Genomic DNA, 118364 nt, shown 5'->3' on the forward strand with positions numbered 1-118364 from the left:
TCTAGTGAAATGATGGAACGTTTTAAGTCTACAGCTTAAATCCGCAAACGATTCTACAAGATCAAAAATGCAGAGACCCTAAACAAAAAAAGGAAATTTGTTAATTTTCCCCTCACTTATAAACTGGAGTCAATAACCCAACTTCTGCAAAGTGCTTTTCTTAAGAAGACATGTAATCCTAAAAATAGATTGGTACATTGGTGCCTCAGAAGCAAATCTACTGTGAGTTCCCTGTAGAGCTGGGCAATATATCAATATTTTATCGAAATCAATATATGAGGCTAGCTATAGTCTTAAATTTTGGATATCGTAATATCACAATTAGGGCTGTCAAAATAATGCGTTAATTTCGATTAATTAATCTGAGAAAAAACAACGCGTTAAAAAAAATAACGCAGATTAATCCATTCCATATTGAAGTTTGACCCGGAGCCGTTCTAGCCACCATTGGACTGTAAAATGAAGGAGGGAGACGAGAATGTGCTGCCTGGATCATTGATTGGAACATTTACTTGTAAAAATCTTCTTCCTGCCAACCCTGGCTACCTAAATCTGGTGCCACTGATATGTCTGCTCTTCTCTCTGATGCTCTGAAACAGACGATACCATGGATGTATACAGGGAACACAAACACCGCTGCACGTGACGCTAGTTAACACTATACTCAACAGCAGCTAACGTTAGCCTACCGCTAGCTAGTAGCTGGATTAAACACGGTTAAAATGCTGACAGCTAACGCTAAACGGTGTAAAGTTTGACTGTGTTTTACTGTAGAGGATTCAACACCGGTATGTAACAAAATGTAGCTGCCGTCGGAAAAACAACACAGACGCTGCGTTCAATGAAACTGGTAAACTACAGCCTCGTGGTGCATTTGAAGTTATTGTAAATGTCCTTTTCCTATCTGGTGGTTGTTTTTGCCGCTCAACAGCAATTTACTAGTGAAATAATTAGTGGGAATGCTGTTCAGAAGCATTCCAACTATTGTTATTATTGTTATTGTTATACATTATTATTAAATCATTTAATTTTGACCATATGGCCTTAGCAATAAACAAGCCGTTCTTTAATGTCACCGACTGTTGTTTAGTACCCTTTTTTTTTCTTTTCTTTTTTTACTTTCTTAAAAAGTATCGGTTCAGGCACCGTTAATTATGTATGCGATTAATTTCGATTAATTAATCACAGAGTATGTAATTAATTAGATTACATTTTTTAATCGATTGACAGCCATAATCACAATACGACACAAGTGTTGTTTTTACCTGGTTTTAAAGGTTACATTACAGTGAAGTGATGTAATTTTCTGAACTTACCAGACTGTTCTAGCGTTCTATTGTTTGCCTCACTTAGTCATTATATCCAAGTTATTGATGATTATTTATCAAAAATCTCATTGTGAAAATATTTTGTGAAAGCACCAATAGTCAACCCTACAATATCGCTGCAATATCGATATTGATGTATTTGGTCAAAAATATTGTGATATTTGATTTTCTCCATATTGCCCAGCTCTAGTTCCCTGGTAAACTGGTTGTTTGTGATAATAGTCTTGCAACCAATTGTATTCTTCATCCAAGCATCTGAAAGAAAAACTAAAGCTCCATTTCATGTTATTCTACATGAACATTAATGTGGTTGAGATTGTCTGAGCACCAGGAGAGAAATCTACCTTCCCCTACTACTACAAAACTGAAATGCAGGAAAATATGTTCAAGTCAAGCTGCACTGACAGCTGCATGACCACACAATGTGAATGTTACCTTGATAACAAATAAAAATGTCATTCACTGTGATGAATTCAGAAGAAATAGTAGAGTTGTAGAGATGTGCTAGATGTAGTTTACTGTACAGTATGTACAGACGTAAAGCAGTGTGTCATGTCATTACCAGAAACATGCAAAACCACACACATGAACATCATTTTAGGAATTAAAATGACTCTGACTCGAAACATGTTTAATAAAGATATGATTATCATTTGATTCCATTTGAGAAATTACTCTTAAAAAATGATATCATATTCAATCTATCACTTCTCAAAGCAGTTTTGGACATCACAAATTAAACTAAACTTGATTTTCTTTTCTTTTTTGGGCTTTTCCACCTTTAATTTTTGACAGGACAGCTAGGTAAGAAAGGGGAGAGAGAGGGGGAAGACATGCAGGAAGTTGTCACAGGTCAGATTCGCACCCTGGACCTCTGCGTCGAGGCATAAACCTCTTAGTATATGCGCGCCTGCTCTACCACTGAACCAACCCGGCCACTAAACTTGATTTTCTATCCTCAATCATTCTCCAAAACATCTGCTAAAGCCCTCAAAATCCAAAAATGGACATTTAAACTTTCTCTGAGAGGTCTTAAAATACACTCATTGTAAGTCCCTTTGTCTCCTTAATACTCTTTTTTTATAAAATCAAACAAAATATTTCAATAGAAAATCCTGAAATCTGAAAAACTTACATCAAAACTTAAAGACAAGAGAGTAGGAAAGGGAGAGGGAATAAAGTGATTAAGTTATTTTACTTAACTGACCCCTTTTTGTAGGAAAAACTCGCACATCCAAACACATTCTACTGTGCATGTGCGTTGGACGATAACAACTAGGAAACAAAGGAAAAAATCCTGCACTCTGCTCTTGCTATAGCATCACCTTTTATTTAGAAAAACTAACATTTTTAAATAAAAATAAATAAAAGGTGATGCTATAGCAAGAGCAGATGTGCAGGATTTTTCCCGTTGTTTCGTACATAATTGACCCCTGAAAGCTTAGTGTCCCATCACGTCTCTCCTGTGAATGAAAGGTGTAGCAGCAATGGTGTGGACTCACCTCGCAGGGCAGGGAGCAGCGAGCGGTCTTTCCTTTCATCACATTTGTTGCACTCGCTGAAGTAGAGCAGCAAAAACACATCCACCAGCACCCACACTAAAGAGGTGGTCAGCACCACCTTACAGTAGACAAACCGTCGCATCACCTCCCCGGGACGTCAGCCAGAAAAGCCAAACAAGGGAGGGTCACAGCAGTGCTCAGGAGCGCTCAGTCTGCTGGTGAGACAGTTAAACTCTGAAGACGAGGCGAGGAAACAAGGAGGACACCAAGCAGATTTGACCAAGAGGCGTCATCCTACGGGAGAGAGAAAGCACAAAATGAGAAGGTGGAATTCTAAATTTAATGACGACAGGAATCATGATCATTATTGCAGTCATCCTGCTGTGATTCGGGATGAAGGTCAATGATGATCTAAAACAATCAATGTAGGAAGAAACATGTCAGCACAATCTGTGAGGAACCACATTAAAAACTGGATCAATTGTTGTCTCTTATAAAAGTGATTAGTAATCACCTTATCCAGTTCAGACTTCACCTTTATGTTTTCACAGCTATACATACTCAGAGATTACAAAGCATTTAGTTATTTATTTGACTTTTATGTTTTTATATTAATGGAATGTCAGAGAAATAGTGAGTAGAATAAATTATTAGACTCTAGACAGACACAGGTGCAACAAAAAGAACAGACAACACGCCAAAACAGATACTGTGATAGTGCGTTTTACAGAACAAAAAAGAGGTTATGAGTTAGATTTGAAACAGATGTGCAGTTGAGTAAGAAGACAAAAAAGAGACAGTGAGAGGAAAAGTGGAAAGAAAAACACATACAGTATAGCCTAATCTATACTGGATTTCTGAGGCAGATACCATAACAGATAAGTCTTGGGATAATAAGGTGCCCAGGTGGCTTAGTTAAGGGTTAATCTATATTTAGCTGATCCGATATCGGCCAGATGTGCTCCACATTGAAAAAAGTTGCTTTGACAGTGTCATCCTAAAATTCAGCATTTCCACTGTCATTAAGTCATGGCCGGTGGCCAACTCAGTTTGTAGTGCTACAGCTATCCCTGGCATCATGTTACCTTGCATAAAAATGATCCCAGTGAGGTCCACTGCAGGGAGGTAAACAGCTTTTACATTTTGGGAAAGAGAGAAGAACTGGTCTCAAATCAGAAGTCAGATATATCGACATGTTCCTGATAATCTAATAATATTGGACGAGATATTATATATATATATATATATATATATATATATATATATATATATATATATATATATATATATATAGGATGATTTAACTGTAAAGTACATGCAGAAGACAGAGGCAGCCAGGAGTAAGGTCCTCCCATAGACTGTATAAAATATGGACGTAGTCTCCCTGACGTACACGTACAAAGTTCTCAATGCTTCGGTTAACATTTAGGGACCCTCATTATGCTACCGTTGAAGTGTGGTGATATTTTGAGCCTTTTTAGTGGTATAAATAGCGATTTGTTTTTACGTTCCCTGTGCCCCGAATACTAGCGTTGGAAGCTAATCGGCGGTCCGCGCTAGCGTCTTGCAAGCTAAAAACTCATTCGATTAGCATTAAAACATTTCCCAGAGAGCGACAGGGTGTGTACATCTCTTAATAACCCCTAGGTTTGTTTTGTGCCGGGATTGTCCTTTAATAAACAACAGACTGTAGATGATCCATAATCTGAACAGATTTAGTCTCTGACTTCTAAACGTAACTATCAGCCACACAACATGTGTTCTGTACAGAATAAGCCTTTAAATCAGACAAATAGCAATTAAACTCCCTCCAATTCTAAAACTATAAAAAGTTTATATAAAACGTCATCATGTTGAGTCGATTCTGAAACAATCAGCTGTTAGATCAGCTGAGAGCCAGGCGTTTCCCGTCATGCCCTGGGTCCACCTGGGTCTTGCAGTCGGTGAAAAGCAACTGCGCTGCCTGCGTCTCAAACCTGCGGCCGCCTTGATCTCGTGAGGTTATCGTTGCCCACGTGTGCATGACCTCTGAGCAAGTCGGGATCAAGTCGGTTCACCAATCTAACCGGCATGCATTGGGCGGCCATCACCGGTGATCGATTCTGCACAGACCTGGCTCATCTTGAACGAGCCTAATGCCTTTGGCCTTTACGAGAGGGATGGTCCATCAGAGGTCACACCCAACTTCCCATATTGGACCAACCCAAACCTTTCACGTTTTTTCCATTTAAAAGAATGAGTGTATGCGATGAGTGTATGCTCATTTCCTCTTTACAGACTTCTCCCACTTCATCAGTAGTGCTGCTCGGACCATCTGGGAAGCTTTCACACCAGAGGCAATTTGTGCAGGTTAAATATCTCTTGGCATGGAATGTATGCCTCACAATATTTCTGATGAAAAACATAATTTTCAGTCAAACAGGATTTCTACTTGACTGAAATTAGAGGTTTTTGTTGACTGAAAGGCTTATGAAAGTATAATCAGAATGGAAGTGGAATGATAGGAAAAAATGCTTTGAGCCATAGAGGATCAACACACAAATACCCAGCCTTTTAGGCATTCATAGTAGTAGTATAGTACATTTAAGTTTATTCTAAAGAGAGATTACCTAAAATGGTGTGATACATGACATGCGTTAAAGCCAACTGAGCCCCTGCACATGCAAAATGTAACATATACTTTTATAAAAAAATAGGTTTGTGCATATACATTCTGCATTTAATTGTAAATGCATTTATGTATAACAACTCAACTCACTCTTTACTTGTACATCTAGTGAAAAATGCCTGAAGCATCTCCTGTGGGGAATCTGATTCCCTTATCTTTCGCTTGCAGCATGGCAATGATTTTGCACTCCACACACACATTGTCCTCTCTGCTCCCTGTCTAAATGTCCATCACAGGGTCTGACACCGCTGCCCTGGGCTAACTCTTTTCGCTTATTCAAAAACAAGGCAGCCTCCGTCCAGCTGCATCAAGAGTTTACAGTGTGGCGGATGATTTCAGACAGACAGAATTTACATGGACGTGATCTATACTACCAGATAATGAGTCTAATGAAGAATAAAAGTCTCAGCAAAGCTCTGCTGAAATCCAAGTCTGTGTGTAGCATATCACCTCCGCTCACATCGTAGACAGATCAATGATGTTTCTGTCTGATGATGTCTGTTTGCATCTCTAACCATCTGCTTTGGTGCATCAGTGGCAGGGACATGTTTGGGTTTGGTACCATTAACCGTGCTGCCGGCAGCTTGCTGGAGTCTCGTCCGAAGAAGTCTGAGTCAATTAGTCTAACCATCTGCATCGAGGAATATTTCTTCTCTGCCATACAGGGTGCTACATCAGGTCCCTCCAGGACTTTACAAGCCACTTTTTTCCAGTATTTAAAGACCAAGTGTAAACCACCAAGCATGTTTAATTGCTTCATGAAGTGACAGTTAATTGTGCTGTTAGCAACTCCCTCTGTTGTGAAATGTCTGGTGCAGTGCTATGAGCTAAATTATGTAGGCCTATTCCTCATTCATTCAATAGGAGTGCTTGTACTGAATGCAATTGCCAAACTGTTAACTAATTGCTGTCATGGGTACTTCAGAGAGAGTAGGGCTGGGCAATATTATGATATGTATCATCAAAAACTATATAAAATTGTCTATCACAAATATTTGTCTATTTAGTTTCTATCACAATGTCGAAAAAACAGTGGCTTGATTATGTTGCAGCAATATTTACCTCATTTGGACGACGCTTTACGTTCTAATCCTTGCACGTTGTGTTCATTTCGCACTACAGATCTTGATGAAATGAGAAAATACTCTGTATTTTTCATTTGTCAAGTATTCACACAGGAGAATACAAAAATTGGCTTTACCATGTGGTTATTTCATATACACTATTTATTTATTGAATTACCAGAAAACATGCAATATGATGATACATATCGTTATCGAGATATGAAATTACCTATATCTGGATCGAAGATAAGAGAGACCATTCATATGCTCAGACCTATCATGTAAGGGATTCAAACCAGCAATCTTCTTGTCAACTATGTATCTATTGTCACAAGCAGAAAGTGTAGCTGTGTGTGACTGATTAGTCAACATATAACAAAGTAAGTCAACAAAGTAAATACTGAGATTTTTAGAAAAAGAAACACTAAAAAAGTATTGTTTTGCTACTGGTACTAAAACTGATCATATTAGCATTGGCACAAGTATTGAAAAATGCCAATCTATACCCAGCACTAAAAAGGAACAGAAGGTGATTATAGGGCTGATCCCAATAAACCCATTAGGCCAGTGACTGAAGCTTATTTATAACCCGAACACGAAAAGATTACATTTACACTGTGGTGGTTTTAAAGGTGTGACGTGCATGTAGCCCCACACACACACACACACACACACACACACACACACACACACACACACACACACACACATTTCATTGATGTGCATGTACATTAGCCTATATTGATTATTTAATGTTTAATGGGATGTGACAGGAGTGAAATGGAAAACACTGTAACAACAGCAGTTAAGAGCCAATGAACTCATCCTAACTGATACAAATATTAAACACTGTAACCTTGATTTAATTTATTATCAAAAAGCATCATCATTAAATCTAGTGACATGTTGTGGAAGGTGTGTGTACGCGACAGAAAATCAGGATACTCTCTCTCTCTGCTTACCTAAATTATGGATGGGGTGAACCAGTGACCTGTTCCAGCCTCGCTCTCAGGCAACGTGTTGAACGCAGACAACATGACCCAATACACAGTACAATTAGTGGCCAAATTAAACTGGGTAAAAAGCTCCTGCAAACGCGCACCGTCTAGAAACGACACCTAAGTTCCAGTCCATCTCAATACAGAGTAGTCCACAATGCAGTGTGATACTGTCCGTCCAGTAAAGCCTCCCGTGGAACCTGTTTGGACTCCTTGATATGATGTGTCCCTTGTTAAGCCGCAGTAAACCGGCGAACATGACCAGTCTCCATTAATTTTCCCAATTCGTTTTAACGGTAATGCGGTCAATGCAATGTAACGTCTTAGTCACGCACCTGTTCTCCGACTGAACATTATAACGGTAAGAGGACAGGGGAGATGATATTCAGCACAATCTAACCTCAGCTCAGACCGACCTTCAAAATGTCTCGTTTCTCCTCTCTGATTGGCTGAAAGCGACGTCGCTCATGAAATCCTCTCGTAATAATAAAAACCGTCACGGGCGTCTGGTAAACGTAGGCGCGTGCACCCGCACCGACCACCATAGACAGAATAGCCTACTACTGTGATTTTAGTGTAAATCATGCAAAATAATGCATTTTTCATTTTATTTTAAATTTTATTTTTGTGATTATTTCCAGTTAGATGGGAGAAGGGGAAGGGAAACAATTAGCATTACATTTAAGTTGTTGTTGTTGTTGTTTGTTTGTTTGTTTGTTTGTTTTGGCTTGGGACTTCTTGCCCCAGGAAAGTATCCATGTCATCAACAATAAATGTTTTACCATCATGATGCATATACAAAAAGCATGCAGTCTTCACACTGTTAATGTTTGGTTCCCATTAGTTGATGTAAGAACAACAGGGAGGCAGAAGGTTGAAGTATACAGTTAAATAATTTACAGTCAGGCAGAACTTAAATCGATACCATACAAGTTGGTATACGTGAAATTAATTTAAATACATATATTCATAGCGTTGTCTACATCACAGCTGTTTAAGGCAGGCCTTCAGAGAGTCATATTGAACAATGCTGCCATCTGCTGCTATTCATGAAAGACCTTCAGTTTGGCCTCTGGGCAACGTAGTAGATAAAAATCTAAGCCTATTTGGTTAGCATTCAGCAGTTCATGATAACTCGGATGTACTGTCAACGAAGTACTGTCACAGACTGTTAACTACCTTTTTATTTGAAGCTCTCATTATTATTTCATTGAAATCAACTATAATGCAATAGCTGATTAATACACTGTGGTAGATTCACTGTAAGACAATTCATTCATAGTTGCAGATATGTATAAACACACATTGTGTCCAAAGCAGACTAACAAAGTCTGCTGTCTACAAAGCATCCACTAGATGTCAGTGCATGTCCTGGTTCCTCTTGGTTCCAGAGAGGGAGTAAGACATGGCTTTGTGCAGCTGGCTGGAAATTTGGAAAACATGAAAAAACAACATTTGGGTGGTGAACACTTCCACTTGTTTTTATGTATAAGACAATCGTTTTGGGTGAAAAGATGTCTAAATATAATATGTTTACCGCCAACATCAAAGAACGTCTTCAACCTCTGCTTGATTTTGATTAGCTTTTGTTTTACTTGTTCAGTATGGAAGACAGTAGTCTTTTTCAGGACACATGTCACAGTAGTTAAACCAAAGGTGTAAATATTACAATTAATGATGATCTATTTAGTTGCTTCAGTTTCCAGGTCCTGGAATGCATGCTGACTTACTGTCACACTCAGGGGCGTTGGAATGGGGGGGGAAAGGAGACTGAGTACCTAGGGCCCTCATGTGAGGAGGGCCCAAAAAGATGCTAGAATGAATAGCTGTGGATGCTGGGAGGGGCCCATAGAAAACACCTTTCTACAGGGCCCAGAATTTTGTGCTACGTCCCTGGTCATACTGTCATGGCTTACTGGGACACTTAAAATATAAAAGCTATAATTGATCACTAAAAATCCATATAAATAATGATGGGATTTATTGCAGGCTGCATATTGTTAATGTCTGCCAAAAACACTGGGAACTCCATACACATCAGGCTATATTCATGTTTGCATGAATACACACAAACAGACATTACACAAACAAAACATATTGTACTACTACAGAGATCTTCAACAGGGGGTCCTCAGAGTTATTGCAGGGGGGCCACCAAATTATTGTTAATTTTTTTTTTGAAGTTTAAAAAAAACAGCTAAAATGTCTTAACATGAATCAAACCTATTATAAGCAAATATCAGTCTATTTGTGAAAAAACATATTGATGATAGGCTTAGCCATCCACATATACAGTTATTCCTAAAGATCTAACGTTACTGTGCCACATTTAACAATGAAACATGAAAATTTTTTAATGGCTTTGTATTCTTTGCAGTAAAAAGGTATAGTCTTTAGGCCACCCACATGTTATTGTAGGCCCAGTTTAATATGCAACTTAATTTTATACAATATATGCACTAGGGGGTCCCTGATCCGTCTCCCTCTCAGTTCAGGGGTCCTTGGCTTAAAAAACGTTGAAGACCCCTGTACTACTTCATAGGCCTACTACATGCCTTGGTGGACACTCATGACACGCGCGCAGTCTGGTCGTATGGTGGCGCTCTTGCTGTGTCGTCCTGCCACTTGAGCGGTTTAAAGCAGACATGCAGGTACTGTCTGGCTATTTAACCGCGGGTTGGTGGATTCATTCCGCTCTGAAACTGGCTACATACCACTTGAAATCTCCAGTAATGCGATGCCAAAGCAGCTTGTTAAACTCCAGAAGTGCGCCACTGACTGTATGATCTGACGGAACTTCTTCAATTCAGCGCCTCCTCATCATCTGTACTTTTCACTTGAAGACACATTTCTCAGGGATTGTTCCAGGCGCGTGTTTCCTTCTCTGCCTCTCACATCTTTCGCACTGAAAGTTAGATTTTTTTAAAAGTGGAAATGAATAGCACCGGGTTCAACCAAACGGAGGGCGGACTGCTCAACAAGACCGAGGAGTTTTTTTGCTGCAACTTTTCCTCCGTGGTGACTGATAACGGCTTTGTGGCCGCCGCTCCAGATGAGAGGAGCCTCTTCGTCATGAGGGTGGTCCAGATAGCCGTCATGTGCGTTTTGTCCCTCACGGTGGTTTTTGGCATATTTTTCTTGGGTTGCAACCTTCTCATAAAGTCAGAAGGAATGATAAACTTTTTAGTAACGGACAGGAGACCGTCTAAAGAAGCGGAGGCAGTTATTGTTGGAGCCTACTGACTGACGAGGACCTTTATAGGCTAATGATTTGAATCAGATCTGAAGTCTGGTGGAGACAGAATGAAGACAAATGCGATGATCAACTGCCTAAACAAGCCCCTGTTTTCATATTGGTATTTAGAAAAACCTCAAAGGTAATAACCCTGCTGGTGACTGCGACTAACAGGTGTTCACCTTATTCCTTGTGGCTTTTAAATGCCAGCAAAGACGCATGCATCTTCAAGAGGTATTGTGCGTTTTAAGCCTCTTTGTTTAAAAAGTATTCAATCAAGCACTGTTGTACTTTGGAGCACCGTTTGTCATGCAGCACCCTTTGTCATGGAAGTGGCAAAGTATTCGCATTTGCTGCTTAAAAACACCCTCTCCTGTTGCTGATGCAATGGAGAAATTAATGTTTAAACATGTACTGTATGTTGTATGTGTTTTTGCATACAATATGCAATATATTAATCGGTGTATTTCTCTGGAATTTCATGGTGATAACTGTATGAGTGTCTGCGTGGGCGGTGGAGAAAAAAGCCCAACATGCCATGTATCCTGTTAATTGGAATAAATCCGTTCTGTAATTAAAGTTTTCCTCTTAATTAAAGTCTATTTTTCTTGAATATCGGCCCTCGCCACGCCCTCTGCCAAAGTGATTTAGATTTCAGAAATTAAAAGACTTTAAAGAGCTCTTTAATTCATACATGATATAGCCTATTGTGGTAATTATAAAAAAGCATGTTGATAAGACAAATGTAGGTTATTTGGTACTGAATCCAACAGGAAATTGGCAATATTATGAGCATGTATTCAATAAAACTGACATCAAGACGTGTGTTTTCTCTGGCATGCATGTAAGCATGCAGTAAGTGTTGAATGGAGAAGAAATGGGCTTCCCACAAAAATATTTCCCTCTCATTTCTCCATTAATCATCAATACAAATGTTAATTCATCTAAATTAACTGACAATCATTTTTCTTTTATCTGCTCGAAAAAGGTACTCCAAAAATAGAATGTTTCCATTATCTGAGGGTGTTGTGTCAAAACTTATGTCTGGGTCAGAAGTTGATCAATGCAACGTTTTAAATCCCTTCTCCTTCCTGTCAAAGTATCTGTTGTGCATTGCTCCTGGCTCACCTGGAAACCATGTTCCCCAGGGTGAAACCAGCAGCTTCAGAAATTACTTCTCCTGTCAACCCAGGGTGTGCTCCGTATGCAGAGTTAAGTTTAAATCTAGCTTTTTCTAAAAATTAAATAAACAAAAAGTCCTTCACCTCACTTTCCCACTCCTTATGTTCTCCCTTCCATGTCCCACTTATCAAGACCTCATTCTGTCTGATGATGGATGGCTGCAGCTTGTCAAGTAACCCTAACCGCTGTCTCAGGTCATACACTTGATGTCGTCATGTTGGATTTGAAGAAATCGATAAAATCACAAATTGGAGGAGGCAAAAATATGTAAATTAATTCAATTAATTTCAGATTAATGGTTAATATTTGAATTTCCACATTTTTTTAGTGGTGGGCAAAATCTAAAACAACAACAGTAACAAAATGTACTTGGGGTGGACACAATTAAAACAACCCATGTTCAAAATAATATGATCCATTACAATGTCAGCGAAATAAATGCTACCTTTGTAAAGTTTATAATATTCAGTTTCTTGAGGCCGTAGTTCATAGTATCACATAAAATATTAGGTACATTTTGTATTACAGTATAATATAATACAACACAGCATCAATGGCTTAAAGAAAGACCACACTTGTATCAACACCTCTCTGGCACAGTCTCCTCTGACACTAAACCTAACAAACACGGCAAAGTAGTCATTGCATGTCTACTGTACTGGATTGTATTATATTTTACAGATGTTTTTATCGTGTCCACCCCATGGACTTTCAGCCAGGACATTTTACTCTACATTTCTTAAATTATTTTCAACCCCTTTTTTTCTTGCCTTATTCAAACCTCCAATAAGAAAAAGGTTGCAATGACGCATGACATCTACGTTCAAACAGGTCCTGTCAAAGCAGATTAAAAATGGCAAGTTAAATCGATTCTATACAAGTATGAAATCACACTGAATACAGTACGTTTGAACTCATGTATCAAGCTCTCACCGCCATCTAAACTAGCAGATACATTAAGTCTATGCATGATAAGCTCATAACTGTGCAATGTATGTGCCTCATTTTAACCTCTTCTCTAGTTACAACACATAGAATAACACATTAAAAATGTAACCAATTATGTAAAACGCAGACTGATATGGATTGGATTCAGTTGGTAGTTAAAAAAACAAAAAACAAATCCAAACCTAATATAAATCAGACAAACATTTCTGGCTTTCTAAATTACAAAATAAAACCTCATTCCTAATAACAAAATCATTAACCTGACTACATATGCTATATTGCAGTGAGTGTAGAAGAGTAAGAACAATTTTCACACAATGCAAAAGGGAGAATTTCTTTCTATATGTCACACTATGTTTCTCTCTGCTTTGTGTGATTGCTTTCATTAGGGAGGACCCGGAATAGCTCCCAGGAAAATGTCGAAGAGACAATTTAATATCAAGCGGAGAACAATCTTCTGTCTGCAGCTGAACCATTGTTAGTTCATGTGCTGTGGTGTCTCATACACATTCATTCATTTAAACCTGATTCTGATCGATTTTGGAGAGGCTGTAAGAGGTGAATGTAAAGTTGCAGATTAAAGTTAAAGGGGTGGTTCAGAATTTTGGACATAGGACCTCATTTCCAAGTTAGCCAGTGTGTTATTTATCAGTGGAGATCGGTTTCATCACTTTTCATCCAGTCCTTCTAGTTGCAGAGTTCGCTGGTGCTAGGCTAGCTCAAGTCAACAGTATCTGCTAGCCTGCCATTAAAAACACTCTTACCCACTCCACAGTACACCCGAGGCAAATAAATGATGACGTCAGACTATCGATGTAAATGTCTGTTGATAGAATAATGTTAGAAATAAAACTACCCTTGCATCTCAATGACCGCATTACATTTTGAGGGACTAGTTTCTCAGCAGCAGCAGAATTTTACTTTGCTCTGGTTAGTAGTACTGCAAAGTAAACAGAGAAGCTCACTACAGTCGGGACACTTAGTAGTAGCCTAGTACAGTGGTATTGAAGCATTGGATTGGAAACTAAGGACTAGGCAACATGGTGTTTCAGTGTGCATTTAGAAATTGTAAAAATAAACAAAACAGATGGGCACCACAAAGTTTCCATCAATTTTCATTGGGAGATCCAGAAAGGAACCAACTGTGGCTTCTTGCTGCTGGCTTGGACATCAAGACACCGGCGGAGCCTCTACTCAAGTGGTGAATTTGTAGTGATCATTTTAGACCAGACGACTTTGAAAAACCCCGCAATCTAAACGAATGCGGTTCCATCCGTCTTTCGATGCACCAACAGCTACTGATGAACAGGTAATAACTTTTGGTAGGCTACTCTAGCTAATAAAGCTACCCCCTTTCATAACGTTAGCCTAGCTGCTACTGATAAATTGAGACTGACAACGTTAGTGGAGATAACGTTACAGTTCAATGCATTGTGGAGAGTGACAACGTTAGCTAACGGTATAGTTACACTCTTGGTAGATACCTGGCTGGGCTAACTGCTAGCCTAGGTAATATCACTCCGCCGCTGCCATAGCCTATGCTACCAACTACATGGAACAAAGTATAACTATTGCAATGCGATGCAAGGGTAGTTTTATTTCTAACATTATTCTATCAACAGACATTTACATCGATAGTCTGGCGTTATAATTTATTTGCCTCGGGTGTACTGTGGAGTGGGTAAGACTGTTTGTAATGGCAGGCTAGCCGTTACTGTTGACTTGCGCTAGCCTAGCACCAGAGAACTCTGAAACTAGAAGGACTGGATGAAAAGTGTTGAAAACGGTCTCCACTGATAAATAACACACTGGCTGACTTGGAAATGAGGTCCTATGTCCAAAATTCTGAACCACCCCTTTAAAACATTCTGTAGAGTCAGTTTTTTGATGGACAGCTGATACTGCCAATTTAAAGATTGCACACACCTGTCTCACACCAATGCTCAGAGAGATTTAGGAGATATTAACAGCAAATAGATAGTCCTCTGCAGGGCTCCTCCTCAGAGCAACTCCTCCTCAGACATTCAGGAATTTAGTTTTATTCTGCAAAAAAACAAAAGCCAGGGCAAACAAAATACAAGGTTCAATTCAGAACTTTTGCTTGTTTTTACAGTATGTTCTCACATTACTTCACTAAGCAGAAAGTATGGTGGGTCGAACAAGAAAAACAAAATAATTACATTTTTATCATGCACCTGCAATCTGGGTAGAGAAACTTATATCACCACTATAGCACAGGTCAAAACAGCATCACCATACTTTATATCACGTTTACTGTATGTGAGCTGTGTTCAACTGTGACAGCATCTGCAGGGTGTTGATTGTGGGCTAAAAGAGGCTTCAGGTCCTGGCTTGCGCTCATGTGATTGGCTGTCGAGTGGAGGTCCAGTCGATGAACTGGATAGTGGCTAAAAGCTCCAAACAGCAGCAAGGTAGCCGCAATGTTCTCCCGTTTACTCATATTCTCCCACAGCTCCTCATCCATCCTTCCCCTGCTCGCTTCTTACATTACTTGGGAGATAGGGGAGAGTGGGGTAAGATGAGCCAGTTTTTACTTATGTGGATCTCCAGGCAAGGGAAATTGAGACAGAAGTATAATGAATACATCTACTGTTAATTTGGGATGTTGCCTATCAACTGAAAATATAAGAATGCACCTATGACAAAGAGCCTTGGAAATATGACCTCAGAAAAAAAAGTGTTCATGTGACTCAACTTACCCCAGGGTAGGGGTAAGTTGATTCCAGTCAGTGGGTAAATTGAGCCATCTGGGGGTAAATTGACCATCCTATTTTTCACGTTTTAATGCAAGCATAATAATAAAAAAAAAGAACTTGCCTCTTAAAAAAAAATAATTTAATACTGCACTTACCTTTCCAAACAATGTTTTTTTTTTTTTTAAAGCTACCTCAAACAACACAAAACAAACCAATTAAAGTTTAATTTTCTCTTTTAATCTTTTTTTTTTTGTATTGGTGAACAATAGTTTTAAACATTTCTGTTAAGTGAAGGACTGCCAGCATAGTTTTCAGGAGCAAGAAATATGGTTATATACTATATTTCTTATGCTGTTAATCAAGTCATGTCAACACACACACACACACACACACACACATATATATGTATAATATATAAACGTGTTTGGCAGAAAGATAGTCCCTCCAGTGTGTTCAGTTCTAATTTCCAATTTTGTTAAACAGTTTCACAGTTTTGAACTTGAGAGTAGAAAACAACAGTTTGAACTTCCAGACCTCAGCACAATGAAAAAGACTATTGGACATTCCATCCATCAAGGTTGCAGGGAAATATGAGTTGTCGCTCCCTCCTTGCAGTTCCTCCAACCTTTTAAGATTTAGGAAGCTTCTTCAGCACATCATTTGGGAATTTAAACCTATAAAACAAAGACAAGAGCCATGATGAAAAAAATCAGAATCGTTAAGCTTTTAAAGCAATGCTAAAATTATACTAAACAGCCGTGAATACATATCCTGGTAACTGTGGCTGATAAATTAACACATGTCAATTTCTTGTACAGTAAATGTACTTTACTCTTGTATCTTGCCTTAGTTGCCATTAAATTGTATTAATATTATGGAATATATTAATTCTGTCACCTGTCCATCACTTTTGGTGAGATTGTCAAAGAACCCCCCCGACTGTAGTTTTGTTGAAGGCTGTAGCTCTGGTTCAAATTACCCCACATCATCTGCAATTCAGGCTAACCTTTAGCTTAATGATTCACATGGTTTTATATGTTGACAAATCACCAACATGTACCATACACAACTTTAGACCTAGTATACCTGCAATGCAGAAAATTAACTTTAACAAGCAAAAAAGTGTTTTTGTGAAAAACAACAACTTACCTCTTGTCCCATGTGCTTCTCCTCTTCACAGCAAAATAGAAATTATGGAGTCCTTTAGAATGTATGGTCACATGACGCCAAATGTGCATAGTTGCCTAAAAACAGGGGGTGGGTCAACTTACCCACTGACTCATCTTACCCCACTCTCCCTTACACATATCTTATGTGGTTTATGTTATTAGATTGTGGTTGTTTTATATTAAGTTTTCCACCAACGTATCTTTTTTCATAAAAAAAAATATATTTGATGCACACCATATTGATTTTCTACTGTGGTTCCTTCAAAGCCAATTTTGGCTTTAGTTAGATCTTTGACCCCAGTGGGAACTACCCTTTTACGTAAAAGGAAACTCAATAGATTTTCTTTAAAAAGTGAATGCAGGCTATGAAATGCTGACATTTCCATCATCAGCAATGCCTATTCAGTCTGAACCAAGCTGATGCCGACATCATGTGGCGTCAGGGTTCTACGACAGCAGCAGTAATTGTGAAAGTCAAGCTGCGATGCAGACTGGTTTTGAAGAATGACTCCATTAGTTGACATGTTTGATTGCAGTTATGGGATGAGTCGTGGCTCTGTAACTTCACAGGGATTTAACACCTGCCACTTTACTGTAATCCAGTGTGTGTGTGTGTGTGTGTGTGTGTGTGTGTGTGTGTGTGTGTGTGTGTGTGTGTGTGTGTGTGTGTGTGTGTGTTTTCCCCATCCACAGTTAAGTCCATGTGATGCCCTTTATTTATTTATTTTAAGAAAAAAAAGCTGAATTTTTGGGTGAGAAGAAAATTCAACTTAGTGTAGATGAGGGTCATACAGTCACATTGTGACCAGTCACTTGTAAACTGGAAAATCAAATTAAATGTCACACATTCTTTCTTTACAAACAGTAGCACATCACAAACGTTTTCACTAGCTAAGACTTTCCTTAAGTTTTAATGCTGCAGTCTGATATACTGAATCACTAGTTTAAAACTAGCTAGTAGTTACTAAGAACTTAGGAGGTATATACACACAGACCTTGTAATGGATTTAGGAATAGCTGCTACAACCTAATCCAGATATTTTCCTCAAGAGTTGGTGGAGACCAAAATAGAGTTTAAAGGAGATGTGATTATTGGACTTACATTTGCTAGTAGTACGGAAACATAACTCCTGGAGAGTTTTTCTTTATTGAAAGAAGAGCAACGAACAGCACTGAAGGCTGAAGGCTTTTCTCGATGGAAAATATGTTTTCGCATTTCCCCCCGACTGGCTTCGGCAAGAGTTTGCTAGACAGATGATTAATCCAATCACCTGCCAGATATTTTTTGAAAGTGCCTGCCCTTTTCCAAACAGTTTCAAATGACAGCTTCTCAGGTTATTTTGTGTTAACAAACCATTTTAGGCGCCAAGTTAGAGTTCTGCCACCAAGTGGTCAAAAATAACGGACTGATGCATGTTTAAGGTTAGGATTAGGTAAGGGTTGTGCATGTAGTAAAGTTAGGGTTTTACTTCAGGAAATGGATGTAAGTAACACAAGTCAGTTGTCTAAGAAACAAATGGACTCTTGTAATGAGAGGCTTTAGCAGATTTTAAACTAAATAATTTCCCATTTGAATAATCTTTGCCTTTCTTTACAAAAGTGACACAATGCAGCATCATTATAGACAACCAGCAGGAACTCATTATTCATTGCAGTCATGCAAATGTGTTATGAGTGTTGCTTGCTTTAGAAATAATAGCTGTGATGATGTGATATTGACCCTGAAATCCATTTCAATTCTTGCGTGAGCGTGTTTCAGGCTTTATTGACCTTCTAATCATGCAGCTCTCTGGCAGCTACGTCAGCTTCAGCACAGCCTTTTCTCTGAAAGTGAACTATTACTTTTGCTTTAAGAGGAAGGTTTCTCCATACACCATTACCACAAAGGTAATAACCTTTTCATGAAAGCACTCAAGAGCACAGATGGAATTTCAAGTGTTTTTTTTCTACAGTAAAAAAAGAAAAAAACTTTCAAGGGAATTTTCAAACTCACTGCTGAAGATTGTGAATACTTTGCTACCATTTTTAGTGGTATGAAGCCACACTATTTCCCGTGTAGAGTGCTTTCTGGATCATTGTTATCTCAGTGAAATCATAATCACAAGTATTCCTTGGCCACCATGAGCTTAAGTTGACTGTTATGTTGTACATAGTACACTCTGTAAGCATACTCTGCCACTATTCAGTTTAATACCCTTGAGCCGAAGCAAAGATGCCATTAGCTGCCATTTTCTAAATCCACTTTGACTTTGCAAATCACATTTTTAATGCATAGCAGCCTGTTAACTTGGGGATAGCCATCACTAATCTATGGCAGTTGTGAGGAGCAAAGCTTCCTAATCATTCAGCAAGATGTTTAATACAAATATGCATTATTTAGTCAACGGCGTGTTTCTGCACACATCTGTAGGTCATGCATGTTTGATTACTACTGTTCTTCCTTTTCTAGCATCTATGCAATAAAGCTAAGTTCAATCCAAGCCCCTTGTTGTGGTTGAATACAAGATGTGAGATGGGGTTAACTGTACAACTACTCGTATAGCAAATACGCTGTCACAACAAGAGATACTTGTGGCAATGCTGTAAAGCCTAACATCACCTGATTCCATAGGCGTCTGTCTGTGTGTAACCTTTGGACATTTTCTCATGCTACAGTATTTCTATTTTAAAGATGACTTCAGCAGACCCACTAACACTTTTCTTACTTTTATGGTTTGCTGCACTACATTTTCCTGACCTGTCACCACGACGCAAGTGTATGTGAACATGTATTTTTCATCAAACTGCGCCCAGAGCTCTTTGTGTTGAGCTCTGACATGTGGTTTCAGTAGCCATGACGATGCCCCAAGACCTCAGCGCTACACCTTGCTCACACTGGCATCCCAGATATTGAGTCATCCTCAGGCCTTATGCCACCAACATCATCATCATCATCATCATCATCGTCATCACCAGCATCACTTGCTCCCCTGAGACCTGACCAAAACAGAGAAGCTGTTACTGACTCACAAGTTTCACTACAGTTAGAGAAAAACTGATTTGTGAATAAGAATAGAAAAAAGAATACTGCAAATATCAATTATTTATCATATTAAATATTATCTTTACAAACGCAAGATTTGTGCACTGATTCTTACATACCACAAAATAAATCACTTCGTAAATCGTAATTATTACGTTTTCAAAAGTGCAAAGTTTCCTTGGCTGAGCAAAGATACGCTGATGAGAAGCATTCTCTTCAGACCTGACTGTAGAAATCAGCAGTGACAGTTTGGACCTGCCTGCCAAGTAGCAGTGTCCTGTCTGCCTATGTGGCGCACTCCTGTGCTCCAGCTGTCAGCTGCACTCAGTCACTGTACTAGTTATGAACCACCTTTGGCTAAGCCATGCTTTACCACTACATACAGTGTGTCTTCCCCTGACATCATCCTCTAATCACAGCCTCGTTTCTACACTTACAGGATTTATGCATAATGACGTTTTTATTCCAGAATAAAATAACATTTTTACATTGAAAATAATTATTGTAGAAGGCTTTACAGTCTATATAGGAAACCTTAACACAGAATTTCACAAACTATACTGTTGACGTATAGTACGAACGGTAATCTGATTTGCCAGTTGAGCAGTGTCCCATATTTCAGATCTAATGCTATACCTTAGGAATTTATGCCTAATGGTGTGCCTCCTGGTTCTGTCACAGTACATGAAAGTAAACCTGAGTGCTGTATGATAAAACCTCTATAGGGTCATAACTTATTGAGCTTCCTCAAATTGCTTCTCACAGTGCTGTAAGCTCTTCCTCCCTCAGGCCTGGCTCCATTATCGCCTGGCTCTGTCTGCAGGTGCGTTTCAGTCACATCACTGACTCTCTCCATTAAAGCTATGCTGCAGCTTATAATCTCCAAAAAGGCAAATAAGCAATTCCACCAATGGAAATAATAATCATAATGAGAGTAATAAAGTTTAATTGTGCCACTTGCAATGGCATTTTGGTAAGGTAAGTACATTAACTTACTTTGTGAAAGAGAACAATTACTCCCATGTATCATATTTTATAAAAGTCAGAATCCTTAAAGGGGAGACTTGGTGAGCAAAGATAAGCAGTTGCACTGACAGAACAGATCTATCATAAAGCAGACGAGATGCAGGGAGACAGAGAGAGAAAGTAAAGATTAGAAGAAGGAAGTTGAAGTAAAGGAGTTAGAATGAAGGTGATTTGAAATGAATGAATGAAAATATTACTCTATGACAATGATGTTATCTGAGCGCAGAGCGCAGAGTGTCAATCACTCAGTGTCAGAATCATCCACTTAACTTCAGAAGCTGTGTGCGACTTAACAGCCACTGAACAGAATGACATTCGAAAATGTCACTAATATAACATCACCGGCCCCAGTTACAGTCAATGTATGTGCAGCAGCCAAGGAACCGACTGTTATTTACAGTACCTATACATGCTCAATCTGTTGTTGTGTTATTTCAGAGCACTACGTGCCAAAATGACAGTGAATAATCTAGGAAATGGAGTTTGTTAACAACAAAAACCATCCCGATAACATCTTCCTTTCTGGGTTCTTTTGTTATCTCTACTGTGTGGTGTGTGTCTGTGTGGCACCTTTGTCTGCTGTGCTCATATATGCTATGAGGGTCAGCATCACAGGTGCAGGAGCGTTGCAGCAGTGTGTGTGAAATGACATCCCAGCCTAGCAGAGGCACACCTTACAACACAACAGCTGTCACAAAGGATCAGCATCCAGCCCACCACACTCCAGGAGCCGCTTTCTAAAAGACCTCTGCTGTTCTGTTGTCCTCACTGTTTATTCTTACAAATGAAAGGTCAGCTGCATCACATGACCACTAAAGTCCCGCCTTTTTGAGTGTGTCAGTTTGCATCAACTCAGGTTAGCAATCCCACAAAGCTGATTTTTATGGGTTATTTAAGGTATAACGTTCAGTTAAAATGAGGTAACTATCCGTAGTGCCAAACCGACAAATCAATACCTTTTTATATTGATACCACAAATGGCACCAGTTCCCCTGGAACATTCTCAGGAATCTAACACAACATTTTAATCAATAATCACAAACATGCCATTTAGCTCCTAAGTAGCTCTAATTAGATGTCATTAATGAGCTACAAACCACAACTCCTCTAAAGCACCAGTCATCTAATCAAGCATTTCAGATATGATTATAGCCTATGCATGACTATCCTATGTGACCTCCTTCCATTTACATTGGGGCTGAGCTGTAGAACCACACATTTGAAAAACAAAGCCTGGCTGTAATATTGTGAATTACCCACGCAGCTGCTTGAATCGCCACATAAATGGTCGGAACTCAGGGCTTTGCACCTGGCTAGTGTCAGAGATGCTTTGATCTATTTCCCTGCTTGTTTCCCCTCTTTGTAACCATTAAACAGCTCTCTGTTCCCTGTGAGAGGAAATTGATTTGTGATTAAAAAAAGAGGATGAGAGAGGCGTCTTTGTGTCCAAACAGTCGTCCAGTTGTGTGGGTGGCTTATACAGTATAGAGAGTAGCTATGGCTGTGACAGGGCGTTGACGTCAACATTAAGGCAGCTAAATCTAAAAGGGCAGTTTAAGTGTCAAAGGGCCCCCGCTAGCAGTTTCAGATTGTTTTTGTAAAAATCTTGAATGAATGACCAAAATAAATCTCCTTACTTGTTGACCAGGCAAACAGTAAATTCTGCACTGCTTTACTGAGATGTCAATCACTAAATTATGAAAATTATTAGCTAGTAGTAATATTATTATATTTATTACAAAATTAACAGGTAAAATAGGTCCTAAGTCTTAAAGGATCAGTGTGTAGGATTGAGGGAGATCTATTGGCAGAAATGCTGTTTTCATTAGTGTACAATTACCCGAAACTAAGAATCGTTGTGTTTTTGTTAGTTTAGAATGAGCCCTCTTCCACAGAGCTTGCCATGTTGCACCGCTATGTTTCTATAGTAGCTCAGAACGGGCAAACAAAACACTCTAAAAACTCCAAAGAACTCCAAAAACTCCCTGCAGCTCTAGAGAGGGCCTTTCACATTTTTATGTAACCTGAAGGCACCATATGTTATAGGCTACTACATGATTGGAAAGGTAGGGGCAAAGAGTATAGAAGAATTGTGAGGAAAAGGGTATTCAGATGGTTGCAATCTGCAACCTCACTGCTAGATACCACTTAATCCTACACATTGATCCTTTTAAATAATATTCATGCCTATATGCATGTTGAAAGAGGGGCTAAAAGACTAACTTTGGTAGACACACACTTGATTTGGCCAACTGTTAAAGCTTCATACTAACTTAATTTAAAACGTTGACTTTTGATCTTAATCCTCATCTCTTTCATTGAAGTTGCACTAAGAAGAGATTAATGGTCAATGGAGAAACAACCAGGCAATAACTTTACATGTGTTCAGACAGAATGCGATGTGATAATAGACATGGCGCGATTGCTTTTAAAGTCAATGGATAGATGCGAATGGACGCAATTAGATGCAAATTCCCCCAGAGGCAGCACAAGGGCAAAGAAGCATCCACGCGAGTTGAATGTTTCAAATTGAGCGAAAAATGTGCACATATCTTTGGGCTTTATGAATGTACTCCATAAAAGTACAATGACGGGAGGAAAAAGAGAACTAGAGAGTTCTGTGATCAGTAACAGGCTAAGCTGAACACAAACACAGCACTCCGACACACACATAGTAGGTATGCACTTTGCTAGCTAGATTACAGCTAATATCTGTGCAGTCGGCTGGTTGTTTAGGGCGAATAAACAGACTGCAGAGACGGTCCAGTGGTCAAATTCACACAAATAACGCCAGGCAAACATTCGCTTCGCTTTCTGTCTGAACACACATTTATGGACGTATATGTGTGTGTGTGTGTGTGTGTGTGTGTGTGTGTGTGTGTGTGTGTGTGTGTGTGTGTGTGTGTGTGTGTGTGTGTGTGTGTCTTCTAACTTTACACAGTCTCTGGCAATATCTGGGCAGGCATAGGTTTCTTTTTTCAGAAAGCTTTGTTTTCCCCATCCAGAGTTAAATCCATGTGATGACCAATTTAGGGTGAGAAGAAAAGTCAGCTTAGTGTGGATGGAGGGCCAAAATGGAGGAAAATGTATGCTTTTTCAAATTCAGATGGCTTAGCTCATCCAGGTAGGCATAAACCAGGCAGGTCTATGAATGTGAGGGAGCTCTAATGTGAACGTACTCATAAAGTGTGGGAATAAAGGTGTTTAGGATGCCAACAGCCTGCCACGCTACTGCTGCTGTGAGAGAGGTGTGAGAGCCTCATGGCTGTCATTAATCTGAGCCCCGTAGTCGCAGTCGATCTCAGCAGCTGCAGCTGGTGTGCACCATTTTAGTTTAACTCTGACTCTGACCTCCTCCCCTTCACCACATCAAGACCTGATCACATCCCACAATGCCTCAGGGCTTCACCTGACTGATGGTGCCTTTCACTACACCTCTCATCACACATTTACCTGTCAACGGGACTTGCTCTGGTGCCTGACACAGAGCATCTGTCCTGTCTGCGTCATTTTCAATGACAAGCCTGTTAAAGTAATAGCAGCTGAAGTTTTGTTGACAACTTCAAATTATATTAAATAAAATTTTCTTGGCACATTTTGTTCAATGTTGCTAAATTATCATGTCTGTACAGTCAATATGAATCTACAGCCAGGAGATGGTTAGAGAAGCAAAAGTAACAAAATCTCCTCACCAGCACCTCTAAAGCTCTAAAGCATGTTAGTTAGTGAGCTTTAGAGGTGCAGATGACCAGAATTTGTTACCTTTAGACAGAGCCAGGCAAGCTGTTTCCCCTTATTTCCAGTCTTTATGCTTAGCTAACCAGCTGCTGGTTGTAGCTTCATATTTACTACACAGATCAGAGTGATATCAATCTTCTCGGCAAGAAAGAATGCAAATTTCCAAAACTAGGGATGCACTGATCCAACTTTTTATTATTAATAATTAATAAGCTGTATGCCTCACTGTGTGAAAGTGACTGGGATCATTATTTTATGTGTATATCAGGGCTTAACCTAAACATTGCTTTACAAACTGTGTAAAACTAAATGTAACAAATGAATATATACATTTTTACAAATTTACTGAAAGGTTATTTATTATTCAAATAATAAATCGTCCACCAGCAACTTGGTAAAAAATCTTGAGAGAGCACAATGCTGCACACCAACTTGTCCGCTAAATTGAAATAATGTATTCCTGTAAACAACAAATCAGAAAGTTTAAGACTCCAGTCACTGCCTGTTGTGCTTGCTGGTTTCTGGATTCAAACTTCAGTTCACACACTGTCCAAACAAAGCCCTGTCCCCATTCCTCACGTTGATCCCAGCTGTTTTCATTCATGAGACAGAATTAAAATCAATGTGTGGGATTTTCCATTTCCACAACTGTGAACAGCAACACGCAGCCTGTCACATGTTTTGCTCAAGCAGACAGGAACATCCCTGTTTCACCAAATGCCCATCTAATTTGGCAGATTGATAACAGCACAAACAAGTTTACCGTACACTGGCAAATACATTTATAAATCATAAGCCAGCACAGTAAGCTTACCAGGATAGACCAGTTCAACATAACTCCCTTAGCTTCCAAAAGGCTGGGCAGGTCCCTGTTGGAGCGACCATAGGGCAGAGAGAGAGAAAGCAGCAGTCTGCCCCTCCCCCCCCCCCTTTCATCACACACATCAGAGCATCCCAAAACAGGCATCCTCTGAGGGGGCCTCTTCGTCATATGTCAGACATGGACATTACTTTGTCTGGCTATTTGAAAGATTATTGGAGAGGCAAATTGGTTTCCAAAGGTTTTCTCTAAAAATAGCTCAGTCAGTGTGGTGCCCTGCCATGTTAGGTTATTTTGACACAGCAGATGTGAAGCACAGGGACTAGTGTCATGGCACAAAATGGATGGAACTAACTTGAAATGGGCTGATAATATTGCCACCTCCTTTAATCTTAAAATGATATCAGTCCACAACAGTGGCTGTGGTGAAAGGACTAGAAAGAAATGCACTTTTCCGCTCAGGCATGACATTGTATATGTGTTTTTAGGATTAATGCCCTCTGACAGCTAAGTGACAGCAGACACCCATGAAGCCCTGAAACGATGGGCATATAGAGGGTCAGTGAACTCCAAGCACTCTCAATACAAGCAACACACAAATGCAATAAATAAGTACATGCACACATACACAAATAAACTGCCGGAAGAGGTGAGGGCTTTGACAACGACTTCTGGGAGTGTATGACAAGCTGTCTCCGTTACAGTCTATTTCTGCTGGTCAGCTGCTGATGGATGAAAGCACTGAAAACTACAGGTGGCATTTAGAACATTGTTCGTTTCATGATGAAAATGTAATAACAGGATATGTCAGCTGCCAATCTTGAGGTAGACAGGATTGAAATGGTGCTTGTATAAGCAGGAAAATATGAGAACTTTGTGATGAATAAAATCAAATATGTGTCTCTCTTTCCCTGCATCTTTCTTTGTCTACTGTATGTGTCCCTTTGGTTTTCAATGATCTTCAATCTTCTCCTCTCTACCTTTTTCCATCTCTCTGTGAGTGTCACTCAGTCCTCAGTGTCCCTCTGCTTGCTTTCAGCCTGCATTTTGGTGACAGCAATGTCAAAACAAATCAGCTCTATCCCGAGTAGAGCAGGTTTCAGTGCCACCAGGCTCTACCACCTGGTCCTGTGAACCAAATGAAATATCTCTTACGGGGGTTACATACACCCTCATCTTTCCTTAAAACCACAACATTAAAGCTACTCCCACACCCAACAAAATAAATGCATTGTTTATGTAATCAGTGACAGACTGCTCTGGGCTAAGAGGAACATAAATTGAACTCATAAATGTGATAATGTGTTTACTGAAGAATGATGGGCCTGTAGATAGCAATGTACATAGCAACAAGACCCTTGGAGACAAGAACAGGGAGAAATGTAAAAGATAGTGGAACTGTCATAGCAAACAGGTAGCGTGATTAACTTTGCCATTAACAAGCAGCACATTTTTTCTGGTGAACTGGCTTATTGTGTCTCATCAGAGAACAATGCAACGCAATTGGTTTTTGCATCATCTCAATGTGGGTGAATAGAAATGCTCAGCTCAGGCATCTGGTTGGAAATGTAATGACATAAGTGTGCACTGCTGTTGAGTGTCTCAGTACTGGTAAGCCTCATAATCCACTTTATTTTGTGGCATCCAATTTCAGAGGCTCTTCTCGAAATACTGCGAGGGGACTAGGGTACTGCCCTCATAGAAATCTATAAGAAGAGAAAAAGGACAACTGCAGCTTTAAACATGTAAATGAGGATGAATATAGAAACTGCTAATTGTATGTTGGTCTATAAAAAGGACAAGGGTTGAATTTTAAAAACAGAACTTATTTTACAGGTGCAGTGCTTGAGGGTGCAGACTTGGAAGTTACTTGGACGAGGTTGAATTAGTCCAATTCAATACATATAAGCCAAACTTACATCATACATGATTATCAGGTATTAATGAAATGGTTTATGAAAAACCTACTAATAAGTTAGACCTTCATTACAGTAATTCCTTAACACCTGCAAAAATCTTCTACTTAAAGCTGCACTAATCACAGTTTTATATTAAGAACGGATCAAACAACTATGTTTTGTCAAAGGGGTCGCTCATAGTGATGAACACACAGACAATTATTACCTGACTCTTTAGTTTCCCTCAGCTCTACAGTCTGTTAGTGTCTTTGTGCTCTCATCAACCCTGTTTACAGTCACAGCAGGCAGCTGTTTTCAGTGTAAAAACCCTAGAAGTGTAGTGCTTTAGGAAAATTTGTCATTTAGTTGTGTAATAATAAAAATAACATGGCATTTATATAGCATTTTTTAAGAGTTTACCATAGTTTGACGAACATTGAAAACACAATTCTCTCAATGTGCAAAACAGAAACAGGAAACAAAATTTAAAACTTATAAAATATTAAAGGTGCTGTACTCAAAATACTGGAAAAAAAGTGGGCTGGAATTGCCTCTCACAGACCGTTCCCCAACTCGTCATACACCAACGCTTTGTCACAGCGCTAGCCCTCGGAGTCTGATGCACAAGGCACTCACAAGTACTCATGCACTAATATGCACGAGCGGCCGGACAACAACAAAGCTCACATTACAACACACACAGAGGGAGTGTGACTTCATTCTCTTCTCAGGACACCGTTACTTTACTACATCTTTACATAGAAAATATTTGTTTGTTGTTTTATTAATGTTCTAAATATCAAGTACAGCCTCTTTAAAGTTAAAAAATATAAAGAGAGAATGAAGAATGGTGTACCTATCCAGTAGTTTATCCGGTTTACATAGACTATTTCAGACACACTGAAGGCAAACACTATTTTGTATTCAATTCTAAACTTACTGTCGTTTAAAAATCTTTCATGTTCCATCTTCAATCTTTCACATTTTACATCCCCTATAATATTCAGTATTCTCTATTCAATACTTGACAGACTCCACAATAGCTTTGACAGCATTATGTTCCTTCTCTGACGACTGCTATGCCAAATCTGTCTAAAAAATGGATTATCAGATAAACATCTCTGTCTTTATGGGCTGAACAAAGACCATAAAGACATGTTGTAGAGATGGACACGCTCACATTTCTTAACGGAGATACCATAAATAGCTGTGAGCAGTGTACTGTGTTTTCCTAGAGGGATGTGGGAGGTGACATGCTGCATGGGTTTGACAACTGTCACATTGTATTAGCCTTTGAATGCAGGTTCTGATTACTGGCAGGTTGGACAGATTTGACATAAGGCAACTGACACTTTGAGATGGGCCAGGACAATGAAGTGGAATCTGAGAGCTGGTTGATACATATTTAGCTGTGACCTGTGTCTCTCACAAACCTAGTTTTCATCTGGTCAAAGCATCACACGCAGAGCAACAAATTCCTGTTCAAAAGTGTGTTCTTTCCTTTTCCATCCTTTATAACTGAATTAACGCCCCCAGCTCCTGACCTTTACTTCCATGTTCAAGTCTAGAGTTAATAGGCATCACATCCTTCAAAGATTCTTATTATGGAAATGAGTATGATAATGGACTTGTGAGTGGGCTTGCAGATTTAATATGTGCCTTTAACAAGGAGCAGCTGCCACTCAAACATTTACACCACAATCACTGGTATTGCATGAAATTTCAATCAGTGCCTGAAACTAACAGTCTCATTTTAATCAGTTACAAACACACTCATGTTAAATGACTGCATTGTTCATTCCGTAATATTTAATTTAACAGTTATTTCGTAGTCATTTCCTTAGTGAAGGTAAATACAACAGCCTAAGTAATGTGTGCTGAGTGTACTGCATGGTGCAATTACACAAGTAACATATTAACATGCTCTGTAACATGTATAAAAAATGCTGAGCTGGCCCAGTTGACCTCAATTTTGGATCACAATGGACCACCTGGATGGCAGGAGCTTCAGTCACACAAACCGCTCAACTGGCTAGCGTTTCAACAGGAACAGTGAAGTGATATCTTCATTTGTATCTATGTGAAAGACGTGATATGTAAAGAAAGACAGAAGACCAACAGTTTTGCATGTCACTGAGAAAGAAAACGTGATCAGACTGTCAGCAAGAACATATATAGAAGGGTTGCAGTGTATAAATCCCTGTTTACAAAGACGAATGCACATTTAGGAGTTCAGTGGTGCAAAAACAACAGGCACCAGGAAAAACAGATGTGGGGGGAAAATGTCTCTTTTAGATGACTCATCCCATCACAAGTGGGAGAATGTATGCATGGTGTAGAACTAAATGCTTCTAAAACTGATTATTTTACTTTGAACCAATGTGATTATCCTAAAGTCAAATGCACTGGTAACTATATTGACGAAATATATTATGTATTGTATTTATATTAAACTTATTGTGTATATTTATCATTTGTATAATCCAATTCAAACTTTTCTTTCCATTGCAATTTTGTTTTGTTTGGGGTGACCTCAACTAAGTGATTAGTTCAATTTGTATGCTATATTGGCAGCAACAAGTCAGTGCTGTTATGGAACTACTTTCCCATCCACATTGAGGAGACCATCACCAGCTGTACACACAACACCTCTTATGGTCGAATCCCATTCGCTCCTCTGACTAATTGTGGAAAAACTGCGTGGAAACAAAACAAACACCATTAACAATGCAGGAACACACACAGAAACATTTGTTGCCCCAGTGCAAGCTGGGAGGCCTTGCACACCTGCTACATTGCCACAACAGGAAGCTGTCATTGTCACCTACTTTAGCTGGCCTTGTGGACTCGTCTGTAGCGACTGTGGATGAAGTGGGAGTCCAAGGCTGGTAACCGGTTCCCGTCTCCCCTTCAGATGAACCCAGGAGTCTGTAATAAATAGCACCACTGCAAGGGAGTGTGACAGTGAAGTATCAAATTAGTGTTGTATACATCATCAGAATCAACACACTGTTATAATTACTAATCATGTTCAAACAACATACCAATCACAGACATGAAGTCAATGAGGCAGTCTTACTGTCTTTCTGACAACTTTTCACTCATTTTGCAGCTGCTGCTAGTTATGCTTTGCTCCTACTGTACCTGTTTCACACAACTACTTGTGTTGACTGATTTCTCCAGCTCTTCCTGTAATAGTTTCTGATTACCATACTAACTGAAGGCCTCTGATGCTCTGTGCACATGTCTAATATCTCAGTGATATGTGTCAGCTGGGTTCAGCTAGGTCTAGCAAAGAATTGTTCACTGCACGGTCCCAGATAAATCCATCAGTGCTTAGAGCTCTGGGGAGCACCCATAGGAGCAGAGAATATTCCGCCAATCGTTTATGCTATAAATGGTCCTATATCTTCTGACATAAATGTCAGAAACACATTGTTGAAATCATTTGTTTGTTAAAAAGCAGTGACGAATAGATAACTTACTAGTTTTATGGGTAATTTCCTTCATCAGAGTTGGACCCTCTATAACACGTGATGGGTGCTACAGAGAGTGATTTTCTGAAATTATAGCTCTAAGCTCTCGTAGTTATGATATGCTTTCTGTGATATTGTCTTGTTTATTGGTGTAGCTATACAACAACAGCATTTTGTTTTAGGATGTGTGAATATTATGCAATCACAATAGTCATTTATTAAGCAATGCTAGTTAGCTTGGCTAAAAATCCCATTTTCAATGCAATATAACTACTTTGACTGAATGGCATTGCTAGAATGTGGTTTTGGCATGTCTGACATATAAGATATTTTTGAGTACACCTGTTTCCAGACTGTAAGCTGAAAATATGGTATTTCTGTGCTCTGCCATCTCTCCATTGTGGTTGCTGTACTGATGAAGTCCCAAGACAGTATTACTCTGGAGCTGTGGAACAGACACAGACATCCACACAACAGAGAATGGGGGGGAAGAGACAAGGAAAATATAACTTCCTAAACTGTACTTTAGTGAGCTCTTTGTAAAACATTTTGACTTGTCATAGCAGGTAAACACAGATATAACTAATACTGGCTAATACTAATGATAACTACATTTAATTTAAGTGTCAGAAAGCCAAACATTTAGAGAGCATGCACAAACTACCGCATCCAAATAGCATGCAGCCATCATTTATCCCATTGATTACACCTGTGACTTTCCCTACTCAAACATGCCAAAATATCTGTTGTAAAAAGGCCTATTAAATGATTGTGATTACAAATCAGAAAAAATATACATTTTACACCAAATGAGTTACAGCAAAGTTATTAGAAAAAAATAAGCATCACACAAATCCCCAATTTAGGATTTGTTTTGTATTTCAAAAATTGAGATGCCGAAAATAAATAATGGGAACTTTAGAATCTCAAGCTAACTCAGTTTCAGGTCCATTTTGAATTTTTCAGTGATCCGATCTTCAATCCAAGTAAATGAACACTAGAGGAAATGATACCACAGGGGGCATTTTATTGTTTTTCTTAATTAGCTGTTTATACAAGCCAATGAAATGAAGATCTCTATCAATGTTTCTCCATGGCAACCTCATTTCATTCCCTTTATTTCAACAAATCTCTGAAATATCCCCCAAATCTTGTGGCATATTTCCACCTTAATTCACATCAGTGATCACAGGTAACTTTTAATCATCACAGATTTGATTCAGAGACCATTCAAAAGAGGCCTAGAGGTTTATCAATTTCTATCTTCATTTAAAAAAGATGAAATACCATGAGAGGTCGAGTATATTAATACTGTAATATTGGTAGCTGTAAACTATTTTTTCTTTCCTCATTTTGCTCTCCTAGTTTGCTCTCTAGTTTCTTATAATGAGTCTTGCTATTTACTACCTCACCAATGATGTATTTAGAATCCGCCAAATAATTACAATTTTATGTTCTTGGTTGCTGCTTTATTATTGTTATTGTATGGAAAAGAAAATGAAAAAATAATAATAATGCTTGTATGAACCAGTGCAGACTGTAACCAATGTTGACCTTCAGTGAACATATTGTTATTTTTTAATAAATACCATAATATAGCAAAAGTTAGTGTCTCAGATACCTCTTGACCCAGTGAAGTGGGAGTGATACGGCTCAATACAAGACAGTGAAAAACAACTCAGCAATGCCCTTTTAATTAAATGCCTTTCTCAAGTCTGACAGGATAGACCTGTGGTATCAGAGCTTCAGAAAAACAGCACAAAGGATTGCTCCATGTGTGAAGTCAACAGGATTGCAGCAGCCTAAATGAGAGCCAGCGGAGAGATGGCTTGAGCCCAACTGTTTCCTGGAGATAAGGGGGAACAGAGCATTTGGGATGGAGCAAATTAAATAAGTCAGGCAAACAGAGAATGACAGTTTAACATGATATCTAATTAGCAATCAGGGATTGCCAGATGCAGACACATTCAGAAGTGTCAAATTTGGCTGAAATGTTAGCAGCTATTTCTTATCACAGGAAAAAATACACCCTGTTTTCCTGAAAACCTTTAAAGTTTCAGAGGTTTTCAGAGGATATAATGGTCAACATGAATGGGTGTATATACATAATGAGTCAGTACAAAAGTAGATATCATCAATGCACAAATAGCAAAAGTACATTACTACATTAAACACTTCCATTATTAACAACTATGGCTCTACATTTAGCTACACATGACAGCTTCTGTAATAATGTTTAAATATTAAAAAACATATTTAATTAATTCATTATGTCCTTCGTTATGCCAAGACATGAACAACCTCTAAGTGCCTTATTTGATACACAGATGTGCCCAGTAAACAAATCATACTCTATGCTGAGATTTTAATGTGATTCTATTGTGAAAATGTAGGACCCTTAATGTACTTATTGTTTACTAAATTTTGATCACAGAATAATAATGACCTTTCACTGCATGGTGAGAAATTGCTTTGCAGGTTGGAATAATTATGAAATCAAACCTTAGAAAGAGAGCAGAGATCAACATGAGATCAGTTCATCACATTCCAGTGGCAGCTTAAGGCATTAATTTAATAAAATATCAAATGTGTCAGAGAGTTTAAGTGGTGGTGGATTTTTTTCTCCACCTGAGCTTCAGACATGAGGTCATTATTCTTTGCCTGGGCTCACCGTTTCTATCAGGTTTTTGCAATTAGGTTCATGTGTAGCAAACTCTGCATACTCATTACAGATTGGGAGCAGGTGCTTTCAGCTAACTGAATATCATAATGCCAGCCGCATTATGTCAGTCACACCACATCTGGGGGTACAATGAGTCTGTCTGACTCATTCGGAGTCTCACAGGTCCCAGGGAGGCGATGAAATTGAGTATTCAATGTAGGCCAGAAAAACAGAGCCACGAAAAAACACTCCCTATAAATACATTTTAAAAAATGTATTGTATGGAAGGCATAAAATGGACAAAAAATTCAATATTTACTTTTTAACTTTTTAAATAAATGTAATGTGACATCAGGAATGAATTTACAGTCCACTGTTTTATTTGAATAAGAATATCTGAGATAATGACACAGCAATATTTATTATTATTATTATTATTTAAAGTGACATTTAAATTAAAATCACCATCATTGACTGTGCATTTTAATGATGAACTCAAGAGCCACACGCACGATGACACAATCAGAGGCAAACATTTTTTATCTTAGTCATTTGTTTTATATTTTCACACCACTGCTGTTTTTTTATAAGATGTTAAATGTTAGTTCATTGCTTTTGCTTCTACAAATTGATAATGTTGATTTTGACCTGGGTAAGATCCAACTGTGATTAATAGTTGTTTATTCAAATAAATGTGTGGTTTGGTGTCAATGTGCAGACTTTACTCTTCAATGCTGTTCTTCAAAAGCTTTGCACCTTCATCTGATGTATTTACGCTCCTTCTACAATTTGATAATGTAAAAAACATGACTAGGCCTTTAAGATAAGAGATAGGAGTCTACAGCGGTGCTAGTGGTTCTGTGAGGCTGTGCTTAGGCACACTGGTGCTTTTAGCAAAATGCTAACATCAGCATGTTAATATGCTTACAATTTTAACATGTTGGTTTAATGTTTACCATGTTCACCACCTTATTTTAGCGTGTTAGCATGCAAACATTTGATAATTAGCACTAAACACAAAGTAAAGCTGAGAGTGATGGCAATGACACCAGTTTGCAGGTATTAGGTAATAAACCAAAGTATTACACAAATACATTTTGACCTTATGATGGCACTAGAGGAATGTCAGTGGATCAAATTCATTCTCTGGGGACCATGAATGTCTGTTCCAAATGTCATGGCAGTTCATCCAATAGTTGTCGGGCCATTTCACACAGAACCACAAATGTCAACCTCATGCTGGAGCTAGAGGAATTGTCTCACCAAAGTCACCAGGACACATTGTCTGGGGACCATGAATGTCTGTACATAATTTCAGATGGCAGTCCATCCACTCCGGTGGTGGACTGACTGACACAACGTTTCAATCCCAATAGCCACGCCGCTAGTGTGACAAAAAAAGACTTACCAAAACAGCCAAAACTGAAACATTCTTCTGAAGACCCCTTTCTATATCTGTCAATCCAATACAGAACACCTACAATCAAAGAACTTCTCACAACAAAACTTAAAAACAAAATGTTCTGTTCTCTTGTGGCACAATTGGTCAATCTTGCATGTCTAATTGGAATTGCCAGATGTTTAGAAGCATTCCAGTGTGTTACAGAATTGCTCCTGCATAACAGATGTCAAATGTTTCCTCTGAATAAGCTTCTTTTTTTCTTTTCTTTTTTTTGTGGGGGGGGGTATTTGTCTCCAATTTCTCAAGTACTGTGGGATTCAACAAGGTGTGGTGAACCTGCCATCGATGCCCTATTTTACAGTACACTTCCCACAACAGCCCCCCTCTGGGATCTGTGTCTCATTCCACACCTGATGTTGTTTCGCCACCTGATCTCGGCAATCTTTCAAAAAACACATTCTCAGTTTCACAAACAGATGCCACATCAGACCTACAGATAGTTCAGATCTTTTACCTCTGATTGTTTGCACTGTGCCAAGATGACTAACACGCATTTAGATTCATAAAGTTTAGTTTAAAATTTAGTTAGCATCATTATCTCCACAGAGGCACTCTGTCTGACTGACAGGCAGGGTATTACACACAGACAAATGAGCACTGTAATAGCTAATTGACTGCTCATTCATGTCCTGAACAAAATGTTCTGTAACAAGGGGAGGGAGGGAGTGTGTAACAGCAATTACATTCAAGTCTATGTGCTTATTGATTCTGTATATTGTTCTCTTCCTTTGGGTAAGATAGTCCTATGCTGTTCCTTGGAGATAGGACTAATATCAGATGTGTTTAAATGGGCTACTCTCTTGAAAGTCTATATTTCAAAGTAATCTTGCTAGAGCAGTGTGGTGAGTGTGGTTAAAAGCCATAGCTGATCCAGAGATTACACCGTAACCCACTCGCTCTTCGTCAAGATAAACTGAAAAAATCCGGTGGCTAAATATTCATCCTGCGTTTGAGCAAAGTTCCCATGACTATTAGTATATGTGATGCTAGTTCAAAGCTGTTATATGTGGCTGCATAATGCACATATTTAAGTAAAGTGTCTTTCATATAAGATAATGTACAGAGCTGCTAAACTGATTTGAAAGGCTCACAGAAGGAATGAAAATGAGCTTTATTCATGTAGCTGATTATGTGATGGGGTAAACAAGCAAGGAGACAGGCAAGCTATTACAATACATGGATACATACAATTTCTAGAGGGTGCGTGACATTTCCTGAAGCCAAACATTTCCACTATTTAGTAAATTATAAAAAATAATATAATTATGTTATAATTAATAATGTAATTACAATACATTTATGATAATATTATAGGTTGTTTTGGCTTTTTTTTGGATATGTTGTATTGTATTCTATATCCTCAAAATGTAAATCATTGTGAGCTCATGGAACTACGTTTTGTGTTGTAAAAGATGTCAATATGGCATTTTAAAGACAAACAACACTAGCACAACACATGTGGCTACTACGTCATAGGTTTCATTCATTTGAAAATCACCTGTAGCAAATGTAACATCTAAAAAAACTGAAATGTTAGCAGCCATATTACATTCAGATATAACACCACTTTTTCCATGTAAGCCAAGTTATTTTCTAGCAACCAGCACTATCACGAAAACACATTGCAGAAACAGGATATTCTTTAGGAAATTTGAAACGAAGGACATGGAGCATAAAGTCCCATTTTGTAGACTGCTATTACACATAAATCCCCTGGCATCCTCTTTGTGCTCCCGCTGCTCCCCCCTTTTTCTCCAGCCATTTCCTCTCATTATAGGCCACAGACACAGCGAGTGCCCACAGCTAGACATCAGTCCTCAAATTAAAACCGCTCACCATCTTCACTCCTACCTATATGCATCAATGGAGAAACTATGTTTTTATTATTTTTTTAAATGGAGCCGGCCAGAAATATTGAACGTATTGAATGATTACGACTAAGTGCAAGGTTTACTACATGTCTAAAGCCAGTCATTGAAATCAAACCTATGCTTTTGCTAATACACAGAGATAATGGAGTGGTTAGATCTGCCACATGAAGCGATAAGTGTGTCTCTGCTGGGCTGGAAATTAATCACCAGACCTTTATCTCCCTCGCTACAAGTCTTCTTTTTTCAGTGTGTCAATAGTTGATAGTGGGGCTTTGTGGGTTTAAATTCCCATAGCCAACTAGAAATGTCAAATAACTTTAATAGCCTAAACTTAAAGGAGTAGTTTGACATTTTGGGAAATACGCTTATTCACTTTCTTGCAGTTAGTATTAGTATTAGTATTAGTATATTAATCAGTGTTGGGAAGCAATTTACATCAATCAGGTAAGGCCTGATTGATAGGATTGTATTCATTTTGTCATTTCAGCCCTAAGCCAGTGTGTGTCTGTGTGTGTGTGTGTGTGTCACTCTGCTTTTATGTCCATCTCTCCAAAGCACGCACACACACACACACACACACACACACACACACACACACACACACACACACACACACACACACAGCCTTTTCTGAGTGACAACCTGTCAGCAGAAGCCTAACCAATTCATTTTCTGACAGATGACAATGCATCTCAGATCCTCTCAAAGTGCTTACGTCCTCGCAGGCCACAGAACAACACATTCAGCAAAAGCTCACAAGTGTTGAGCATAATGTCAGGTTTATTAGACAGGAGATATTCATATCTTGGGGATCTTCCAGAGTTGTCACGTTGTTCAGAAGACACATTTTTAGAGAGATTTTAGAGTCTCAAAATATAGTGTCTGACATTTACTATGACATTCAGTAGGCATGTCTTATTCATACTTTTTTTCTGCTGTACTCTGACGTCATGCTCAAAGGTTTTCTGTCATCGTGTGTGTGTGTGTGTGTGTGTGTGTGTGTGTGTGTGTGTGTGTCATTGCAAGGAGGAAGTACAGCAGACCCTTTGACCTAAATGCCTGATATCCATAAAATCAGCAACTCTTTCAGAACCAGAGACTGTGAATAGCTGGTACTCAGCAATCAACAGCTTTGTGTGTTCATGAGGGATAATTACAATCAAGAGAGGAATCTCTCGCCTCCTGATACAAACTTGCTGTGCAGAGCTCAAAGTAGCCGAAGTTCACATTTGTGATCCCAGGGTTTAATGCCATGTAAAGTCGCAGATAAACCAGACTGCATGTAGTATGTAGTAAATGGATAATGTTTGATTTTTTTGGCTCAGAGGTCATGGTTTCATTGATCATGTGGCACAGTGGTCAATAATCACCCTGAGGACAAATGTGCTTTTAGACAAAACATGTTCCCCTCAAGCAACATAAAAATAGAGGAGAGGAGGACAAATCATTTCCTGAGAGCAGATTATTGCATAAAGATACAAAGCGCATCATTTTAAAGCTATACCGCACTACGTTTTCATTTACATAAAATATACTACTAAATCAATGATCATATTAACCATTTGATTGTGGCTTAAGTTAGAGAGAGAATAATCTTAAGCCACGTGAACACGGAAATCTGCACATGAAAGAAAGTTTCATGAATCATCAAAAGAAAACCGTTCCTTTGCAACAAACCTTTGTTTTGTAAAAGCTCTCCAGTTGAGAGAAAAGAGCTCATAAGACTACATTCAGATCAGTTCTGGCCTTTATTTTTTTAAACGGGGACTAGAAAAGCAGACTGTAAATGTAATAATGTGTATTGTTGATAGATAATGTGACCGTGGCTGACAGGAAGCCAATTGTTGGATGAGAGAAGAGTGGCTGTAAGGTAGTTCAGCAGCATGCTGGACTCAAAGCTCACTGGGTAAAATGGCCAGAGGCAAACATTGACCACCTCATATATTGTTAATCAATCACACACACAACAATGAGGCATAGGCTAACTGTGTTAGGATGTAAAAATAGAACACCAAACATATAGATAAGCTGTGCATATATCTGTATCTATATATGTATGGAAACGCTTGAGGAATGGTTTCTGCATCTGATCAACATTAATCATCTACAAGCAAATTATGATAAATAAAAGATGATGGTGAGATCAATAAAAGTGTGAATTCAAAAACTTAATCAGAGTGATATTTGAGTTGTGTTAGACATCTTTTATTAATTCCTATTGGGAAAAAAAAAATTTCACTAGCACTCTACAATGAGGTCCAGACATGTTGTCTGCTGCAGAACAGCACTCCTGCTGGTGGAAGGGCCTCTGTGTATTGCTCAAGAACACACCATGGCAAGCAGTTTTACAATTTTTATATTTTTGTCTTTTATATCACATATTTACTTTAAGGAGTGAAAAATGTCCTTAATTAATGTCCTTAATTAATATCTAAAATTCTTGTAAATTCTTTATATGAAATTTGTATCGTTGAGATCAGAACTGTAATTGTTTACATTTTATGAAAGAATTAATGTAATTTTTGATACCATGAATTTCACAAAATCCATATTAAATGTACATATAAGAGATGAAAAAAGTAATATTCATTAATATTATCAACAATGTATTATTTCCTGATATATATGATGTATCTGTTGTTTAGCATCAACTAGTTTAAGTGAAAATATGTTTTGCTTTTTGTAATAGAATTTCTGGTATTAAACTGATATTTTTAATGAGTAAAAACTGAGTTTGTCAGACAAATACAAATGAAAACTTTCTTTATACAGTCTATGGCTGAAACAGTTTACAATATCATACCTGTTGAGAGCACTGGGTTAAAAGTCTCTCAATTCTGATACCATTTCAACTTTTTCTCTAGTAGGCCTAAGTTTAACATTGTTTTTAAATAATCTTTCTTTTTAATCATTCAGTTCAACCAAAAACATTTGCAGCTATGCAATGGTGTTGATTTATGGCTTGTTTTATGTTTGTTTGTGTCACTGAAGAAGAAGTAATGCTCTGTGGTTGACTGACTCCTATCATTAGATCACAGCTCAATCCATCACTGGCCCTCACTGTCGCCTTGTTGTCTTTTTGGCTTGTTAAGAGAATGGATAGGGAATTCTCATGCACTTGTCAGTAAATTTATCAGAGTTTTTTGCAGTCTACCTCGAGTGTGGGCTCATCTGTTTCCCAACTCTTTGTTGCATGCTTCACACTCCAAAGGCACTCTTAAATCCCAGGGACAACTCCACAGTAAACAACAGCACTGAGCAGCATATACTGTAGGTAAGATGCCCATCACATACGTCTGTAATATCTGTGTTGAATACCCTGGTCCTTCAAAATGTTTAAGACCGTGCACATGGCATCTCTACAGAATACTAACAACAATAAATGAAAATCAATGTGTTTATTAGGCCATCAAGCTAATTTTCTGTTTGAATAACCCTCATAATGAGCTACTGCTTAACCTTGTTTTGTGTGAAAAATATATGACCAGACTGCAGGCACAAGAGGAACAGGGAAATAATGAAGACCACAGCCATGCACTTAAGGTGTAAAAAAATGTGAAAACTGACTACTTTCTAATTTCCCACCATCATTGGGAATCATTCTTGCTACAAACTGCCAGGAGAACTGTGTCACAGAAGCCAATAATTGGAAAATCACAGCCACTTCTCCAAATTATCCCCAATACACTAAGGTAATTTTGCTGTGTCCAGCTACAGTATGCACCAGCTATTAGTCCAGCTTCAGAAATGGACACCTGTTATAATCTAAAATAACAGGGGAGAAAGTAACTCCTCTTTGGAAAAGAATTCTGTATTATGAGCATGTAAGTGCAGGGTAAGGATTGCAAATAAGCGGATGGATTATCTAACACAGAATGTAAATAGGGTCATAATGACATTTAGAAATACTATTTAATGCTGTTTCCAATTGGATTTATGACATTATATCCACTGTAGTGACCTCTTTGCCTTTCAATAAAACGCCACCACGGTTTCATAGTCAATTTGTTTCAGACGCATGTAGTAGGCTAAATTACTAAAATGTCCACTGTTTCCAATAACAACACAATGTTTTTATTTCCGTTTTTAATACATTACATATTGTAAATAATGTTACTATATTTATTTTACTATATGTTAACTTATTTTATTAGCAGCATTTCATTTTGCATTTGATGTTATTGGTGCTTAATTAGGCTACTTTGTAATTTGTTCGTATTCTTTTTTTTCCAGCACAGATTAAATTATTTCAAAAGAAAAAAAAATAAAGGTTCACAGTAAGTGGACCGTCCACTTACTGACTTTTCGCATCTCACGGTCTTCCCTCGGCAGATGGAGTTTGATAATTTCTCGTGGAATCAGTTGTAGCATATTTTTTTAGCCGATTGTGTTTCCATACAGTTACAGGATAATAACAAAATCACCCTGTCTGTTATTGCGCATTTCTGCACATTACTACCGCAGAATGACGCTACAGAATCTTTACCTTTGACCTCTCCGAGTTGAGCCAATCGTTTTGCTCGTTGTTGAGAGGTGTTCTAGTTTCTCGGAGGCATACCCTCTCGTCAACATGGTGAGTACAACCATTTAAAAGAATAGATCATTACTGGAAAGTAAAAGCCGAACTGTGAAAAGTGTAGGCGTACTTATTTAACGTTTTGGTTAATGACTGGCTCCTTTTCTTCATGATGCTTTAATAATGTTACACGTTCTATAACACCCCAGGTTAGCATGTCGTGTTAGCGCTGAGCTAAGATAGCGGCACACATATCGTCATGGTTCCGACTATGTCCTGGAACTGAAGTTTATTATAAAATAAAGGTAGAGACCACTAACATGCAGTTAGCTTCGGTTAGATATAACATTAGTACGTGCGTCTAACGGTATTTATAAACTTAAACCCAAGGCTGATAGAAGGCGTGTTCAGCTAGCTGAATAGTTGGCTAACTAGCTAGCTAGCTAAACTCTCACGTTAGCTCATACGTAAACCATTATTCTGCACCAGGGGTTAGACCGAGCGTGTAGTCATTCATTACGAACAGCATTTCACACGGTAGAAGTTACTTAGCAAATAATCATTACTCAGATGAGAGAGAGGTGAGAAGGTGTTTTTTTTAAAATTTATTTATTTTTATAATCCATGTGTGTTTTTAGTGAGAATTAAAGTCAGGTAAAATGGACAAAGACAAACGAAAGTAAACTGTTAGAGAGCCTGTCAGCCACAGCTAACACTAGCGTTAAGGTAACGTTAGTTACTGAAGGTTCAGTTAGCGCTTAACGTTAGCTACATATAACGTTAACTTAATATCCCTGAAGTCCCTTAAACCTAAATTAATAAAGTCACCAGTAGTGCTGAACGATGCAGAGTCACTACATATGGGTATTTTGGCATACCTTTATGATCATGAATGAGCTTGGCGGCTGTAATATTCATATTGTCGCTTATATACACCTTACAGAAAAATAATATATTGAAAATCTGACGTTTTTCCTTGTGTGGACTGTGGAAAAGACATGCCTTTGACATCCAGATGTGTTCTGTTGCAGCTTTCTAGTTAAAAATGGTAGACAAGAGACCTTTTGCAATAGCAGGTGCTTAGAAGCTGCCAAAAAAGCTGGAGAAAATTAAGAGAGGAGACGCATAACCGGGATTGCACTCTCAAATCTGACTCTGCTCTTACAAATCCCTGCGCTCAGAAAAGTTGCCTTGCAGACTGAAAATGTGTTTTGTGCCCTCTCATTTTTTTAAAATTGTGAATACACTTCCATATAGGCCTAGCTGCACCAAGCTAAAAACGAATGCAGGTTAATACAACAGCCCTGCAATAAATCATCATGAAGCTTATAAAGATGAGTTTTTGTTGAAATCGTTTTATAGAGGTGTTGACTTTTTGGATGCTATAGTTTGTGGTGCTGTTGAATTGTTCTGCCTTTTCACTTCTTATATTTTGTCCACCCTTCCTTTTATGAATGCTACAATTATTTAAACTAATAGTAATGAGATTTAGGTTGTGCATGTCATGAACTATAGTATTAACTGTAGAATTGTAGCCTGAAAATCTAAACAACATTCTAAATATTAAGGACATATTTGGAGAAACAGCAATGGTGGCTTTATTGAATTAAGCACGCTGCTAATTACGTGTTACACCACAGGCTGTTGTTCACTAATTCTGTGTGGTGTTTCTTATTCATCACAGTCTTCATCGGACGCTAATAATGGCCCGAGCCAAGCGCCCCCTTATCCAGGTGTACCGCCCTCAGGGATACCTCCCCCATTTGTAAGTCAGTGACAGATATGTTTACGATAATTAGCTTTTCACTTCTTGTTGCAAGTCGTCATACAGGGTTGAACTGAGAGTGGTAAATATTGAAGTTTTCTTCATTGATGTTTAATCTAATCTAATGCATCTTTTCTCTTTTCTCTCTCTCTATTAATTTGTCTAGATGGGACCACCAGGAATACCGCCTCATTTCCCTCCTATCGGAATGCCCCCTATGGGACAGCGACCGCCCAGCATGACTCCAATGCCTCCTGGTATAATTCCCCCTGGTATAATGCCACCAATGGGGGCACCACCAATGGGACAGGTGAGCTTTGTAGGAAGCTTGTAGGTTTCTCTATTTTGTTGGATTTGTTAGGCCAGTTACACACTGGATGCGTCGCGCGAGCATGTCAGCCGCGTGGCGTATCTGTTTATATTTCGGCTCCCATGTTAACAGGTTAGAGCTTACACACTGCCTGCGTGAGACGCGTGTCTCACGAGCAGCTCGAGCCGCGCCTGAGACGCGTGTCTGCTAGAAATAGAACCGACGCCTATTTTTCACGCGAGATGCGAGCGTGTTGGAAGCGTTTCCAGGCAAAATAGAATAGGAAAATATGTTTATATGTCATTTAGACACAAATGCATATTAATAAATGACATCTTGATGTTTGAAAGTCTCTAGGTTTTGACATCAATGTAGATATAAATGTAATAAAAAATTTCAGAGAAAAGATTTTCAAATCAATTGTCATACAGAACGAAATATTCTGTAACATATTTTGCAGTCAATACTGCTGACGTTGTCTTGCTTTAATCAAATCAGTAGGCTATATATTTATGTTTAACAACTCTCTCCCCATACGTCGAACAAGCCTATATATAAAGGGTAGGATAGGCTACAATAACAACGTAGTGTGTGTTCTGAGTGACGGTCCAACATCAGATAGGTTATATAGGCTCTTTACAGCTACACAAAGTTGTTATAAACAGACAGCCCACCATTTTTCAGAGTTTGAATCTGTCGGCGCTATGTCCCGAGATCAGCCCTCCCTGTACCTAGCAGCAGGAGCAGCGCCGCGTCTGAGGCGTCTGAGGCATCCAGTATGTAACCGGCCTTAGTTGTGAGGGCTAAGTGGCCTGTGTGTCTTCTGCTCCTCTCATGCCAGTATTCATCCTGCTCTGAATCTTAAGTCAAACAAGGACTTACCACTTCACACATCCCAACACAGATGAATGAAAAAGATAGGGGGCAGATGTTATTAATTTAATAAAGAATACGACACTTGGAGATGCTCTAGAGTGCACAGTCCACCGTGTTTTAGGTTAATGTTTTTCAAACTACTGTACTTAAAGAACAAATAAGTTTTTGTACATAACTGCTCTGCTACTGAGAAGTGCCTTAGCAACTCTGCTGTTAATCATGTGTAGCCTTAAGGTGCTTACACACCAACCAGACGGGCCGACCGTCGGCAGAAAAGGCCGTCGGACTGATCAGTCGGGTCCCGAGGTCCAAAAAAATGCCTCAAAACACACTGAGGCGACGCCGACTTGAGCGTACGCGAAACGTAATACGTCTCCATAGCAGCAGGCGGCGCTTCTCTGTATTGTTTCCCAGAAAATGAAAACCGGCAGCTGATAGGACGAACGCGTCACGTGGGTCTTTTTTCTCTCGTGAAATTCACAGCCAGACTGTCATGGCGGCTTGTTCAGAATACGATCTCATATTGTACTGAAATAGTTCACCGAAACATGTTTCTGAAAACATTTTAAGCGAGAAATAGGCCATGCAGTTGCTGAATCTGTTTTCATTTCAGATTGACAAAGGTCAGTTTAAAAGATTTTCGTCAGATTTTGAGAGGCTCATCCGCTCGCCATTTCCGGGTGAGTCCCGACTGCCCTGTCTCCTACTGAACATGTCGGGTCGGCCAAAATGAAGGCTGACGGCTCCTCGGACGGACGACGGCACGGAACACACCGAACAGACTCGAGTCACCGACCTCGCCAGACGGTCCGACGGCCGATAATTGGCTCTGTGTGTCAGCGCCCTTACAGCATTGAGAAGTGACCCTTAGAAAATGTTAGACAGTTAAAGGAAACTCATGTGTCATTACTACTTGGGTTTTATTTAATGGATAACTTTGTATTTACCAAACTAATGGCTGAGATATTAGAAAGTGGCAACATCATGACTGGGCATGACACATGAACGGTCAGACAAACAAACCTTAAGGTTAGTCAAATTTATTTGGAAAAAACCAAAGGCAAATGCTAAACAACATCCATCGCAGACCAACTTCCTGACCTAACTTTGACCTACTGTAGGTCGATATGAACAAAAATAAAACCATAGTTGTAAGAAACGTTAATTATAACTTCCTTGTTTTGTTTAGCATTTAAAAAATATCAGTTGAAAGAAGATAGCACGCTCATAGTCCTTTTTAAAGAGATGCCACTTAACTGAAGATGCTTGTGCATCATTTAGAACCTCTACCATTGGGTGATTGTATACAGCTAAAGTAGGCACTCTCTCTTTTTTTCTTTATTTTATAAAGCCAAAATGGGTCACATTTAGCAAGCATATGTGGTCCTTTCATTCTTATAAATAGGTGTGGTATTGGGGTGTGTTTGATCAAGGTGCCAGCAACACAAGTCTAAAAAGGTGGTGAGGGGATGTAGTTTGGTGTATTTCTACTTCACAGATCTCAAGCTGTGGCATCACACCATTAAATAAACACAGCAGACTCAGTTTCGGTCTCACCTTCTATCCCCGGGTGCACGCAGTCTTCCACACAGACACCAACACCCTGTCTCACACTCTGTCTTAATACATCTCCCTGCACTGGGTGGTATGGAAATGCCAGATGAATATTTTATGATGCTTCTTTTATTAGATGCCAGGCATGATGCCACCTATGATGCCAGGGATGATGATGCCCCCTCGCATGCCAGCTGCGGCTGTACAACCAACGGGACCGGTAACTCTCCTCACTACCTTTACCATCAGTGCTCTGCTTCACACTTCTTACAAATGCACTGCAGTCTGTGAAATGCTAAGGGAACCATTTGCACTGCCAAGTAACATTGTTGGATGTGAATTGATTGTCATTCCATTAAAAAAAGTAAAATAAGCACCTGTGTGCAATATGTCCCCTTATTGTCACTTCTTTGTTTTGGCTTTGGTTCAGCTGTGAATCACTGTAAACGTAATAAAACACAGCCCTTCACTGTTGATCTTCTGTTAATTTTTCTTTTATACTGAGGGGTAAGCAAGTTATGCAAATAAGCAGTCTGATATATTTATTGTGACAACATCCATGCTGCTTCGGAGATCATAAGACCTCTTCATCATTCACAAGTATATTTTTGCATCTTGAGGGTGTGGAGTTTCGAACTAATTAGGAGAGATTTGTCAGTTACTGTGTGTTGTGAATGATGAGTCTGTATTCCCGGCTGATTTCATCATTCAGTGTTAGAGATGTGCTTAAGTAAACTTTCAGTTTTGGGGGAAAAAAATTCACTAATAAAATTGTCTTTTTCCGCAGCCTGGCGTTGACTCGACAGGTAAGATCCTTGATTTGTCATGTTACTTACAGATCATATTCTTGCATATTTTGTATTCTTTAGAAGTACAGCGTCTGACTGATTTGTGTTTTTATTCTCACAGCTGCTGCACCTGGTACTGCTGTAAGTGTATACATTTTCTTTATATGCAGTAATTGCATGTTTACCATTTCGACAATTTAGAGTTGTCGTCATTCGCTCCAGACGTTTGTCTTCTGTCTTCTTAATAACTGCAGTCTACCAACATTTCATTTGTTTCTTTGTCCCAGCAGGGTACCACAAATGGATCTCCACAGGAGGAACAGCCAAAGAAGGTTTGTGCATATTTGAAAATAGAAAGATAGATGTGAAAGACTTAACAATATTATCTAGGAGCTGTAAAAGCATATTAAATGGAACCAAAGTTAAGTGGTTCCCTTTTTTTTAACACTAAAACAGCTGATTAATGTGTGGTTGTTTTTTTCTTTGCCTCAGAAGTCCCTGTGGACAGAACACAAATCACTGGATGGGAAGACCTATTTTTACAATACAGAGACCAAGCAATCCACATGGGAGAAACCAGATGATCTCAAATCTCCTGCAGAGGTGCAAACCTTTATCACTTACATACCACGTTTAAAGGGAACCTGTTATGCTTTTCCGTATTATCTGTCATATTTATAATGTTAATACGTGGCCAGAGCTTCAAATAATGAGGTAAATGTATTTCAGAGACATCCCCTTGAGCAAAAACCTCAGATTTCCTAATGTTCTGAACACTCCGCTTTCAACGTTTTTTTTTTCTACTCTGGGCTCGGTGTCACATAACACCGAGCCGGGTTTCTATGATTGGTCCAGGCAGGCTATTGCAGTTTTTTTTAAGGCTACTGCTGTGTTTACTTTGGACTAGCTACATGCTAAGTCAGGGAAAGATGTAATCTTGGCTACCATTGTTGTATTTTTTTTTCACATTACTTCTGTAACATATCCGGTTAGGCAGTAAGTTATTTGGTTCAGAAGCTTTTATCTGCGATTTTGCTGAAACATGTCCGGTTGTGTAGTATTTGTTTTAGAAGACTTTATTGGTGATTTTTCACGGTACAAAGTCCTGCTATATACGCCGTTGCAGTCAGTCTCAGGTTCTACGGAGTGCAACAACAGCGGAGATTCCAGAGACTGGGACATGCAGAAAAGCGCTGACCAATCAGAGCAGACTGGGCTTTATTGGGAGGGGGGGCTTAAAGAGACAGGCGCTCTTACAGAGTGTCACAGACTGAGGGTGAATACAGGTGCTGCAGCCATGGGCAGTATGAGAAAAATTGTGTTTTTTGAACATTAAAGCATGTAAACATGTTCTAGTAGAATCACAAAATACAAGAATCTGAAAACAGTATATAATAGGTCTCCTTTAACATCTACTTGTAAAGTTCCCCCAGGTAACGTTTGTATACTCACTAGTCACATACTTTTTACACAGATAATTCATAGCATAACTTATACAATGTTTTTATTTTAGTTTTTATCAGGGGCTGTGCACATTAATCAAAATTAATTAAATTGTAAATTTACTAGAATATATTCATATGGTCCTAATCTCACACTCTCACACAGTCATCTTTGTGCATTGTATCACAACTGAAATATTTTCCCTTCTTTTTTTCTCATTTTAGCAAATGCTGTCTAAATGCCCTTGGAAGGAGTACAAGTCAGACACAGGGAAGCCTTATTATTACAACTCTCAAACGAAGGAGTCCAGATGGACCAAACCCAAAGAGCTAGAGGATCTGGAAGGTAAAGAGCTGCTCTCTGATGATGTCAAACCTGTTATAAGAAAGGCAGTAATGTTTCACAATGAGCCATGCTGCGCTCCTTGGATGAGCCTTTAACAGCATCATGAATGGTAGGCCGCTGGCTTGTTTGACATTAATGTACAAACACAGGAAGCATAAATACAGGAACACAATGTAGCTCCGGCAGTACATTTGTCTCTGTGCTGTCTCTTATCTGCACCATGCTTTGAAATGAAAACAAGTACCCTGACAGCTATCTCCTTTTGTCTATTCCAGCTATGATCAAAGCAGAGGAGAATGGGTAAGAGCTTCCTGTTTACCTTTAGTTACTCTTTACTGCTGCATTATGTATTATGAGCAACAAATACAGCGCTTGTTGAACATGATTTCTCCCTCCTTGATCAAAAACCTTTTTATTTTATTAATATGCCAGTTTTTCATTTTCATGTAGTGACCCTTTATGTTCCAGTCAGCTACATTGTCCTGGTATTCTTCTAATCATGTGTAGTGGTTTTAACCGTCATGGTCTGATTTCAGAACGGTAGAGGCAATGGCTCCTGGCATCACAGCAGCTCCTGCAGTGCAAGCAGATAATACAGCCACTATGGCAACCATGATTGAGGCGGAAACTGCAACAGCAGTCTCAGAGGAACACCTCTCTCAGGCGGCCATGCATCACACAGCTGAGGTTAAGACTGCAGATGCACCTGTGGCTTCCTCAGAGAGCTCAGTCGCCACAGAGGCCACAGCCAGGTAAACAGTTATGTCTGATACAGAGACGGGTACTGTCTCTAGTACTCAGACATGCACCATATACATCAAGCCAAAGCCATAGCACTTGGTTTATGTACACAGCACCCTTTAAGCTTAATGGATTAATGGACAAGGTCTATTTTTGTGTCTCGCCTCACCCAATGTAATAAATGCTCAACGTCTTAAAGCGCTGACACACCAACCCGATTATCGGCTGTCGGACAGTCTGGCGAGGTCGGTGACTCGAGTCTGTTCGGTGTCTTCCGTGCCGTCGTCAGTCGGAGGAGCCGTTGGCATCCATTTTGGCCGATTTGACTTGTTGAATCGGCCAGTGGGCAGTCGGACTCAATGACCAATCTGATTGGTGGAGTGCTAGCCCTTGACTAGCGAATCAGTGCTTCTTCCACAAGAAGAAGCCCGAGAGCTGACAACGCCAGTATCTTCTTATTATTAGCCATCGCTTATTTATTTCAAACTTTATTTATTATTTCAAAAAATAGTTTACAGATATTCAGTCATCACAGTATGTAATCAAATAAAATAATACAAAAATATGTACAAATAATATAATATGAAAGTAATAATCTAAACAGAGAGAAATAAAAGATACAAAGGTACAAAAGAGACAGACATTCAAACTTCGTTAATAATATAGCGCTTAAAGCACTTAAACAAAGAAATTTGAGTAGACATCAGCTATTAAGATAGCTTTCTTATTGGATACCAACTTAAGAGACTCAAAGTACACTCTTGAACAAAATCTTAAGACCGGGGGAAACATTGCAAGTTTTCCGCATTTCGCGCTAGTGGATCATAACCGGGTTGTAAGTTCTGTTTCAAAATGCCAAAAGAAGAAACCGGAGCAAGAGACAAAAAATAGAGAGTAGGCAATTTATTGAAAACTGCATTTAAACTTAAACAGGCTGTTCATCAAGTGATCAAAAGTTTTCATTCAACCTGGAATTCAACCTGGAATAGTCTGAAGCACGGAGTTGATCTGAAAAATTTTGCCTTTATGGATATGGAACTTACCTAATAAAATAAAGAAATTTACAATATTACATAACTTTCTATCTTTACATTCAAAATAGGTAATAATATGTTTCCCTTCAAGTGTGATTGTATGTTTTGTTTTAGATACCATATAATCTTCATATCATATGTTCTTCCATTCAGCGATTAATGACAACAACGAACCTTCTTGACTACTATCAACACTCTGATGAAAACAATGACTGACGACAGCGTGCTCTGTGTTTTCTAGGTCTAGAGTCATTTCCGGTTTTCATTTTTTTGGGCGACAATACAGATTAGTGCCGCTTGCTGTTATGGAGACATATTACGTCTCGCGCACGCACAGAACGTACGCTCAAGTCGGTGTCTCGTCAGTGTGTTCCGAGGCACTTTTTTGAGAAACGGGAGCCGACTGATCAGTCAGACTGCCTTTTCTACTGATGGTCGGCCGTTGGATTGGTGTGTCAGAGCCTTTTAAATGCTCCATGCAAACACAGCTAAGTGAATGTATTAACATCTTCCTTTGCCCTCAGTATTGAAGTTACAAAAGAAGAACGGCCAGAAATTCAGAAGAAAACTTACAAATGGAACACGAAAGAGGAGGCCAAGCAGGCTTTCAAAGAGCTGCTGAAGGAGAAGGTGAGTCGGGCTGTCAAATGGAGTTAACATGGCCTCACACTTTAGGAGGATGTGTTGTCTCTATCAGCCTGTAGTACATGTTCACATTACTTGACATTTAGCAGGTCAAATACAAAAAAAATCTGTGTGCTCTTCTAGACATCTAGATTAGTAACCATAATGTGCTTTTACTGTAGCTGTGACCAGCACCATGAATACTTCAGACTTCATTTTGCATGTGCCATCACCGCTACAAAGACTGTAGAGCCGACTGCCATCACTTGGAGTGGAGCTCAGTTTGCAATGCAAAATATCATAAAGGTGGCTGTAGTTTCACATTGATTGTTGATTGTGAACTTGTTCTAAATTGTAGCAAAAAAAAATGGAGCAAATGTTTAGTTCTTAAAAAAGTGCTGTCTGTTCAATACATTTTCTGTTGATAAAATTCAGTTGGTTAATAACAATCACAATACAGCCGTGTTAAGCCTATCAATAATTGGTGCTTTACAGTAAGTTTCATTTTGTTATTAAATGAGGCGGCTTCTTTCATCAAACAATTTGGGCTTTGATGATTGAGTTGTACACCATTAACCATAGGTCTATTTTACTGATGTGTTTACCAGCACATCCTTTGCATTGTGACCTGGATCTAATCGTTGTCCCTCTTCATGAGCCCCTGGAAGGTCTTAGCTCAATTGTTAAGCTTCACCTCCTGTTGCTGTGGATGTTGTTGTGTTGCAAGGCAGCCTAGCACCCCCCACCTTGAATGCTGCTATATTTAGGCTCTTTTTAATGCTGTGCACAAAGCTCTCCTCTGAGATTGCTTGCCATTTCCTGCAATATCTTAATGGCTCTGTCTTTATGATTAGCTTTATTGGATCAAAGGCACGGGGCTGGCTGGGATTAAGACGGTGAGAGAAAATGACATGCATCAGTGAGTTAGAATAACTGTGACAATTTACAAGACAGAGGCACGTGGTGGAATCAGTTCATAATGGATAAAGGAGTCACTCCCTAAGAGAGGCAAGTGGCAAAAGGGCGCTTATATAAGTCCTCCGTGGCACTTCTTTAAATTATTGCCTCTCCACACCTCTTAACCAGGCATCTATTAGTAATTAAGAAAATGTGTTGACTTCTAGGAGACAAAGCAGCACAGCTCGTTGTTCCTCTGCCTGTCTTGCATGCTTTTTCTAATAGAGGGTATCTGTTTTTTTGAATATGTTGGAAATTTCACGTCAATTTAACTTGTCAGTCAGAGTACAGGCCATCATTACTTTGAATTGTATTCTCTGTATTTCAGGGTGTGTCATCAAACTCCTCTTGGGAACAGGCTATGAAAATGATTATCAATGATCCTCGCTACAGGTACACTATTCTCCTGGGATTAGTTTATCCTATGTACAATAGGAGGTGATAACAATGTCCATCTGACCTCAAATTCTCACTTTTCCTTGTCAACAAAGCGCACTTCCCAAACTGAGTGAGAAGAAACAGGCGTTCAATGCCTACAAAGTCCAAACCGAGAAGGAAGAAAAAGAAGAGGCCAGAATTAAATACAAGGAGTCCAAAGAAACCTTTCAGAGGTTCTTGGAGAACCACGAGAAGATGACATCTACCACCAGATACAAGTAAGTGCTGCAGTGATCTCACAAAGTTTTTTTTCTGTATTGATTCATGGTTCCCTGAATTGTCAATATAGTTATGCAGATAGTTCAGTGAAAGGTCACCTATGGCTTGTGCACGCCATCATGCAGTTACAGCACTGTTAGCTTCCTCTTAAACTGCTTTGACCCATTAGCTCTTGTCACACTGTTGACATAATGTTGCTTGGTCACAATTTAGTGAATAAGCGGATGTAAGGAACATTGTGATTTGTTGGTTCGGATGTTAAGACTTCTTAGATTTCGATATAATACACATCCTTGATGTTCTGTTTATTATCCCCTTTCTCACCATTTTCAATGAATTTCACACACATGACTGCAACAGAGATGCTAGAAACTACAACTAGAAATAGCATCGTTTTTGCTAAATTCAGTTAGTTCTGTTTTTTTTTTTTTCACCTATTAACATGTAGTAAGGAGTTATACCAACAACATTTATAATATTTCAGTTTTGGTCCTTGGTCTTGCGAGAGGTCCAGTCCACCATCTTTGGTCTGGCATTTGTGTAAAAGTCATTGTGACGGACAGAAGTGACTGGACCACTGGTGACCTTGACAACGAGCCAGTTCCAGGGTTTTTCTGGCACTGGGGTTGTATAATCTAGTATGGCACCCAACAGGCAGTTGGATGTGTGTGTCTGTGTCTCTGTGTCCTTATTTCACTACAGTCAACCACTGCTTCTGACTTGTAAAGCTGTACTTTACAAAAAGTAAAAAAAAAAAAAAAAAAATGGAATGAGTTCTTTATTAACTCTTCACGCATCTGCTCACTTGCACTAAGCATTAATGTGTTAGAGATACATTTGGCCTGTGAAATGCTGCCCTCATGTGGGTTATTGTATGAAAATATAAATGTGTGTGTGTTTTTGCCTTCCAGGAAAGCAGAACAGATGTTTAATGAGCTTGAGGTGTGGAGCTGTGTACCAGAGAGAGACCGGCTGGAGATCTATGAAGATGTATTGTTCTACCTTGCTAAGAAAGAGAAGGTAAGGCTTTGTTCTACAGTTGAGCAAAAACTCCCTCAGAGTTTCAGTCTGTGAAGAGATTTTCTGTCTGCATGTTTATCATAATGATGTAGAATCATTCAACTTTTAGTCTTTATCTGCCAGTATCCTAAATTATGTTATTTTAAGATGGGGAGGGGGGGGACTTTGTGAACACTGGCACAATTACCATCCTGGTTTCCTCCTCTACAAAATGTTTCCAGGAGCAAGCCAAGCAGCTAAGAAAGAGGAACTGGGAAGCTCTGAAGAACATTTTGGACAACATGGCCAACGTCACATACCGCACCACCTGGTCAGAGGCCCAGCAGTACCTGCTGGACAACCCTACCTTTGCAGAGGATGAGGAGCTGCAGAGTATGAGAGCAGACATTAATGTCTTTATTTACCTACTTTAGTTTGAAACTGATGGTAGAAGGGAGAAGACAAAGTTTCTACCTCACTCTATTTAAAATAACCATAGGTTCACTAGGTTCTGTGTGTAAGCCATTCTCAGTTCTCCCTGTTCATAGTGTTGTTCCCTGCTGACAGATATGGACAAAGAGGATGCCCTCATTTGTTTTGAGGAGCATATCCGGGCTCTGGAGAAGGAGGAAGAGGAGGAGAAACAGAAGACTCTTCTCAGGGAGAGAAGACGACAACGCAAGAACAGAGAGGCCTTCCAGGTAAGAGGGCCAAAACAAGCGCACCTCAAAAAGACTTAGAAACTGGAAGTCCACCGTGCCAGGGATAGAAATGCTGGCTTGATGTCCTAAATGAAATGTTAATTTTGTGTATTTTCTGTTTCTGTTGAAAAGGTTACAAATAAACTAAATCCAAGTCACAGAAGGGACTAACTCTATTTGTATAACCATAGGATGTCAGATGCTGTGCTGAAATCATATTGTGTTTTCTCTCAGAAATTCCTGGATGAGCTCCACGATCACGGTCAGCTTCACTCCATGTCTGCCTGGATGGAGATGTACCCGACCCTGAGCTCCGACATCCGCTTTGCCAACATGCTGGGCCAGCCGGGTAGGACAGCAGGCCACAGCACACGTGGCTTCACACGTCCACGTGTACTGAATGCTCTGAAACACGTGGATGTGATAGGCAGACAACAGCACATGACATGAACACAGAAATAAAGCATACACAGCTCAGTATTTGAATACTGTATGAACCACAACACTATACATCAGTGTACTCATGCATACGTTGTTGCTTTTTTTTTAACCCCAATTATTTTAGATTAGTTTTTTATATATATATATATATATATATATATATATATATATATATATATATCTTTAACATTTAACAAAACATTCAGCACACAGATTTCTGTATAATTGTTATGTTTTTGCTTAATTGTTGTGGTCCTCTGTTGGACCCTGTTAGTTTAAAGTTTTTTTTGCAGCATAAAACACATGGTCTACATCGTTTGACTTATCCTGTCTATTCTGCAGGTTCCACTCCCCTAGATCTGTTCAAATTCTATGTTGAAGACTTGAAGGCCCGCTACCATGATGAAAAGAGGATCATTAAAGATATTCTTAAGGTAAGATCGTTGTACCTCGTAATGTTGAAAATCTCATTTATATCTGGCGTAGTGTCATAGGACAAACTGTTGACTTCACATCTGCGATTTTATTATTTTATGTCATACAACTTGTAAATCTTCGGCTTCCCTTGTGCTGCCAGGACAAAGGCTTTCTGGTGGAAGTCAACACTAGCTTTGATGACTTTGGATCAGTGATCAGCTCAGACAAGAGAGCCACCACACTGGATGCAGGAAACATAAAGCTGGCATTCAACAGTGTAAGACTCCGTTCCTACATATACTTTTCTTCACTGTCTTTTCTCCCATCTTAATAGTTCTTAAGAAGAACACAGATGCTGGTAATAAGTGTATTGCCAGGAGATCATTTTGTGTAACTTAGCTTAAGGTTTAAGTATTTTGAATTGTAGTTATTATAGTTAATTAATAGTTATATTATTGACTCTTGAGCAAGGTTAATTTGTGTCTTTGTATTTCAGGCTTTAAAACAACTTTTTGTTGCTTGTTTTCATATTTTCATTGATTATATTTATTAGGTTAACCCATTTTGCAACCTCTTACTGTGTAGTTACTGGAGAAGGCAGAAGCCCGAGAGAGAGAGCGAGAGAAGGAGGAGGCCAGGAAGATGAAAAGGAAAGAAGCAGCCTTTAAAAACATGCTGAAGCAGGCCACACCACCCCTGGAGCCAGAGACTACATGGGAGGGGGTACGCCTTTCTATACAATACGCAGTAGCTTGTCTTTTCTGTTTTGATTGTACCAAGTATCATGTCATTGTACTTTGTGTTTTGTGATGATTTCAGATCAGAGAGAGATTCTTAAAAGAATCTGCCTTTGAAGACGTGACTCTGGAGTCAGAGAGGAAACGGATATTCAAAGACTTCATGCATGTCTTAGAGGTAAGTCTGTCAGGACAGTGGAAATGGGCTAAAGTCATCACTCTTGATGATAGAGGTGTTGTCGTTAAACATGGTATGTCATTTTTTAACAGCATGAGTGCCAACATCACCACTCCAAGACTAAGAAGCACTCAAAGAAGTCTAAGAAGCACCACAGGAAACGATCCCGCTCTCGATCGGTTAGTAGTCCAGAGCGTTGTGCTTAGACAAGGCAATGAGCTGCAGGCAAACAACTTAGCCGTTAATAATCTACAAGAATACCGTTGCCTTTACCTCAATACTCCCATTTTATGCCTGGTTAATCTCTGAGTTACTCCATCTTATGTTTTGACAGGGCTCAGAGTCTGAGGACGAGGAATACCACAAGAAGAAAAAGAGGTCACAGTCCAAATCTCCTTCCGAACGCTCGTCAAGTGGAGAATCTGGTGAGTGGCTTTCAAATCTTAGATCTATTTATCATTTGTATATAGAAAAAGGGCAGCACTATTGACATTTATTGATATGTTCTACCTGTAACCAGAGAGAAGCTATAAAAAATCCAAGAAGCACAAGAAGAAGGGCAAGAAGAGACGCCATAAGTCTGTGAGTATACAGAAAGACCCCCAAATACAGTACCAGTCAGACGTTTGGACACGCCTTCCCATTCAAGTGAATGAGAAAGCATGTCCAGACTTTTGACTGGTACTGTACATTTATTATATGTTTGTATATATAATCTGAATGTGCATGTTGTGTTGGTACGTGCACTGATGGTGAAATATGACAACCAGGCATCGCCAGACTCCGACACTGAGAAGAAAGGAAGAGAGCGTGATGGAAAGCGTGAAAAGGACTTAGAGAAAGATAAAGAGAACGACAAGTCTCGGGGGAAATCTCGCTCAGACTCCAAACAGAAGTCTCCTAAAAGAAAAGCGGCGAAAGAGGAGGTTGGTTTTCAATATTCCATTTTTTTTTTTGGATTGAAATGATTGATTAATAATTTAATAACAATAACTTATTTCACCAGTAAATTGCTGGTAAATGACAAAAACAAGCACCAGATGGGAAAAGGGTATTTTACAATAACTTAAAACGCACCACAAGGCTGGCGAGTTTCAAGTAAACGCACCGTCTGTGTTGTTTTTCCGAGAACGGCAGATGCAGTCAGACGGTTACGTCCCGGTGTTGGAATCCTCTACAGGGAAATACAGTCACACTTTACACCACTTAACATAAGCTGTCAGCATTTTAACCATTGTATTTAATCCAGCTACTAGCTAACGGTAACGTAGTGCCCCGTGCAGCGATGCTTCTGGGAAAAAAAAAAAAGAAAGTCTGGCACTGAAATTTTCATTCTTATTCAGTCTCGTTACTACCGTTTACGTCGGAACCGGTGTCCTATTGGCACCGCGTTTCAGTACCCAACCCTAGTCATTTTAGAGTTTCTTTGTTACATGCCAAAAGTTACTAAAATCATTTGATGTGGCTGTTTTATTAGTCATTGTGGGAGGTAACCAGTATCATTTACAGGTTGTGTTGTGAAAACTCAGTGACTTACTTTCATACACCAGTGAAGTTTCATTGGTCATTGTTGATATATTACTGAGTCTTTTGTTTTGTGTCTTACGGTCAGGGCGGCTGGGATACATCAGGCAGTGAGCTGAGTGAGGGAGAGCTGGAGAAAAGGAGAAGAACTTTACTGGAACAGCTGGATGCACCTTGATGTTCACTTCTGCTGCCCTTTTCTTGTATTTGTACACTTCTACAAACATGCATTCCCCTCCGTGCTCATCTGACTGTACTGGGCATACCACCCTGGACGGACTGTGTGAGACAACACCGTTCTCTGGTAGTTATGGGAATGTACAACACTGAGCTTACACTTATTTGGAAACTGATCAGCTAATCAACCTTTAAATTTCAGGTGGTCTTTTTGTTGCCTTTGTTAGTATTTTTTAGTTGACTGTAGTTATACATGTTTTCCATTGCCAATAATTTTTATATACAATTAAAAGTATGTCTTTTTAGTCACACTGACTGTCTTTCACCTGGAAAAGTAGCGCAAGAAGAAAACATTTCTGGACAACATATCTTTCATTATCTCTGGACACGTTCTGAGATAATGAAACTATTTTTGATTTGGTCCAATTGAACTGCAGATGTAGTCTTGAGGAATGATCCAAATAAGTTAACTGGAGCATCTGTTAAGTTATATACTGTAGTGAAATGTAATAAAATACTGTTTCAATGGATTACATCTGTAATTGGATACTTTAGGAGATCAGTAAGGTTTTACTCGTTATTTGTGTAATTTCTTACATTTGAGATTAGATTCAGTTCAATAATTAAAGTATGAAATGTCAAAATTACACTCTGCCAGTTTATTAGGTACACTTATCTTACACTAATGCAGGCTAATATAACAGCCCTGTGGTAAAAAGCTTGTAGTCAGTGGAGTTATTGCCCAAGTATCAGTCATGCATTGGTAGCTCTGTCAATTCTTAACCATTATTCCTGTTTCATGAAGAGAAGAAAAAGAAATCCAAGATAAACAGTTTTATATTCAATGTAAATAGTTTATTTTAACCATATTCGTTGAAAATCTCATATCAACTAATTCAGAAAAAGCTTGTTATTTTGTAATAAGCACAAACTGCCTAAAATACATTTCTGGTGGAAGTAAAAAAAAAAAAAATAAAAAAAATGCCAGTATTATCCAGTTAGAGAAATGTCACAATGACAGAAGTTGATGGATTAGGAGATGAATGTGCTTTAGTGGAGAGAATTACAGGAGGGTGCATCACTAAGCCACAAATCCAGCTAGTCACAGGTCAACTAATAGAAATTAGTTTTATTAGATACAATGTCTATGATTAGAAGTTATACATATGTTCAAATGTACCAACACTTGCAAATCAGGTCATGTTTTTGTAGCTGGCTTTGATGCACCTGTGACACACCCACAAGTCAGTGATCTGCATCACCGTGAGACTATTAGGATTTAACACTACTGTAGCTTCTGGCTGCATTTGGCTTAATTAAATATACAAAAAATGGAAAACAAAAACTATAAGTTAAAATAACATTCAAGTTGTATAACACAAGGCAATGAAAACTTTTGTTTAAACAATATGTACAATATTAACCATCTGGTAATGTGAAATAAGTAAAAAAAAAAAAAAAAAAAAAAAAAAAAAAGCATGGTTTGTTGCAAAATATCTGTACATTTAGGAAACTTTTGTGTTGTATACTTTTGTTTTGCCAGGTTTCTGATGACCATGGACACATTAAATGAAAACATGAGGTTAAAGGAATCCTTTCAGTGGTTAAATACTATACATTAAAATTACAATAAAGTGAGTAGATGCAGTAGCCTGGAATGTAACTAATCTGTGAAAAATAAGTTGACAGAGATGAAATGCAAAGTTATATCCAGTTAGGTTCAGTATCTTTCATGCAGTTTCTATGTTTGTTTTACAGGCTCATTCACTTGTAATTTGTTCCCAGACACCAGACAAACTGCTCTTTTTTAAATGGACGGTAGAGTTTTATGTGAGCAGGCGGCCTACTTCTACGGATTAAGGGCTACAATGTCAGGCTTGATCCATTAACTGTAACACATTATGAAAGAGAAGTCAGCATGGAGAGAGGCCTGGTATATACTGTACAATTCACATTAGCCCAGTCTTGTTTTGAAATGGTTTTGTCTTTTCCGTTCATTTTTCATCATCCTTAAAACTTACTTTAGTACAAATATAGATATTTAATTACTTTTCTGATCACTTTCTTCATGCCTGAACATCAGCCCTTTTAGTCAAAGTTGAAAAACCTCATTAGATGCAAAAAGTGCAAGTTGAGCACATTTGTATAGCAAGAGGAATGAAAAAGAGCACCGGAATGTATCGAGATACTACAGACCGTCAAACTCAACACTACAAGATGTAATACTTGTAACAGCTACAGGGAACGTGTCCCATACATTCTACGTTATGTTTCCAAGGAAGCATCTCTTCACGTGGCCCTTAAGGCCACCGCAAGTCCAGTTTTACACATCTTAAAATTAAAGCCAGGTCAAATTGTATTGCTTGAAGTGGGGAATATTACAAACAGTCATCAGACAAACAGAAGACATGCGTGACATTAGCCCACAAAAATAAGTTCAGGCACTTGGGTTCTGAATCAACCTTTCAGACACTTTAAATGCAGTCCCATACAGCTCCCAGTCCTTCATAGTGAAAAGCTGCTACTATACCACAGACATGGAATAACGTGTATTCTTATGTAATATATATACATACACATCTCTATGGTTGCTACGCTTGTCATCTTTCACTTATCCTTCACTCTGCATCGAACCTCCTGTCTCTCCCTCTCTTACACATCCTCGCCATCTTCAACCCCCAACAGCACATGCACCGTTCCCTCGTCACATCATCACTTCACCATTGTTCACCGGCCGCAGGTTCTGATCATCAAAGCGTCTCCTGACACTCCTCCGCACAGCGTCTGCTCGCCTGTAAGGCTGATTCCTCAAATCTGAAGAGGCAAGAGGGGGTCGGATGGGGGGTTGGGGGGGGTGAATAAAAGAGCTGTCAGTCATCTTGTTGAGGTGTTTGGACGAGCCCACATGCTCAGAGTGCTGGCAGCCTGTCTTTTCAAAGCAGCGTGAGTTCTACACAGAAAAAAAGCCTTGCAGGTCAGCTGTCTCTTGGTATTACTGACAGACAGGTCACAGGGTTTTGACTTGAGTAGAAAAGCTTCCATGCATCTTGTGAAACCAAGATGCACTTTCCACATAAAAAAGCGTGACTAAACTACTGAAAAGAGTAGCTTTTTTTATCGTTAGACATTCACGTGTACCGTTATGAAGGAGATACTGTATGATGAGAGAACAGAGGGAGAGGTAGGTCTATACTGAGTGGACCCTAAGTGAGAAGACAGTGAAACAGGAAGGGAGGTAATAAAGAGATGCTTGCCAGGTTTGGGACACATCCACCACTACAGGTGTGCTACTGGAGGAGTTCCTTACCCTCGAGTAGACATTGGGAAATTTATTAATATTATTCTTCTTTAGGGCTAGATGAAGAGAAGACAAAATGGAGGTTAAAAATGGAGAAGCAGCAGGCTGACCAGAGCATGTCAGCCCAACATATTCACACTGGCTTTGCTAAGAGAGCACTGCGCGAGCAAAGCAAAGTGGCAGCAGGCTGCATGGAGAAAAAGGCCAGAGGAGGGTCAGGGCATGAGAGGGGACAGAGCTGGAGGATGGAGTGGAAGATCAAAGCTTCTGTAGTTTCTTTTTTTTTTTTTCTGTGTTATAAACTCAGTCTGCTTTGCGGAGTGGCTACCAGCAGGACGGAAAAAGAGCTACTAAGTTGTAAACTTCCAATACAGTGCAATTGTGAACTGAAATAAACAAACGTAGTTCCAGGACACAGCAGGGTTGTTACATTCAACAGCATGCTGACCAAAACACCAACCAAAGCATGCGTGCAGCCAGGGAAACAACTAATGATTTAATTACCCTAAAACAGGTGTAAACTCAGTGAAACACCCTGGCTGCATGTTAGTAGCACACAATTAGAATACAACTGCAAAGACAGACTGCTGCAATGTTAAGGGATTATTCATATGTTGACGTCATGCAGGATATTAGTGAGCCTGCCACACCACAGAGAGTCATTTGACAGCTAGGTGACCCGTCAGCAGGCGACAGGAGCAGGCACAGCAAATGGGCTGACTGGGAGAGCAGGGATGCATTGTGGGAAAGCGTTAGTGATGAAGCAATCAGCATACAAGAAGCTGTATCAGCATCAGTAATGATATGTGATAACGAACACACAAACATTCATTTTTCATTAAGACATTGGTTGAAACACACAGAGAAGCAAATTATAATGCCACAGGCACTTACACAACCATGTCAGTCATACCTGCCATGTAGATGATGACTGAAGCTTCACTACATTAAATTAAATAATTAAATTAAAATCCAATGATAAACCCTAAGGTATTCGATGCACGAGTCAGTCATCTGTCACCACTAGATGGCAGCACGCAGCTTAACTTTTCTGCTCCAGTACTTGATGAGAAGTACGCTCTTCACCAATTTTAATCTCCTGTCAGTGCACATAAGAGTATGATCTTGGAGATCTGTGATCCTCTGTGACATTATGGTATGCCATGGTTGATTAAATAATAGTGATAAATGAGGGTGTCACACTTCATGCAGGTGGGCAGAGAAAACCGTTACACCAACACCAAGTCATGCTCAGGAGGGAGAAAACATGTGAACACACACACAAACGCACGCTCTCAGGCGTGTGTGCAAAAACCATGAGGTGGGGCAATGTGCACACGCACGGGTCCGAAAGTGTGAGGGTTGAGTGTGGTGGTTAAAAAAGGGAGGAGAGTGTGAAGTGGCATGCAAGAGTGGAGGAGAGAGAGAGAGAGACATAAAGAAGATAATGTGTTTGTTCCAGCAACCTTAGAGCAGAGAGACAGTTCTACAAGCTTAGTAATGGTACTCGTCATTGAGGGCGGGCTCGCAGAAGAACCGAGAGCCTCGCTTGGCTGTGCGGGCGGTAAAGGGCACTGTCTTCAGCACTGCATTGAGAACAAGGACAACAGCCAGGACAAAACAAGACAAACACAGTATAAGAAAAGCAGACTCCTACAGGGGTTTAGCACTGGTTAGCGCTAAGCAAATATCCAACAACACTATCAGGAGGGGCCAGGGCAAAAGACTGTTTAAGAGTGAATTCTAGCCGTTAATAATCTACTGAACGGCCTGACAAAAACTTTGATTTCTGGCTTTGCTTGTTAGAAACAGCAAAGTTATATTGTTACAGAAATCTGAATGGAAATTGTCAGAGATCTTAAACACTAGAAGCACATTTACAGTATTCCTGTGGCTAGTGGTGGAAAAAAATATTAAGAACTTTTACTACTAGGAAAAGTAGCAATACCTCAGTGTAAAAATACTCTATTACAAGTAAAATCAGTCAAAAGTACATTGGTATTGACAACAAAATGTATTGAGGGAAAGCCCTAATTATGCAGAACAGTTGTATATAATCATATATTATATTATATTATTGTATGGTTAATACTAATGCATTATCTATGTAAGTAGCATTTCACTGTTGTAGCTTGAGATGATTGTAACTACTTTAAAAACAACCCAAATAGTATAAAATATATAACAATGCACTGTATTAACTTATCATTTTTGTATGAAAACCATATTTTTCAAAGTAAATTGTAACTAGGCTTGTATCGGCCAATATTCTCTTACTACAGATAGATATCAGTGTGTATGTTGGCTGAGTACAGACATATTTTTCAGCTGTAAAATGTACCACTCACAGTAGTTAACAAAAACAAATTCAAGGGATCACTATCAAGACTGTTTGTTTGTATGTTATGTGTTTATGGGCCATAGTAACTATCGAGGTCAAACATATGTATGTAGTGGAGTAAAAGTACAATATTTGCACATGACCTGAAGTTTAATAGGCATATAATAATATATAATGTAAAACTGCACTTAAGTACAGCACTTACAGTAAGTAAATTCCACCACTGCCGATTGCAAGTTTAATCGCCCTTCAGTAAACAGATGTATTTATTCCCCTCTGATTAATTAATATTCTAGGAGCTAGTCACAGCCTGGCCCCGTCTACGTACAGATGGTGTTACAAAGCAATGACAAAGCAGATAAGATAAGCAATGATAATCACATTTGAGCTTAATGTCACTGGATTAGCTGGACAGTCAGTTCATGTTTGTACTCATTAGGGTATACCTTTAGTTCTCAAACATCTGACAGCTTCATTTTGAAAGAGCCAAAGTCATTGTGTTAGTTGGTTTAGATTCCCTTTGTTAATGACTGAATAGCATCGAAGACGACCTTCATGCAGAGCGCCCTGTACTGGGTGTGTGTGAGTGAGTGTCTGTGCGTGTATGTGTGTGTTTCGAGAGACTGCAGCCAGGCCCAGGTGACGTTACCCGTGATGATGTCCTCAATCGCTCCATCTTTGCCTTCGTAGACGTGGCGACTGTCTTTCACCTGTTTCCTCCTGAGCTCCTGGATCAGCTCTTGCTGCTGCCGTTTGTTCTTATGAGGAGACTGAAGACACACACACACACACACACACACACACACACACACACACACACACACACACACACACACACACACACACTAACATTATCAAGTCTTACTCTCAGTCATGAGTCCAGCATAATCAACAAAGCATTCTCCCACCCGAAATTTCTTTTAGCTAAAATATGCTTTTGCTCCACATATCTCTTTGTGCACGCGGGAGTTAATTGGACCATTTAGGAAGTACAACTGCTGATCCTGAGTCGATGTGATGAGGCTCAGCACGGTGCCAGATATAACTACACCTGGCAGGCAGTCGGTGCTCAACTAATCCTGTGATCAGGAGTCTGGAAGAAGGGAGGATGAAGAGGAAAGCAGATGATGTGGAACTGGCTAACCTACTAGTCGCCGTGATCCAATGTAGCCTCTTGCCTTACAAACTAGGGATGAGGGTATAGAGAGGGAGGGGATGAGGAAAAAAGAGGGGGGGTTGAGTGTTGAAAGAACGCTGGCTTACCTTCTGGTCTTCCTCCATCATGGCCTCCTGTTCTAGAAGTTTCTCCATCAAAATCTGCTCTGCTCTCTTTTTCTGCTCGTTGTCCTCTTCTGCTTGCTGAGGCAATTACATATGTACATGTCACTTAGTTACTAGTTGTTTTAATATACTGTGACAACATGATATAACTCATTTAAAAAAAAAAAAAAAACATTCAAAAGTTTCACCACATATGCTGCAGCCAGCTGAGATTCTATTTCAGTACCATGAGTCATTAACTGGTTTGAAGTAGTTAAGGATTGTTCTAAACAGAGTTGACACACAGCAGCTGTGAGAGACAAATGTCTGAAAACAGTCAAGACGCTGTGAAGTGCAGTAAAACATTGTGATGAGTTTTTGTTTATAGTGGTTCTGTAGTACTTGCAATTGTATTAGTGAAATTATTTTAACCGCGTTTTGGTATAAAAGAAAATACGGTTGTTGTGATTACACTAGAGGCATAGAGGCATATTGATGTCTAGTCACATATTAAGACACACATACTCACACACACACACACACACACACACACACACACACACACACACACACACTAACACATCCAGATTGCCTCATACACACGCCCACAGCCATCTCTTTGTATCTCCACACTGACCCTCCCCAGACATTGTTGTGACTTAAAGGGGAACTCCACCAGTTCTACACATAAAGTTGGGGGGAGTACTGCTGAGTATGAGGAAAAAAAAGTTATATAAAGCCTTTTTTGGCTCCAGAGGGAGCTGCGAGAAAAATAAATGGACATGAGGCAGTGTTGGTTGGGGCTACAAGAGACTACATGTCTGAAAATGAAACAAATCTGGGGGTTTGGAGTTAGAAAGAAGTGAGCTTAGCCGACCTCTGTAGCCCACTCCTCATCTCTGCTTGAGGCCAGCGTCTCGAGGATACATTAGCCGCTACTAGCATACCACACCTGAATCTCCGACTAAACCTTTGTTGGTTGTGTTGCATTCAGGCAGAAGAATGCATGGATGATATCTACGCTTCTGCTGCATCGATTTTGAGCCTTTTTGTAAAAACTGTCCATCATAAGTCCAATGTTATAGAAGTTCTATGCTATATCAGCGGAGTACTCTTTTAAGTCTTGAGTCTAATCGGCTGGTGAGGTGTGTTTTTGTTCAACTAGTTTTGTGTGATTGTGTGAGAGATGATTATGCAACTCACCCTGTAAGCCCTAACAAATCGCACAAACACCGGGAAGAAGACGGAGGGTGGCGTTGTTTTAGAGTTCTCCCCGAAGAACTTCACTGCCTCGTCAAAGGCATCCTTTCAAAGACAGACAGTGGACTTAATTAGAAAACACTTAGTTGACTTCATTTAAACCCTGTCACAACAACAAAACAAGGCACTGGAGCAATTGCAAAGAAAGGAGTGTTCATGTTACCTGTGCAATCTTGGCATCATCCTGCAGCTTCTTCAGCTTGCTCTCATTGTGTGTGATGAAGTCTTTGAGCATGGTGTTGTGGCCGTGCATGCTGTACTCTCTTTTGGTCAGCTCCATGCCTCTCTGCAGCTCCCTAACATCCAGCAGGACGTTGTCCAATGACACTGGGAACAAGAGCGGACGTATTGAGTAAACACGCAACCCTGCACTGAACTGTAAAAAGTCAGATAAGAATGTGTGGCAGAGCAGCAAACACATCTGCACTGTATGACTCACCTGCTGCAGCTTTCTCCACGTAGTGCAGCTCGTTGTAGAAGAGAGAAACTTGTGAGTATTTCTCCTTTACCACATTGGCTATGTAGTGTAACAACGTCATCTTACGGTCTGTCGACTTGGTATCCAGTAGCTGTAGAGAAAGTGAAAGTAAGAACACAAAACTTTGGAAAACATTTGTAAAGAAAAAAAATAAGGCTTTTAAGTCAGAAAAAGGCAATGTACCAAGTCTAAACTTTGCAGCTTGAATCCATACACAGCTCCTCTTTTGCTGCTGTTCATGTAGTTTCCGAGTGCCAAGATGATCTGACAAACAAGGAACAAGAATGTGAAAAATAAAATCCATGCATTCATTTAAAATTATGTTCAGTCCAGACACAAATAAATGAGTTACCTCTAGAATTTTCTTTAGTTTCTGTGAGGACTTGATGGACACAGATGCTGCAATGACTGCATGAATTTGCTGTGGGGAAAACAAAGAGGACGACATGAGAAGATGTTGAATTCAGTGCACCATCGTTGCTTTCTATGGTCACAGCATGCTGTATAAACTGCCTCTAATCATTTTCAGTGTTTTAGTTTTAGAATATATTGTCCCCCACAAAAGAGATCCCAGTTCTCACCGGTGTGAGCATCTGCACGCTCTCACAGAAGTTGCCGATGAAGGCCATGATGGTCATCTTCTGCATGAGCCTCTCGATTTTACTAAACTGCATCATAAAGCGGTCCTCGTCCGGCAGGCTCTCTAGTGGCTTGCGCTCCTTCTCATACTGCCGCATGATTTTAATCTCATTCTCGGTGGGCTGGAAGCGCATCAGACACTCCACGAAGTCCACCGGCAGAGTTCGCAGGTCAAAGCTAAAAGACGCGGGAGACACGAGTTACACAGAGTATGTTACATACTGGGAACCTAAAATAAAGGACACAGACCATTTGGTAACATACTGTATGACTGTCTGTTGAATAACATTCATCAAATGCCAGCATACAGTGCAAGTGAATGTGTCATATGTCTCATTTAGGTACTACATGCATAGAAAGCATGCAAGAACACCAGAAGTATTGGGGTCTTTTGTTTTATTTTGAAGGGGCTTACATCTGAATGGCCTTGCAGATCTCCTCAGGAGTCTTGCCCACTTTCCTCAGTGTGATGGCCAGGTTCTTTGCTCTGTTGGAGTCCAGTAGCGCCACCTTGTTGGGCCCCTTCTGGATGACCTTCTGCTTGCTCATGGTGAGGTCAATAGCCGGGCCCTGGGCTTTAGTCTTAAACATCTCCTCAAACTCGTCCACGTTCAGGTCCTTAAAGACGCCGACAACAAATCGGTTAATGTTCTGTTATCGTGGAAATGAGGCCGGAAGTGGACTAAGCGAGAGCAGACTCTTACCTCAAGTATCCTCTCGTCATCAATCTCATTGAAGACAGTCCCGTTGATCTGGTTTGGTTTCAGGGCTACCCAGTTGAAGACGGGCATACGGAACTTTGTCTTGATGGGTTTCTTGATCTTAACAGCTACACAGGAAACAGAAGAGTTAGCATAGCGTCTACCTCATATGAAAGTAGACACACACACACACATACACACACACACACACACACACACACACACACACACACACACACACACACGTGAAAGGGTAGACGGGTATCTGTGAATTGGTGACACACATGGATGTGACCGTTTTATCTCTAAAAACCTACAACCCTCCTTCAAGTTGATCTTTTTTTTATGTATTTTGAAAGAATGCTTCCTTTCTTTAAGCTAAACAAAAAAGACACTTGGTCATGCTTGAAGCAGACTGACGCCTGTTAGTCTCTGGTAGGAGAACAAGGCCAAAGGGTATACCCTGTACAGTAAGTGGTGCATATGGTGAGGATTTCCTGCCTGGCTGGGTGACACACTATTTATCGGACAGATTATGGCTATTTGTGGCCACCTGGGCTGATTCTTCAGCTGACCATCGAGGTGGTGCACTGCTTAGTTACACAGACAAGGTGTCAGCAGGGACAGAAAGATAAGGTTGTCATGGGAAAGGTTAACAGCATTCCAGCTCGGCAGAACGCATTTCACTTTCTATCCTCTGCGTGCCACAGCAGGTCACTGTGTGCAACACTGCGATGTGGCGATAACTTAATGCGCACACACACACACACACACACACACAAAACTACAACAAGGTGTGAAGGTAAATCATGCAGAATTTTGAAATTTGGTATTTTCTCTGTTGTTTAAATTCATCTAATTGTTCACAGAAAGTCTCACTGGTAGAGGAAAAACAGCAGAATGACAGAAAGAATTTATGAAGTCACAGTTCACGTGTTTTTGGATTATGTGGTTCTATATGCTGCCGAGCTCATGTTAGAAGTGGCAAAAAATTAAAATATGAAAATGAAAACAATTATAAACTATTTCTAAGAGACTACAAATGGGAATTGTTTGTTTGTTTTCTAGTGGGATTCAGAGACTGAAATACCATTTTCCAAAAACTTAAGGTACAGTGGGGGGGACAAAACACCAAACACAGACAAGCAGAACCTACAGAAAAGTTTGATGGGTCCCTCTGGTTGGCAGAAAAAGAAACAATTCAAAGATAAATCATTATGAAATTGGCAGAGTTAGAGAGAAAGCTTACACGTGCACATCTCAAACACACAAGGTACAGGATCTGTGTATTAAAGATAAAACTTAAAAGGGGTTTCCACTGTTTACTGACTGGTGTAACTTAACTCTAAAGGTTTAGCGTCCACATGCATTACATACCCAGGAATATGCACCCACATCTATATACAGTAAAGAAATGTCTAATTCAATGAGTCACATGAAGGTCTGGCCTTGGTACTCATCAACACTGCCTGACAGTGAGTTTGATAGGTTACGTTGATTTGGTAAGTGGTTAAGTTTCAGACACGTCAACTGTCAGCTCAACACAGATGGGAAACCTTAGTTCAAACAGTCTTTTAATTATCTTTTAATTACAGATGTATACTTTAGTCGCTGAAAATGAATAGATGTTTGTTGTTTGTTGTTATCATTAAAACATACAAATACAGATTTTGACTAATTTTATTGAGCAACAAGCCATAACCAATCAGTGGCAAATGACTCAATCAAGACTGTACGTCACACTCATGCAGCTGCTGTTTAAAAATTTGCAATGGAGATAAGTAGTTGGAATAAAAGTCACACTGTTTTGCCAAACAATCTGCAAATTACTATATCTAAACCTATATAAACTGCTATGCCCATTGAAGGATCCTTTTCCATCACATAACTCACATATAGACACAAACTTGCTAGATTACTAGATTAGATGACCTTACCTGCTAACCCAGAGTTCATGATGACCGTAGGCGTCCCACAGCCGGGCAGTGGGGGCGCTACAGGAGGAGGCGGAGGGGGCATAGGTGCTGAGATCTGTGAGGCTGGCCCTGGGGGAGGAGGCGGAGGTGGAGGGGGAGGCGGTGGAGGTGGGGGAGCTGCTGCAGGAATGACTGCTGATGGTCCGTTTGACACTGTGAGAGAGGAGAGACGCTCAATGCTTAGCATCATTTGTTTATGCGACACGCAAAATGTGTATATTCTCTCCCATCTTTTCTCTTCTTTCTGCATTTCATGATTAGCAGTTTACATGCTACTGGACGAATGTTAAACCTACATGTGCCGTTCACTGGCAGTGGAGGAGGTGGTGGTGGAGCCAGCGTGCCGGTTACCACTCCCACATGATTTGCTGCGCCATTTGCTCCCATCACAACACCCAGCAAGCCCTCCACACCGGAGGGCGGTGAGGGCAGGATGGAGATGTCTCCATCTCCCTTCTTGTGGATCTTGATGGTGCCTTGTTTCTCAAGTTCGTGGATCTTCTTCTCCAGGTTACTCTGTCGCTGGATGGCCTCGTCCTTCTCCTTCAACATCTGCCGCAGTGAGTGGACCTGCGAGCTGGTATCTTTGTAGACTTCCTATGTGGGAGAGGGACAGACAAAGGGAGTTCAGATTAATTAAAAAAAAGGTATTGTCTAAATTATATATTTTTTATATTTGTGGAGTGAGAGTGGAAACCCAACAACAACAAAAAGAACATTTTAACAGTTTAGGTAAAACCTTCTATTTGTATTAAGTGGTTATTGTGAGTGCTTAATGACAACTTAAAAGATGAATGCGAATGTTCAGAGTTGGAATCTAACCCTGATCGATTCAAGCTCCTTGTTCCTTTGCATCAGCTGCTTTTCCAGCTCCACGATCTTGGACATGGCCTCGTTCTCCGTGTCCTGCAGCTTCTCTGTCATCTAAAGAACAATAGCCGGGAGGAAAAGGACGACACGGTGACATGAAATCATTGCGATGACAGCGTACAACTCAATATATCAACAAAGGGAGGCACTGATGTAAGGCATTTAACATATGTATATTTCTCTGAACAAATTGTGAAGACTTAAAAGTTATGAATGTTACAAGAAGTGTGTTCATATATAGTGTGCCCTCACAGTCTTTTTGAGATGGCTGACAATTAAGGGAAAACCTGAGATCATAGTAAATCCAATGCTGACATCCTGGACATCCTGACATTAATACATAGCCTTTTGCGAGAGAATATAAATGAGATTAAGGAGTCAGTTTTGTGGATTTTCAGAGTAAAATCAAACAGTTGAGCGCTCTCACATGTGACATGTTCTCCTCCAGCTCCTCCACACGCTCCAGGGCAGCATTTTTGGTCTCGGCATCCTCCAGAAGGGCTCCCACGTCAAACACATTATCCAAGTAGGCCTGGATCTGAACCTGTAGCTTATCGCTCTCTGTATGCTTTAATTTCTGGAAAACATGCACACAAAAATAAATATCATGATGATAAGAGTGTGGCAGTTAGGGAGTGCAACATTTACAGATCTGACAGATTCTTTTCTGAAGTAATGGAAAAGCCATTATCAACTGCTTTTCTGTGGTTGCTGTCTCGGGGCTGCTGTAATGACAACCTGTGCTCTGGATTGAGCTGAATATTAAAGAGCGGGAGTGTTCGGTCAGTCTGTGCATTTTTCCTGCGGCGTTATGTCTCAACTCACGTCTAAGTTGTCGTCCAGACACAACTTGGTGAAGTCGTACTGTAGGTGAACTCTGAAGTTCATGTCCTCCACTGAGTGCACGACTATGTTGATGAACTGCATACAGGCCACCTGGGGGATTAAACAGAATAAATACTGTTACTGAATGAGGATTCGACACAGCAAAAACAGAAGGCTCTCTCAGTGTTTGCATAGAATGTACTCTGTGCATGTCTGCTGACAATCTAAGGTAAAAATGTGTTAATAGATAACAGGTTGGAGGTTTTTCTACATCAGCCTGGTACTTCTGTAAAATGGTTTTATGCTCATTATTACATCTAATTCCTTTTAATATGGCTTCCACTGAAATTATTGTGCTTGCTTGGATGGCTGAGTAGTTTATCTGGCAGATTAAGAGGATCTGAAAAAAACAAATTAACAAAATGAGCCAGTTCAACTCCATCGGCTGCCTTAAGGGAGCCTGCGTAAACAACAGATCAAGGGGGATCTCCACAATGTCTAATGTACACACACACACTTCTTCTACCCTGACACGGCTTAATAAACTTCCGGTAAGAAGCTCAGTTGTCTCTGTGCGACATGGTAGCTTTGACAAAGTCTGTTTGCTTTAGTGCTGCTGTCAGACGACGGTCTACTGACGGACTGTGAGCGGACTTGTGACAGAAGTCCTATTGAAGTCCTATTCAAACACAGCATCTGTTGGTTTTCTCACACACGCACGCACCGATTGGGCAGTGTTTGCCTCACATCAATTAAGACCCTTGGATGGACACACACACTATACAAAATACTAAGTTGGCATTCTCTTCACAGTGTCTTTTATTCTTATCTGCCAGGCTAATTAGCACTATTTAGCCTGGAAATGACAGACTAAGCAAGGGTTCCTTGCTAAGGGCCACTACTTCAGTTTGATGTATTGCGCCATATGTCTGTAGTTTGTGCTGTGATGAAAAAAATGAGAAGGCTCGCACAAAGACAGGGAGCCCTGTGAGTGTGTATAGTCGAACTGGACTCTTCGTTGGACAAACATATCAGGACACAAGCGCAGCAGTGGAAATATTCAAAATATCTACATTTTTAACCAGCTCAAAACTATGCTAGTAGCTAAACGAAATGCTGCCTCTAAAGGCTTGACACGGATGAGAAAGAAACATTCACTCAGGGATTCTTTAGCTCAAAAACCTTCACCAGCCATCTGTGGTTTTGCCTGGTGATTTTCGACGGTTTGGAGTGTGATCAATAGTCATTAGGAGTGTGTGTGTGTGTGTGTGTGTGTGTGTGTGTGTGTGTGTGTGTGTGTGTGTGTAAACATACCATGAAGTCGATATTGTTGTCCTCGTTCTTGAAATACTCCATTAGCCTCTCAAATCGCTGTGTCTCAATGCACACCTGCAAAACAAACCACATCACACTTATTGTATTTATTGGAATCTAGGTGTAGAGAGAGCAACCCACAGTGATGTATGCAACCAATCACTGATTTGCATAAATGACACCACCAACTCCTCATAATTCACACAAACCATGAGATGCGCTGCCTAAAACAAAAACACTCCTGATGTCAGCTTTGACAGCTGTGCTGCCCATACACTGTGTGACACTAGAGATGAATGCTCTTCCCCTGAGACTGTTGAACCTCATGAACCCTTTTAACTATACATTTGAATGAATATTCCCATTCCCAGTCAGAAAACCAGAGGCTATCAACAGTATGATGAAAAGTCTTGACCAAAGACTGGTAATACATCACAGCCAAAACAAAAGTTATTCATGAACTGCTCCTGAATGTACACAGTGCATATGTGTTCAATATGGCTTGTGTACAACATTACCACATATACTGTAGTTTTTGTCCTGCCTATCTGAACTAGAATTTGGGAGACAGAAACAGAGCGAGAGAGAGAAAGAGGAAGAGAGAGAGAGATGCTCTGCAGTTCATCTGGAGGGCAATGAGGGAGATGGAGCATGATGAAGAATTGAGAAGGAAGGGAGGGAGGAAGAGGAGGGGTGTGTATCCAAAAAACTCTGAATTATTTTATGAGTCTCAGTCTGCAGGCCCTTCATCAAACACAGCATATCAAAGTCACTTAGCAAACTAGATCTAGTGACGTCTTTTTTAACTAAAACAACCAAAACCTGCCTTCACAACACTGCAAATGCTTCCAGCAGCCTACACTATCATGACACTAACCTTCGTCTCATTCACCTTAAGTCTTATTCTCCCACTAATGCCGATGCCACTGAGAGCAACACTCAATATTTCATTCAGGGGTGTAAATATTGCATTAACTGCAGTCGGCCCATTTTTGCGGGCCCTATGCTACAAAATGGGGATGCTGTTAGCACCCACTCCATCATAAACCTCCCACTCTTTTCTCCAGCAGCCAGAAGACCTCATCCAGACAGACAAGGGTCAGGCAAGTCTGTCTGTTGCATCTTTCTCTCTGCTATTCTGAGCTTCGATGTGTCTGCCAAATCTAGTTAACACACTTATGGCTGTTTTCTCTGGAAGTCGAGTGGGTCCTGTTGTGTTGTGCAGCTAAACCAGTGTCTGTAATCTGTTGACAAAGAGCTCATTCCTAGATCCTAGCCTGAGGAATCTGCTGGTCTCACATCTGCCGGGGGAGCATTCCTCCAGGGCTGAGTCACAGTTTGAAATTGCAGTCGAAATGTAATGACATATTCGTCTTCTCAGACCCCACTTCCCCTCTCCGTGCAGCTCGTACCTCCTTAAAGTTGTCGAATGCAGAGAGAATAATTTCATGGCCTCCTCTCACGAGACAAACTGCCGCCAGGAGCTCCAAGACCAGAGCTTTAGTTCTGTAAAACAGGGAGAAAATAAAGGTTAGTAAATGACAAGTGCCAGCGCTGCGGTAAACCTGTACTTAAACACAAAGCAAACAAAAATGGAAAACTGGAGAACAATTTAAGATGCTGAAACCTCTCTGTAGAATGGATCTACATGGTGTTTATTACAATTAATGTCTTTTTAAGTTTAAACATCTTTATAAATATTAATGAGTAACAGTAACTAACTTGAAAAGAAGTTTTGTAATGTCACAACCTGAGAGAAAAAAAAAGTAATATAGCTCCAAATTTTCATCTTATCAACTGGATTAAAAGGCAGGTATAAAAAATTCCAGGCCCAATCCGTGTGTGTGTGTGTGTGTGTGTGTGTGTGTGTGTGTGTGTGTGTGTGTGTGTGTGTGTGTGTGTGTGTGTGTGTGTGTATGTGTGTGTGTGTGTGTGTAGTTCATTCATGCAAGATTTCTCTGCCTGGATGAGATGATATGTGACAGGTGATCCAAAGTGGTTTTACATCCACTTTTGAGGAAATCCTTGAACCTTGGGGCACAAAGTAAAAAAAAAAAAAAAAAACACACCCCACACACACACACCCCCACCCCAACCCACACACACACACACCCCAACACACACACACACGCACGCACGAAGCGAGTCCTTCTGGTTGCTGTCTCAGTGAGCAGCTGCCAGTGTAGTGGAGTGTGCCAGCGGTGCCCTGACCCGTCTGTCGGGATGAATGTGCCCCTGAGCTACAAAGTCACTCACTCTGGATCCGACTGTGTAGGTGCACTGAGGCTAATGTTGGACTCTGAATGTTCCATTATGGATTTGGGTCTTTGTTGGGAAAAAAATGTACTAGATTTGTTGAACTCCAAATGAAACAAATTTGTGTTATAATTTCATTTTTTATTCCCTTTCTTTATAAGCATACATTCAGGCTTTCACTTAGTTAAAGAGCAAACAAATAATATATCTGGAAGACTTTTTGTTTTAACTTACCTTGGATTTTTATTGTTGAGACTTAGTGCAATTTCATTCACAGCATGTGGGTGTGACATGACCATGTTGAAGCCATACTGGGAGATGAAAAACAAACCAGAGAGAGAAAGACAGAGACAAATAAGCTAATTAACAGAGAAGAAGAGCCACTGAATAAGCAAAAGGTGCATTCCACTGCATAAGAAACGAAACATGGAGAACTAGCAGAGGAACAAATTGAATTTGGCTTCAGTTAGATAAGTGTACTTTAGTCCAGAGGGACATGCAGTCTGTGTGGACGGGGAGTGCAGAAGGCTGACCTGGTAGTTCATGATAGCACGCAGGCACATGATGCAGACGTGGACATCGTCTTTCTTGCAAACCAGTCTGGAGTTTTTCAGAGTTCTCCGGCTCGGAAGTGTGTTGCAGCTAAAAATAATTATAGAAAAAACAAAAAAAAAACAATTTAGTGATAATAGGAAACTGTTACTAAAAGAAGTGTCATAGACTCAAAGAAGAGTTTATGAGCTTCTGAACACAAACAAGAGTGCACGAGGCCTGGATAAATAAGAAAACAGATGTCATTTGTGAATGAGCCTCCATCACACACCACCTCCTTCACATAGGGAGGCTGTTAAACTGCCACGCCACCTTTCATCAACACACACAAAAGGCCAAATAATCTACAGCCTTGTCAGGGTCCATGGGATGTCCTCTTTCAATTGTTTTACTTTTATGTCCTTCACAAAGATATCATTTACAGCTAACACAGAAGTCAGTCATTTGCATGCAGCACAGTGATTGTGCAGCTTTATGTGGACAAAGACAAGGCCTTTTCTCTTGATGCAGCTCTCACAACAAAAAGAGAAATGCTGGAATAGCAGTATCACTGAATGACATGCAGAGCCAGTCAGAGCCAAACGGTTTAATTTCAGACATTTGTCACAAGGTTCAATTACTGGCCCGAGTTCTGGGGGAAAAAATGTGTCTTCAGGATACTGATAGACACGCCGATTCGTGTCAGCTCCCATGCCTGAAGGCATGACTCCTCTGTGAATAACAACACGTTGTGTGTGTGTGTGTGTCTGAAAAAGGCTAGAGCTTTCAAGGAAGAGTCAGCAATTTTAAGACAAAGATAGTACTATCCTTTAATTTGGCAAGTTCACATTGGAATATGCTGGAAAATAGTTAATCATATTATATTATATAATATAATCAAAATGTTTTGCATGTCTGATAATCGTGAGCATTCTGCATGTCGTGTTCAGCAGAATGTGTTGCCGGGCTGGGTGGAGGAGACATGCTGCAACTGCTTCACACAGCAGCAAAAAGCTAAAAAAAAAAAAAAATAATAAGTTAATCAACATCCAAGCTGAGGTGTGGCACAATCGGGAGGAAATGAGTAACAATATTTCTTAATCTCAAACCAAGGTCGGGATAAAGGATTATGTAACACCAGCAAAATGTAATACCTTGACCTGCTTTGACTTGTCTAAAGTTACTCAACTAAACTTTATATGACACAACACGGCAAATTGAATATGACTGCAAGGAGACAACGCGTCCAAAATCTGAAAGGAGAGGTGAGAGGTGCTGTGGACAGATTTATTCTCATCAGGCAGGAGAAAGTTCTGAGCTGTCCAGGATTTAATGTCCTGGTTACAAAACATGAAAAAAAAAAAAATCCTGCTGGCCACAACAAACAGAGCACGTTCTAAATAACACCACAGAACAATATCAAACACTACATCTATAACTATAAGACACAGGTCTAACACAGCTACTAATTTCTAGCACACTCCATACCGTCTTATTTGAGAGCATGTTGGACAGCTCAGTGTGCTCGGTGTCCTTCAAGATGGCAGTTTGAAGAAGACATATATAAATCATTATTTTACAACCAGTTGTTAAGCTTTCATTATTCTGAATTAAAGCTACCGGTAATCTTAAGAGAGATAAAGATAATAAGGGACAAAGATTCTGTATAATGGACAGTTAAACATTTATAAAACCACCAGAGCAAATGCTTCATAATTAGTGTGGCATCTCTTATAATGTATCCAAAATACAGAATTTGTTTGGAGGCTATGTAACGAAAGCTTTTACAGGGCTTTTGTAGAAACTAGGTTAGCTTCTGCACATAATGGCATTTAGAAAGCCAAACAAGCAGCACACAGGCACAGAGAAAAGAACAATGAGTGCAGAAAAACCCATTTGCTCCAAGGAAAGTAGAATTTAGTCTCAAGCGCAGGAGGGGAGGCTGGCAGTACAAATAATTCACATCCCCAACACAGACAGCGGGACAAATAAACTGGGCAGCGCTAGCACTGAGGTATAAAGTACAATGAGGAAGGAGGGTTTTGTGTGTTCTCTAAGTGTGTGTGTGTGTGTGTGTGTGTGTGTGTGTGTGTGTGTGTGTGTGTGTGTGTGTGTGTGTGTGTGTGTGTGTGTGTGTGTGTGTGTGTGTGTGTGTCTTGGGGGGAGAGCAGGGATGCAGGGTTAAGCCAGCAAAGCAAGAGACCTGAGACCTGCCTGCTGTCGAAGACTGGCAGACAGAGGAGCAGATGACTATGAAGGAACACCAGGACAGAACAGAAGAGACAGTCAGCCTCACTGAAGACACTCTGACCAGTTACACACACTCTACATGCTGATGATACAGGGGTATATCTGGAGGAGGCAGATGTGTAAGCAAAAGTCTGTTATGGGCCAATAGTGATATTATCTGCCAATAAGTCATAGATTACATATGTTAATAATGATGAAACAAACCCTGACTATCTGGTGATTGTTGGATGTTACAAAATCTAATAGGTGGTTTAATAGGGTAATATGTGTGGCTTTATAAACAGGACACACATTTCATATATATCACTGTCTATAACTGACGGCAAACTTGGATAGGAACAGACATTACTGTAATACAGAAGAAAAAAAAGAGAAAAGTAGTATGTAGTATGCTATAGCTAGTTATTTCACGTGTATTATTTTAAGCACCTTTGAGACAATATAAAACAACTGACTTAGTTATCATCCAAGGATCTGAAATTAAAAAGACACGTGCCTCATTAAATCAATAGTGCTCTGTGTATACAAGGAGTTCAAATTGCCTCTAAAGGATTAGAGGTCACAGAATTTAGTGCTGTACCGAAACATCAATGGAATGACAGAGAGGATTAGAGAAATAATGCACAACTGAATGGGATTTGTGCTTTAGATCATATATTAGCATGAGTTTATCAATTAACTGCTGTGAAATCCTCTGTGCACAGGATTTTGAGTTAAAATGGTTTGTTTAGTGGTCATAAAAACAAAACAGATCCATAAAAAAGATCTTTCCTTTTGCTGCTTGTCTGTCACATAAAAAAACTGCTGTCAATCATGTGTCATAATCATGTGCAAAACCAGCCTGGTCGACAATCCAAAAAATCCAGACAAATAGTGTTTGCCTCCTGCTGCGGAAATGTGCCTTACGCCATTTAAAGTCTTACAGACCTCATGACTACATAAAGGGGCAGCTGAGGCATCATATGAAATGTGTGACTCAAAATAATCACAATACAACCACATTGCTTCAGCTGAACACTAGGTAACTAGAAACCCTAAGTGGCAAAGTTAGCTGTAAATAGTTACAAATCACACAAACACACATAGGCAATGGTGAATCTTCTTAACCATCAATTAATATGTGTATGGTACCGTATCGTGGAATGTCGGCTAGCACGTGTGATGCCGTTTCCAGTGATGGAAGATGGCAGGGTGCTTCCTCCATGCAGGTCTTCTATAGAGCGGCTCCAGGGCTTAGACTTATCCATAGCAGCCTCTGGGTTGTTCTCTGCACAGTCTCCATCAAACCTGTTGCACCGTGAAAACAAGACACAACCATTAACTTGTTATTATTTAAAGCCTGACTGATAGTGGATTTATGAAGCCAGTATGGTATCATTATTATTTGACAACAATAAAAATAAAAAACGAAACAATATAAAAACAATTATCTGGGGTTAGACAAACTATTTTTTAAGGATCCCTAAAATGTGGTTACTTAGTACAGGTGTGCCTGAGGCACAACATTTTAGCGTTTAAAATAAACTTGGTTTGAAACGTCACAGTAACAGTAAAATATTTGACCCGGAAACAAGCTTACACTGTTTGAATAAATCCTGCTACTTTAGCTAGCAAAAGGCCCTTCCTTGACAGTCATAAAAGTAACTTACCAGCAACCAACGGCTAAGCTAACCAGCCTAGCTAAGACAACTAACTAGCTAACCAGCAAATAACACCGAGGTTAAACCAAACAAGCCTCATCAGTTAGTAGGCCACTAAGCCACTAAGCATACACTACTGTCTATAACAAGGCAGCTAACATAATTAAATATAAATGAATTTAAAAAAAAATACAGATATCTGTTTTAAGATAAGTCAATATCCCATATACAGTGAGGAAAATAAGTATTTGAACACCCTGCTATTTTGCAAGTTCTCCCACTTAGAAATCATGGAGGGGTCTGAAATTGTCATCGTAGGTGCATGTCCACTGTGAGAGACATAATCTAAATAAAAAAAATCCAGAAATCACAATACATGATTTTTTTAAACTATTTATTTGTATGATACAGCTGCAAATAAGTATTTGAACACCTGTCTATCAGCTAGAATTCTGACCCTCAAAGACCTGTTAGTCTGCCTTTAAAATGTCCACCTCCACTCCATTTATTATCCTAAATTAGATGCACCTGTTTGAGGACGTTTGCATAAAGACACCTGTCCACCCCATACAATCAGTAAGAATCCAACTACTAACATGGCCAAGACCAAAGAGCTGTCCAAAGACACTAGAGACAAAATTGTACACCTCCACAAGGCTGGAAAGGGCTACGGGGAAATTGCCAAGCAGCTTGGTGAAAAAAGGTCCACTGTTGGAGCAATCATTAGAAAATGGAAGAAGCTAAACATGACTGTCAATCTCCCTCGGACTGGGGCTCCATGCAAGATCTCACCTCGTGGGGTCTCAATGATCCTAAGAAAGGTGAGAAATCAGCCCAGAACTACACGGGAGGAGCTGGTCAATGACCTGAAAAGAGCTGGGACCACCGTTTCCAAGGTTACTGTTGGTGATACACTAAGACGTCATGGTTTGAAATCATGCATGGCACAGAAGGTTCCCCTGCTTAAACCAGCACATGTCAAGGCCCGTCTTAAGTTTGCCAATGACCATTTGGATGATCCAGAGGAGTCATGGGAGAAAGTCATGTGGTCAGATGAGACCAAAATAGAACTTTTTGGTCATAATTCCACTAACCGTGTTTGGAGGAAGAAGAATGATGAGTACCATCCCAAGAACACCATCCCTACTGTGAAGCATGGGGGTGGTAGCATCATGCTTTGGGGGTGTTTTTCTGCACATGGGACAGGGCGACTGCACTGTATTAAGGAGAGGATGACCGGGGCCATGTATTGCGAGATTTTGGGGAACAACCTCCTTCCCTCAGTTAGAGCATTGAAGATGGGTCGAGGCTGGGTCTTCCAACATGACAATGACCCGAAGCACACAGCCAGGATAACCAAGGAGTGGCTCTGTAAGAAGCATATCAAGGTTCTGGCGTGGCCTAGCCAGTCTCCAGACCTAAACCCAATAGAGAATCTTTGGAGGGAGCTCAAACTCCGTGTTTCTCAGCGACAGCCCAGAAACCTGACTGATCTAGAGAAGATCTGTGTGGAGGAGTGGGCCAAAATCCCTCCTGCAGTGTGTGCAAACCTGGTGAAAAACTACAGGAAACGTTCTCTCTCTACCTCTGTAATTGCAAACAAAGGCTACTGTACCAAATATTAACATTGATTTTCTCAGGTGTTCAAATACTTATTTGCAGCTGTATCATACAAATAAATAGTTAAAAAATCATACATTGTGATTTCTGGATTTTTTTTTTTTAGATTATGTCTCTCACAGTGGACATGCACCTACGATGACAATTTCAGACCCCTCCATGATTTCTAAGTGGGAGAACTTGCAAAATAGCAGGGTGTTCAAATACTTATTTTCCTCACTGTATACTGCATCTCATATATTGGCCATGCACTTGTATTAATGAGTGCTGGCAGAAGTGAAAATGTACTCCAAAACGTTAGCGTTAGTACTCCAAAACTAACGCTATCATTTCAGGTTTTTGGTTTAGACATGATGCAAAATGTCTCATGTTTTGTTGTACTTGGTAGAAACCTTGGAAAGAGCTGGTAGTTGTTATAGCATACCTGCTATGATCTATTTCAGTTTTTAGACTGGTTGTTTCCATGACTTGTATATGCTGCTGCGGTGGTGGTACTGAGGGTAAACATAATTTTACTGCTAACCATTCATAATGTGGACAGACCATAATAACATATGGTGAAGTGGGGAGGGTGAATTAAAAATGTAACTGCGTGGCTCTTTGGCCCTGAACATGGACCTTGTGACTAACTAATATTCACACCATCATTCTATGAATAGAAGCCTATGGCTGGTATAATACACAGTGCCAATGTGTCAGCAATGGGCCCTGAGTGACTCAGTGTTTCTGACAACCAGACAGCAGCAGTGGTGGTGGAGGAGATGCATCAGCGGCTGTGCAGAATAGCAGCATTGTGTTGGTTGTCAGTTCTGCATATAGACCATAGTGATATACAGAGAAAGAGCTGGTAGTGACTTACGTGACGGCATACTGTGCAAAAGAAAGATACTCCACCAGCACGTCCAGGCCTTTGTTCTCTTCATTTAAGAATTCTCTAACCCACCTGAAGACAGACAGAAACAAGTTTAACTCAACAAAGGTTTATCAGCACACAGACTCATATAAAATCATTTGGGTCATTTCTAGAAAGAACACATACAGAACATATAATTGATCAGCAGTTAGAACAAGAACCAGCTTTCATAATATTGGTAGTTTCTTAGTTTAATCGGTTTCAACAAAAACTCATCTCCTTTGGGATAATCACAGCTAAGGAACTTATTCTCTGAGTCTTCTTTTATCTCTTATTTGGAAAGAAACATCACCAGATGCTTATATTTAATGGGTAGCGCACGTCTTTCCATTTTTCTGACCTGACCTTGGTATGCAGATGTTTTCAGATTATTCACCCTCCCTCCCTCAATTTATCCCTCCCTTTGCCAAGAAGAATTGTAATGACCCGTTTGACAGACTTCAAAGCTTCCTGGCTCAAAGCAGCAAACATATCCCCCATGCATGTTTGCATCAGGCATCAACACACATCTACAGAATCGCATTATTAAGTCTGCCTGTTTTCCCTGTTTCCGTTTCTCCCGTTTGACACACACACACACACACACACACACACACACACACACACACACACACAATGATCAAAAGCCCATTCTCACCTTCCTTACAGGCATTTAAGTGGGCCACCCGTTCAGCATTTGGTATGCTTTAATTTTTTTATTCTGCACAGAAAAGCCAAGCTTTTCACAGGGAAAGCTCCTGCTACCTTTGGCATGTGCTGCTCTCCCATATTTATAAGCAGTGTGAGCTGAATCACAGAACATCTTTATTTAATCGCATCCTATGAAGGTGCTTTTTATTGGAGCCGCATACGACTTCGACAGGCCTGATTACTCAGTGATTAGAAAAATTTGCAGGGCATAAACATAATGACACACCGCCAGGCTTTTGAGCAGTACTGCTGATGAAGATGCAAGACTAAACTGCTTTAAAAATCCAATAGCTGCTTCTTTATTTTCTCCCCTGGGAGCGAGTAAGGCTAACGAGAGAGTCCAGGAAAAGCAGTGCCTGGTGGGGCCCGTCGTGTTTTAAAAAAAGGGCTTGTCTGGCCACATGGTAATCATTACCACAGGACACTAACTAACAATCCTCCCATTCACCACATGTTGTTGACCACTGAGCAACATGTGAGGAGCAGGCAGGCAGGGAGCCGGGGTTATCATCAGTAGTGTTCGTACAGGGACAATCTATCCATTATACACAGCCTACATGATAGATATATTTCTCTTTCACCTCTGAAAAGAAGCAGTAATTATTCACTGTCTGAGTGGGTGACATCTTGCCCCCTCGCCACCCCCCTCCCCGACCGTACTCTCAATCTCTCTCCCTGTCCCTCTGCCATTATAGTAATGCTTTGTCTAATCTAGATTAGGTAGATTATTTATGTAATCTGGTTTACCAACATAAGGTCTCTATTAATCCATGTAAACAATGCCTCAACTGGTTTGCCAGACAGAACTCATCTCTGGCTGTAGTTGAAGTTTATTTTGGTTTGAAGAGCAGAATCTGATAAGTGTGTATGTCTGGATCAGCGCTCTTGTGGCTGCCTCTTCCTGTCCAAGACAGGGTCTCCATGTCTCCTGTGACCGCCCACATCAACATCCCTCCCAACTGCTAGCCCTCATTACATAAAATTAAATAATTTTCTATCTGTCCCCATGCTGTATCTGTATTTTTTAAAAGCTTGCCTGGATAAATGAGGCTCCTGGATCTTACAGATCCCAGAATGCATTAAGCCCTAATTAGTGATGCTGAGTAATCCATCACAGTCTTTAACTATCAGGGTCTCTAATCACAGAGACAGGCCCTATGATCTATAGCCAGACAAAACACTGAGACATTGTGTGCAGCTTATTGAGATATTGATCTTTCCTTTACGATGACTGTACAACACTGAATCAATATCCGCTCAATATCATTCTCTCATTAGTAGCATCTACAAGAACGCCTCTTCAGGATAGCAGACTGAAACACTGATTTAAGAATGAAGAAAAATGTGTGTTCCTTCCAAAGGCTGTTCACGTGTCAGCCACTCCAAACAATCAATCGATTCATCTTGTCTCCATGGCCACATGGCTTTCTGTGTAATATTAGGCTGGAGCACTGAGATGAATGGGGGATGGTGGTGGTTAGTGTCAACGTCTGCGTCTCCGGGTGTCTGGAATGTCAAATGTTTCCCCCCTGAATCTAATATAATCAGGTCTGGGACATTCAACACTACACAAGCTTCACACAATCCTGCAGTGACTTACCCTATATGATTGGTCCGTAACGAAATTTCCAGTTCTCTCAGGACTTGGGTGGACTCCTGAACTCTCCGTCTGAATTTCTGAGGAAGGAAAGAAGGGGGGGGAGTTAATATTTTATCATACCACTAGAACTGTAAATTATCAAGTGGTAGCGCAGCAATGTTTTGGCTGGAGGAAACTTTTTCTGACTAAAAGGTCAGACAAACAGACGTAGACCACAGTGACATTTAAAATGTGAAAGCAGGCAAGTGGTGTACTAATTACGAAATAAAAGTTGTTTTGAGGGTTGTTTTCATAAGATTTTGAAGTGGGCCTTTAACTTGCCAGTAACCATAAAACGAGCTAACAGAGAAGGCGAGCTGACTCATTGGAAACTGTGAATGTGGAGTAGTTCCAGTTATCTTGTTTGCTCACATTGGTTATTTATATAGCAGTAATCCCTCCTGAACTGTGATATAATCAAGTAACCTAATTGGTTAACTCACAAGACCTACCAGCACATGCAGCAGTGACACACACACACACACACACACACACACACACACACACACACTCTGTCCTGTTACTGTGGCTACCGCTATAAGAGAGTTTAAGTGGGTGAGCGACGTGCATTGAAGGTATGAGCTGCCAGTAAATTAAATAGAAACAGAACAGAGAACATTAGCGGGCTCCTCTTTGATTTCAGCCTCTGATAAGAGGTGATCTGCAAGACCCAACAAAGGCCCTTCAGGCTGTTACACAACCGCAGCAACGAGACAAGCAAAGTGAATGGCCGGTGGTGATCAAACAGGAGGGGACAATCCCTGATGATAGGGAGTGAAACGGTTGTATCAGAGAGGAGAGTTATTTCCTCCGCCAGGGAGGTTATGTTTTTGGTTCAGTTTGTTTGTTGGTTTGTTTGACCATAAGCAGGATCACGGAAATAATACTGGTCTGATTTTCATGCAACTTTGTGGAAGGGTGTAGCATGGTCCAAGGAAGAACCCATTACATTTTGGAGTGGATCAGAATCGCGCGGCGGATACACTTTCATTAACATTGTGAGATATGGCGTTTGTGATGCATTCATGTGGCGTCGGAATATTCGGAAAAGTTAGTGCCAGACTAAAAGTCACACAGCATTAACATTGTGTGAGATAGGGTATGCGGAGGTCTGCTCTCTCCTAGTACCCTTCTCGTTTTCATATAAAATTGTTTTAACAACTTATTTTCCCATGCCAATTAAACAAATCAACTGTCATATATTTTTTTATGGGTAAATATAACAATAAAGAGAAGAGTTATTTATCTATCATTTATTATTTTATTTATTAGAAATGTTTAACTGTCTTTTTCAGTGTAAGACATGATATAGTCCCAGGATTATCAAAACATTTTTACATTTGAAATTAGTCGATTAATCAATTAGTTGATAAACTAAAAATTATTCAAATAATTCGATGAACTAATTTATACTGTAATTACAGTCGGGAATATGTTATGAGTTTTGTACTTTTGTACTGACAAAACAACTGTTTCACTGTTTTCTGACATTTAATAGACCAAGCGATTAATCTGACAAATAATTGTCAGATCTAATTGCAAACTGCAGCTCTAATCATGACCTCCCTGTCAAACGTTTCCATTAATATTAGCAAGGTTTTTGATTTTCGTCATAGTAGAAGAGAAGAAAAGAGAAGAGAACCCAGTATCCACCCAGAGTTGGAGGGCCTGGTCACTTTCCATGATGCGTTTGTATCAGGGAGGAAACAGCCCTGTGTTAACCTATTATTAACATCCACAGAGAAGAGAGCTGTTCCCATAGCTAGGGTCTCTCTCTCTAGTCCGTGTCTTTGGGCTCGGGCGGTGTGTTTGGCACATGAGGAGATGAGAAACAGAGTGTTTTTATTAGGGAGGAGCCCTTTGTGTGTTTGTGTGGAAAGCAGAGCATTTTTAGGGGTACTGCGCAGGCTCCCAGAGGCCACCCCCTCCTTCTTCTTCTCCCACCAAACACCCTACAGTCCACACTTTAAGTACTACCAGCTGCAACACAGAGAGAGCAGGAAGAGAGAGGAGCCGACAGTGGGGGAAGAGGGTGAAGACGGCAGACAGAAAGAAGAAGAAGAGGAGGAGACAGGGAGGGAGCAATGAAAGGAGCAGAAAGACAGCACCAAGAGTGTGGATGGGGGGGGGGGGGGGGGAAGAGATTTTGGGGAGTGTGAGCTCAGGAGGGGTCATCCTGGAAACAAATCAATGGCTGATACATTCTTGGGGACTAGTTGGACTGGAGCTCTTCCTCCTTGGCTGCCTATTGGCTGGGAGCTGCCCAGAGGAATGCACCGGAGCCTGCCTATGGAAAGCAAAGGCAATGACCTCCAGCTCTCTCACAGTGGCACAAAGTCGCAATTGTTTTGAGGTTGAAGAAAAGGGGGATGGAGCAGGAATGTAGAAAGAAGCCCATAACTCTTTTCCTCCGTGCTCTGAGTTTGTCTCTCTTTCGTTCTCTGTCCATCCCTTTCTCCTCCTCCGCCCTCTCTCCATTATTCAGTCTTCCTCTTTCCCTCCCTCTCCATTGCCCTTCTCCCTTTACTCTCATGCAATTCCTGTCTCCTTGTCTGCTTCAGGTCTTTGATCAATGTGAGGAATAGGCCAAATGCCCACGTGTCTCAGCCCATGAGAATAAACATTAAAAACAAGATGATAAATAAACAAAAAGATGCTTGGGCATGTCTCTCAAAGTTTCCCCATCTAGAGTAGTTTAACACAGACCAAACAACAGTTAGTCATTCAGCCACAGATGAGTTTAATCAAAAAGAGAGAGGGTAGACAAACAAACAGTAGTAAATGTCATCTAGTCTGTCTGAAATCCTTCAGCCATGACTATGTTAAGTGTTTACACCCAGAGCGTTTTAAACGTGGTCACCATCTCCTTCAAGGAAGAGTTGCATGTTGTGGAAAATGTGCTTACTGTATTTGTTTTTTTTTTCCAAAAGTTAGTTGAGAAGATTGATTACCACTCAATATGAAACTACAATCAGGAGATGGTTAGCTTACCTTAGCAAGACTGAAAACAGTAGTAAACAGCTAGCCTGGTTCTGTCCGGGGGTAAAAAAAAAAAAATCTGTCCAGGCCAGGGGTAAAAAAAAAAAAAAAAAAAAAAAGTCCACCTACTAGCACCTCTAAAGCTAATTAAAGCACTAGAAGCAGTGAAGAGGAACACTTATTCCTTTTTTATTGTACAAACAAATCAAACAAAATTCAAGTAAATAACAAAAGGACCAACATATATATATATATATATATATATAGTATATCTTTTAGCTTCAACTTCTCTGCTTGCTTGCTAACTATACACTCATATCGCAACACATGGTGCCCAGGTGTTATAGCTGATTGAATATGTGGATAAATGTTTTTAATTAGAAGATAAGAAGAATTACTTTTATTAATCCCCAGGGGGGAATTCAATGTTTGTACTATTGTAGTAAAGCTACTCCTCAATCTTTCCACATAAAACTTGCAGGTCGAACCATATCAAGCGCAAGATGTGCTGCATGACACGTTTGCACTTTTAAATCAAAGTAGAAATGTCATTCAACAATTCTGTGTTTGAGTATGTGCTGTGATTTGTAGTGGTTTATGTGTCTATATGTGCCATTGTTGTTCTCTTTTTGCCCCTGTCATTACAGCTCTGTTCATGCTGCCCTAGCTGGCTTATTGTGATGTAAAATCTTAACTCCAGTCAGTGCAAATTGAAATCTTCAGCGATTTGTTGTTATTCTGGCAAAGTCTATAGGTTAATTTGTTTTATCACAGGGAGCATTTTTGTACCTTTAATTCCAAGCAAAACTACTCAAGTATCAAACAAAAAAATCACTAACTCATAAAACATTTGTGTAGTCGTAAACTATTGGTCTTTTATTCGTTTGATAATATGTCCTTTTGTTAACAGTTCCCTCTGCTTCTTTCTCAATGATCAGTCTTTTGCTCACCATTGTGTTTGCTCTCTCCATCACGTTTGCAGTTAAGGCAAACACGATGGAGAGATCAACTCAACTCTAAACAAAAGGACATATTATCAAACTAATAAAAAAATTAAAAAATAGTTTACGACTACACAAATGTTTTGTTTGCAAGTTCTGAGTTTTACTTTAGAGATGACAATTTTTTTGCTTGAGGTAGTGATTTTTGTTTGATACTTGAGAAGTGTTGCTTGGAATTAAAAAGGCACAAAAATAATCCCATAGATCTCCTAGCACTGCCCCCACAGCCCTCTCAGGCCAAAAAGACTTCATTTTGGCAAAGCCTGGGAGCTGGCTGATTGTTTCATGGAGCCCCTCCTCTTACTCCCTTCTGCTCCCATTCAAGCAGCCAAGGAAACAGATGACATAAGGCCATATTTATCATGTAGCTAAAACACACTGATATCTCCTGTTAGCTTATGCCAGGCTGCAAAGAAATGTCAATGCAGCAGTTAGCAAACTATATCCCATTCTTTGACTGTCAATAGTATTATTCTCTTCTCTGCCTTGAGGTAACTCTTATTGTGTTTTTTCCCCGTTGCTCTTCCTCACAGAGAGGTCAGAGCATGCTGTCAGCCACAGAACAGAGCCACAGGGGAATGGTAAGGATTCAGTGTCTAGCTTAATGACACTTCAGCTGGGCAGAGGTTTCTCAAACCTGGGCGTTCCACATAAACAACTGTCTCCTTACTCACTAAGTCACACTGTTGACTGTTAACTTAAGTTCCCAAGCTGTCCTGTCTGCTCCAGAAGCAAAGCGTGAACTCTTTCCTCAGCTGTAAGGACATCCTGGACAAGAGATAGAGGGTCAGAGGGGAAGGAAAAGCTGCGGCAGTGGAACAGGATAGCATGTTAGCGAGGGCACTCACCTTCCGTGTGACTGCTGGGTCTAGATAACTCCTCAGCTTTTGGAGGTACGTGTGAGGAGGGTTTTTCACTTGGAATCGCTCCTGTAAAAAAAAAAAAAAAAAGGAAAACAAAAGAGTGAGATGAGCAAAAGGAAAACAAGATGAGAGAATGAGACAGAGAGGGAGTTAAACATTTGAAAACAATATTAGTAGTAACAATATTATACATTATGTAAATTACTATCACTTACAGTATTATTATGAATTTGGCTTTAATTTCAGTTAGTTCTGTAGTTTTTTATGATATTTTGTCCATTTAATGTGGCCACACATAACGTAAAAAGAAAAATCCCACCCTCACAAGTCTGAACACATTGTCAGTTTAAGGTAAACTGTTAAGCCATCAGATTGAAACTGAACAGGCTTCAAGTTACAGTCATCATGAGTCATCCTTCAATTGATGGGAACTCTAGATTATGTTCTACTTTAAGAAAAAAAAAAATTCCTGTCTGCTACGGTGGACATGACAAGCCTCTGTATGAGGTAGATCTGACTGGAGATAAGCATTTTTAGAAAACTCACTTCTGGGCCCATTCGAGGGTAACTGTGTTGCACTGCAAGCATGGCTCTTGTGTGGACATGTTACTATAACTGTAATGTTAGGAGGAGGAGAGGTTTGGCACAATACAACAACATGAATTGTCATCGTATTTCCATTCTTTTATCAGCAAAATATTCAATTCAAATGTTAATTTCTGCATCAATAGTTTTAGCGGACAAACAGTGATGAAGGCTTCAGATGTGACTGTTAATGTCGTTCAGCCATGTGGTCATAAACGATCTTGCAGTTAATGCTCTTGATTAGTTTTAATGTCCTATAGAGCATAACCTGCCTGGGGATTGTCCCCAGACGTGTGTGGCTGTGTGCGTACATGTCTTAACTTCACAGCCAGGAACAGGTTTTAGGTCAAATCCCTTCACGATTGTGCTCTAAATATAAATACAAGAGATTAATGCTGGATTTGGATCAGTGAGTTGAGCGGGAAACAGTATTTGGATCAGGCTGAGCGCCACACCACAGCAGCATGAATGGTTCGGTTTAGTGATTTCCCACACTACACTGCAACAGAAAGTGGGAGACTGGAGAGCATGCCATTGAGGAAATGTATTCGTCATGTCATGTTCTTCAAGACATATTATGACTTGAGCAATTAGCTAGAACAACTGAAGTTTATCTCGGTTATATAACATCCATCTTTCAATGCATACCAGAGTATGCAATGATCTTAGATGTACATCTATAAGAATCTAAGTACAGTAGGAAGTCACACATTCATTAAACACAAGGAGCACTTTTACATCGACATAGCAGGAGTTAGCTCTATGGTTTTCTGACTCAATGCATACGTACTTTCTACAAATTCTATTTTGTGATTCAAATAACAGCAGAGTTCCCCGTAGTGTTTTATAGTGGAGGTGAACGGTCCGTGTACTTGGTGGCCAACGGATTTTCGTTTTGAAAGGAAAAAACGAAAAACGGCCAGTTTCCCAATTACCATTAGTAAATAGGAAAACAAAAAACGGAAAACAACCCATTATTCGTTTTTTGTTTTGATATTAAAAAACGGAAAACGAAAAACAATCTCGTTATCCGATTGTCTTTGATGTATTTGTAGATGGAACTCGGAAATTAAAATACGTGTGTATAAGTCGTATTCCTTAATTTTGCATTGGTATTTTTTTCGTGACCCGGAAGTTACTCCCGCCACGCCAAGACCCGCCCTTCAATAGCATTTATTGGCCAGTACCGCCTGTAAGATCCATTCTGTGGATGCGCATAATTACGTAGTAGAAAACTAACAATGTCCCTGTGCGATTTGTAACTGTCGGTACATGATCCATTCTGCCTGCACGATAGACTGTATATAAGTAACATGTGTCAACACTTTATGACCAAACATTACAACTTTTTTATTAAATCTTTTTTTATTAAATCTTTATTATACAATAGTCATAGCTACAAACATTCGAAACTTGTCACTGATCCAAAACCGTGTAGCGACATCGTTGTTGTGTTGTTTACGTTAATGTTTTTACCTAATACTTCGTTTTGACTAATAACCATAGACTGTCTATTATTAATGCGATGAAGTGTAAACGTACATAAGTGTCCTTTTGAAGATGGGATGACAGCTCTCCCAGCCACCACTGCTGTATACCACTATAGTAGCTACATGCTAACGGCAGTAAACACTATAGTAACTACATGCTAACGGTCATCTTAGCTGGCAATGTTGTTAAATTCTCCCCAATTCCGGGTCACATTCCTGCTGAAACATGTCCGATTGTGTAGTGTTTGGTCTGCGATTTTTGACGTTAGAAAGTGCTGCTTCGTTCCACTACAATCTAACGTTAGCATACTCATAGCTAACTATTGTAGCTGCATGCTAACGCGACATAGCGGAGCATATATAGCTAGCTATGTACATATATAGCAGGACTTTGTACCGTAAAAAATCACCAATAAAGGCTTCTAAACCAAATACTAAACAAATACAAATACAGTAAAGTGACCGGAATTAGGGGTGAAATGTCCAGCATTGAGCTACATAATAGTTTGCTAGGAGTATGCTGGTCTCTCACAGAGATCTCATTTGTAGCCCTGTTTTTACCTGATACTTTCATAAAAGTACAAACACATGAAGTGAGAGGTATACACATGCTTAAACTTTATTTAAAACATGGTTAACCTGAAGCAGGACGGAGTCATGACTTATAACACCAAAGCAAGGCTTCTAGCTCAGGCTAGCTAGCGTTAGCAAATTACCTTCAAAGTTGTAAAGAAATGACGAAACGTAAAATTTGAAGCCTTTATTTAATTTGCTACATGGTGTTGTACTGGATGGCCGGACGACCTCCATATATCATTAACAGATACTTTAGGCAACTCCAGCAAACACCTTGTAAACTTCATCTTTGCCATCATAACGGTCTACTGTCACTGTCTAATGTTTTCTTCCGGTAACCGGGAATGTCCAAACATCCTTATGCCAATGCGTGCATAGAGCTGTGAAGTTTGCCGGTGTTCGCGCAAGCGTAGAACTGATCAGGCAGTGCACAGAACGGATTTTACAGGCGGTACAGATCGGGTACTGACAAAGGAATAAGATTTATACACACATTTTAATTTCCGAGTTCCATCTACAAATACATCAAAGAAAATCGGATAACGAGATTGTTTTTCGTTTTCTAATATCAAAACAAAAAACGAATAATGGGTTGTTTTCCGTTTTTTGTTTTCCTATTTACTAATGGTAATTGGGAAACTGGCCGTTTTTCGTTTTTGTTTTTTTCTTTTCAAAACGAAAATCCGTTGGCCACGAAGTACATGGACCATATAAGTCGTATTCCTTAATTTTGCATTGGTATTTTTTCGTAACCCGGAAGTTACTCCCGCCATGCCAAGACCCGCCCTTCAACAGCATTTATTGGCCAGATCCGTTCTGTGCATGCGCATAACTACGTAGTAGAAAACTAACAATGTCCATGTGCGATTTACAGTCTATGTTTGTACTGTCGGTACACGATCCGTTCTGCAAATGCGCAAAATGTTCGCGCATGCGCGGTTGTACGAGGATTTACGACACTGCACGATCTGTTCCACGCTTCCAGTCGACAGCCAAGCTAACGTTAGTTTAGCTAACAGCTAATTCGGCTAACTGCTAGCTGAGACAGCATGTAATAACTTTAAAAGACCCTCAAAATAAAACTTGAAAATAAACGTTGACATATATAACAAACACCTAACATATATAACAGCTGTTACGTCAGTTCTACTTTACTTGTGCTCATTTAAAATACAATCACTCAATACTTGTCTTTATTGTTATTACTGTGAAGTCTTAATTTAGCTGTAGCCTGCTTTTCCCATTACGTTTGAGTTAACGTTATTTTAGGCTGAATCTAGCTGTCAGCTAGCGGTTAGCCGAATTAGCTGTTAGCTAAACTAACGTTAGCTTCCCGGTGGAGGCTAGCCATAGGCTAGCGTGGAACAGATCGTGCAGGTCGTATGGATACGTAAAACAGTATTATCTTGCGCATGTGCAGAACGGATAGAAGATGAGAGCATCCATACGACCTGCACGATCTGTTCCACGCTAGCCTATGGCTAGCCTCCACCGGGAAGCTAACGTTAGTTTAGCTAACAGCTAATTCGGCTAACCGCTAGCTGACAGCTAGATTCAGTCTAAAATAACGTTAACTCAAACATAATGGGAAAAGCAGGCTACAGCTAAATTAAGACTTCACAGTAATAACAATAAAGACAAGTATTGAGTGATTGTATTTTAAATGAGCACAAGTAAAGTAGAACTGACGTAACAGCTGTTATATATGTTAGGTGTTTGTTATATATGTCAACGTTTATTTTCAAGTTTTATTTTGAGGGTCTTTTAAAGTTATTACATGCTGTCTCAGCTAGCAGTTAGCCGAATTAGCTGTTAGCTAAACTAACGTTAGCTTGGCTGTCGACCGGAAGCGTGGAACAGATCGTGCAGTGTCGTAAATCCTCGAACAACCGCGCATGCGCGAACATTTTGCGCATGTGCAGAACGGATCGTGCAGGCAGAACGGATCGTGTACCGACAGGATGTACTAAGAGAACGGTCTTGGTCCGTTAGAGCGTATGGGGAATGACGTAAGCAAAAATAAAATGACTGACTTGGATGTGGGCGGGGCTTGATGTCAAGCCCCGCCTTCCCGCAGACTGCAGCGAGATGTACTTGGATTTTACAGGCGGTACGGATCGGGTACTGACAAAGGAATAAGATTTATACACACATTTTAATTTCCGAGTTCCATCTACAAATACATCAAAGACAATCGGATAACGAGATTGTTTTTCGTTTTCCGTTTTTTCATATCAAAACAAAAAACGAATAATGGGTTGTTTTCCGTTTTTTGTTTTCCTATTTACTAATGGTAATTGGGAAACCGGCCGTTTTTCGTTTAGTTTTTTTCCTTTCAAAACGAAAATCCGTTGGCCACCAAGTACATGGACCGTGAACCTCCTAATCTGAAACAAAGACCACCTTCACTGACATCAAACAAAAAGGCACAGAGTCCACCATGGCAATTTGGCGGGTTTTTTTTCTTTCTTCTTCTAATCTGGGATGTCCTATTCTGCTCTGGTTCCTGGTCTCTGTTCACTTCATCGTCTATTTGGGACAGACCCAAAAAAGTCAAAGTGCCATAACTGGAAACTGAGCCCTGAATCTCTGCAGGGGTGGGTGAAATTTTCCCCCAGAGAACATGTGTGTAATATGCTGGAAAAATATATTTTACCAACGACAATCCTAATTATACACGAAAAAGTGCTATTACACCATGGCCTTGTTGCTGAGAAGCGTGTATGGGTTTGCCAGTTGAGAAAAAGTAAATGTATTTGTAAGGTGTTCCCTCTGTATACTATATACAAGGAATGACCACTAACAGAAATCCAACACAACAGCACCACTTAACTACATCTTAAAAATAAAAAACTTCTCTCTGACAGTCTAAACAAATTCATAAAAGATAGAATTAACTACAAAGCTTTTGTATTAGATTCCATAGTGTAAAGGTGTTCACATCATTGTGCCGCTCTCTGTATACAGATACTGAGATCAGATTAAATCACTGGGCAATGCTGTATTATCAGCAACATCACATTCATCACCACCAGTGTGTCTGTTTCACAAAAACAGGAAAGACGACAGTGGCGTCAGGAAAGAGAGCTCGCAGACGGCTTAACCTTATTTGAGCGTTTTTTTTTGCTAAAGAATTATCTGCAAGTCTGCAAAGTAATACATTTGTTGACGAGTGCTGTACATATCCTGTTGCATGCAAAGAAATGTGAGGAATGGAGGGCAATAAATACATGAAGCAAGAGACTATATCATAGAGAACACACGTCTGTTTTTTAGGAACACATATAAATGTATGGTATGGTTCCAACATACTATGTGGCCGTTAAAGAGTTTGTCTGGGGGGAGCTGGTTTGAGGTAAGTTACACGTCCCCCTCTGCACCTGAGAAGTTGCGCAGAGACTCAGGAGGGGGAAATCAGCTTACAAGCAGTTGTTTGCCATTCGCTGTGTATAGACATGTTTAGGGTACATATAAAGACCTATCAATATGAAGTTCTGTAGAAAACACTTGAGTTGGTTGGAAAAAGCCAAAGGATTACAAACTTTCTGAGAAGTCTCAGGATATGACAGTGATGAGTTCATCAAATCCCTTTCTTTGTTTTAACCTCGTGTTCACATCAAGAGCATCCTCCATATTTCATAAATCCCTGTAATTGCCCGAAAAATGTTTAATATTTCAACCTCTGGCTGCGTTTGCGGGGCCTGTTTTTCAAAGGGGATGTACCTGTCATCTCTGCCTCCCTCCATCATTGTTGCCATGATTACACAAATAGATTCACTGTAGCTATGACAAAGAGAGTACTTTCCTCCCAGAGCTGCCTGTGCTGTCGTGGAAATAAGCTTGTTGGGAAAACAAGAGAGAAATATAAACATTCAGCATATTCCTGAATGTCTGAATGTTAAAACAATAGGCAATCGACTAGCGAATGATTAACAAAGCTATGTAGTTACGAAACTTCACACCTACAGTAGATACAGGTCATTTTAACATGGATAACAGTGATTCACGTGGACACACTTAGGGTATTTGCACTTTGTTCTCTTTCAGTAAGTGAGAAAGTATCAAGAAACCAAGATGCTTGTCGTCAAAATCACTGGGAAATGTTTTTGGGAACTGCTTTACTGGCAATAAAAGGGAAACCAACTATTATCACTTCAGGTCTGACAGGGGAACATAGAGTCCACTCCGAAATGAAAGAGGATCTGTGACTGACGGTCAGCAGCCTGGTGGGCTCTCTTTGGCACCGTTCCCTTCAGGGTCAGTGACTATCAATACAGTTTGAGTGGGTGGTGGTCTTGATATTGTCTCAGTTTTTATTCTCTGCTCAGAGAGGCAGAAAAACTCTCTGGCAAGAGGGTTGCAGGCTGAGAGGAGCACTCAGACCATAGATCACTGCACAACGTGCACCCTCTGTTATTTCCTACACGCAGCGCTGACGCCAATAACCGACTAAGATCTTTAACTGGCTAACTGATGTCTGCGCCCTGCTGCACCACTTAACCCACTTGACCAGAACAGCCAGGGCAGTGTGTAAAAGATAAAGACAATGCAATGGAGCATGAGTGCTGTGGTCACGACACACAGTGGGACAGACCTTCTCCAGGATTACATATTCAGTAGATAGGTGAGACGGTACATACAGGATCGTTTTGTTTAATTGTATCGAAGGCTAAGTTGATGAGTGAAATAACTCCTGTACCTCAGCTAAATAATTCCAATAATTATTCTCTTGAGTATGGTAATTATGCAGGCACAGTGCATTAAGTGTGACTTTTACAGCACTACATGGCAACATAATCATACAGACGACTGATGCACACCTGATCGCAGATGAGTTCCCACTTCTTCTCGTTGTCATACTGCCGCAGCAGTCGTGCTTTGTCTGGAGGAAGATTCATCGAGTTCTGAAAGAGAGAAAAAGGTCAGAGTTAATTGGATGTGGGTAATGAAACAGCATCAGTCACGAGTCCGGTAAAAACTGACATCTCAGATTACCTATAAACAATGGAGCTCATACACAGGAGGGAAAGGTGTGCAAGAGAATTGTCTGTTGTCATTATTCGTGAGATGCATGTTTTTTTTTTTCCATGCTTTGTTACCCGGTGTAAAGAGAGATGAACTTTCACATTTTTTTCAGGAGCATTACACACAATTTACACTGACAATATCAGGTCATTTACCACATTCAAGCAGCCATATTTTAGAGTTTGAGAACCAAGCCACTTGAGAGCCTAAACTGATGCAGGTCTGCAACTCATTGTTTTGAATCCCTCTACTTGGTCATTATCTTCCCACTCAACATAAGTAGATGAGAAAAGACTTAAATATCAGCCAAAGTGTGGTGTGATGGTGATGCTAGGGAAAGGTCACACGGTCCCCTGAATTCATTAATTTAATTTAATTAATTTCTTCCTCTCTGCAACAAGAATTTACAAAGCAAATTTCATGCTGCCAAACTGTCCATTAGTTTTCAAGTTAATGTATGTTGATCACAAAGTAACTAATATGCTCCATCCTCATCCTTGGCTGGGGTAAATCAAGAAACAAGACTAAACCCAGCTGCTTTCTATCCCTTTCAGACTTCTTGTGTTCATTTCCCGATAGCCCGTGATTCAAACCCTGATTCAAACCTACAACCACCACAACTTCTCCTGGCTAAAACATCTTACCTAAATATTTTCCATTTCCTACAACGCAGTTACCAAATATATGGCAGACTGAAAGCCACTAATGAGACAATCCCAAAATAACTGCAGACAAGAGGAAATCTTACAACACAGCTGGGAAAAGGAGGTCTCTCCTATGAGTTGGGCACAGGCAGAGAGGAGACTTCTAAGCTCTGTTGTCTCAGTCAACGCTTTAAATTTGACAACTAGGCGACCGAGCTTGACCCTGACATACTGCATCCAGGGTTCATACGCATTTTAACCAATACTTTTCGGCAAATTTCCATGACTATGTATTCCTGAAAATGTCAGTCGACATTATACAATAAGAATAAAAATCTGTGTTAAAGTTTTCCCCTTAGAGGTTTAACAATAAAATGAATGACAATTTATGTTGTTCATAGTGGGATAATCATCATGCATAATCATGGGGTAATATCGCGCCCTGAATAGACCGTTGAGGTTAAGACGACGTGAAATACATTTATTAATCATACATTATTATGCTGTGTTAAAAAAAATCCATGACTTTTCCAAAACTTTCTGGGTCTTTTTATGTTTCCAAAACCTTTCCAGGCCTGGAATTTGCATTTTTCAAATTCCATAACTTTTCCAGGTTTTTTCAAAACGTATGAACCCTGTGCATCAAACATATCCAGCAGCCACTCAACACCGATCAACTGACCAGCTGTCCTAAGAGAGTGCACTGAGAGTGAATAAGAGTGTGAGCAAGTAAGTGAAAGTGATAAACTAGTCAGATGTTTGTCAACGCTGTACTTTTTCTTCCTTTTCTCATTCTCCTAATTGCATTAACTACTTTATTCCTATTGCATGTAGTTCTGAGTGATTTCCTGAGAATTGTGTGTTGTTCAATACAAATCTAATCTGATCCATGTGTCTGAAAATAAGCCCCAATCATCCCAAAAGTGTTACACAATTCCTTTCTTTATCCTGTATGACTCACCCCGCCCTCATTTGAGTTAAAAAAAGGTTGAAACAATTAACCAGCACTTAAATCGTACCACCTACAGTATGGAGAGCACAGAACATGCAAATACGTCAGCAAGAAAATGGAAATAAAACGTGTGGCCCAGCTGGAGATTGGTTCGCCAATAAACAGTTCCCTTATAGGCTAAAAAAAAAATCCAGAGAGAAAAAAATGTATTTAAAAAAAAAAAGACAATCGTATAGGCGTGTGCTCCTCTAAGAGCCTTTGCAGCCAAAAGCTGTCAAGTCAAGGCTACGAGCAACGTATTTCATCTACATCCTTCATCTGCAATTTTCAGAAAAGACATTACACGTGTTTCAGTGAGAATGTTTCCACTGCTAAGGGTAGAAAAAGGGGGAAAATGTGGCCATCATGCACCACTCAGCTTGGGGTTCTTTTCCCTCTCCATATCGATGGGCTGGATCATCTAGAAGTGTGTGTTCAGCGCTCAGCCTCCACTTTTCCTCCACTGGATTTCCCAGCAGAGCTCACAGGGGGAGAGCAATATCCTGGGAGCCAGCCTATTTCCATGAGCGAGTAATACCAGGATAGAGTCTGACACTGATCGAGTGGTCTGATCCCCAACATGCTTTGGAGTATAAAAACTATTTTCATTTTTCATATTGTTATTATAGTAAGGCTCGGCTATTGATCTAAACAATCATGCATTTTAATTTTTAAAGACTGCATTTGTACAAGAAAATCAATGCACAGAGAGAGCTTCTCGGGAGGGCAAGTATAGGGCTTGTACACATCTTTTTATCTTACTAATGAGAGGAAGACTAATGTAAAGACAAACAACAGATTTATACAAATGAGTTAACTGATAACAGAAAAAGAGAAGCCAAACGATTTAGAGTTAAGCAGTTTGTAGACTTTTATGCTAACTGATAATGTTATTATGTTCATTATATTACGTTCTGTCCCTGCCTTTAACTATGGCATGTTTGCTTTTCTAAATAGTCAATGATTAAGCTCAATAGCTTTTCCTCCACAGGTGTGCCAATAAACCTGCAAAATTAATTGAAATCCCAACATAAGAGCACAATCTGCTTTCAATATTTATTAATGTCTTAAGATGTTTTATTTGGTACAAACACAGGGTGTAGCCCGCCCAGTCTCCTCCATGAGAGCAAGCAGGAAATTACATTAGTATTCAGCAGATGCTGCCAGCCGGCTGATTGCTGCTATGCTGACTGCAGGGAGTTGGGAGTCGGAGAGGCTCTATTGACTCAGTCTGGACGCTAACCAGATGACTAGAGTTAGTACCCACTTTCTTTCCCTGAACACGTTAAAATACAATTTGACACCTGACTAGACAGTCCTATAAAATGACAAAAAGCCAATAACAGTCTCACTATATTACACAGAAAAGTCAAAACAGGCAGTTGCATTCTGTGGACAGCAAGCTCAAATTAAAAGGAGGGTAAATCATTAAGTAAAATGTCTAGACTTCTGTCTTGTTATGTCGGCATACTGGAGAAGTGTTTAGGTTTATGGAAATGGTGTAGGTGCTGGATATAGGTGCTGTGCTCCTGCAGACTGGATGGGTGGTTTGCTGAGTCGCTGTAGGCTTCCTGCTTGGTGAGGCTCCAACTAAAGCAAAGAACCACTTCTCTTCATTTCATCCAAATGCTAATGAGCTGTGACAGGCACTCAGCCTGCTGGGGTAAGGTTGCCCTAGGTCTACAACCACACTATTACTGTGTGTCTGTATGTGTACAGTATGATCCTGGTATTAATGGGGTGATGTTGAGGCGGGTGTGGCAGCTTTTCACTAACACCTGATGGCAGACCATCCTGGCAAATATACATGCACCTAAATTTTACGCATTAGGAGCATCACTGGCATCATTGGTTTGCTTGAAATTTGTTATATAAAAAGGTTTGAAGAAAACATCTTTAGATAAAGTTTTGTAACTTCAAAAAAACTTTATTTTTGTAGGTGACAGTAGGATGAACAGGAAATTATGAGCTCACAAAAAGGAGGCTGACTAATTTAATAATGCTGCTAATTATGACAGGTTTGACCTATTTGACAGGCATGGACGAATTGTGCAAAATCCTAAATTATCACTTCGTTCGACCACAGCAAGTATCAGTTTCAGTCGGAAACAAGCAGATTTGATATGAACTATGATAAAGCATAAGAAACTTTCTTCAGACAGCAACAAAATGAAGATGACAATGGGGAAATCGTGGAATTTACTGTGTGCAGGATGACCAACCCTCTTTCATTGACATGTGGGGTTTCAATGCTTCAACATCTCTAGCCTCTCTTCACGCTGCCAATCTGACATTTCGTCTCCAGAGCAGCTGTCCCACATCTGTACTGCTGGTGAGTGCATTTCCTTTGAAACTTCTGGGAAAAGCTAAAGCTGTGAGTTTTAGCTTAAACACAAATGCTATGTCAGACTCTAAACCACTCCAGGCTAGAGTTTTGGGGCTCACCACAATGCATGTCATCTTACAACACAATGCAAAACTAATCTTTATAGAAAGCCATATCTTAAGCAAAGTGCACATAAATTGCTTACTAACACTTAAGTACATACTAAAAAGCAACAATGTTTATCGGTGTAATATTATAATCAGAAATAAATAATACATTATTCCTTTTGAAAGAAAGAAGAAAGTGCTGTATATCCTAAAAGGCATGGATAATAAACCTTAACCTTTTGGATCAAACGCCATATTAGATATTACTGCAAACAATGCACCAGGCATGTGTGTGTGTGTGTGTGTGTGTGTGTGTGTGTGTGTGTGTGTGTGTGTGTGTGTGTGTGTGTGTGTGTGTGTGTGTGTGTGTGTGTGTCAGCCATTTCTGTGTTACACATATATCTTGGCAAAATTATACATTAAGAAAAGACAAGATAAGACTCAGCATTTAATGCACTATACTCACTGACAGGATGTAAGGTCAGTCACAAACAATTATCCAAAAAGCACCACTCATGCTACAGTTAGGCTAACAATTGTACAGTATACTATGTGGCTTGACACAACTAAAAAGGTAATCAAACCAAAAGCCTGAACAGCAGTAAATCCTTTAACACAAACTGCCTCTCTGCCCAGTGACACACAGTGTCGTTTCCTTGGCCGTAAACTACAATAAACTGTCACTACTCAAAAACATGATTCTTAGGTTACACAGGAACTGAAAAAGAGCATAATGGTTTATTGCAATAACACAGCCTGGACAACGGTGTGGACTGTTAAGGTTTGGCAGGTTGACAAGATCCCGGGTCAGAGTGGTCATCCTCTGCTATGAGGCTGCAAACGCCGGTGATCAGCTCTCACCACATCATGGTGCAGCTATGAACACCGGATCCAGTCCAAAATGTTTGACAATCAGAAGCTCAACTTTAACAGCTGCTACTGATGTCATAAATGTCAATGTTAAACTCACATCAGGCCACAAGGTTTAGAAAAAGGGCCAGAACTTATTAGTGTCCATGTATCCTATCATTAAGCAACTTGAGTCATAAAGAGTAAAAATAGGCAGCTGGCTCAAAGCCCACCAAGCACCCACTACCTTCCAGGAGGTCTGCAGAGCCACGGCCTTCACAGCACAGCTGGCTACAAAAGCAAACACACAGCCCACATGAAGGGCCGGCTTTAGTTGCTATTGCTGTGAAAAGATCAAGACTATATTAACAAATCCGAGAAGCTATCCATTTGAATGGCGGCGAGTCTCAAATGGAATATTCTACAAGCATAGGTTTGCAAACAGGATGATCTTTGGGGTTATCCCTTTCATGTTTTGCAGACAGTGTGTGCACTTGTAAGGAAATTCATCAGAAGACCATACCGAACATGTTTAATATACAGTATGTGTAAAGTACTTTAGCAACAGGGATAAAACTGTGGTACAATAGACAAAGTGGACTGTTACACTAGTTCCACATGATGGCTTTCACATCATTACTCCGCTCTTGAGGAAAGTTGTCTGTAAAAGCTCTTGAACATAAAAGCAATTTTGATTTGAGTTAGAGAAAAATAATATAAATATTTTTTTTTTTTTTTAATATATATATATATATATATATATATATATATATATATATATATATATTTATTTTTATTTATTTATTTATTTATTTATTTATTTATTTATTTATTTATTAACATATAAAGCAAAGTCAAAAATATAGCGGTGAAAGTGATGAGTCAAGTCAATTAGCTCCCTAAACAGGCCCATGCTTCACTGTGTTAACTTTTTCTAATGCAAATAGTATACACATTAACAAGAGACAGAAACAGACAAAAGTGTGCAGTGAAGCACCTCTCAGGCACCTCTCAGATATCTCTAAGAGCAGGGATTGATATGTCCTTGGGGAGTTGGGCTGCAATAAGACACGCCCAACCTCTCCTCTTTCTTCCAGCTCTACCTTTCCCCCGCTAATGCACCACAACCAGAAGAACTCCAGTCTTTGAGACGAAGCCAGTAGAACTAGCAATATTTGATCCAAATAATCAAAACAGTTTTCTCAGCTATATGCAATATGACACAAGGCAAAATGAAACTAATGGCCTCAACAGATCACATCTCTTCCTGTTGAAACACCCAGTTTGCATAATTCAAACCAATATTCCAATCTCTGATTTATTAGTTCTTTAAAACCCCTTGCTGTCTTTTTAAATGAGCATTACAGACACTGCACTACATGCCACAACAAGAAAACCTCTGACTACATCAGTTATTGATGAGTAAGCATAACAAATACTTTCAAATTGCTCAATACTCCGGAAATGACTGAATGAATGCTGTACTGTTCTCTCCCAATGCTTACTTCATCAGTCACAGGGGTGTAGGCTATGTTTTTAAGGCATTTACATAGTTATAAAGTTAGCGCTGCAGGCTACTCTGTCAGTTTTAAAACACAGGTGTACCAATACATGACAGACTGCACAACTGCATTACATACATTTCAGTTATTTCTCTTCTCGTTTACCCTGGCGGGAAGTGGAGGAGCCCTGCAGCTCAGACATATAAGAATCAAAAACATTTTCAAGGTGGAGGTAGCGAGTGATGATGCCTACAGAAGGGAAAGAGGAGTAGGGCGGCCCTGAGGCATGTGCTATCCAAACCGAGCTGTCCTCCCCTCATTAGCACAGCGTGGATCTGTAATCCTTGGCGTTCTTTTAGGGCACAGGTGTCCCCGGTCTGTCCTCAGATTATTTTTGTAATCCGCAGGACCCCCTGCTCCGGCTCAGCAGCCCCCTCCATCGGGACAATAGTGTTTATGTTTGTAAAGCTGTTCGCTGGAATGCTACTCGACCAAATGGCGAGTTCAAATGTTTGAGCCTGGCCTATCGTCTTCCCCCCATACGAGCACATTCCAAAGAAATTCCATTCATTTACCTCAGTGGGAGGACGGAATAATCTTACTGTTCTTCTGCCAACCGTACATCCACTAACAGGAGCTCATCAACAGCTATTCTTGGTGAAAGATATCACCATATTGGTGTAATTTTTTAATTGGAGTTTTTGTCATCAAACTACTTTCTGGAAGTGCATTTAGTGAGCCTTAACACAGACATGCAACATCATACTGTATATGATTAATGACAGCGTAATCAACAGAAATACCCACAACAGCAGCTGCAAGAGGGAGGAATCAAATTTAACTTCCTCTGTGTAAAACAAATACAATTTGGGTGTAAAGTCAAGCTTCTCTGTTTTAGCTTTTGTTCAATAATTCTTGGAGGGAATACACTTTTAAAAAAACACTTACATGGCTGTGTTGTGGGTAAACATAATGTACAGTGCATTACAAAAAGGCTGGTGCAATGTTTACATTGTGGGCAAAATCACTTTGGCTTTGATACAAAATGGCTTTCATGCTGGACCTTATCCAAATACCGGAAACATTATGGAGATGGTTTGGAGCAGCAGGAAGTTGTCCAAACAAAACAAGTGATACATGAACACAGATGAGTTCCAGCCAGACCAGATGTTGCGAGGTTGCGAAAGTGTCCTGACTGAGGTGGAGTCCATGTTCTTGTACAAGCGAACAAAGAATATGAATCTGAAAAGTTGTTTGTCTGTAAGACACACAATGGCTCACAGGAGTGTAAATGCAGTGGGTTATCGAATGAAATCATTGGTTTGCTTGAAATTTGTTATAAAAAAAGGTTTGAAGAAAACACCTTTAGATAAAGTTTTGTAACTTCAAACAAACTTTATTTTTGTAGGTGGCAGTGGGATGAACAGGAAATTATGAGCTCACAAAAAGGAGGCTGACTAATTGAATAATGCTGCTAAGTATAATCCTTTAGAGCTTATAATCTGTCTTCTCTTAACTACAACATCGCATTATAACCAGCAATATAGCAATATACATCTGTACGTTGAGTTGACGAAGGTCCTATGACCAAAACATTCACAATTTAATGTTTGTCACCTTTTGGATATGTAATAAATTGATCCTTTTTTGTCAGTGCGTGGGCATCTTCTCTTGCGTTATTGATGTAGCACAACATTACATAACAACTAAAAAATTACAAACTATAAAAAATAACAAATACTATTCTAGACTCAACAGACTGGAATTGTTTCTGTGGTGCAATAAACGTCTCTGCCTCCTTCTGCATTGAGGCCACAATCAAGCGACTGTCCCTTTGAAACAACACAAGCATGTTTCCATAAAGTCTTTGTCTTAAAACAATGAAATAAGTGTAGAAAACTATAACGGTCTCAATACAACATTTCATAAGGGTGGAAAATAAAAAGGCACACATAATTTACCACTACTATAATCGAAATATGTAGTTATTTTTTTAGCAATCCCATCGCAGTGACTTCATAACATAAGAAACACATGGCCGCTGATCATATCAATACTTTTCATTACAAAATACAGAAAACATTGCAGCAAGCAGCAGTCCTGATGGCCAAGTAGAATTGCATGAAGCAGAGTAAGCTGCAGAGTGGACAAAGTGCCTACCCACTGAGCAATTTGGATTACGATTGGCCCAATTCCAATTTGTGTCTTCACTGTCAGATTTGTCAAAGCTAAAATATCTGAATGCCTGACTGAACCTACTCACTCACTACTATGAGAAACTGATATGCATTGTGACTTGTGAGCCATTTATTACAAGCTTTTCATTGAAAATTACCTGCTCACTTATTTTTTTATTTTTTATTTGCTTTGAGCCTGTGATCCCATCATTGTAAATTCTGTGATTTGCTGTATTTTGTATTTTGTCAATAAACTGGCTATTGCCCCCTATGAAAGAAAAAGAACCAAAGTCTACACAAACAATAGGGTGCTATGAATCTTTTTTTAGGCCATTTGTATAGGACAGCTGAGACTTGAAAGGGGAGAGAGAGGGGGAATGACATGCAGCAAAGGGTCGCAGGTCAGAGTCGAACCCGCGGCCGCTGCGTCGAGAGGTAAACCTCTATATATGGGGGCCTGCTCTACCAGGTGAGCTACCCAAGCGCCCTTCGGCAGGACATTTTGTCAAGTCCCTGCCTGGGCTTTTGAGTTTTACTGGAAATCTAAATCCTAACCCTGATTAGGCTGGTGCACTCTGCTTTGGTTTCGTTTGGGGGGTCCAGGGTGAGAAGCACATCTTCTAACCAATAAAGACTGAAACAACAGACTGCTCTCGAGCTGTGATGGGGCCTATATCGAACTCTGGCGAGGTCCTGTTGCATTTGAATGTACTTCAGTGATCGTCCATTCAAATGCTGGACCTCCCATTCTGCTCTGCAGATGTTAATTTTGGAAAGTCGTTAACCGACAAAACCTGCCTCTTTTTTTACTCTGTCAAAATGTCAAAAGCAGCATATGTCCCAAGAAAAAACATTCAGAAAGAAAAGCCTAAAAGAAAACGAGACTACTTTGAAGTGAACTGCTGAGCCAGCTTTTCAACTTCCAAACTATTATACTACAAGTTAGGGCTGGTGTTACTGTATGTTAAAACTCCTTTCCTGCATTTGGAACAAGGGACACGGTGTAGATATTGCACAAGGTTGTGAAAAGTAATTAATGAACAATGTGTTCCGACTTCCAACCACTCAAAAACGTCAGCTGAGACCATGACTCCTGTACTACGAATCAAGATCAACATGCCCTGATTTATTTCAGTTACCCGGCTTCACCTAACCTAACAACCGCGGTCCTGCATAAGCTGTGTCACGACGGTGGTTAACAACTAGTTCAATCAACCCAGGGTTTCCCAATCCAACGGCGGGCGCGTTCACATAAAAGAGGCGCTGTTTGCACAGCATGACCTATGGCAAACATCTACCGCATATTTTACATAAGAAGAGCAAACTATAATTCTACATAAATACGAAGAACACAGACATGGTTTTGCAGGCAAAACACAATACAGTCGCTGCTTCCTAAAACAGGATAGAAAGCTGGCCAAAAAATAGCCGACGCTGTAGATGCGTAAATCACAACGCTTATTAATAGCAATCCCCATCAGTCAGGCACAAGATCTGACCATAATTACGCTTGTGTCGTTGCTTTAGCCTATTATTTCAGTTGCAACCCTGGCAGTGGTAAGCGATCGTGAGAGCAAATAAAAAATATATAAACATAATTCAAACCGATGTGCGCATTGGCAACACACGGCTCAAGAAGCTGACAAATAGCCTATACGTACTCCGCTGAAAATCTTTCATAACAATACCCATCAGGGAACGTTAACGGGATTGTCGGTCTCTAAATCATAAGTATTTTTTGTTTCTCTCTCTCTCCGCGCACCAAGCTCCACCGGATCTTCTAAGAACGGTGACGCCGTTATCAACAGAGTATTGATTGGTCAGTAGGCGGTGCTTTTATACCGGTTGATCTCTAATCTCCAACATAACCTGCTCCCGACCAGGTTAGGTGTTCAGCATAAGTTACCACAGCGATTTAACCCGGTAACAAGTGATCCACCGTCGTGATACACAAAACCCTGGGTTGAACCTGAAATTACCTCGTTAACGCCAAATCTTGCTTCGCAGTACTGGCCTCTGGTGATTTTACTAACCTCAAAAACCAGCAGATCTAACAAATGGCAATAAGTAAGTCAACAGATAAAAACAACATGAGGCTTCTGCAGAAGAGTGGAAGCATCATAACAAACTGTAAACATACTCATACTCAACATCACTTAATGCCCCTAAAAGAGTACAACAATAATATCAACACAAGATAAAACTGATCCTGAAGTCACAACACACCACTAATATGTCACAATGTCACCGACATATGAAGGCTTTTCTGGACTTGGTTTCAGATAAAAAGCTCAACACCATGAACATCAACTAATTGTTAATAGTAAACACCCACTCTTGTGCAGCACTTTGGCAGGGCAATGTCATTTTATTAGCGCAGCTGCCATCTTGGAGCCCGGACAGATCCTGACCATAATGCACTTCTCCACAGAGCAGTGACTCTCCTTTCTTTTGTGTGGCCCTTGGACGGGTTCTGTTGGACAACACTGGCAACTGGCTGTGACCAACATAAAAAGGACCGGGATGGCTTGTTCCAAGCTGCATCATCGTACACCTGCTCCTCACGCAGGAAGACCTACAGCAAAGACATTCATGGCCAAAGTACGAAGCTACGTCCGAAACTAAAGCCTTACTCAGGAGTGCTGTCAAAATCCTGCCGGGGAAAGTTTCTTGTTCTTTCAAAACGGATTCTATTGATAGCTGGCATTTAGTACAACATTTAAGCAATGTTAAGAAAAAAGCTCAACTGCTCTTGCTATTCTGTAACTGAGAGAGGGTCCATAGTCCAGCACCTAAACAAGGCTCAGGGACTGTTGTCATCAGGTATGATCATACTGAAAAACCTCTGAAAGGTTTTAGCAACATTTTAAAGTCAATATTGCTTTGCTTGGTCAGTACTCTCTGCCACCCACGCTGCAGTGCAGAAAACCAAACCACCCCCAAATGTGCAGATGTCAAAACTAAACTGAGAACAACAATAGCGATTGAAGCCCCAGTGGTTTCATCTCAGCGGTGCCTGCACACAGCCAAGAGGGACCTGTTCCCACATAATCAGCTGACTCTCTGCCAGCCAGGAAAGATGCCTCCAGGCTCTGCTTCGGAGTTTGAGCAGCACATTATCACCGCAGCACCCCTTAACGTTCCTTCTGAGAGGCTGCAAAGGCCTGCACACTGGCTGCCGGATCTCATCGATCCCCAAGCATTTCATGCTCAGCTCTGTTACGGCTAATTGGTGGGTGAACATCCCGGGGCTACGACTACAGTACACAAACACACATGCCCATACACAAGCATGTATGCACACACACACACACACACACACACACACACACTTGGGTATGTGTGGTGGCCTCTCGCAGCCTGCCGGGTCTGGGTCCAGTGCCAGGCTCCGTCTTGGGCTCTCCACAGAATAAAGAGCAGCTCTGTTCCCCGAGCCTGCTGCACGGGATTCAGCCAGTGTTCACCCTCTGCTCCTCAGACAATACCCATTGTTCTGCTTTTTAATGAAGAAGAGTTGACATGGAAAAACTAGGAGGGTTAGCTTAGTCACTTCCTGGGTCCCATGTAGCAATGTATGAGATAGATGGATCACTGTGTTCACACAGAGGTTAAAGGTAGGTAGCACTGGGAGAGACAAATCACAAGCTAACAGACGCCCTGTGAAATTCTCAAAGTCAAACTGTCTTTCAGAATAAACTAAATGTATGTATGTACGTATACATAATGCCACTACCTAAGTTTATCTATTTTTTTCTTCTCACGTCTGTGAAGCTTCACTGGAAGGAAGAACACATGTTTTGAGTTCATAAGGATGTTCTGATGATGGTGGAAGAGAGTCTGAAATCTCCCATAGGCATTCAGGTGAGTGGAGATGTGGTGACAGCAAAGACCAGACGTGATACTAATCATTTTCATTCCCAACCATTTAGCAACTCCTCATGCTTTGTTTGAAAGCATCTGCATCTCTTGTGTTTCTCCACTCATTTATTCAGGTTTTTACCTATCTGTGCATACAACTACATGTCTGAATTAGAGGTTATATGTAGATATCGAAAATAAAGGGGCCACAAACATTTGAAAATGATCTTTTCCATAACAATACAGTGTTTGAAGAGGTGACAAAGCCAATGTTTAAAGCAGCATTAATCCATGTTTTGGGCTGCCTGGGGGCAGAACTTCACAAGCTCAACATCACGTGGACATTTGACATACTGTTAATGTAACAAATTACACTTCAGTTAAATGTGACGGTTACTCATGATTATTCTGAGGAGTCCATTCTAGTACATTACAGCAGCTCAGGATGCTTCAGCAGCCTTTAAACAAAGTAGCTTACATGTAATCTGTACAGACTATTAAGAAGAGCAGCTACAACAACAGCTAAGCCGATCCCCATATGGCATTTAAACAAGCAACAGCTGTAAACTTCTCTGCCTCCCTGACAGCCATCATGATATTCAGCAAACACTACATCCCTGAGATTGAAGTGGATGGTATCCTGGATGTGGGTATCATTTTATTTGATGTCAGCTCTGTGGCTAGCTGAGGCAGAGGAGCAGACATGAGGCCTAAGATGAATTCCTGCTACACAGTCATTTTCCTGTGGTTCAGCACGAAGCATATAGACTCATTCTGTACGGTGACTCACAAAGATTAACTGCAGTCATTTCACATGCTTTCAGCCAGTGTGCACTTGTAGACTGAGAGACAACATTTCCACTTTGAAGGTTTGCTTATGTCCTCTAATGGTTGGCTAAATGGACTGATTAGGCAATAAGTGCAGAGTAGATTGATCTACAAGGGATGTTGATATGACCAGTAGATTCACTGGGATTTCAGCGTTGTGCTGTGCAGAGTAAACATCAAGAGGGCTGCTTTGATACTTGGCTAATCATCATGTGTGACCCATCTTCTTGTAGACTTGTCTCACCAACACTATGGCAACCACAAGAGAGGTGAAGACTTGCAAACATGCTTTCCAGAGTAACTACAGAGCCATTTTCCCTGGATGCTGTATGGGAAAACCTAAGCCCCCAAAACACTACAACCAGTACCATTTACAAGACACAGCAAACTGCCCACTAAAAAACAATGAATAAATTCCATCTCACACCTGCATGGAAATCGACCCCTAGTGCTTTAAACAATGAATATTTGGGTTTGAGCTACACCTCACTTCATGGCCAAGGTTACATGTGAATTAGCCTTTCTTATCACGGCAGAGGCCATGCATTACAATTAGCCCAAGTCTATTTCGAAGATCAGCCCTTAGCTCCAGGGTTTCATGACAGAGGCTTCAATGAGAGCTTTTTATTTAGTAGAAAATGCTGACTCAGCCAGCAACAATCCCCTACATTTTTCTAGAAAGTGGAACTACAGTACCACTTTCTACATACCAGATCATTGAATATGACTGGTAAAAAGTCAAACTGAGCTAAAATATCAGACTGGAAATACTAATATGCATGCCGGTGAATGCTGGTATAATACCACACACAGTGTTATCTAAGCAAGGTGTGTTAAAATGTAACTGACTTTAGCTTTAAATGAGCTGAAGTCAGTTAAAAGTCTGTTTAAGTTATGTTAAATAGACATTTAACATAACTACTTTTTTTTCTTACTGTTGTCAAGTAAGCAACAGTAAGCAGAGTGTAGTATAATGTGTGTTTGTGTACATAGAAAAATCACTAAGATTAGACATATTTAATTATTATCTTAAAAGAAGCCAACATCTTCATTGAGTTTTAAAGTTCATTCTTGCCCTTGGAAACAAAACAATCTCCACTCAAGGTCCACTTACTCCACATGTTTCCTGGTTTTTAACCTTCAGCAGAAACTGTTTTGTCAACCACATTCTTCATCATCTTCTTTTATGGAAACAAACAGCCCTGGTATCTTCAATTATTACTGCGAGAAGACACAACAAGTAAATAGGGCTTGGTATAACACATCAATACTTTATGGACGTACTGTCAGAAATGTGCCTTTAACACCATGTAGCAAATACTGCCAAGGTGACCCAAAATTGTCATCAAATACTTCGTCAGATTCTTGGTCTTGTTTATTTATTTTTTTATATGGTATTTTCTAATGTAATTGAGGAAATCAGGAAACGTTGCTAATTTTAGATTGTGTTTTATTCATCTGGATCTAAGAAACAAATAACTTGTACAGCTGATGATCTATAAATCTTACTGCAGGAATTAGTCATATTCTATATGTGTGGTTACATGTCTTTGGGGTCCGCCCAGATGATGGAGGTCATAAACCAATATTTTAAAAAAAAAAAGTGCTTGAATATGGTGGCACAGCACGAGCCTTTAATCCAAACGGCTCCCTACTGCGATCCAGGGCTAGCCTGTTGATCAAACATATTAGGAGTGGCAGTTTAACAGTCCTGCTGCTATTCCATCACGCCTAGGTTGAGAATATGTTGAGGGAAGACTTGCATCAAGTCCAAAATATATGTAATTGTTGTAAATATTGTCTTTTAGGTATTTTACGATTGATAAAGGAACAGATGAAGGAAAGAAACGACCAATAAAAGGACCTTTGATCGGCAGCCAACTACACCTAAATGTTGATTCATCAGCACTGGTAATCACAAATATGTTGGGATACGAGACGACTGAGAGGCGTGACGAGGTATCTTCCTAATCATCTGCTATTCAAACTGAAGTGAGGTCATCAGTCACAGTGCCACTCGCTCCCGCAATCAATGGAGCCAAGTGCCATCAGGCACGCTGAGACACATTAGGGTTTACATGGCAGTAAATTAAACTAAATGCTGTGAATATAGCACTAAATTCTTCTAATGCTGGAGGGCTTCCATCCCGCCAAGAGCTGAGGCATCATGTTGGCAGCAGGGGAAGAGGAAGGGAGGGAGTGGGGGAGTTCCTGACATGCTGTGAGGATCGGCTTTTCTGACAGCCAGCCCACAAAATCCTCGAGTTTTTAGACTGGTACATTTTTTTTTCTGGAAAGCATAATAAGGATTAGCCTAGTTTTGTAAACCAAATGTATGGATCCTAATTGTTTTCTCATCCCTGACATGTATTGCTCTGAGTGTTTATAAAGCCAGATGTAAAAGGTGAAACCTCAATGTTAAAAAAGGTAGGCGATTCTAAAAGCAGACGTGATTACACTGAAGGCCCAAATCCCTCTGGTGTTATATCAAACCTCTCCACCCCAAAGTCCGCTGCATCCAGCGCAGAATGGGATTCATCAGTATCTGACACGCAGCAATCACACCCCAATACAACAGTGGACGCAATGATTTTACTTCCACCTAAACTTGATCCACTTTCTGTAATGGGCTTACAGACTAAAAGATCTGTGCCGCCAACATTAACAAAAACAAAGCTCTGTACCAGAAAAAAAGCAGCAAAGATAAATACATAGAAAATTAAACACATCAATCATGCTGCTGTGAGAACCTGCTTGCTCAAGTTGAATTCCTTCTACTTAGCAACTAATGTTCATGAGAGCAGTAGGCCAGGCGACAATCACGTTTGACCCACATTTTGCCAGCTCTCAAATGTCAACTTCACTGCACTGTTCTTCTATTTAGGCTTTCATTCACTGACTGGACTGTGTGCTGGAAATTCTTCTCATCAGCAAACTGTTATTTCTTACACACAATAATGGTCTCTATAATAATGCTGTAGAGCACAAGAGAACATAATGCTTGCTTTAGTCCGTTTTATAACTAAATTCACACAAATCAGTCAACATATTGGTAATAGCAGTTTTTGTCTACCATCAATGTAAACACTTTTCCTCCTGACCTGAAGGCACTTTGAAGTCAAGAGGATCTTTTAACAACACCAGGAATGTTCAGCATTCACCCCCAGGTAACATAATTGTTGACAGACGCTATTGACACTTTATGATGTGACAGATGTTTCAAAAAGGAGCTGGCATGCTGGGCACTTAGAGTTTCAGTAGTGAGCCAGCGTCTGGACTCATAAAGTTGGGAAAAAGACTGCCATAAAACCAATAATTTGACTGCAGGTGTTTCATGTGACTACACTTGGAAATTTACAGAAGAATCAAGGCTGGACGTATACTGCTAAATGAGAAGACTGCTGTACAGTAAACATTTATTATCTTGGATTTGGAGTCAGGGGAGCCCAGATGTGATGTTTGATGGCATGGTGTAGCAAAAAGTTGAAAGCCTCACAAACGTGTTGAGTCAACAACAAAAAAAGAATTGAGCGTCAATGTGCTCATAGTCCTGCTAAAACTTTATCACTACTTTAATAAGGATTGTAAAGACTTTAGAAAAATGTTACCTCATTCTCAAATTTGTATTCTAGCAGTGCAACAGATGCAAATCTCTTGTACCTCTGACACAAGTGCCCTTTTTCTCGGAATACCCCTTTTCTCTGAACAACAAAGGACAGGCGTGCTGGACAAACAGAGGTTCAACCTACACACAGCTGTCCCGACCCAGGACACCGAAGCATGGAGGGAACAAAGAAAAGACAGATGAAATGTTGTTTTTTTCTTACCAAAACGGTTGCAAACCTTTCCTCCAGTTCACCTGGCTCCGGCATGGGTAGTTTCAGAGGCATGTTGTGTCCTCTGAAATCAGTGTGCTGGTCCATGCTCCCTGCGTTCCCCATGTTTGACCAACCAGTAAAACTTTTCTGCCTCTTTTTTCCACTTAAGACAATTTCCCGCACGGCGAAAAGGAAAATAAATATCCGTACGTCCTTTGGTTTACCGCTCTCACAGACTCCTTACAGGTCTATATATCCTGGTTACTTCTTCAGCATAAAGCACATGTGAGGGAGGCAGTATAATGCGACGGGTCCGAGAAGCAGCAGCGGCAGCAGCAGAGCCCCTGGTGAGGCATTTTCACGGCGTAACGAGGAGACGAAACTTGACTGGATCCACACGGACCTTTCTTCGCTGTTATCCGTATCTTGCACAATTTCGGCTCCACTCCCAGCCGGTAGTAATGACGACGTGCATGATTCACGCTTATTGCAATCCCCCTCCGTCTGTTTGTAGAGAGTGGAGCTGGCTTCACTAATCCCTCCGCTGCTGTGCTGACCAGCTAGTTAAGGAGGAGGGGGCTCCCCCCACACACACACAAACCACGGCTGCACACACTCTCCCTACAATGAGTCTTTTCAGGGGGCAAGCCTCCCACTTTTCCCCCGTAACTAGGAGATGATATTTTTCAGTGTTGCATTGTGGTACTTCGAGTCCATTGTGAGCGATATATCCCGCCTCAGATATTTACATGGGCTCTATGCATTGCATTCTTTTACTCTTTGTATTGAATAATTTACTGTACGTGCTTTTCCTCAATTTATGTAGTAACTAAAATGTGTGTTCAGAGGGTTTATTTGTATTTAGCCTACGTGTACGTAGGCTATTAAATATTGATCATATGACCGCTCCAATGCCACCACTAACAAGAGCCAAGTTTTAGAGTAATTATCCTACTTTAAAAATCATATTCGATAGTATTTCCCAAAGTTGCTCTTGAATGTGTAAACCACATCTAGAAGTTGCACTCAGTAACTACTCGTGTAATTAAACTGTGGTTTAAAACCGCATGATTATATCCTGAGTTAAAGCATGTTTGAAAACCAAATGGAAAGCAAATGTTATAGAATATTCAGACTTACAGATAAAGGTACAGATATGACTATTGTTTTTTTTCTTTTTCTTTCTTTTCTTATCTATTGCGTAGGCTATATGTATCGTGTGTGTCTGTCTATTGTGTCTGTCTATAGTTTAAGTGTGAGTGTGGCTGCATCTCAGTCATTTTACGTTTTATATAGCCTAATTAAATTCTGTACTTGGAGGTATTGTGTGACTAGTTTAATCTTTCCTGCCCACTACTCTTGTCTAACATCTCTCGTCAGCCAATCAGCCTTGGGATAAAACCATTAGCTAATACAGTTTTTTTTTTGTTTTTTTTTTACCAGATTTGTATATTTGAGATTTTTCTACTTAAAAAATCATCCCTGAGTGAGAGCAATGGGCCCTTTCCCTAAAGACATTTTGACATGAAAAGCACAAGTCAAAATGTCTACTGTTAAAAAGACATAGGCTAATTCAAAGTGATCCAAAATCCAGTGCCTCGAGTACATTTGTTCACTCATAGCCTAGGCTATAGAAAAACTCAAGAATTAACAACAATTTTATGATAACACTGCCACTGACACATGTATGCTCCCTCAACACAGCAATGGGAAATCTGATCTGCTGACAGGGTGGGGACCACATTACGCACAAGAGGGTGACATCAGCTTGCAGCGCTCTGGAGACGATCCAGAGGTTCTCCAGATGCACAGTGTTTTCATTCAGGCTGCTGGACTGATTCAACGGGGGAGGCTGTCACATCGTAGGTTGCTGGCATGGACACATTGAGAATGCAAAACACGGCTGACGGACCTCATACGACCATTATATGTTCCAAGTTAAGCTGATTGCTCTGTCTGAAGACCCCTCCCCTTGTGGATGTGTAGTGTATAGTGTGTATAGTATACTACATGTTTATGCACTTTTTATTTACTCAGAGGATGCTGCTCATTCTGGTGAAATTGGTAACACATCAAGAGCAACTACTGTGAAGAAAGGAACTTTAGGATCAGAATTCAGCCCAATAAATATCTCGAATTAGTTGACTTTACTAGAAATTTGCGTGGAAACCCGTTGCCTTAAACCGTCTGAGTTTTTACACAAGGTGAAACTTAACAGATCAGGTTGTATTAACACAGAGTGGTAAGTTGATGCAGTAGACAAATCAAGTTTACATTAGTAGGCTATATGTAATTACTAATTACTCATTACTAAAAACAACAGTAAACATAAATATTTTTTTCTGCAGTCTCCAAAATAAGCATGTTAAGTTAAAGCTATAGTGCGTAGTTTCTGTCTCCCCCATGAGAAATTCTAAGTACCCTAAGGACAACAAAACTGTCAGCGCATCCACATGATACAAGCCTTCCGTGATCGCGCACCACCCCCACCCCTCCTCCATGTAGTTGCTAGTGGCCAAGGAGGGGAGGATTTAAATAAACATGATGGGGCGCCCAGATAGCTCAGTTGGTAGAGCGGGGACCCAGGTTTACTCCTCGATGCAGCGGGCCAGGGTTCGACTGCGACCTGCGGCCCATTTGCTGCATGTCATTTCCCCCTCTGTCCCCTTTCATTTATTCAGCTGTCCTGTCAATAAAGGCCAACAAAAAACAAACAAAAAAAAGCCCAAAAAAACATGATGGACTCTTCTTCTTCAGAGTGGAGCTGAGTCTTATCTTTGTATCTACTCATTTGGCAACAGAACATCTATTAATATAAAAAGTTAAGCACTAAAGTTTTAACATGCAAAGAAACATAACAAACATTAGGCTACTTATCTCTACTACAGACATACGTTGATTCTATAAATATTCGTTTTAATTTTTAACAGTATAACTTTACGTATAACGAACTGTCATTCTCTAACGTCTAGTACTGCGTAGACAATCACACTCAGAAGACATCACTTCTGATTTTCAATATGCCCAGACCCCATCAGTCCCCACCTGGGTCTCGGTCATGGTGCAACAATAAATGTAGATTAAACATGAACACTAAATCCACCATAGAAAACTAAATTCCAGATAACATAAATGCAAACCCAAAACATTAAAAGAACATTATTAAAACACACTTTAACTAGGATAGAAACCATTCAGAACATATATTTTTTCCCCATGAGCCTTTGCATCGCTTCAGCGCAGAACAGTTCAAATGACCCCGCCCCTCCCATTCAGAAACTCCTTAGTTATCTCTGCTTAATATGATCTGTGCACGGCATACTTAAACTGATTAATACAAACAACTAATGTAATTTAGTAATGAAAATGTTTTTTAACAAAACATGAAAGAATAAGTAGGCTAGCGACCACTAAAAAGTTTAATTACAACTAAATCTGGGTTTACAGTGTGATAGGACTAAAATACAAATTATGGTTTATAATGAAGACAGATAATGCTAAATTATTATTCAATTTAAGAAAGTGTAAATATATATATATATATATATATATATATATATATATATATATATATATATATATATATATATATTAAAAAAAATCAATACGATTTTTTTCTTCACTCTGACCTTTTTTTCATCATGGCACACATATTACTTTGTTACAGATTACAGCCTAAATTTTGTGTAAAATTTTGTGTTAAATGTGTACACTAAAGTGACTACAAAATAATATATAAACAAGTAATAAGTGAATGATCCGAAAATAGGAAAGAAACTGTGGTGTATTTTTAAGGACCATGGTCGATGTAATCTGCTATAGAAAGCCCCAGAGTAGAACTGAGCAGGTGGGCCCCTGTTAACCCCCGGTTGCTTCCCTCCTCTGTGCATTGTGTACAGTGTTCCTATGCTGGGATATTACATGGCCCCAAATTTGCTGTGTGGTAATCTGATGACACAAATTAATCAGGAACATGCATCATTTAAGAACAGCATCACTATCTCCAAACAGGGCCCACCTGAAGGCTCTTATCAGTGTAAAATGTGTTTTTACGTGAAACTGGGACTGAGGCCCAGTTGGTAATCTAGTTTTATGAAGAAGGGCCAAATTTCATTTCCATACAGATTATTAGGTCTTATGCCCTTATATCTTTCATCCACAAATGAACATAAACTCAAACATATTCAAAATAATGTATTTTTATTCTAAATACTGTGACTGTGTAGTTGGACTCAATAATCCACCTATTATCTTGTCACAATAATAAACAAATGGACCTCACTGTACAATGACAGCAGAGCAGTGCATGACATAAGACAGACAATGAATGAGCTTTAAAACAATAACAATAATACAAAGCGTCTGCAGTGAAAAGAACAATTGAGGGTATGTGCTGCTTTTACAAGCGTCCCTGAGACAGCTGATGGTGACTCAGCACACCAAAAAACGATAATGCATTAACAGGAATCTTGCCTGTTAGTTAGTCTGCATGTTCCTCTATACAATATATACATACAAACTGAGGAAGTTTTTAATGTATTGGGGGAGGTGGCACCTTTGCAGCTGCATCTTTGAGCGGTTCGGGGAAATATGAGACTCCAGATATATCTACAAGGAAATATAAAATGCAAAGGAGATGCCAGAAATAAAGGCAGCACAATCAAACCACTGTGT

The 118364-nt window shown here is 40.0% G+C and overlaps 4 protein-coding genes across 31 annotated transcripts in view; 2 read left to right on the forward strand and 2 right to left on the reverse strand.

Annotated features, from left to right (window-relative positions):
• Window positions 1–8001, reverse strand: part of galnt13 (UDP-N-acetyl-alpha-D-galactosamine:polypeptide N-acetylgalactosaminyltransferase 13) — a 43088-nt gene extending 35087 nt beyond the window's left edge. For 3 of the 4 annotated variants that reach the window (XM_036004376.1, XM_036004377.1, XM_031298998.1), the window contains exons 1-2: window positions 7525–8001; window positions 2831–3124 (exon numbers count right to left, since the gene is read on the reverse strand). In XM_036004376.1, the coding sequence (XP_035860269.1) occupies window positions 2831–2972 (142 nt within the window). In that variant the 5' untranslated portion in view covers window positions 2973–3124; window positions 7525–8001. The remainder of the gene's footprint in view (window positions 1–2830; window positions 3125–7524) is intronic. The other variant, XM_036004378.1, reaches the window with a different exon arrangement.
• Window positions 8002–10168: 2167 nt separating this feature from the next.
• Window positions 10169–11387, forward strand: rprma (reprimo, TP53 dependent G2 arrest mediator candidate a). Its single transcript, XM_031299010.2, has one exon. The coding sequence runs from the start codon at window positions 10495–10497 to the stop codon at window positions 10801–10803; it is 309 nt and encodes a 102-aa protein (XP_031154870.1). The 5' UTR covers window positions 10169–10494; the 3' UTR covers window positions 10804–11387.
• A 29858-nt stretch (window positions 11388–41245) lies between these two features.
• Window positions 41246–58214, forward strand: prpf40a (PRP40 pre-mRNA processing factor 40 homolog A). 2 transcript variants are annotated; one of them, XM_031299109.2, is made up of 27 exons: window positions 41246–41359; window positions 42987–43067; window positions 43234–43377; window positions 45944–46027; window positions 46595–46613; window positions 46717–46736; window positions 46886–46927; window positions 47088–47198; window positions 48263–48383; window positions 48659–48683; window positions 48920–49135; window positions 50683–50788; window positions 52068–52132; window positions 52231–52395; window positions 53308–53416; window positions 53638–53788; window positions 53963–54096; window positions 54331–54445; window positions 54880–54971; window positions 55115–55231; window positions 55540–55677; window positions 55774–55869; window positions 55962–56048; window positions 56204–56294; window positions 56390–56451; window positions 56640–56795; window positions 57482–58214. In XM_031299109.2, the coding sequence occupies exons 1-27, from the start codon at window positions 41357–41359 to the stop codon at window positions 57569–57571; spliced, it is 2640 nt and encodes an 879-aa protein (XP_031154969.1). In that variant the 5' UTR covers window positions 41246–41356; the 3' UTR covers window positions 57572–58214. The 2 variants fall into 2 exon arrangements, with proteins under 2 accessions (XP_031154969.1, XP_031154977.1); XM_031299117.2 differs by lacking the exon at window positions 42987–43067 and having other exon boundaries at window positions 41251–41359.
• A 274-nt stretch (window positions 58215–58488) lies between these two features.
• On the reverse strand, window positions 58489–114330 carry fmnl2a (formin-like 2a). 24 transcript variants are annotated; one of them, XR_004897984.1, is made up of 31 exons: window positions 113700–114330; window positions 96386–96469; window positions 88900–88980; window positions 84033–84109; window positions 81689–81772; window positions 78701–78856; window positions 77534–77569; window positions 76808–76852; window positions 75322–75430; window positions 75023–75099; window positions 73945–74038; window positions 72533–72607; window positions 71219–71329; window positions 70821–70970; window positions 70346–70447; window positions 69820–70120; window positions 69485–69676; window positions 68704–68724; window positions 67551–67675; window positions 67262–67464; window positions 66789–67023; window positions 66560–66628; window positions 66391–66471; window positions 66169–66298; window positions 65893–66056; window positions 65673–65774; window positions 64473–64568; window positions 63859–63979; window positions 62335–62454; window positions 60878–60924; window positions 58489–60384 (listed from the first exon to the last, which is right to left on the reverse strand). XR_004897984.1 is itself a non-coding variant. In XM_036003906.1 (31 exons), the coding sequence occupies exons 1-31, from the start codon at window positions 113811–113813 to the stop codon at window positions 60379–60381; spliced, it is 3312 nt and encodes a 1103-aa protein (XP_035859799.1). In that variant the 5' UTR covers window positions 113814–114330; the 3' UTR covers window positions 58489–60378. The 24 variants fall into 24 exon arrangements, 23 of the variants coding, with proteins under 23 accessions (XP_035859799.1, XP_035859792.1, XP_035859801.1 ...); XM_036003906.1 differs by lacking the exon at window positions 62335–62454 and adding an exon at window positions 63656–63679; XM_036003899.1 differs by lacking the exon at window positions 62335–62454 and adding an exon at window positions 63656–63679 and having other exon boundaries at window positions 60825–60924.
• Between the last annotated feature and the right edge of the window lie 4034 nt (window positions 114331–118364).

The sequence above is a fragment of the Sander lucioperca genome, chromosome 8, assembly GCF_008315115.2.
Source record: "Sander lucioperca isolate FBNREF2018 chromosome 8, SLUC_FBN_1.2, whole genome shotgun sequence".
Taxonomy (NCBI): domain Eukaryota; kingdom Metazoa; phylum Chordata; class Actinopteri; order Perciformes; family Percidae; genus Sander; species Sander lucioperca.

Bases quoted from the DNA above. Each gene is read 5' to 3' on its own strand.
- fmnl2a (XM_036003893.1), bottom strand. From the start codon at position 113,813: ATGGGGAACGCAGGGAGCATGGACCAGCACACTGATTTCAGAGGACAC. The intron at 68,725-69,484 runs GTAAGGTCATCT...TCTGCCAACCAG, and splicing joins CATGAACTCTGGGTTAGCAG to AGGGACCCATCAAACTTTTC. The intron at 63,680-63,858 runs GTAACGTCACCT...TTCAAAATGAAG, and splicing joins GATTGAGGACATCATCACGG to CTGTCAGATGTTTGAGAACT.
- rprma (XM_031299010.2), top strand. From the start codon at position 10,495: ATGAATAGCACCGGGTTCAACCAAACGGAGGGCGGACTGCTCAACAAG.
- prpf40a (XM_031299109.2), top strand. The intron at 46,737-46,885 runs GTAAGTGTATAC...TTGTCCCAGCAG, and splicing joins CTGCTGCACCTGGTACTGCT to GGTACCACAAATGGATCTCC. The intron at 54,446-54,879 runs GTAGGACAGCAG...TCTATTCTGCAG, and splicing joins CAACATGCTGGGCCAGCCGG to GTTCCACTCCCCTAGATCTG.